The sequence below is a fragment of the Lycium barbarum genome, chromosome 4 (genome assembly GCF_019175385.1).
Source record: "Lycium barbarum isolate Lr01 chromosome 4, ASM1917538v2, whole genome shotgun sequence".
In the NCBI taxonomy this organism is placed as follows: domain Eukaryota; kingdom Viridiplantae; phylum Streptophyta; class Magnoliopsida; order Solanales; family Solanaceae; genus Lycium; species Lycium barbarum.
Window position 1 is genome coordinate 77,909,065 of NC_083340.1, and position 144,179 is coordinate 78,053,243.

Genomic DNA, 144,179 nt, shown 5'->3' on the forward strand with positions numbered 1-144,179 from the left:
TCTTAGAGGTCTGTAGACATATGTGTGGGTTGTGTATATATGTTGTTCAGTTGTGTCTATATGACTTATATTTTGGGACGTTCCCATTCGTAGTGGCAGCCTTGTCGGCTTGCGTATATGTTGTATGTAGTGGCAGCCTTGTCGGCTTGCATATGTATAGTTGGGATGTTCCCATACGTTATGACGGCCTTGTCGGCTTGTGTACTACGTTATCTTTTGATGGTTGTGACTCCTCAGGAGACAGGTTCCCTATATATATAAATGTGAAAATCCCAAGACAACGTTTCATTTTTATAAGTTCCATATTATGTCTAGCTGCAGATTGATTATAGATAACATGTGTGTTCACGAGTGTGCAGTTCGGGCACTAGTCACGGCCTACGGGGTTGGATCGTGACAAAAGTGATATCAGAACAGTTCATCCTCAGAGTGTCTACAGACCGTGTCTAGTAGAGTCTTGTTTATCGGTGTGTTGTGCACCACATCTATAAACAGGAAACTACGGGACATTTAGGATGTTATCTTTCCTTCTTACTCTAGATCGTGCGATAGAGCTATTATCAGGATAATCTCTCCCTAACAGATTATTATGTTTACAGCTATGCCTCCAAGGAAAGCAACAGCTACCCAGAAGGGAAAATCGGTAGCAGGAGATACCAGCCAGACTCCGAGAGTTACTAGGGCCCGTGCCTAGTCTATGCCCGAGATTATACTTCAGTCGGCGAGTTTTGCTACACTGCCACCTCCAGAGGAACTCAGAGCAGCAGCAGCTGCCGATCAGGGAGCGACTCCACCGCCAGCTCCCGAGGTTCCAATACCCGAGCCTCCACCTCCTTAGCCAGGGGCGGAGGATAGGGCCATGAGAGATGCAGTTCAGTTGCTGACCAGATTAGTGGCAGGACATGCTCGCAGGCATGGACTAGGAGTTGACCATGCAGATAGACATGATAGTCTGAGGGCTCACGATTTCTTAACTTGTAACCCCCAGAGTTCTACGGGACAAGGCCCGGGGATGATCCGCAGAAGTTTATTCAGCGGATGCAGCGTACGTTAAGGATAATTAGGGCTTCTGAGACAGAGTCCGCTGAGTTGGCTTCATATCGGCTGCGTGACGTAGCTGTTAATTGGTATGAGTCCTGGGAGTTGTCTAGGGGCGAGGGTGCTCCTCCAGCGGTATGGGATGAGTTTGTGGAGGCCTTCCTTGGCCACTTTCTACCTCCGGAGATGAGACGAGCCAGATTTGATAGATTCTTACATTTGAGGCAGAATGGCAGGAGTGTTCGAGATTATAGTCTTGAGTTTGATTCGTTGGCGAGATATGCGCCCACTTTCGTAGCTGATATGGCTGATAGAGTGCATCGTTATGTGATGGGGCTGGATCGTTATTTGATTGATAGCTGTATGGTAATGGCTTCTCAGCCAGGTATGGATATTGCTCGGGTACAGGCATATGCACAAGGGTAGAGGATCGACACAGAGGGCGTCAGCCCGATAGAGATCATAACAGAGGCCAGCATAAGAGAGCTAGATCGGCTAGTTATTCTGGTGAGTTTCGAGGCGGGCAGCCTTAGCAGTATAGTAGATATCCTTCTCAGCTAGCCCGGAGTGCACCCCCACAGTCCACAGGTAGGAGGTTCGATAGCACAGGGTATTCAAGAGCCGGTCAGAGCTCCAGGGTTTCAGGTTCACAGATGAACAGGGGTTCGCGCCAGTCGAGGCCACCTTTGCCTCGGTGTGCTTGTTGTGGTAGGCCCCATTTTGGAGAATTTCGTTTTGCTACAGGTGCTTGCTTTACTTGCGGCCGTCAAGGCCATAATATAAGGGAGTGTCCATTCGGGGGTAGTCCAGGTGGTGCAGCTCAGCCTACTGGTCAGTTGTTGATTGATCATCTTCTGTGGCTATGCGCCCTATAGGGCAGGGTATTCAGACACCAGCAGGCCGTGGTAGGGGTCGTGGTGGAGCTTCCAGTTCTGGCGGTCCTTCGAACCGCATATATGCTTTGCCTAGTAGACAGGACCAGGAGGCGTCACCAAATGTGGTTACAGGTATGCTATCGATTTTCTCTCGGGACGTATATGCATTGATAGATCCAGGTTCCACCTTATCGTATATTTCCCCCTTTGTTGCTAGTAGAATCGGGATAAAACCCGAAGTGATAGAACCATTTGAGGTGGCTACACCGGTAGGAGATTCTGTTATAGCTAAGCAAGTATATAGGAATTGTTCAGTGATTATATGTAGTCGTCGAACCGTGGCAGATCTGATAGAGTTAGATATTACTGAGTTTGATGTTATTATGGGCATGGACTGGTTAGCTTCTTGTTATGCTAACGTTGATTATAGAGAAAAGATAGTTCGGTTTCAGTTCCCAGAAGAGCCAGCTATAGAATGGTTAGGGAATACGGCATCGCCGAGGGGTAAGTTTATTTCATACCTCAAGGCAAGGAAGATGGTTAGAAAGGGTTATATTTATCATCTGGTCCGCGTGCATGACTTGAAAGCAGAAGTACCAACTCTTCAGTCAGTTCCGGTGGTTAACGAATTCCCAGATGTATTCCCAGATGAACTTCCAGGTCTTCCTCCTGAGCGGGAGATAGAGTTCACTATAGATTTATTGCCAGATACTCAGCCCATATCTATTCCTCCTTACAGAATGGCACCTGCAGAACAGAAGGAATTAAAGGAGCAGCTGAGAGACTTGTTAGAGAAGGGCTTCATCAGGCCCAGTACATCACCTTGGGGAGCACCGATATTATTTGTGAGGAAGAAAGATGGGTCGCTGCGGATGTGTATTGATTATAGGCAGCTGAATAAAGTAACAATAAAGAATAGGTATCCCCTCCCTAGGATTGATGATTTATTTGACCAGTTGCAGGGTGCTAAGTGCTTCTCAAAGATAGACTTACGGTCAGGCTACCATCAGGTGCGAGTAAGAGAGTCAGATATTCCGAAGACTGCATTCAGGACCCGATACGGGCATTATGAGTTTAGAGTAATGTCGTTTGGGCTGACCAATGCTCCAGCGGTATTTATAGATCTAATGAACCGAGTGTTCAAGCCATTCCTAGATATGTTCGTGATTGTATTTATTGATGATATTCTGGTTTACTCACGATCCGAAGAGGAGCATGCAGACCATCTGAGGGCGGTACTCAGGGTGCTTCATCACCAGAAGTTGTATGCTAAGTTCTCTAAGTGTGAATTCTGGTTGACTTCAGTAACATTCTTGGGGCATATTGTCGGAGCTGATGGCATTCGAGTAGATACACAGAAGATTGAGGCGGTGAAGACATGGCCTAGACCTATGACGCCTACCGAGGTACGTAGTTTTCTAGGGCTAGCAGGGTATTACAGGAGGTTTGTAGAAAAGTTTTCCTCAATTTCAGTGCCTTTAACAAGGCTAACACAGAAGGCAGCTAAGTTCCAGTGGACCGATGCTTGTGAGCGAAGCTTCCAATTATTGAAGGATAAGTTGACTACTGCTCCAGTTCTAACACTTCCTGAGGGGTCAGATGGCTATTGTTATATCCCGTATTTTGCATATTCGGAAAATTTGAAATAGTTGTGACTAGTAAGAGATAAGGCAATATTTTGATCCTATTTAATATATATGTTGTTCATGAAAAATATTGATGCGGAAATGTCACGACCCGTCTAGGGGCCGTGACGAGTACCCGATACTTGAACCGAGCACCCCTTGTCTATCGTTTTACCTTTACCTCTTAGCAAACCATGTAAACAGAGCCTTTTTTTTTTTTATCATTAACATTAGCGGCGGCGTTCTGAACATAGACTAATAAACTTCGTTATCACTTATACCTCAACATTAGCATGCCAAAACACCATATACCTAACTGTACTTAACTGACTGTACATATCTGTCTACGAGCCTCTAGACACAGTACACTTATACATAGAAAGGGTCGAGTACTGTCGTGCCCGAAAATACATACACAAAATAGTACCACGAAAGTGGGGCTCCGGAACAACTGGAGTGCTGTCAACACTGCTGGTAAGGCTTCTAAGGATCAAGTCCACCTGTCTGCTGACCTGCGCGGCATGAAACGCAGCGTCCACAAGAAGGGACGTCAGTACGAATAGTGTACCGAGTATGTAAGGCATGAATAGTAATATACGGAAAATATGAATCATGTATAATGACATAAGAGAGTTACAACACATGTCCTGGGATAGAAACATAACCTGTACATATAAGTGCCCTTGGGCAGATGCCGTGCTTCCTTATCTTTCCTTACTCATATATATGTATATATACATAAAATAGAATATATCATATTGCCGAGGCGTCGGCAGCCGATCCATTTAACCATAAATATGCACATCCCGCGTCCGGGACGATATCATATCATGTAATGCCAACTGATCAGGTGGATTTGCGTTCATAACGCTCTGCCCTTACCTCCATTTTCCCCATATACACATGCATATATCATGTACATATATCAGCGTCTATAGCGCTCTAGCTCTTTTATCATATACATATACGTGTGTCGTGTAGGTACATCAGCGTCTATAGCGCTCTGGTGCTTTTATCATATACATATACGTGTATCATGTGCATGTATCAGCGTCTATAGCGCTCTAGCTCTTTCGTCATGTGCATGTTTTAAAAATATATACACATATCTTACATACATTTACCTGTCTTATATGCATTTACGTATCCTATATACATATGTCTCATAGGCACGCAGGAAAGCCCAAAGAAGAATCATGTAGTCATCGGAGTGACGTAATGGTCGGTGACCTCCGATTATATTATAGAATACTCGTGATCGCTTTGTCTCACCTTGAAGGAACGAGTATTTTAAGGTGAGACTACCAACGGGGAATAATATTAAAGTAAACGTAGAATGAAATCGGGGCATCATAGATGACAGTTCATAGACTTTGAAATCTTTTAGAAAATAAAGTCATAGCTAGGAAATATAAATAAGATTCAAAAATTAGTTTATCATTTTCATGTTTACATAAGATACTTAGCTTAGTCATCTTAGTCATAGAGTCGTTCCGGTAGTACGTATCATAGGCATATTCTCTTATCTAACATCATTGTTATCATTATTGTCATGGAAGTGCCCTTGTTAGAGGAGTCATAGTATTTATCATTTGGTAACGAAATCGGGATCAAAGGTTCCCTTTGGATTCACTTCAAGTAAGTCAAGCAAGACTGTAAGGAAAAAATCCGAGAGTAGCGGGCCCACCTCGGGCCGGATGGGGTGACGTATATGATTTATATATATTACGTGTCATGTCATTACTTGTGAGGGTCCTAGGGTAATCGGGTCCCACTTATGCAAGTTCTAGGGGTTTAAGAGGTCTTTCCATCATTTGCACACTTTCTAATTCAATTCTATTGAACAAAAAGTGGAAAACTTTGGATGCGGATTCCGGGGAAGAGAGTTGTCCCCGAGGCGCGTACCCAACTTATTACGTCTAAGACATGCCATAGAAAGAAGGGTGAAACCTTACATACCTCTTTCCGCTTCTTTTACTATTCCGAATTCACGTTGCAATCTCGTCAAAATCTGCAAATTGGTCATGTTTACCAAAACTCTTATTAGGATACTTAGAGTTGAATTCTTAAGGAAACATTTGGCTACCGAAATTTCGGCAGCACTTCCCCTATAAATACTCCATCCCACCAAGTTCAACTTGGCTAATTTCAATCAACAACAATCCCGGGAATTCAAACCCGGCCAAAATATCAACCACAATTCCAACAACAACAATACTAACAACTTCCATATTCAATCAACTTACTACTTCTTCCAAAAACTTTCTAACTTTAATGAAAACAATAACAACCTCATGATCTATATTCCAACAACATCATACTAACCACATTACCTTCCATGCATGCAAGAACATTACATTCAATTCACATAACTTCTAAAACAAACCTCCACCTACTTCAACTTCACAAGATTATTATGCATTCATTAGCAATCTAGCATCCACAATTCAACTACAACCAAAGCATTAAATAGAATTGACTCCTTTTCTTCCATATTACTCTACAACTACACGGCCAACATCAAGCATACACACTACAACCTCTCCAAATTTATTCAACTTCCATTTTTCACATATCATTCACAACAATAACAACCAAACACTAGATAAATTAATTAAAACACAATTTCTACACACATATACATGTTCCATACCTCACAGCCACACCCCTATTTTTATCTCTTTCATGAATTTCATCCATTCTAACATACTACATCACATATAATCCATTCATAACACATAAAGAAAGATCAAAACTCACCTTTCTTCTTCAACTTCTCACTTGACTACAACTTGGCAAATTGTATGATTTTGAATCTTTCTTGCTCCAACAACAACTCCACCTTGTTAAGCACCCTTTACTTGGTAGGGATTGATTTTTGAAGAATTTTTATCAATTTTTCTCATGGACTTCCTCTATGGCCGAAATGGCCTTAAGCTTTTCTCTCTTCTTTCTCTTGTTCTTCTTTTCTTGAAACTTCTAGAACTTATTGTGATAAGGATGACTTAGTCATCATTTTATTGACCAAGTTTTATTTAATATTGGCTTGGGCCATAACCATGGCCGGTTGGGCCTCACAAATTTGGGCCTTATTATTTTTTTTGATTTTTTTGGGCCAACTCGGTTTGGTCCCGAATTGGGCCTAGCCCACTGACCTATCGACCTTAAAATGTTCATATCTCCTTGTACCGACGTCACCTGGGGACCCACGATGTCCCAAAAAAAATCTCGATGTGTGGGTCCCACCTCAGCAAATAATCTGACGTTCAAAACTACGGGATATAACAGGAAATATGGAGGAAGGCTAAGGGAAAAATTGGAAATTTGAAAAATGGGTTCATGAATTACAAATATTAGACATAAGTGAGTTGGGCTTGGAAAAAAAGAAAAAAAAAAGCCCAACAAGTGGCCGGCCATAGGGGGGCATGGGCCAAGCCCATGTGATAATTAAATCCATGTAATAAAAGGTGAGGGCCACCATTATTCATTCCATTTCAAGAACTTTCAAGAAAAACCAAGTGAGAGCAAAAAGAAAGGGGGGTTCGGCCAAAGCAAGAAAGAAAAGAAAAAAAAATTGGAGCCTTAAATCTTTGATCCAAAATTATATTTTTCTAGTAATATTATTAATTTCAAGTCCCTCTTCAACGTGGTATAATTATTTAAGCAAGAAAACCACTCTTGGTGGCAAGTGGAAAATTGAAGAAAAGGTAAGAATTTTTATTCTTTTACATGTTATGGAAGATTTATATATGTTGTAGTGAGTAGAATTGAATGAAAATCATAGAAATGTTATGTGTTGTGTGTGGGCCGTGTGGGTGTGTTGTGTGTGTGTGGCCGTGTGGTGCTAAATTGGGTGGAGGAAGATGAATTAATTTTATTTAGCATGTTATTTGTGTTGTTGTGGCCTTTATGATATAAATGAAAGACTAATGGTTCAAGTTGGTATGGAAATTGGTTGTAGGTTGTTGTAGGAAATTATGTGATTATAATATGGTTTTTATGTCATTATGCAAGTGGAGTTGCTAAAGTGTGAATTGTTCTTGTTGTTGATGAATTTGGAATAAGATAATGCGATGTTGTAGTCATGTTACATTTGTGGAGATTTCGGGTGGAATATGGTGTTGGTGGGATTGTTTGAATATTGTATAGATTGTTTGAAATGTTCTTGAATTGTGTTTGAATGACCTTGGATTAGTTGGCTAAATTAAGATGAGATATAAGGTGAGCAATGCATGTGCATGGACGTGGGTGATTAAAATGAGAAGTCTAAGAAATATGGGAAGTTGGAGAATTGCAACTGCCCAGTGGTCGTAAAGTGCTAGGACGGACCGTAAACTGGTATATGGTCCGTAAACTAGCAGGTCGTAAACTGCCATGCAAGGCTTCAACTTTCTGCCAGCCGAGAAATGGTAAAATACGACCTGGAGGACGGACCGTAAAGTGATTTACGGCCCGTAAACCATGGTCGTAAATCACCATGCAAGCAGCCAAAGCTTCTGGTTCTGGAAATGGTTAAAGACGATCGCGAGGGACGGTCCGTAAACTGCAATACGGGCCGTAAACCACGATGGACGACCACTGTTCACCTCAGCACAGATTTTGCAAGTCATTAAATAAAGGGACCAACACTTGTTTTATTTCATTACAACATTACACCACTTCTCTCTAAAACCTCTCTCTACATTTATTATACAAGTTTTCAAGGATATTTGAGGATCAACAACATAAAACAAGGTGAATCAAGAGTAAGAACATCATCAAAGATCATCTAGGTCAAGAAATCCAAATGGAGAAAAACTAGGGTTTTGCTCAAAGTGGAGTATTATTAACCAAAGCTTGTTCCTACAACTTCTAAGGTAAGATTCATGATTTTTACATGATGTTTAAGGTATTGAAGAGTTGAAATACATGGATTGTAGAAAATATGGTCAAGTAGGTCATGAATGATGAATAGTGACATTTTGAGTAATAGTTTGAATTGAATCATGAATGTTGTTGTGTTGTGATATGAATGCATTATAAATGGTACTAAGATCATGAACTAGACACTTTAGACGAATGGACGAAGTTGGATGTTATGACCATGAATATGGGTGAATTAGAGGCAAATTAAGGAATCTAGATAATGTGGATAATGTGAATGACTAATGGCCATTGTTATGATATTAATGAAGGTATAGACGCTAGCATTGGAAGGAAGCGTGCTAGTGTAGAATAGTCCGACGAAAAGGTATGTAAGGCTAACCCTTCTTTCATAAGGCATGGTTCCTTGGCCAAACTCTTAAATCCTCTATATGAGTATGTTGTATTCAAATGATTGACACTCCGAGCTCATAAGCTCACGATCTTCGATATGTGCTACGATTGTACTACGCACCCCATATGACGAGTAAGCATAAGATATAGATGTAGCGAAAATGATGATGATAGTGATGACGATGATAATAATAATGATGCTAAAGGTGCCTACGGGCTATTATACTTACATGTGCCTATGAAGGGCTATAATGACACCCCGAGCTTATAACGTCGGGTAGGATATATGTATATGAATATGTATAAAGTATGTATACGATTACGAAACGCGCGCACACCTCTGCAGATGGTACGGATAACCCTGAAGCCTTGGTAGGGCCAGGTATGAGTAACCTTGAGCCTTGGTTGGCCAAGTATGTATGAAACACCGATCCTATGAGGTCGGGTATGCTATGTAAATGCTATGTATATGAAATGACTATGTATATAATATGAATATGAATGTGATAAGACTATGTATAAGAATACGAATAAGGATATGTATACGAATATGAGCACAAGTATGGTACGAGCACTATTATGGAATACGGATGATGACGTAGGTGTACAAATACGTATGAAAAATGGAAAGTCCTACGAAAGGCAGGTAAGTGCTATGACGATGATATTATTGTCTCCCCCTCCTATGGTATTTCATATGTTGTTCATGATGCTTATTTATTGATGTTGCTCATGCTTCACATACTCAGTACATTCTTCGTACTGACGTCCTTTTGTTTGTGGACGCTGCGTCATGCCCGCAGGTGCACAGGGAGACAGACTTGATCCATAGTTGCCTATCCGGAGATTACATAGAGAGCTCCATTTCCTTCGGAGCCATATCTTTTGGGTACTCATTATTTTTTGTATATAATTATGGGCATAGCGGGGGCCTGTCCCGCTAATGTGATATGTTATACTCTTAGAGGCTCATAGACATGTGTGTGTGTGTGGGTAGACGTGTTTGGCCTTGTCGGCCTATGTTTTGTATATCATTTTGTCGGCCACGTTGGCCCATGTACATTGATGTAGCAATGATGCCTATGATGATATAAATGTGTTGTTGTCCAAATGGGACTAATTGACGAATGAATGAAAATGCATGTATAATTATGTGGCTCACCTAGATGTAAGCATAAGAGTAAGCTAAGAAGGTGCCCGGGTGGGCTAGCATCGGGTGCTCGTCGCGGCCCCGAGTCGGGTCGTGACAAAAGTGGTATCAGAGCAGTTCAGTCCTAGGGTGTGTCTACGAGACGTGTCTAGTAGAGTCTTGGTTATGGGTGTGTTGTGCGCCACACTTATAAACAAGAAGCTGCGGACATTTTAAGAATAAATGACCTTCTTTCTTCATAAGAATCGTGCGATAGAGCTATGATGTAGGAAATTCTTGCTCCTAAATCGTGTGTTGTGTATTTCAGAGATGCCTAAAAAGGGAAAGACTACGGCAGCCCAAAAGGGAAAGACGGTGGCAGAGAAGCGGGCTAAGAAAGCACCGTCACCGGTAGTAGAGGAAAGTGAGTCCCAGGGTGCGGCTCAATCTCAGTCCTCCCAGACAGTGCTCGTCTCTGAGGAGCGTGAGGAAGCCTCAGCCCCAACTCCAACACCTCCAGCTCCTCCACCAAATGCTTCGGGCCAAGTTGTAAAAGAGGCCATTACTTTATTAACTCAATTGGTTGCGGCCCAGGCTCAGAGGCACAGTTCAGGGTATGGTGATAGGGCTGTTAGTGCAAGAGCCCGTGATTTCATTACTTTGAACCCTCCGGAATTATTTGGGTCAAAACCGGAGGAGGATCTCCAGGACTTTATTGATGGTATGCTAAGGACGCTCCGGTTGATACATGCTTCGGACACCGAGTCAGTGGAGTTAGCGTCATATAGATTGAGAGATGTCTCGATTCAGTGGTATACGGTATGGATGGCTTCACGGGGAGCAAATGCACCTCCCCCGGTATGGCGAGAGTTTATTGATGCTTTTCTCCGTCATTATATACCCCCAGAAGTTCGGCGAGCTAGGGCCGATAAATTCTTAAATTTGAGGCAAGGCAGTATGAGTGCCCTAGAGTATAGCCTCCGTTTTAACTCCTTGGCTAGGTATGCTTCGGCCATGGTAGCAGATATGGGCGACAGGGTACACCGATTTGTAAAGGGACTAGGGCCCCATCTGATGGACAAATGCTTGACTGCGTCCCTTCAGAACGGTATGGATATTGCACGCATTCAGACACATGCTCAGAACTTAGAGGAAAGCCTACAGCAGCGGAGAAGTTAACGTGAACAGGATAGGGGACATAGCAAGAGGGCCAGATCTTCGGGCCCAATAAGTGAGTCCAGAGGCGGACACAGGCAATAGTTCCCTAGACACTCGGGCTATTCTATGACCAGTGCACCTCCACGGTTTTCAGGCCAGAGCCTTGATAGATCTACTCATCCCGGGCCGAGTCAGAGTTATTCGGGGTCCCAGTTTAGAGGTGATTCAGGCCAGTCAAGGCCACCTATACCACGATGTTCCCAGTGTGGGAAGTCGCATTGGGGTCAATGTCGATTGGGTTCAGATGTTTGCTATTCATGTGGTCGACCAGGCCATATTATGCGTGATTGCCCCTCAGTACATGGTAGAGGTAGGACCCAACCATCAGGGTCGGTAGCCGGATCTTCGGCATCTGTACGCCCTACGGGGCCAGGTTCACATGCGCCAGTCGGCCATGGTAGAGGTAGAGGCAGAGCTCCCAGTACTAGCGGCCCTCAGCACCGTATTTATGCCTTGGCTAGACGCCAAGATCTAGAGTCTTCTCCTGACGTGGTCACAGGTATATTATCGGTATTCTCTCATGATATGTATGCTCTGATTGATCCGGGCTCCACGTTATCATATGTTACTCCTTATATTGCGGGTCAATTTATAGTTGAACCGGAGTCGATCAAACCTTTTGAGGTGTCCACACCCGTGGGTGAATCGATAATAGCTAGCCGAGTATATAGGGATTGTATAGTCACGATTTGTGACCGTCGTACCATAATTGATTTGCATGAGCTAGAAATGGTAGATTTTGATGTTATTATGGGCATGGATTGGTTGGCTTCTTGTTATGCCAATGTTGATTGCCGAATGAAGATGGTTCGTTTCCAGTTTCCGGGAGAACCAGTCATAGAACGGAAAGGGAATGCGGCATCACCGAAAGGTAGATTTATTTCCTATCTAAAGGCAAGGAAGATGATCACGAAAGGATGTATTTATCATCTAGTGCGAGTTCAAGTTGTAGAAGCTGAATCGCCGACTCTTCAGTCAGTTCCCGTAGTGAACGAATTTCCGGATGTGTTCCCGGAAGAGCTTCCAGGCCTTCCTCCCGAACGGAGATTGATTTTACCATTGATGTGTTGCCAGGCACCACACCTATATCTATTCCTCCATATAGAATGGCACCCGCAGAATTGAAAGAGTTGAAGGAGAAATTGAAGGACTTGCTTGATAATGGCTTCATTAGGCCTAGTTCATCCCCGTGGGGAGCGCCCGTATTATTCGTCCGAAAGAAAGATGGCTCCCTGAGAATGTGCATTGATTATAGGCAATTGAATAAAGTAACGATTAAGAATAAATATCCTCTCCCAAGGATTGATGACTTGTTTGATCAATTGCAAGGTGCCAAATGGTTTTCAAAGATTGATTTGAGGTCCGGGTATCATCGAGTGAGAGTTAGGGAGAAATATATCCCTAAGACAGCCTTCACAACGAGATATGGTCATTTTTGAATTCCGGGTGATGTCATTTGGGCTAACTAATGCGCCAGCGGTATTTATGGATTTGATGAATAATGTGATCAGGTCCTTTCTGGACTTATTTGTAATCGTATTCATTGATGATATTTTGGTGTATTCTAGATCCGAAGCAGAACATGCGGATCATTTGCGTATTGTCCTTGGAGTTCTTCGAACTCGAGAATTGTTTGCAAAGTTTTCCAAATGTGAGTTCTGGTTGAACTCAGTGACATTTTTAGGGCATATTGTGGCAGCCGATGGTATTCGAGTGGATGGTCAAAAGATTGAGGCCGTGAAGACTTGGCCAAGACCCACAACTCCTACAGAGGTTCGTAGCTTTCTGGGATTAGCAGGTTATTACAGGAGATTCGTTGAAGGTTTTTCCTCTATTTCTGCACCACTCACAAAGTTAACACAGAAATCAGCCAAGTTTCAATAGACAAATGCTTGTGAACGTAGTTTCCAAGAGTTAAAGGGTCGGTTGACTTCTGCCCCAGTTCTGACACTTCCAGAGGGATTGGAAGGATACGTTGTGTATTGCGACGCTTCAGGTGTTGGGCTAGGCTGTGTGTTGATGCAACATGGCAAAGTGATTGCGTATGCTTCAAGGCAATTGCGGAAACATGAGCAGAATTATCCTACCCATGACTTAGAATTGGCCACGGTGGTCCATGCATTAAAGATATGGAGACATTACTTATATGGCATCCACGTGGATATTTACACAGATCATAAGAGTCTTCAATACATCTTCAAGCAGAAAGAGTTGAATTTGCGGCAACGACGATGGCTAGAGTTGCTAAAGACTATGATGTTGAGATCCTGTACCACCCCGGAAAGGCAAATGTGGTGGCTGATGCTCTTAGCCGTAGGTCGATGGGAAGTCTAAGTGATGTACGATCAGAAAAGAAAGAGATGGCCCGTGAGCTTCAACAGTTAGCTAGCCTAGGAGTCCGAGTAGTGGACTCAGGTAGCAGCGGAGCTACTATCCAGAATACAGCAATCTCGTCGCTAGTAGCAGAAGTGAAAGAGCGATAATATGAGGATCCCATGCTAATGCAGTACAGAAATACACTCCCTCAGAAAAAGGAGTCATCATTTGACATTTCAGGAGACGGAGTTCTCCGATGTAGAGGAAGATTATGTGTTCCCGATGTGGCAAGTTTACGCCACTAGATTTTGAGAGAAGCTCATAGTTCCCGTTATTTTGTTCACCCCGGAGCGACGAAGATGTATCATGATCTTAAGTCTATATATTGGTGGAATGGGATGAGGAAAGATATAGCGGAATTCGTAGCTCAGTGTCCTAATTGCCAACAAGTGAAGATTGAACACCAAAAGCCAGGTGGATTGTTGCAAGCTATAGAAATCCCAACTTGGAAGTGGGAAGTGATTAACATGGACTTCATTTTAGGCTTACCCCGTTCTCGACGTAAGTATGATTCCATATGAGTGATTATGGATAGACTCACCAAGTCAGCTCATTTCTTACCGGTCAGGACGACCTATGAGGCAGAAGATTATGCGAAGCTTTATCTTAAAGAGATAGTAAAACTCCATGGCGACCCGGTATCTATTATCTCCGACAGAAGGACTCAGTTTACAGCTAAGTTTTGGAGGTCTTTCCAAGAGGGTTTAGGGACCCGAGTTAGCCTTAGCACGGCATTTCATCCCCAGACCGATGGACAAGCTGAACGTACTATTCAGACTCTTGAGGATATGTTACGAGCATGTATGATAGATTTTGGAGGAAATTGGGATGATCATTTGCCACTCATTGAATTTGCTTACAATAATAGTTATCATTCCAGCATTCAAATGGCACCATATGAAGCTTTATATGGGCGAAAGTGTAGATCCCCAATTGGGTGGTTTGAAACCGGAGAAACTAAATTGATAGGGCCAGACTTGGTCCAGCAAGCTATAGAGAAAGTCAAGCTTATACAAGATCGGTTGTTAGCAGCCCAAAGTCGTCAGAAGTCCTATGCGGATAATCGTCGAAGAGACTTGGAGTTTAAAGTGAAGGATTGGGAATTCTTGAAAGTGTCGCCAATGAAAGGCGTTATGAGATTTGGCAAAAAGGGGAAGCTTAGTCTCCGGTATATTGGACCATATGAGATAGTGCGCAAAATAGGCAAAGTGGCCTATGAGTTAGATCTACCTCCGGAATTGGAGTCAGTCCATCCAGTATTTCATGTCTCGATACTTCGAAAATGTGTTGGAGATCCCACTAGGATCGTCCCAGTAAATGATGTGCAGGTGACAGAGAAATTGACTTATGAAGAGGTACCCATTGCCATATTAGACAGGCAAGTACGGAGGCTTAGAAACAAAGAGGTGGCCTCGGTTAAGGTTCTATGGAGAAGCAGTAAACGAGAGGAGATGACATGGGAAGTAGAAGAAAGTATGCGATCCAAATACCCACATTTATTTCAGCCCTTGGAAGAAGCCCAAGATGAGACGTCAAGATCATAAGGTATGTATATTTTCCTTTTATGCTTTTGGGTCATGTGTGGCCAAAATTTTATGTTGTTATGTTGTGGCCCTGTGTGGCATCGATATTATGGGTTGTGGTGGCAGGATGGTAGCGCTGTATTATAAGGGGAAACTCTAGCGAATTTTTTGTAGAATCCCCGAGCACTTTAACATTCGGGGACGAATGTTCTTAAGGGGGGAAGAATGTTACACCTCGGAAAAAAAAATCCGTTGGTACGTAAGTGAACAAACTAGTGATAAGTATGAGTGCATGATGTCCATGAGCAAGAAACGACGTTTGATGACCTTAGGCGAGATTTCGAAGGTATCCGATGTGAGATGAGAAAGTTGGCTAAATTAAGATGAGATATAAGGTGAGCAATGCATGTGCATGGACGTGGGTGATTAAAATGAGAAGTCTAAGAAATATGGGAAGTTGCAGAATTGCAACTGCCCAGTGGTCGTAAAGTGCTAGGACGGACCGTAAACTGGTATATGGTCCGTAAACTAGCAGGTCGTAAACTGCCATGCAAGGCTTCAACTTTCTGCCAGCCGAGAAATGGTAAAATACGACCTGGAGGACGGACCGTAAAGTGATTTACGGGGTAAACCATGGTCGTAAATCACCATGCAAGCAGCCAAAGCTTCTGGTTCTGGAAATGGTTAAAGACGATCGCGAGGGACGGTCCGTAAACTGCGATGGACGACCACTGTTCACCTCAGCACAGATTTTGCAAGTCATTAAATAAAGGGACCAACACTTGTTTTATTTCATTACAACATTACACCACTTCTCTCTAAAACCTCTCTCTACATTTATTATACAAGTTTTCAAGGATATATGAGGATCAACAACATAAAACAAGGTGAATCAAGAGTAAGAACATCATCAAAGATCATCTAGGTCAAGAAATCCAAATGGAGAAAAACTAGGGTTTTGCTCAAAGTGGAGTATTATTAACCAAAGCTTGTTCCTACAACTTCTAAGGTAAGATTCATGATTTTTACATGATGTTTAAGGTATTGAAGAGTTGAAATACATGGATTGTAGAAAATATGGTCAAGTAGGTCATGAATGATGAATAGTGACATTTTGAGGAATAGTTTGAATTGAATCATGAATGTTGTTGTGTTGTGATATGAATGCATTATAAATGGTACTAAGATCATGAACTAGACACTTTAGACGAATGGACGAAGTTGGATGTTATGACCATGAATATGGGTGAATTAGAGGCAAATTAAGGAATCTAGATAATGTGGATAATGTGAATGACTAATGGCCATTGTTATGATATTAATGAAGGTATAGACGCTAGCATTGGAAGGAAGCGTGCTAGTGTAGAATAGTCCGACGAAAAGGTATGTAAGGCTAACCCTTCTTTCATAAGGCATGGTTCCTTGGTCAAACTCTTAAATCCTCTATATGAGTATGTTGTATTCAAATGATTGACACTCCGAGCTCATAAGCTCACGATCTTCGATATGTGCTACGATTGTACTACGCACCCCATATGACGAGTAAGCATAAGATATAGATGTAGCGAAAATGATGATGATAGTGATGACGATGATAATAATAATGATGCTAAAGGTGCCTACGGGCTATTATACTTACATGTGCCTATGAAGGGCTATAATGACACCCCGAGCTTATAACGTCGGGTAGGATATATGTATATGAATATGTATAAAGTATGTATACGATTACGAAACGCGCGCACACCTCTGCAGATGGTACGGATAACCCTGAAGCCTTGGTAGGGCCAGGTATGAGTAACCTTGAGCCTTGGTTGGCCAAGTATGTATGAAACACCGATCCTATGAGGTCAGGTATGCTATGTAAATGCTATGTATATGAAATGACTATGTATATAATATGAATATGAATGTGATAAGACTATGTATAAGAATACGAATAAGGATATGTATACGAATATGAGCACAAGTATGGTACGAGTACTATTATGGAATACGGATGATGACGTAGGTGTACAAATACGTATGAAAAATGGAAAGTCCTACGAAAGGCAGGTAAGTGCTATGACGATGATATTATTGTCTCCCCCTCCTATGGTATTTCATATGTTGTTCATGATGCTTATTTATTGATGTTGCTCATGCTTCACATACTCAGTACATTCTTCGTACTGACGTCCTTTTGTTTGTGGACGCTGCGTCATGCCCGCAGGTGCACAGGGAGACAGACTTGATCCATAGCTGTCTATCCGGAGATTACATAGAGAGCTCCATTTCCTTCGGAGCCATATCTTTTGGGTACTCATTCTTTTGTGTATATAATTATGGGCATAGCGGGGTCCTGTCCCGCTAATGTGATATGTTATACTCTTAGAGGCTCGTAGACATGTGTGTGTGTGTGGGTAGACGTGTTTGGCCTTGTCGGCCTATGTTTTGTATATCATTTTGTCGGCCACGTTGGCCCATGTACATTGATGTAGCATAGATTCCTATGATGATATAAATGTGTTGTTGTCTAAATGGGACTAATTGACGAATGAATGGAAATGCATGTATAATTATGTGGCTCACCTAGATGTAAGCATAAGAGTAAGCTAAGAGGGTGCCCGGGCGGGCTAGCATCGGGTGCTCGGGCGGGCTAGCATCGGGTGCTCGTCGCGGCCCCGAGTCGGGTTGTGACACCTATATAAAGGGTTCTTATTCTTAGTTAAACACTATTCACGTTTTTTGGCACAAACCTAAATTTGTCAATAGAGTTATTTTCTCTATTTCTTGTTCTTTATCCTTGTTTTTGGTTCCAAACAAGGTGGTGATAGTCTTTATCTTGTTTTCAGTTGCGTGTGGTGTTTCTTTATCACGTAAGTTGATTTCAAGTGGTGACTTAGGAATTTTGTTTTTCTTGATCATTCAAGAACGCGTTTCTTGATTAAAATTCGTTCTAGTTTATACCCAGAACCTTAATTTTCTTTCCATCGTTTTTCCCTCAATACTTACTTGATTTAAACCATTTAATAGTTATTTTTATAGTTAAAATCTCCATCTTTCACATAGTTATTGAATCACTTTAATCCTACGCCTACAACTTAAGATACATCCATTTCTTGAATCTGCCCATCAAACCGCTTCAAGAACAAGATCTTGGTCGATTGGTTCTTTGTTAACTCGAAGAGTCACATCAATTTGGTATCAGAGCACAGTTGAGGAATATTATGGATTATATGCAAGAAAGAAGAGGACGTTGTGTTCAAGAAGATGAAAAACTATGGAAAAAGGAATCTCTTTTCCGCACTAGATGTACCTCCCATGATAAGGTATGTTCAGTAATCATTGATAAAGGAAGTCATGTTAATGTTGTTTCTGAAGAGATGGTTTCTAAACTTGGCTTGTCAACAAAACCGCATCCATATCCTTATAGCATCAAACTTGAGAATGATGGTGGTGGTTTAGAGGTAACTCGTCAATGCCTAGTTTCTTTTTCTTTAGGCAAAATATATAAAGATCTTGTTTGGTGTGATGTAATAAAGATGGATGCTTGCCACTTATTACTTGGAAGACCATGGGTGTATGATAGGGGTGCTAAATATGATGAATATCGTAATACCTATTCTTTCACAAAGGATGGGAGAAAAAACAATTTAGTTCCCTTGAATCTAGAAGATGTTGTTAAAGACTCCAAGTAAGTTGATGATTCTTTTGTGACCAAATTACAAATCATTGGTCCCATCAATGTGGAATACCAAACGGAGAAGAAGAATGAATTGGATCCACAAGTTGAGGATTTACCTCCAAAGTTTGATGAGGATCCATTGGAGCATCCAACTATTTGTGAGATTGATTTTCCATCGTTAAGTGATTTCGAAAAGAATCCAGATTTTGTTTCTTACTCCACACCAACCAAAGTAGCGTGTTGCGTAGGACCAATAATCTATGAAGATTTGGAAGAGAAAGAGAATAAGTTGCTGAAAAAGGAGTCCATGAATGAGGGTTTAATTTATGATCTAGTTCGAGCAAGATTTATTCCTCAAAAGGTTGAATCTTTGCAAGAAAGTGTAGGTTTAATATCTCTCAATTTCATTGAGGTTAATGGCTATAATCATGTCAAATATGAGAGCATCAAAATCATGAAGGAGCTCATAAGAAGACATGATTTATTCTCTAACCTTGATCCAAAGGTACATGAATTTGATTTATTTAAAGGTTCAGATTTTGCATGCAAATACCACATCGACACGGGAGTGTTCAAGATTCATGAAGATCAAAAGGAAATAAGCTGTGATCATGGTTTACACATTGAAGATCAGTTTAAGATGCTACATTTGAGAAATCATGGTATAAAGTTACTACTACTAAGGAAGTGGGATTTAGTTCGGCCATACGTAAATATTCCTTTCAACATGATGAAGCTCTATGACAAACTAGAAAAATGCAACTTAAAGCCTGGTGGTATGGGTTGTTCCAATTTTATTTTATTTTTGCTAATCTTTCATCGTTTATGGAGCCTTTAGACTCGAGGACGAGTCTTTCTCAACAAGGGGAGAATGATGAAAGATGAAGAAGATCAAGAAATCCAAGAAAATCAAGAAACACAAGACTGAAATTCAAGAAAAAGAAAAGTCCAAGAAGCTCAAATTTGAAGATTATATCCCATTCTTATTTCCTGAATCCTTTTCTAAATAGGTTTCTTGTTTCTTGATTTATATTATAGTAGGATTTAATTTCCTATCATTAGTAAGATCTTTATCATAGTTCTAGTAGGATTCTGGTTTTCTTTATTCTTTTCCTTGTAAATTAGGGATTTTACTTTCCTTGTTTTTAGCTATTTCCTTTTTAGAGTAGAATAGGGATTTGTAGTCATCAAAGAAGAGACCCTAGGCCTATATAAAGGGTTCTTATTCTTTGTTAAACACTATTCACGTTTTTTGGCACAAACCTAAATTTTGCAATAGAGTTATTTTCTCTATTTCTTGTTCTTTGTCCTTGTTTTTGGTTCCAAACAAGGTGGTGATAGTCTTTGTCTTGTTTTCAGTTGTGTGTGGTGTTTATTTATCGCGTAAGTTGATTTCAAGTGGTGACTTAGGAATTTTTTTTCTTGATCATTCAAGAACGCGTTTCTTGATTAAAATTCGTTCTAGTTCATACCCAGAACCTTAATTTTCTTTCCATCGTTTTTCCCTCAATACTTACTTAATTTAAACCATTCAATAGTTATTTTAATAGTTCAAATCTCCATCTTTCACATAGTTTTTTAATCACTTTAATCCTACGCCTACAACTTGAGATACATCCGTTTCTCGAATCTGCCCATCAATCGCTTCAAGAACAACATCCTGGTCGATTGGTTCTTTGTTAACTCAAAGAATCACATCAAAGAAGGTAGCTTCAGTCAAAGTATTGTGGCGTAATCATCCAACCGAGGAGGCTACTTGGGAGTCTGAGACGGATATGCGAGATAAATATCCTCAATTATTTGACGGGACAGGTATGATCTAGATCTGTTCGAGGACGAACGTTATTTTAAGTAGTGGAGAATGTAATAACTCAATTTTTAAATAAGGGTTTAGTTGGTAATTTTAGCTAAAAGGAATTTAAAAGAAAAGAAATTTGTAATTAGAATTAAAGAAAAAATAGAAAAAGAAGCAATTTAGTGGGGCCAAGCCCAAAAAGGAAAAGGAAAAGGAAAAAAAGGGGGGGGGGGGGGGGGGGGGCTTTAAAATTCTGATGGCTATCATCAAACATGAATCATTAAATTGCTGAAAGAAAAAAGAAAAAAAAAAAAAGGGAAACGTGTCAACAGAAGGAGAAAAAAACCAGTGGGACAAAGGAAAAGAGAGGATAAAAACAAGAACTTTCATCCGAAATCATCAAGGTAATGACTCTAATCTTTTATTTAAGTTTATTACATAATTATGGGTGAATCTTTATGGTGAAAACATGGGGATATTTTGAGGAATTGAGAAAGTTTAGCTCTGGGTTCTTTAACCAAAATCATTGATTTGAAAGGGCAAAATGCGTCGGATTTTAGACTTCTATATATTGTTGGAATCCTCTCGTTAAGGCCTTTCCGAAAACATAAGTCTTGTCGGGTTTTGAACACATTAACTAGAGGGCGTTTTCATCCTTTAAAATTTGACTTTAACCGTTTAAGCCTCTAAAAATATAGAAGGGGTTTACCCGAAGGGTTTTGACCATTCTAAATCCGTTTTTGTGTAGTTTGAGGCAATCCGGAGACTCGAGAACGCAGCTTTGATTTATTGGGAAGTGTGCTTGAATTGTGACTTTGAGGTAAGCGAGACTTTAAGCTTTGGGTACTTGCTTTTAAAAACCCGTTTTAAAAATATGTTTTGTCTGCCTGGTCCATGTGTTGGGGCGAGCGTGTGCTTGGCAGAATCGGTGGTCCTTAAGGCCAACCGCATATACTTTATTTTCAAATAATCCAAAACTCTCTTTATAAATTATTTTGTGATGTGATATAGCTGTGAGCCATGATATTGGGGTATTGTGTATGCTTCCCTTAGCATTGTGGATTCTGTTGATTATATTGGGGCATTGGGTATGCTTCTCTTAGCATTGTGTATGCTTCTTGATGATATTGGGGCATTGTGTATGCTACCTGACATATTTGGCACATTGTGTATGTTACCGTGGATTCATAGTGTTGACTAATTCTTTAACTGCCACTTATGATGGTTCGTAGTGTAAATTGTGTTGAGATATATAATATATTTGATAAACAGTGGTTTGGACCTTGGTTGCTATTATACAATGATATATTCATGTGCATAATATTTTTGTGCTTGTTGTGTGTTTGTATTTTCTAACACTTGTTCCAGGGGTATTTGAAGTGGCGGGTCGAGGATCTTACTGGGTTATATTTATGTATAACTCACTCCTTACCTGCATGTCCATGCAGATACTGTCGTTGAGAACGAAGCTGGTAATTGAAGACTTCGTGAGTGGATTCTGTTGATTATATTGGGGCATTGGGTATGCTTCTCTTAGCATTGTGTATGCTTCTTGATGATATTGGGGCATTGTGTATGCTACCTGACATATTTGGCACATTGTGTATGTTACCGTGGATTCATAGTGTTGACAAATTCTTTAACTGCCACTTATGATGGTTCGTAGTGTAAATTGTGTTGAGATATATAATATATTTGATAAACAGTGGTTTGGACCTTGGTTGCTATTATACAATGATATATTCATGTGCATAATATTTTTGTGCTTGTTGTGTGTTTGTATTTTCTAACACTTGTTCCAGGGGTATTTGAAGTGGCGGGTCGAGGATCTTACTGGGTTATATTTATGTATAACTCACTCCTTACCTGCATGTCCATGCAGATACTGTCGTTGAGAACGAAGCTGGTAATTGAAGACTTCGTGAGTGGATTCTGTTGATTATATTGGGGCATTGGGTATGCTTCTCTTAGCATTGTGTATGCTTCTTGATGATATTGGGGCATTGTGTATGCTACCTGACATATTTGGCACATTGTGTATGTTACCGTGGATTCATAGTGTTGACTAATTCTTTAACTGCCACTTATGATGGTTCGTAGTGTAAATTGTGTTGAGATATATAATATATTTGATAAACAGTGGTTTGGACCTTGGTTGCTATTATACAATGATATATTCATGTGCATAATATTTTTGTGCTTGTTGTGTGTTTGTATTTTCTAACACTTGTTCCAGGGGTATTTGAAGTGGCGGGTCGAGGATCTTACTGGGTTATATTTATGTATAACTCACTCCTTACCTGCATGTCCATGCAGATACTGTCGTTGAGAACGAAGCTGGTAATTGAAGACTTCGTGAGTGGATTCTGTTGATTATATTGGGGCATTGGGTATGCTTCTCTTAGCATTGTGTATGCTTCTTGATGATATTGGGGCATTGTGTATGCTACCTGACATATTTGGCACATTGTGTATGTTACCGTGGATTCATAGTGTTGACAAATTCTTTAACTGCCACTTATGATGGTTCGTAGTGTAAATTGTGTTGAGATATATAATATATTTGATAAACAGTGGTTTGGACCTTGGTTGCTATTATACAATGATATATTCATGTGCATAATATTTTTGTGCTTGTTGTGTGTTTGTATTTTCTAACACTTGTTCCAGGGGTATTTGAAGTGGCGGGTCGAGGATCTTACTGGGTTATATTTATGTATAACTCACTCCTTACCTGCATGTCCATGCAGATACTGTCGTTGAGAACGAAGCTGGTAATTGAAGACTTCGTGAGTGGATTCTGTTGATTATATTGGGGCATTGGGTATGCTTCTCTTAGCATTGTGTATGCTTCTTGATGATATTGGGGCATTGTGTATGCTACCTGACATATTTGGCACATTGTGTATGTTACCGTGGATTCATAGTGTTGACTAATTCTTTAACTGCCACTTATGATGGTTCGTAGTGTAAATTGTGTTGAGATATATAATATATTTGATAAACAGTGGTTTGGACCTTGGTTGCTATTATACAATGATATATTCATGTGCATAATATTTTTGTGCTTGTTGTGTGTTTGTATTTTCTAACACTTGTTCCAGGGGTATTTGAAGTGGCGGGTCGAGGATCTTACTGGGTTATATTTATGTATAACTCACTCCTTACCTGCATGTCCATGCAGATACTGTCGTTGAGAACGAAGCTGGTAATTGAAGACTTCGTGAGTGGATTCTGTTGATTATATTGGGGCATTGGGTATGCTTCTCTTAGCATTGTGTATGCTTCTTGATGATATTGGGGCATTGTGTATGCTACCTGACATATTTGGCACATTGTGTATGTTACCGTGGATTCATAGTGTTGACAAATTCTTTAACTGCCACTTATGATGGTTCGTAGTGTAAATTGTGTTGAGATATATAATATATTTGATAAACAGTGGTTTGCACCTTGGTTGCTATTATACAATGATATATTCATGTGCATAATATTTTTGTGCTTGTTGTGTGTTTGTATTTTCTAACACTTGTTCCAGGGGTATTTGAAGTGGCGGGTCGAGGATCTTACTGGGTTATATTTATGTATAACTCACTCCTTACCTGCATGTCCATGCAGATACTGTCGTTGAGAACGAAGCTGGTAATTGAAGACTTCGTGAGTGGATTCTGTTGCTGAGGTTAGCCGCATTGTTCGTGAAGGCAGTCATTTCAGCTTTATCTAGTTTATTTTTAGTTATTTCTTTTATTTTGGGTTTACAGGCCCGACACTCAAATTCATGTAACTCTGTTAGATGCTCCATGGTCTTAGCGTGAGATGTGGACTAAAAATTCTTTTTATCTTAGCATTGGTTGATTTTCATAAATCGATTATGAATTTGGTTGGCGACTATTTCACATTTTTATCATTAATAACGTTATTGGACCTGCACTTATTTTCTTTTAGTGCTTTTGTAAATTATTAAGAGTATGATATATGATTCGCCTGGCGGGTGATGTTTGCTGGGGGCCAATCACGTCTAGCGGGTATTTTGGGACGTGACATTAACACCCCTTTGTAGGTCATTGCAATGGAAGTACTACTCATAGTAAACACCTCTAAGTAGAAGAAATATCTATCTCCGGAGATACGGCTCCAACTGATCAAATGAGATCAAAATCATCATGCAGGGGAAAAGGAGGCACATCCACCCTGACAATATTTTTCTCGACATTCCACGGAGACATTCATTAGTTCGAAAAAAGACAAGAAAACGACCATGGCTTATCCCCACATCAAGATGGACCGACGTCGGGTAAAAATAATGTCTGACGCACATTATACCGCTCCAACACAGATATTCACGACCGTGAGTGATTTTTAAAAGCTCTTTGGACTTGCTCTCAATTTCATTGAAGCATGACCCACCTTCTACAAACATCCTCTATTGGACATGAAAATAATCACTACATAAAACAAGGCATTATGAATCACTGGTAGGCGTAGTATCTGCTTCAGATGATCTAACTATTGCTTCGATAGTATCCATGTCAATCGTCATAACATCCTCAACTTCGGCCTCTTCTACCTCAGCCATTACTTCATCTGCATCACCTGCACTGGCTATAGGTTCCACCCCATTAGACGCTAAATTAGATTGAACTTGGGAACTCTTGGTTTCTCTTTCTGGTTCTGTTGCATTTTGTATGGTAGACGATGCATATGGATCACTGGAAATAGTCAATGTTGATGTAACTAACAAATTCTGCAGACAGGTAAAGCGTGAATTATACTCCAGAACTATCATAGGATGAGTTAAATTACAAAACAAGAGCATATTCAGCCTCTAGCAGTTCAGAAACTATGGGAAGCCCTTTTCTTAACAAAAACTGGTATATGATCTGTTCTTTTTTCAAATTTTTACATTCTTTTTTTTTTTTTTTTTGGGGGGGGGGGGGGGGGGGGGTGGGGGTGGGGAAAGGGCCAAATATACCCCTGTACTATTGGAAATAATTTAAATATACCCTTCATTATACTTTTGGTCCAAATATACCCCTACCGTTACTTTCGGTCCAAATATACCCCTCCCATTATACTTTGGCACAAATTTTGAAGTAGGGACACATGGCAAGCTCATAATCAAATGATTCACCCCCAGTTTTAAATACCCGATTTCTTAAAGGAGATGGGTTAAATGGGTGGGTTTCTAAAGGAATCGGGTATTTAAAATTGGGGGTGCCTCCAACAACATTAAGGGCAAATTTGTGTCAAAATATAAGGGGAAGGGTATATGTGGACCGAAAGTATAACGGTAGGGGTATATTTGGACCGAAAGTATAACAAGGGGTATATTTAAACTATTTCCAATAGTATAGGGGTATATTTGGCCCTTTCCCTTTTTTTTTTTTTTAAATAACCGTGGTAAGTCCCACCAAGAATAGATACCAGGTAACTATGTCCACCAAGGTTAGGACAAATGGAAAGAAATCACCTAGTGTTTTTGTCCCAACTAGGATTGAACCTGAGACTTCATGTTTTCAACCCACTTCATTGACCACTTTAGCACAAAATTTTGTACTGGAAGCCAAATTTACAAAGAACTGGTACAAGATCTGTTAACCCTCCACGAAACGGGAACCTCAGACCCAACCACTGTCAACTAAGCTCACTAATATAATCTTACGCTATTACTACTAAGGAGTTTTCTCCAGAGAGTTGGCATTCAAGATGTTGAGATGCTACATCAATGAGATTTAAGTATGTCAAAATTTACAAGCGCTATAAGGCAAAATCCACATCAAAATCAAACCTTTTCTAGAGCCAACGCAAGTTTTGACAGCTTCGAATAAATGCTCCGCGCATCCAACAAAATCTGTTCAATATTTACTCAAACAATTAGAGACAAAGGAAAACCAATATATCAAATGCTTAATTGAGGGCCATAAATCAGACATCAGCATGAAGAGAATCTTTGTAGCAGCGAAAAGAAAATACAAATTACCCTTAAAAAATTCCTCCTATTCTCCTATTGAGTTTGTCCCACTAACATGCTATAAGACTCCTATACTAGAAAAACACAAGTTTTTTCATGAAATAGAAAAACATAGCTTCAAATTTAAAGAAAGGAAAATCATGTGGGATGAAGTACTAACATATTAAACAATTTGAAATTGAGGTTAAAAAAGATTGTCACCTCACAAAGCCTTTGCAACGTAAATGGAGGGCCTTCAGCAAAGCTATTGAGAGCTGCAAAATCAAGGTAACGTGGAAAAATCCAAATCAGAGTAATGACCCACGAAGACGAGAGCTTATCTCAACTGCATAAGGGGAACATCAAACAAGTCCAAACTAAATGTCAAATGTGAAAATGGTAATACATATTAGAAGTTTGGTAACAAAGCGAGCCCGGAAAAAGCACTATTGAAGCACCAACAAGCTATGTTGTTCGGACTCTCCAAAAATGATGCTACACCCGTGTCGGATCCTTCAAAAATGCACTACTTTTGGAGGATCCGACACGCACCCATGTCCATTTTTGAAGAGTCCGAGTAACATAGCCCACAAGTATACCTTTAGTTCAACCTGCGAGTTATAAGGCTGATTTGGAATAACAACATATTATTTGACAGGTAAATTTTTTTGATAAGGTTTATTTGACAGGTAAATGAAGTAACATATCAACAGTTACTGTTCACATGATAGCATGCATACATTATTTAAGGTGAGTAGTTTTCCAGTCCAATAGGTTGAGCCAGACTGGCACTAATAACCATAATTGAGAGATCAGCAGGCAAGTGAAAACTCTTAAAATTCTGAAAGTGAAGCAGATGAAATAGAACTGCTACCACAGAAGAGAGTAACAACACTAATATGGGAACTGTTCTTGTTTATTCGAAACTACATGACAAACCGTAACTCGCTCCTGAGCAGAAGTGGAAGGTAAAAAAAACCTTTCAAGACTTAGACCGCCATTAAGCAGATATTGAAAATGGAGATAGAAAGACATTCTGGACAAAATGTGGACTATAGTATGCATATGTAGTACCAATATGCAAATGCACTTGTTTGACCATTTCACATCAACCTAACCAAGAAGATGATTATTTACTCCTACTCAACTTCTTCCTTCTTCCTCCATTCAACCTTTTCTTTTTCACATCACATTCCCTCCCTACTGCCTAAGAGAACACATCTTAAAACATCAACATTGAACATGCTAACAAGAAGCGAAACCCCAAGCTAAACACAGAAAAACATCTAACATCCAAACACATATTATACAGCTGCCCCACACAAACAGAATAATCACTTTTACGAGAGCCTTATACTTATATCAACAACAACAACAACAACCCAGTGAAATCCCACAACGTGGGGTCTGGGGAGGGTAGAGTGTACGCAGACCTTACTCCTACCAAGGTAGGACGGCTGTTTCCGAAAGACCCTCGGCTCAATAAAAGCCTTATACTTATATGGCATGTGAAATTTTTTGTCTCAAGTAAACACACACAAAAAAAAGGGACAATACAGGAATCTGTTGTAGGATATGAATATGAAACATTACGTATCTTCTATTATTTTTGGCTAATAATAACAATGATGTCCCAACCAGCTTGCGAAAACGTCTTTCCACCAGGTACCTGCTGCTCCCACCAGCACAGGTGCTGAGTAACTCTACCAACCAAGGGTTATGCCCCTTCTTATAGAATTTTCTTTCTATCAATAGATTCTCTTATAGAATTGCTATGGTCAAATAATGCTAATTGCCCCTCATATCAAAGGAGAACAACAGGAATCAGTAAGGCAAATGACTGCGGGAATACCATCATCCAACCTCTTCACCAACTCAGGAAAGCTCTCCCCTAAACAAGATTGCTGCTGTTCGATAGTCATTTTTGACTCGGGATAATCTGACAGGACCTTCAGTAAAGCATTTAAGAGAGGTTAAAACTTAATATACATTAAGCAGAAATATTAAAACAGGATAAATTGGAACATCACTCCAAAGAAGTTTTTATATGTTCAACAACTTGGCATACCTCCCCATACCTGCTTAAGATGGAATGATAGCATAGCCTTGAGTTTGTCCCACTCATGCCTGAGCCCAAACATGCACAAAATAAATTATTCCGGAAATGGAACTTCCAAAACCATAATGCAATAGACAAGAATACAGCAGACACAGCTCTTTTTCTTTTTTCCATTTTTTTGGATCAAAATACAGCTCTTTTCTTCTTTTTCCTCAACGAGATTATTGTGTAGGAATTAAGACTTTCTATATTTACTTCCCTAGCTAAAAACAAGAAAAGACAGTCTCACATGGAACAGATTTTCATACACACTTCAATAAGTTCAAAATTGTAGATAAAAAAGTAGAATTCAAAGTTGGATCTAATTAAACTTCGGATAGTTGCTCATAAACTAGGCAGAGAAAAGAAACCTTTAAAGATGCTCCTTGAAAGGGGGCTGGGGGGTGATAGGAAGAACAAACAAATTATCAGTTAAGCACTGAACAAACAAATTCATAACACTCCTTGGATGGTGAACTGCACATGATAAGTGGGGTGGTCAACCCATGGCTGTTTCCTGGTACATGTTCCATTTGGTTACAAAGTTGGATTGGCCAAAAATATATCAAGCTAAAGAAAATTATTATTTGGATTACACCAGTAGATCAAGTAGAATATACTACCAAAAACAGGTTGCCAAATAATTTCAAGATATATATATATATATATATATATATATATAGGTGCAGAGAGAGGACAAGAGAACAAAAAGAGACATGGTATCTTGTGTACTATTATCTGAGCGCCAACAAGGCTACAACAATAATGTCATTAAACCTGCAATTGAGGTCTATAATCGAGCATATTCCAGCTGATAAACATGAGAATCTTACCAAGTCATATATTCGCATGTTGCTAGCGCAGTTGACTTGCTATGTTAGTAGCTAATGCTTGAAGCAGATGGTTCTGCTCATATTTATGGCTTAGATTCAGCTCGAGCACATCCAAGTTCTAAGACTAATTTGGGTTAGGCAAAACTCAAGAATTTAACTAGTTTTTGCTCTTTGAAATACAACATTTAGCCAACTTGAAAAAAAATTTAATAACTTTAGATAGCTAAAAGAACTGTTCTAGCCAACCAATTATATACCCCAGTTAATTTATTTAGCCCCAGGTTAACGAATCTGGCGTTCTTCCTCGACCAAAAAAAAACTGACATTCTTGTGACCTATAATGGCTATATTTCTAAGTAAGTTTTGTTCCAACTTTATTGAGTTTGTAAACAAGAAAGGCAAAGTTGTTAAGTAGAACAAGATAAGGAAAGAACTTGAAGGAGAAAGTATAAGAAAGAATAAATGAATGGTCATACAAATATGAATATGATAGCAGTAATATCACTATATAATTTTATGTCAAAGATATTCTTGCTAAACTTGCTTTCCTTTTTATAACAGTAATATCCAGGTGCGCTTGCTTGGGCTCACAGATTCATAAACCCAAATACATGGAGCCAATGAAACAATGTTTAAGATGCAGCTAACTGAGTGTAGTAATACCTTCTTACATTCAGATAGAGTTACACAACATTGAAAGGAAGATTGTTGCTTGTGACAAATATTTGTATTTCCACATCAAAGTTAAAAATGGGACTAACTCAGATATTACGAAAGAAATAAAGTGCTACTGAAAATTAAAGAGCATACCAATACTTGCCACTGGCTGCCATTACTTCAATTACACTCTTAACTTGTTCATCATTCATCTCCTTTTCAGATTCCATGCCTGTATAACACCCATATTAATTTAATAGAAACCAAGAAGATGATGGAAAGTTTAAAATGATAAATAAAGCAGCATTCCTTCGCATACCCGATTGAGGAGAATCCATATATATATATATATATATATATATATACTTGAAGATGAAGAAAAGGGTGAAAGAAGATTAAACCCTAATTCCCTCTACCCCTTTTTCCCCCCTATTTCCGGAGACAATTATGGTTTTTAGGTTGGATCGGTCGGGTATGGGTCAAACCAATCCATGGGGTTTCGGTAATGGGTCTAACTTGAAAATTTAAAAAAACAAAAAAAAAAAAAACACAAAAATACAAAACTTAATACATACCCAGCCCCTTAAAGGCTTAAGCTTACCAGCAAATTCTATTTGCACATTCGAACTTATTCCAATTGACCATTTGATTACACACTACAACAAATTTAGGCCCCGTTAGGACATAAATATAAAAAAAAAATCACTTTTTTTGGAATTTTTGAAGTTGGAATTGTGTTTGGTCATACTTTTTGAAATTGTAGTTTTTGGTGAAATGTTGTGTAAAAAGGTGAAAAAAGTGAAAAAATTTTGAAAAACAAGTTTTCTTGTTTTTAGTATTCCGGAATACAACTCCGGAAAAAAGTGAATAATTTTTATGGTCAAACGCTAAAAGTAAAAGAAGTGAAAAAAAAAAACGGAAAAAAGTGAATAATTTTTATGGCCAAACGCCCACTTAGCGTAAGGCCACAACAACTCTAGACGATATTTAAAAAGTGTTGTCAAAAATATTTGTGGGAAGGCTTTGAAGAAGCAGCCTTTGCACAAAGCTTTTGACTACCGAAATATTGGCAGCGCTTCTAAAGCATGCTCTTTAGTAGTAAATGCTGCACTTTATAAGTGTTTCCAAATCATAACACAACTGGCAACACTTACGCTTTTAAAATGTGCTATTTTTGTAATTCTAAAATCGACATTAACAAGTGTACACTAATAGTTCTCATAAAAATTTTGCTAAAATAATTATGTTCTCTCCATATATCTAATTTCCCCCAATTTCTAAAAGGTTAAAGTATACCTCCAATGAAGGGTTTCTCGCGCATCAGTACCTCCAACGAAATTGTTGTAATTTTCTTGCTCGCTTCTATCGTAGTTTTCTTCCGATAAACCTCTGTGGAATCTATTGTGGTATTGCTAGGACGTTATCTGATAGTGTTCTTACAAGTTTAAACCCTGAAATTTCTAGAAGCCCTTACAATTTTTAAACTCTGAAATCAACTAGGGTTATTTATATTGCACCAACTTCAATAACCGCTACATATAATGAATTTTCACCTAATCCATTGTTCTAAAGAGTATATATATGAGCATAGAAAGAGACTGTAATGGGTGACTGTTTTTGTGAAGTCAATTTCGTCGATGATAAAAATATCTAGAAATATTTTCAATATGGGTCCGATTACGAGCACCAGTTCATAAGTTAGGATTGGGACAGTATTTTTTTTATTAGTGATATTTATTAATAACTGATATTCTATGTTTTGGCATGCCATATTGGTTAGTGTTAAGTTTCCTATTATTTCCGCTCCAGTTTAGACATTAGGGATATTGGTACCTAGCATATCTTTATTGATGTGTGTCATCGTTACTCTGTGTTCGTTGCTCTTTGATAGAATGTATATGTTGTCCAAATTAGAAAACATGTACCAGAATCATTTTTTTATTCGTTTGTAGAAAATCCATGACTTAGTTGTCATATACAGGTACAGACCTTGTCTGTTTTGGTGTATATTGTATAGTTGTAGCTTCTGCAGCATTTGCAAAGGTTTAGTACAATATATGTATTTCTCTGGCTTATCTTGTGTGTCTGTAGTTTTTCTTGACTATTTCTTTCATAAAAATAATAATGTAGTACTCTTAATAAGTCGGTCAAACATTCCTAACTTGGAGAAAACTTGATAAAAAAATATTTCTGTTTCATTAGTTGTGAATCCTTAGTGTTAGGTTGCACGACCTAAGTGTATGTCCCAATGTGTACCTATTTTTTGTCTATGGATAGAACACGCTACCTAACCTGTTCTATAAACGTGTTTGCGGAATAAAAACAAACAGGAAGGTAAAGGACACTGGAATTTTATGTGGAAACCACCCAGCTCAAAGGTGATAAAAACCAAGACCTGCAGACCTACAGGATTTACTTCAACTCCACTACTACAACGAGCCAACTACAAATTCAAATTACAGACCTGAAACCTAGAAAGTACACTCTAATCCCTATCTCACTAATAACACTCTGACTAGCAAGCAACCTTCAAGTAGTAAACTCCTACTTGAAGTTGAATTTACAACCAATGTTTGTATCTACTTATATGCTTCTATGTAAGCGGATAAAGATACAACTCGATAGAATAAACCTAATACAAGATATCTAAACTTGTGAACTAGAGAACATTATACACTAAAATAGTTCCTTCAATCCTTCTTCTTGCACTAAGGATGCAACCCCGGATTCTTGAATACTTTTGGATATTTTTTCTTCACTCGATATTCTGAATTCTCTCTTTGTGGGTGCACAAACTTCTTCTTGGGTATTTATAACATTGTAGCTCCGCAAATCGGTTGACAAAACCTTCGCCTTATTGGACAATAAGACGCATAAGGTTTTGTGTTGTACTTGGATTCCTTCCTTGTTGAGTCGGCTTCTTTTCCTTGTAGAAGGCTTACTAATCCCTTCAAATATGGCAAGGAATCTTTCATACTTGACCGTTAAGTTCTTTGCATAATTCTTCAAATCCAAGTTGTTGTAGGACTTGCCCTGGAACATGTTCACGAACTTGTTTCATCCATCTGGTTCGTCTACCTCTGAATCTCTGCACTGTCTCAGATAGAACATGTTCATGTACCTGTTCCACAAATCTCTTTCATTTTTCATATGCCATTGAACTGCTTCTGAGATCATGGCTGGAACATGTTGACAGACCTGTTTCATATAACTGTAAGCTCATCCACTGCACTAATCACTTCTGGGTCATTCATTCACTGTACCTGATGACCTGTATGAACATGTTGTTCTATTTTCATTTATGACTTCTTAGTATGGAGCTTGTTTGCACACTTGTTCTATTTCTACAATAAGTTTCTCCCTTTGCTGAGTCATCTTTCTGATATATAATTATATTCTGTCTGGATGGATCATGTTTCTGAACCTGGTTCGATGATAATGCCTTGTCGTCTTATTTTATCAATCATCAAAACTTCACAATGTCAACAAATTCTTACTTTTTGAAGATGACAAACTCCATGTTGAGCATTCCACTTGTCACAGCCCTAGCTGGAGGGGCATGACTGGCACCCGACCGTAAGGCCAAGCGCCTACCTGTAATGTCTTTCATACATTTCTTACAACACCTGGGCCGATAAGGCCTACATATACGGGACTGATAAGTAGAAATTATGTCATCCATTATTAACTTACGAAGCATGGACTATGACCATACATATATGTACACAAGCCGACAAGGATACCACGAGGACACATAACTCATAACAAGGCCGGCAAGGACATACCAAAAGATGTACATACCAGACACGAGCCGACAAGGCTATACATAAGAATCTTGTACACATGACACATGTCTACGAGCCTCTAAGAGTACATCTAACTGACATAACGGTCGGGACAGGACCCCGCCATACCCAAAATATACATATATACAGTGCATACCAAAATGAAAGCAAAGCAAGTCCGGAAGTAGTAGAACTCGCCGGACCGCCGAACTGGAGCAACCTACTGATGGGTACGTCAATATGAGGAGTTGGAACTGCAAGCATGAATGCGGCGTCCCCGCAAGCGACGTCAAAACGGAAAGTGTACCGAGTATGTAAGGCAGGATGAACATGACATAAAGATAACATAAGTATAGATAACATAAGTGAAGAAGACTGGAAGGAAACAACCTGGAACCTGGATGCCTCTGAGGGCGTACATTATGCATACAAACTCTTTTACATATACATATACTTTTATAGGGATCTGAGGGCTAGTATCATATCATATACGCCGCTCTTTGGGGCTCATCTCATCATATAACTGTTGTATCCCGTATTTTTGAACGTCAGATTATTTGCTGAGATGGGACCCACACATCGAGATTTTTTTTTGGGACATCTGAAAATTCATATGAATCACATATGAGAAGTTAAACACAACTCAAGAAGGACCCTTGGGCCAAATCAAAGTGGAAGTCCTCCAAACGAATATTTTAAGAAAACGTTTTCGGGTGATCTGACTTCAAGGGGCAAAAACGGTATTATAAGTTTGGAATTTGGAAAAGTACCAAGAACTAGAAGTTGTAGATAATTGAATTAGCTTTCCAACCATAGGTTGTGGGTGCCCAGGTGACGTCGGTACAAGGAGATATGAACGTTTTAAGGTCGAAAGGTCAGTGGGCTAGGCCCAACTCGGGACCAAACCGAGTTGGCCCAAAAAAATCAAAAAAATAATAAGGCCCAAATTTGTGAGGCCCAACCGGCCATGGTTATGGCCCAAGCCCATATTACATAAAATTTGGTCAATAAATAAGATGACTAAGTCATCTTTATCACACAACCTCTAGAATATTCAAGAAGTTGAAGAACAAGAAAGAGAAGGAGAAAAGTTGAAGGCCATTTCGGCCAAGATCAAATTTCCAAGGAAAAATTGATAAAAATTCTTCAAAAATCATTTTCTACCAAGTAAAGGGTGATTAACAAGGTGGAGTTGTTGTTGGAGCAAGAAAAATGCAAAATCATACAAGTTGTCAAGTTGTAGTCAAGTGAGAAGTTGAAGAAGAAAGGTGAGTTTTGATCTTGTTTTATGTGTTATATATGGTTTATATGTGTTGTAGTATGCTAAAATGGATGAAATTCATGAAGGAGAGAAATATAGTATATGGTCGTGTATATATATATGTGTGTGGGAGTCATGCTTCAATTATTTTAATTAGTGTTTAGTTGTTATTGTTGTGAATGATATGTGGAAAATGGAAGTTGAATGAGTTTGGAGAGATTGTAGTGGTGTATACATGTTGGAGCCGTGTGAGTGTGCATGGTATGTGTGGCCGTGTATACTTGATGTATAGTCGTGTATATTGGTGAGTTGTGAAAGAATAATGAGCGAGTTGTAATTAATATCTTAATCATTGTGTTGTAGATGTTATATCGCAAATAAAGACTTGACAAGTTTGGTGAAGTATTGGCAATTGGAAGTTTGTGTAAATTGAAAATAATGTTTTTGTATGGAAGACATGTAATGGTATTACTATGATGTTGTTGGAATATATGTATTATAAGGTTATTGTTGTTTCATTGGAATTGGAGAGTATTGAAGGAGGTAGAATGTTAATTGAAGTGTTGGAATGCACCTTGAATGGAATATGTGAATTTTTAGTGTGATTGTTGAATTATGTTAATAGTTTGGCCGGGTTTGAATTCCCGGATTGTGATTGATGAGAATTTGGCTATGTTGAATGTTGAGGATGGTATATTTACAGAGGAAGTGCTGCCGAAATTTCGGTAGCCAAGTGGTTCCTTAAGATTCTAACTCTAAGTACCCTAATGAAAGTTTGGGTAAATGTGACCAATTTGCAGATTTTGACGAGATTGCAACGTGAATTCGGAATAGCAAAAGAAGAGGAAAGAGGTATGTAAGGCTTCACCCTTCTTTCTATGGTATGTCTTAGTTGAAATAAGTTGGGTACGAGCCTCGGGGACAACTCGGTTCCCCGGAATCCGCACCTAAAGTTTTCCACTTTTTGTTCAATAGAATTGAACTAGAAAGTGTGCCAATTGTTGGAAAAACCTCCTACACCCTTAGAACTTGTATAAATGGGACCCGATTACCCTAAGACCCTCACAAGTAACGCTATGACACGTAACATACGTAAATCGTATACGCTACCTCATCCGGCCCGAGGTGGGCCTGCTACTCTCGGATTTTTCCTTACAGTCTTGCTTGACTTACTTGAAGTGAATCCAAAGGGAACCTTTGATCCCGATTTCAATACCAAATGATAAATACTATGACTCCACTAACGAGGGCACTTCCATGACGATAATGATAACAATGATGTTAGATAAGAGAATATGCCTATGATACGTACTACCGGAACGACTCTATGACTAAGATGACTAAGCTAAGTATCTTATGTAAACATGAAAATGATAAACTAATTTTTGAATCTTATTTATATTTCCTAGCTATGACTTTATTTTCTAAAAGATTTCAAAGTCTATGAACCGTCATCTATGATGCCCCGATTTAATTCTACGTTTACTTTAATATTATTCCCCGTTGGTAGTCTCACCTTAAAATACTCGTTCCTTCAAGGTGAGATAAAGCGATCACGAGTATTCTATAATATAATTGGAGGTCACCGACCTTACGTCACTCCGATGACTACATGATTCTTCTTTGGGCTTTCCTGCGTGCCTATGAGACATATGTATATAGGATACGTAAATGCATATAAGACATGTAAATGTATGTAAGATATGTGTATATATTTTTAAAACATGCACATGACGAAAGAGCTAGAGCGCTATAGACGCTGATGTACCTACACGACACACGTATATGTATATGATAAAAGAGCTAGAGCACTATAGACGCTGATATATGTACATGATATATGCATGTGTATACGGGGAAAATGGAGGTAAGGGCAGAGCGTTATGAACGCATATCCACCTGATCAGTTGGCATTACATGATATGATATCGTCCCGGACGCGGGATGCCCGGACGCGGGATGTGTATATTTATGGTTAAATGGATCGGCTGCCGACGCCTCGGCAATATGAGATGTCCTATTTTATATGTATATGTATATGAACAAGGAAAGATTCTTAAAGGAAAGCTAAGTACGCATAGCACCTGCCAAGGGTATATATATATACAGGTTATGTTTCTATCCCAGGACATATGTTGTAACTCTCTTATGTCATTATACATGATTCATATTTTCTGTATATTACTATTCATGCCTTACATACTCGGTACACTATTCGTACTGACGTCCCTTCTTGTGGACGCTGCGTTTCATGCCGCGCAGGTCAGCAGACAGGCGGATTTGATCCTTAGAAGCTCTACCAGCAGTGTTGACAGTGCTCCAGTTATTCCGGAGCCTCACTTCCTTGGTACTATTTTGTGTATATATATTCGGGCATGGCAGTACTCAGCCCTTTCTATGTATAAGTGTACTACGTCTAGAGGCTCGTAGACAGATATGTACAGTCAGTTAAGTATAGTTAGGTATATGGTGTTTTGGTATGCTAATGTTGATGTATAAGTGATAACGAAGTTTATTAGTCTATGTTCAGAATGACGCCGCTAATGTTAATGTTAAAAAAAAATGGCTCTGTTTACATGGCTTGCTAAGAGGTAAAGGTAAAACGATAGACAAGGGGTGCTCGGTACAAGTATCGGGTACTCGTCACGGCCCCTAGACGGGTCATGACAATAACATGCCTAACTGCAATGATGTAATTGGACACTAGTGCCATGCCTGCCAGTTATAGCCTGGGGTGTTATAATATACATATATAGCCTCTGAGGGCGTACATTATGGATGCAGACTCTTTTACATATACATATAAATATATAGGCCCCTGTAGGCTAGGATCATATCATATACGCCGCACTTTGGGCTCATCTCATTATATAACATGCCCAACTGCAGTGGTGTAATTGCACACTGGTGCCATGCCTGCCAGTTATAGCCCAAGGTGTTATAATATACATATATAGCGCACATTAGTGCCATGCCAACCGGTTATAGCCCAGGGTGTTATCTTATACATATTTAACGCACATTAGTGCCATGCCAACCGGTTATAGCCCGAGGTGTTATCTTATACATATATAATGCACATTAGTAACATGCCCGCCGGTTATAGCCCGGGGTGTTATCTTATACATACACACACACACATGATGCATGAAATACATGGAGTAGGAATACCAAGCCATTCGGGGTGACATAAGGTCGCTTCAGAACCGTATTTATGCACTGGCTGGACGACAGGATCTTGAGTCTTCCCCCAATATTGTTACAGGTATCTTATTAGTATCTTCTCATGATGTATATGCATTGATTGATCTAGAGTCTACATTGTCATATGTTACTCCTTATATTACGGGTTAGTTTGGAGTGAAATGTCACGACCCAGCCCCGTGGGCCGCGGCTGGCACCCTACCTGGGTACCCAGACCAAATCGCACATTCATTTACCGAATCCAAACTCATTTCAAAATTTCATAAAAGTCATATCAAACATAATTTATATCAAAATATGTCTTACGCGGTCGCACATATCAAAATATCATATCGAATCCGAAAGGAGCGGCGGAATAGACATCGCCGGTCATAAGTGCAAATATAAGCATAAGGGCCATTTAGGGCCATCATAACAAACGGACCGCTTTAAGACCATATATCAAAGTCAAACAAACACATATAGGACCCTCGCCCCACAAACATGACTACAGGCCTCTACGAATCCAAAACAAAGACATATGGCGAGACAGGGCCCCGCCGTACCCGAATAGTCAAATGTACAAAATATACATAGCAAAAGATATCTGTACCAGAAGTGGACTACGGATCAAGGAGGAGTACTCCGAAATAGCAGAAAAGTGAAGCCTACAGTGGAGGATCACCAATATCTGTACCTGCGGGCATGAAACGCAGCCCCCAAAGAAAGGGGGTCAGTACGAAATATGTACTGAGTATGTAAAGCACGGAGTACAGAAATATGAGCCAAAACTGAAAGCAAACCGGATATCAAAGGGAAGTACCAATCAGTATGTCAAAATCTGTATCAAATCATGTACATATACATAATGCAAACGAAATCATGCAAACGCTCAAGAACGTGGTCGCCACTCCGACGCTGGCGCCACACACAGCATAACACCAGAAGGTTTCGAATCTCCGTACATCCCCGAACACAAACATAAGTGAGCGTATCGCATCACTAGCCATATCACAGCATAACTCCAAACGGAACCCGGCCCTATGGCGAGGCCTCGGGAACCGTAACACAGCATACGGCTGAATTATCATAGGGCGCACGAATCATAACCGGCCCGGGAACCGGTGAACGAAGTCATAATAAGGCACGAGCGGAGTCGTGAGCGAACAAATGCAAATTATATTTCAAAATAGCCTTTCAACACATAATGAGTTCATAAGTCCTTTCATAAACCAAAGATAGTCAAATCGTTAGTTGGTACGAGTGTTTATTTCACAAAACGTTTCCAAAGTGGCGCATATGGCTCAAAACGTAATTTAACATATCATAATAATCGAAGCATATCTCATAGAGGAACGTTTCAAAATCATAGGTTCCATATCACACTTTATCAAAAAGGAGAGCCCAATAGGACAAACAGGGCGTCTCGGGGTTGGCGGGCCCACCTCGGGTCGAATCGAGGCGGCGAACATAATTTACGAACATTTAAAGGCCAAAAGGTCATACATAATCATTTCCAAGTGACCCGATCACATTTCGATAGGTTTCGGACATTTGGTTGCATTCTAACCAAAATAGAGCCTTTAGGCTTCAATTGAATTGAATGAATAGTAACTATTCTGTGGATCGGGTTTCGAGGAGCAGACTTGCTCCAGGGGTTCCGATATTCACCTAACATACTAAGACATGCCAAACGAAGAAGTGGGGAGCTTTACATACCTTATAGGCGTCTTATGCTCTCCTTAAAATCAAATCTCGTTTCGTCCAGAATCTGCAAATGGTCAAAGTTACCAATTAGAGATTCTTAGGCTTAAAATTTCCATTAACTTGATTTTTGCCTACCGGAATTTCGGCAGCATTTCCCCTATAAATCTAACACCCCCGAGACTTAACTCGGCTCAATATATGTCAACACAACAGCCCATAAGATCACAAATATCATAAGGCACACAAAAGTCATTAAAGCGTCGATATTCTTCCTTTCTACCTAAACCAACAACTTTCATCCAAACTTCACGACATCAAACTAACGTCCACGTTATCATATTCATTTGTTCATTCAAAGTTATTCAAACTTATTCCAATAACATTCCAAGCAATATTCATAGGTTCATGTGATTCGTCATTGTCCATATTCCTTTCAAAACATCAAAAGTTACGACGAACATCCTAACTTGCATTGTTTCATTCCGAATTTACTAACATCAACCATAAGTCACATTTAAAGTCTTTAGCATCATAGATATACAATGATATACACAAATATACCAAAGGTATATACTTTCCCATAACGTTCCGAAATCATTTTCCAACACCTATTCGATTCATCAATCAATCATTTACGTCATAAAGGTCACAACGACGCAATTAACGAACTAACAAATCAATTCCACCTTGCCTTACACACTATATAGCTCACGGCTAGCATACCAAACACACACACACACGGCTTTCTACACACACATCAAAGTTACGGGATTCTCGTCTATTCTCAATCCTTAACACATTCATATCAATTCCATAACATTAGAGGGGCAAAATTCTTACCTTTTCTTGAAAATACGACTTGCCGCAAACGTGATTCTTGTGCCAAACAAATTGTATCACGTCGGACTAGAATTTTTTTCTTGTTGTTGGAAATGGAGTTCGGTCGAGAGCCTCAAGAGAGGTGTTCTTCAATTTTTGTTTTGTTTTGTTTGATTTCTTGAAGATTCCAAAGGCAAATCTTGATATATATCTTCTACATGGTCACATGCATAACACATGACCATTAAAAATGGGTTTTGGGCCATGTCTTGGCCGGCTCCCTTCAAGACTTTGGGCCTCAATTTGTTCTAATTTTTCTTGGCCCAATTCATTAAAAGTCCCGTTTTGTAATTCCCGAAACTAATTTCCGAAATTCCAAATTTACCCTCGGCCTTCCCCGATGTCTTAACATTAATGATTTCATAACCAACATAGTCATGTCAACTAGAATCAAAATATTTCCTCATAACACACAAGTCTTAATTATTTCTCGATTTCCAATTATACGAAAACACGGAACATAACATGAAACCTGAGTCGATTAAACCTTTCGAAGTGTCTACGCCCGTTGGTGACCCAGTGATAGCTAGATGGGTATATAAAAATTGTGTGGTTATAGTCTATGATCGTCGTACCATGGCAGACCTGATTGAGCTGAATATGGTGGATTTTGATGTCATTATGGGTATGGATTGGTTGGCTTCTTGTTATGCTAATGTTGATTGTAGAACGAAAATGGTTCGCTTCTAGTTTCCAGGAGAACCAGTTCTAGAGTGAAAGGGTAATACAGCGTCTCCGAGAGGTAGGTTTATTTCCTATCTAAAAGCAAGGAAGGTGATTTCTAAAGGTTGCATTTATCATTTAGTCTGGGTTCAAGATACAGAAGCGAAGCCACCAACTCTTCAATCTGTTCCAGTAGTGAATGAGTTTCCAGATGTGTTTCCGAATGAGCTTCCAGGTCTTCCACCTGAACGGGAGATTGATTTTGCTATTGATGTGTTACCAGATACTGAGCCAATATCTATTCCTCCTTATAGAATGGCTCCTGCAGAATTGAAGGAATTAAAGGAGTAGTTGAAGGATTTACTTGAGAAAGGCTTTATTAGGCCTAGCTCATCACCATGGGGAGTACCTGTGTTTTTTGTAAGAAAGAAAGATGGCTCCTTACGAATGTGTATTGATTACAAACAACTGAATAAGGTGTCGATAAAGAACAAGTATCCACTTCCAAGGATTGATGATTTATTCGATCAGTTGTAGGGTGCCAAATGGTTTTCAAAGATAGATTTGAGATAAGGGTAATATCAGGTGGGAGTCAGAGAGAAGGATATTCCGAAGACAGTCTTCAGAACTAGATATGGTCATTTCGAGTTTCGGGTAATGTCATTCGGGTTGACTAATGCACCAGCGGTATTTATGGATTTGATGAACAATGTATTTAGACCTTTCGTGGATTCGTTTGTGATTGTGTTTATCGATGATATCCTGGTATATTCTCGATCCGAGGCAAAGCATGCTGATCATTTACATACTGTTCTTAGAGTTCTTCAGGCCCGAAAGTTATATGCAAAGTTCTCAAAATGTGAGTTTTGGTTGAATTCAGTAACTTTTTTAGGGCATATTATTTCAGCTAATGGTATTCGGATAGATGCTCAAAAGATTGAAGTTGTGAAGACTTGGCCGAGACCTACAACACCTACTGAAGTTCGTAGTTTTTTGGGTTTGGAAGGCTATTATAGAAGATTTGTAGAAGGTTTTCTTCTATTTCTGCACCACTGACGAAGTTGACTCAAAAAGTAGCTAAATCTCAATGGACGAATGCTTGCGAGCACAGTTTTTAGGAGTTGAAGAATAGATTGACTTCGGCCCTGGTTCTGACACTTCCAGAAGGATCAGAGGGCTATGTTATTTATTTTGATGACTCGGGCATTGGACTAGGTTGTGTATTGATGCAGCACGGTAAAGTCATTGCTTATGCTTCAAGACAGTTGCAGAAACATGAGAAAAACTACCCAACCCACGATCTAGAACTAGCTGCGGTGATTCATGCATTGAAGATGTGGAGGCACTATTTGTATAGCATTCATGTTGATATCTATACAGACCATAGGAGCCTCCAGTATTTTCAAGCATAAAAAGTTAAATTTGCGACAAAGGCGATGGTTGGAACTATTGAAAGACTATGATGTTAGCATCTTGTATCATCCTAGAAAGACAAATGTAGTAGCTGATGCTCTTAGCTGCAAATCCATGGGTAGCTTATGTGATGTTCAGCTAGAGAAAAGGAAGCTATCCCGTGAGCTTCAGCGGTTAGCTAGCCTAGGAGTTCGATTGTTAGACTCGGGCGATACGGGAGTTACTACTCAAGATTCAACTGTCTCGTCTTTGGTAGTTGAGGTGAAAGAGCGCCAATATGAGGATCCCATGTTAGTTCATTATAGAGATATGTTTCCTCAAAATAAAGGTCATCATTTGAGATTTCTGCAGATGGAGTTCTCAGGTACCGAGGTAGACTATGTGTTCTTGATATTCCAGGGTTACATCGCCATGTTTTGGGGGAAGCCCATTATTCCTATTATTCTGTCCATCCGGGTGTGACAAAGATGTATCATGATATTAAGTCAATTTATTAGTGGGATGGAATGAAGAAAGACATAGTAGAGTTTGTAGCTCAATGTCCAAACTGTCAGCAGGTAAAGATCGAGCATCAGAAGCCTGGTGAATTGTTACAAGCTATGGAAATTCCGACTTGGAAATGAGAAGTAATCAACATGGATTTTATTGTAGGCTTGCCTCGTTCTCAGCATAAGTATTATTCCATATGGGTAATTGTGGATAGACTTATGACATCAACTCATTTTCTACCTGTCAGAACTACGTATTCAGCTGAAGATTATGCAAAGCTTTATATCAAAGAGATAGTACGACTCCATGGTGTTCCAGTATCCATTATCTCGAAAGAGGTGCGCAGTTTACAACAAATTTTTGGAAGTCTTTCCAGCAGGGTTTAAGGACTCAGGTGAGTCTTAGCACAACATTTCATCCCTAGACTGATAGACAGGCTGAGCGTACTATTCAAACCCTTGAGGATATGCTACGGGCAAGTCTGCTAGACTTCGGAGGCAATTGAGATGATCATTTGCCGCTCATTGAGTTTGCATATAACAACAATTATCATTCTAGTATCCAGATAGCCCCGTATGAGGCTTTATATGGGCGCAAGTGTAGATCACCAATTGGATGGTTCGAAGTAGGGGATACTAAATTAATAGGGCCAAATTTGATTCAGCAAGTAGTGGAGAAGGTCAAGTTTATTCAGGATCGATTATTGGCTGCTCAGAGTCGTCAAAAGTCTTATGTAGATAATCACCAACGAGACTTAAATTCCAGATTGGTGACTGGGTATTCTTGAAAGTGTCATAGATGAAAGGTGTTATGAGATTTGGTAAGAAAGGTAAACTTAGTCCTCAATACATTGGACCCTAAAGAATTGTTTGCAAAGTAGGCCAGGTGGCCTATGAGTTAGATCTACCTTCAGACTTGGAGTCAGTCCACCCAGTTTTCCATGTGTCAATACTTCGCAAGTGTATTCGAGATCCTTCAGGAGTTGTGCCCATTAGTGATATTCAGGTTACTGCGCATCTCTCATATGAAGAGGTTCCCATTGTCATTTTAGATAGACAGGTTTGGAGATTGAGAACTAAGGATGTAGCTTCAGTTAAAGTCCTATGGAGAAACAAGAAGACGGAGGAGATGACTTAGGAAGCTAAAGAAGATATGAAGTCTAAATATCCTCATCTATTTTCAGCTCCAGAACAGATCCAGACTACATCATGATTATCCTCAGGTATGTGTTATTTATCTACTCTTATTGGTTGTTGTTATATCCCGCGTTTTTGCGCATTTGGAAAAGATGGAATAATCTTGACTTGTAGGAGATAAGGCTATGTTTTTATTTTATTTAACACATGTGTGATATTCGGGAGAAATATTGTTGCGGAAATACGGAGGAAGGCCAAGGGCAAAATTTGGAATTTTGGAATTTTGTTTTGGGAATTACAAATAAGATTCATCAATTATTGGGCTAAAAAAAAAAGAAAGAGAAATTGAGGCCCAAAGCAAGGGGTGGCCGGCCATGTGCCTTGGCCCAAGCCCAAATATTTGAGTCATGTGATAAATTAATATAAGGGACCATTAGTCATCTTCTACTAGAAGATTCAAGGATCAAAACTTGAAGAGCAAAGAGAGGGCCATTCGGCCATGGAGAAAAAAATTTGAGCCTTTGAAATCTTGTCCCAAAAATTATTTTCTTGTGGTATTCCTACTAATTCAAGGGTCCTCTACAACGTGGCAAAATTGTTTCGGAAGATAAGTCGTTCGTTTCGTCGTTTCCGCATTCTAGTCAAGTGAAGAAGTTGAAGAGGAAAGGTAAGATTTAATCCCTTTTTTTTATATGTTGTGAAGGGTTCATTTGTGTTGTTGTGTGTAGAAGTGAATGAAATTCATGAAAATATGGATATGGGGGTGTGGCCGTATGTATGGATGGTTTGCAAGGGCAATGATTCAATTGTTTTATTTAGTATTTAGATTGTGGTTGTTGTTGATGAGTATGGGATGAGAATTATGGAGTTGTGATGTGTGTGTGCATAGCCGTGTGTGTGTGTGAAGTAGTGTATGGCCGTGAGCCATAGTATGGTGAAGGGGAGGTGAAGTGAAGTTCATTTAGTTGGATAGTTGTGTCGTTGTGACATTCATGGCGTGAATAAAGGTTTAATGAGTTGAGTTGGCATTGAAATTGGTTATAAGTAGTTATGGGAAATTTTGTGATTTTTATATAATTTTTGTATAATTATGGAAGTAAGATTCTAAGTGTGGATTATTGTTGTGGGTTATGAATTTGTAAGTAGAAAATGTGTTGTGATGGTTTTGTCGCATTTGTAGAAGTTTTGGATGGAATATGAAATTGTCGGGATTGTTTGAATCCTTGAGTATAGCTTGAAATGTTATTGAATTATGATTGGACAACTCTGAATTGGTAAATGAATATGAGAACGTTGATGTTGGGTTGGAAGTGTGAAGTAAGAATGGAAGAGTTACATTATGTGGAAAGGAAGGGAAAATTATGTTAGAATGCGTTTTGTTGTGATTTTGATGATTGTTGTTATTGTTGAGGTTGTTGTTGTTGATATTATGGCCGAGCTAAGTCTCGGGGACGTTGAATTTATAGAGGGAATGCTGCCGAAATTTCGGTAGACAATATGAATTTAAGACTTGAAATTCTAAAAGCTTGAAACTCATATTTGGCAACTATGACCAATTGTAGATTTTGGGCGAAACGGGGATTGAGTTTGGACGAGCGTAAGGCGCAAGTGAGGTATGTAAAGCTGTCCCTTTTCTTCTCTTGGCATGTCCTAGAAGTACTAAGTTTGAGTTTGAACCTCGGGGATCATTCTATTCATAGAAATCCGAGTTTACTTTTAGCACTATTCCATTCAGTGGGATTGAATTAGAAACTTATGCTTTGTTGAAAAGAAACGTTCAAACATTCGTAACTTTTGTAAACATGATCGAATCACCCCTAAGCTTTTATGGTTGATTCCATAAGGTTAAATGTCTGTAAAAATTTGTACGCCGCCTCGACTTGGACCGAGGTGGGCCCTCTAGCCCCGAGTCTCCTTCGTTGCCCTAATTGACTTAAGTTTGTTCAATATCGGAGAGAGACTTTTGCTTATAACTCTAGCTGTTAAAGAATAATGTTTTGATTACTTCATGATATTCTGATTTACATTTTGAACTATGAATACGATTTCAGAAGTACTTTTGTGAGATAAACTCCGTATTGATCAGTTGTCCGGACTAGTATGCCTAACGGGTTGTCATATGATTATATTCAGTTTTATAAATGTTTTGATATGTAAATTGCATTAGTTTCCGCACTACTCTGCTCGTGCCTATTATTATGATGTCGTTCGCCGGTTCCCGGGCCGGTTTTGTGATCGTGCGCACTATGATATATTTGGCAGTATGCTGTGTTACGGTTCCCGAGACCTCGCCATAGGGCCGGGTTCCGTTTATGGAGTTATTCTGTGATATGGCTTATGATATGTTGTGATGATGTGTTATGTACGGGGTTGTACGGAGATTTGAAACCTTCTGGAGTTATGCTGTGTTGTGGCACCAGCGTCGGAGTGGTGACCACGTTCCTGAGCCTTATGCATGATTTCTGTTTGCATTATGTACATATGTCTTCAGTACAGGTTTTGATATATTGATCCGGTATTTTCTCTCTGTACCCTTCACTTCAGTTATGGTTTGGATTTCTGTACTTTATGCTTTACATACTCAGTACATCTTTCGTACTGACCCCCTTTCTTCGGGGGGTTGCGTTTCATGCTCGCAGGTACAGTGGTTCGAGATCCGCCAGTGTTGGCCACACATTCTGCTATTATAGGTGCTCCTTTTGATCCGGAGCCCATATGTTGGTACACATCTTTTGTGACATATATATGCTTTGTATATCTGACTATTTGGGGTACGGCGGGGCCCTGTCCCGTCATATGATTCTGTTATGGTTTGTAGAGGCCTGTAGTCATATATGTGGGTAATGGGTCATGTGTGTGTCCGTTTATCTATGATCTACGTCTCAATGCGGTCCCGTTTGCTATTATGGCCAAAACGGCCAAATTGTCTGTACGTGTGTCTGTATCTGGCGATGTACATTCCGCCAATCTATCAGATTTTGATGCGGCCTAAATGGCCTGTATGTTTGTATATGTGTGTATATATTCGGCGATGTGTATTCCGCCGTCCCTTCTGACTCTGATGCAATATTGTTGTACGTGTGACCGCTTAAGATAATGATTTTCATATCCGTTTAAAATGATGAATTTGAAAATTGACCTAGCTATTATATGACGATTTGGTATGTTTGTCCGTTTGGGTGCCCAAGTAGGGCACCAGTCGCGGCCCACGGGGCTGGGTCGTGACAAAAGTGGTATCAGAGCGGTTTGTCCTCGGAATGTCTACAGGACGTGTCTCATAGAGTCTTGTTTATCGGTGTGTTGTGCACCACATCTATAAACAGGAGGCTACAGGACATTTAGGGTGTTACCTTTCTTTGGATCTTAGATCGTGCGATAGAGCCAGCCGTAGGAAATGAATTCTTTCTTTTACTAACCCTTGATTTCAGCCGAAGAACGGTATCGACAGAAGACAGTGACTGATGATATTGGAAGCTACACAGTACACAGGTAAGTAATGGTACGAAAGATGTGTATTCGGGAAGTTATTTGAAGTATGATTGAAATGTAAAGTGAAGATCGAAAAGGGCAATAAATAGGAAAATGCCACCGGTGTCATTTGAGTTATGTATGTAAGGTAAGTCTCGACATCCTCATACTTTTACTTGAAATTATTAGCTTTGTGTGGCTATGATACGATATGATACGTACGTATATATGTTGGCCCTGTGAGGCATTGTTGGTATTTCTGCGTGCAGGTGTTGGGATAGTAAGAAGTACAGAGGAACCTCTGCCCAAATTTTTCCAAATTTATAAAAAGGAAAGAGAGTAATTGAGTGGAAGATAAGGAGATCAAAATGTCAGAAAGGTGAAAAGTAAGAAACGTAAGTAAGCAGAGCCTCAAAAAGAGCCGACGGGCAAAGCACGAAATTATTTGCAAAAAGGAGTTGGAATGTAATAGTGCAGGGAAAAAGGGAAACCTATGGTATGGAATGATGAATCATGTGAATACCAAGTAATTCAATTATTGAGAAAACAGAACGACAGATAAGGAAGGATATGATTACTAAAAGATAATTGCTACGTTAATTATATTATTTGAGGACCAGCTATCAGATAAGATTTTGTACTATGTAATCGAGAGTTCTCATCGCCTCATAAAAAGAAACTCCCCCGAAATGCTTGTTGGACCCTATAAGGCCAATCTAACATTCAAGGACGAATGTTCTAAAAGGGGGGGGGGGGGGGGGGGGGGGGGAGAATGTTATATCCCGCGTTTTTGCGCATTTGGAAAAGTTGGAATAATCTTGACTTGTAGGAAATAAGGCTATGTTTTTATTTTATTTAACACATGTGTGATATTCGGGAGAAATGTTGTTGCGGAAATAAGGAGGAAGGCCAAGGGCAAAATTTGGAATTTTGGAAATTTGTTTCGGGAATTACAAATAAGATTCATCAATTATTGGGCTAAAAAAAAAAAGAAATTGAGGCCCAAAGCAAGGGGGGTGGCCGGCCATGTGCCTTGGCCCAAGCCCAAATATTTGAGTCATGTGATAAATTAATATAAGGTACCATTAGTCATCTTCTACTAGAAGATTCAAGGATCAAAACTTGAAGAGCAAAGAGGGGGCCATTCGGCCACGGAGAAAAAAATTTGACCCTTTGAAATCTTGTCCCAAAAATTATTTTCTTGTGGTATTCCTACTAATTCAAGGGTCCTCTACAACGTGGCGAAATTGTTTCGGAAGATAAGTCGTTCGTTTCGTCGTTTCCGCATTCTAGTCAAGTGAAGAAGTTGAAGAGGAAAGGTAAGATTTAATCCCTTTTTTTTATATGTTGTGAAGGGTTCATTTGTGTTGTTGTGTGTAGAAGTGAATGAAATTCATGAAAATATTGATATGGGGGTGTGGCCGTATGTATGGATGTTTGCAAGGGCAATGATTCAATTATTTTATTTAGTATTTAGATTGTGGTTGTTGTTGATGAGAATGGGATGAGAATTATGGAGTTGTGATGTATGTGTGCATAGCCGTGTGTGTGTGTGAAGTAGTGTATGGCCGTGAGCCATAGTATGGTGAAGGGGAGGTGAAGTGAAGTTCATTTAGTTGGATAGTTGTGCCGTTGTGACATTCATGACGTGAATAAAGGTTTAATGAGTTGAGTTGGCATTGAAATTGGTTATAAGTAGTTATGGGAAATTTTGTGATTTTTATATAATTTTTGTATAATTATGGAAGTAAGATTCTAAGTGTGGATTATTGTTGTGGGTTATGAATTTGTAAGTTGAAAATGTGTTGTGATGGTTTTGTCGCATTTGTAGAAGTTTTGGATGGAATATGGAATTGTCGGGATTGTTTGAATCCTTGAGTATTGCTTGAAATGTTATTGAATTATGATTGGACAACTCTGAATTGGTAAATGAATATGAGAACGTTGATGTTGGGTTGTCAGTGTGAAGTAAGAATGGAAGAGTTACATTATGTGGAAAGGAAGGGAAAATTATGTTAGAATGCGTTTTGTTGTGATTTTGATGATTGTTGTTATTGTTGTGGTTGTTGTTGTTGATTTTATGGCCGAGCTAAGTCTCGGGGACGTTGAATTTATAGAGGGAATGCTGCCGAAATTTCGGTAGACAATATGAATTTAAGACTTGAAATTCTAAAAGCTTGAAACTCATATTTGGCAACTATGACCAATTGTAGATTTTGGGCGAAACAAGGATTGAGTTTGGACGAGCGTAAGGCGCAAGTGAGGTATGTAAAGCTGTCCCTTTTCTTCTCTTGGCATGTCCTAGAAGTACTAAGTTTGAGTTTGAACCTCGGGGATCATTCTATTCATAGAAATCCGAGTTTACTTTTAGCACTATTCCATTCAGTGGGATTGAATTAGAAACTTATGCTTTGTTGAAAACAACGTTCAAACATTCGTAACTTTTGTAAACATGATCGAATCACCCCTAAGCTTTCATGGTTGATTCCATAAGGTTAAATGTCAGTAAAATTTGTATGCCGCCTCGACTTGGACCGAGGTGGGCCCTCTAGCCCCGAGTCTCCTTCGTTGCCCTAATTGACTTAACTTTGTTCGATATCGGAAAGAGACTTTTGCTTATAACTCTAGCTATTAAAGAATAATGTTTTGATTACTTCATGATATTCTGATTTACATTTTGAACTATGAATACAATTTCAGAAGTAATTTTGTGAGATAAACTCCGTATTGATCAGTTGTCCGGACTAGTTTGCCTAACGGGTTGTCATATGATTATATTCAGTTTTATAAATGTTTTGATATGTAAATTGCATTAGTTTCCGCACTACTCTGCTCGTGCCCATTATTATGATATCGTTCGCCGGTTCCCGGGCCGGTTTTGTGATCGTGCGCACTATGATATATTCGGCAGTATGCTGTGTTACGGTTCCCGAGACCTCGCCATAGGGCCGGGTTCCGTTTATGGAGTTATGCTGTGATATGTCTTATGATATGTTGTGATGATGTGTTATGTACGGGGTTGTACGGAGATTTGAAACCTTCTGGAGTTATGCTGTGTTGTGGCACCAGCGTCGGAGTGGTGACCACGTTCCTGAGCCTTATGCATGATTTCTGTTTGCATTATGTACATATGTCTTCAGTACAGGTTTTGATATATTGATCCGGTATTTTCTCTCTGTACCCTTCACTTCAGTTATGGTTTGGATTTCTGTACTTTGTGCTTTACATACTCACTACATCTTTCGTACTGACCCCCTTTCTTCGGGGGGCTACGTTTCATGCCCGCAGGTACAGTGGTTCGAGATCCGCCAGTGTAGGCCACACATTCTGCTATTATAGAGTGCTCCATTTGAGCCGGAGCCCATATGTTGGTACACATCTTTTGTGACATATATGCTTTGTATATCTGACTATTTGGGGTACGGCGGGGCCCTGTCCCGTCATATGATTCTGTTATGGTTTGTAGAGGCCTGTAGTCATATATGTGGGTAATGGGTCATGTGTGTGTCCGTTTATCTATGATCTACGCCTCAATGCGGTCCCGTTTGCTATTATGGCCAAAACGGCCTAATTGTCTGTACGTGTGTCTGTATCTGGCGATGTACATTCCGCCAATCTATCAGATTTTGATGCGGCCTAAATGGCCTGTATGTTTGTATATGTGTGTATATATTCGGCGATGTGTGTTCCGCCGTCCCTTCTGACTCTGATGCAATATTGTTGTACGTGTGACCGCTTAAGATAATGATTTTCAGATCCGTTTAAAATGATGAATTTGAAAATTGACCTAGCTATTATATGACGATTTGGTATGTTTGTCCGTTTGGGTGCCCAAGTAGGGCACCAGTCACGGCCTACGGGGCTGGGTCGTGACAGTTGTGTGGGACTATTTTTGTTATTGCTTGTCATGGGCCTGTGAGGCGTTGTATATGTCACGACCCAGCCTCGTGGGTCATGACTAGTGCCCAAGCTGGACACCCACATGTACCTGTCAAACATAACCGGACTGAGACTATAGGACCTCAATATATCATATCGAAATAACATCCGCAAGCCGACAAGGCTTCCATCACATCTCAATATCATATGCAAGCCGCCAAGGCTGCCACTATATACGAATATCATGCCATAGCACATCGTATAGACACAGCTGAACAGAACCCATACACAACTCACACATATGTCTACAGACCTCTAAGAGTACAAATAGCGAAATATGACGGGACAGGGCCCCGCCGTACCCCTGGATAAAATACACCACAAGAGATTATGTACCAAAATCTAGGCTCTGGAACAAGGGAGCTCTCCATGATAGCTGAATAGGACTCCTAAGCTGGCGGGTTACCAACGTGAGCATCTGTACCTGCGGGCATGAACGCAGCCCCCCCCACCCCCCGAGGAAAGGTGGGGGTCAGTACGGAATATGTACTGAGCATGTAAAGCATAAATACAATAAACAGGATCATACTGAAGTAAGGAGTACAGAAAAACCGGTACAATAACCAGAAACCACAAGGCTTACCTTTGAATCATAAATCATGGTGTCAATATCAGACTTAACCCGTTGTGAAACTTAATGTCATAATTAGATAATCATCTTGTTCATATGCATATGTATAACGTGTCCCAGCCCTCTAGTGAGGGACTCGGTAAGTAAAATCATATTATGTATATATATAACGTGTCTCGGCCCTCTAGTGAGGAACTTAGTAAGTAAAATCATATCATCATCATGTATATATATATATATATATATAACGTGTCCCGGCCCTCTAGTGAGGGACTCGGTGAATAAGATCATCATATGCCATCCTGGCCGCCATCCCCATACCATCATATCATTATGTCATCATATTATCATATACATATACATATAACGTGTCCCTGCCCTCTAGTGAGGGACTCGGTGAATAATGCAGTGGGTCTGTGCACGAAAACATGTCCTGGCCCGGGACTCAGTGAAAGATATATTGAGACATGCACGAGCAGAGTAGTGAGAAACCATATGCAAGTTAAAACACATCCGAGACTCGATAGAATAATCAAAACGAGCTATCATTTGAAAATCAAGGCAATAGTCATATCAAGTACCTTTCGAATATCACTATGGATTATATCAAAATAGAACTTTTGGAATCATATACACGTATCAAGACATAATGAAATAGCTTCTAGGAGTCAAGAACATTAGCCATCCTAGTGGCTCTAAGAATAGGAGCTTCTTTGAAATCACATATACGTCGTCTGTTTGTTTCATAAAGATCATGCCAAAAGAAAGAAAGGATAGCTTTACATACCTTGTCGCTTCTCAGGTTAACCATAACCAAGCTCGCTTCGTCGCCGCTTTAGCCTATTAATATGAGAGTGATACTATTGTTAATTATATAACGATTCTCTTAATCATATAACGAAAATTAAATTTATCCTAAAACAAAATGGGCAGCATCTCCCTCGTTCTTCTCATTTCCCCAAACTCCATACATCAACAACAACAACCAGAACAATCCGGTTAGTGTATACATCAATAACAAGATACCACGTAGCAACAACAAATCATAAACATTACATAACGAGCGACAGGCCCGGATAGGATTATCAAACACACTTCTTCAATTTTTCTTTCCTTCAAAATACATACCAATGACAATAACCACAATATACTTAAGTTACTCCAATAATTTCCAGCCACAACACAACCCAAAAATATACCTCAAATCAGCCCACATAACAACAACAATAACTTATCCAATTTCCCGCAATTAATTTCGTAGTTCTCATCTAACAATTTAGCTATTACCGGGATAAACTTAAATATATCAAGAATAATAGAATTCTTACCTTATATGCCGAGAACTACTCTTCCTCAATCTTACTTCACTTCGAAGAAATCTCCAATTTATTATCACTCAGAGGAAAATGACATGGATATAATCTTTATGTCGTCTTTTGAGTTTACCACAATCGTAGCGCTTCATATCTTTCTTTTGTTAAAGGGAACGCAATCTGTCCCCTTACTAAAAGAGAATGAAATATTGTTACTTCCTCAAGAGTAAATCATAAGCTGCTCAATACAAAATAATGTTATACGAAATTTATGTTTCAAATGACGTCTTAGTCATATAATATAATGATTCAAAGTTGATGTGTATCTTGTGTTCTACACGTGGTGCCCTTTGACGCACACACACAAAATGCTCATCAATACATGTTGCCACATCACCTCATATGTATGAGGACAATCCACTTGCTGCAACTCTCCATCATTTACGTGGAAATAATATTTATCCGATTTCCAATATAATTTTCGTATTTCTTTCATCTAGTAATATAGATACGACTTGGATAAATAGAATACATCTTGGAGAGAGGATTTCTTACCGTATATGCAAAGATACTCTTCTTCCACCTTACTTTACTTTGAAGAAAACCCGGATTCAACAACACGACAAAATGGAATAACGAGATCGAAGCGGTACGCCAAAATCCGTACGTTATTCTTTGAGAAGGATTACACTTCTCTTCCATGAAATAAATAAAGCACAACATTTTTTTTACAATATGAAACGTTGCTGCACACCAAATAAAAATTCTATTGTACTATTCTTTATCTTATGCGAAATACCAAAGGCAAATGAACTTAAAACTTTAACTGATCTTTTGCCCTTTACACGTGCCACTTGTTGGCCAAACTTTTATAGTATTCACGCCTAGGCTGCCACAATAGCACGTTGTGCATGCCACAATTGAAGATACGGCCCACTCCATAATAATATAGTGTAATAGGATTACACATAAGGCCCACTTCATGCTTACTATACATATAATTCCCAAAACGTGTCCAGCAATAGATCTAAGTAAAAATAATCATTTGTGTCTATATGTAATAGGATGCCACATAGACCTTCACTTGTCCACTTTATTTCCCAACATGATTAGACTTTAATATCTTGTCCATAATTTAATTAAATATCAACCACTTTTAACATAATTCATATACTCATTATCATAATCATGTGGTAGAATTCTAGTCCATAGCCTCTTTGTACATGCACCGAGTATTATTCCAATCACCGTCGTCACACTTGTTAAGTCCTAATTTATTTCAGCACTCCACTTCTTGTATATACTGAATTCTTAATTTTCCTGCTTCAATATGACTAAATTCTCCAGGCTTGGGTAAATTTTCTCATGTTGGACGAAAAGGAAAGGAAGTGAGCAACGAATGAGTAACTCAGAAGAATTAGGGACCGTGAAAATGGAATTAGGCCAAAGGAAAATGGGAAGTACTCAAGACAAGCAAAGATATAAGCAAGATAAGAGAGAAAAGATAGCAACAGAGAGTCATTAGTAAGAGAGGAACCCGTTTTCAACTATTCAGAGGAAATGTTATAGGTAGTGCATGTCATAGGTTAAAAATAGCGACTCCAATAAGGATGTATGCCACAAACTATACGATGGATGACATGAATAACCCGTATGCGATAAATAAACTTACCCAAAGAAAAAAGAAGAGAACTTGACGGCAAACAACTCCTATTATATAGCATTATAAGGTAAGTAACTCCAAGACAAGAAAGACTCGAAACTCAACATAAGCTTCAGGGATAGATGGATATATTAAGTTGCCAAAGATAATAAAGGTGTTGCTCAAAGTAAAGGGATGAAATCGGCGTGGACTTACAAGTATAATTCGGATTGGGAACAGCTAAATGTGACCACCTCCTTTAGAGAATAATGGCCCCAAGTGGACGACAAAGACAAAGCGGAATAGATATGAAGCTATAATTGATATACTCATTGATGACTTCGACGTACGATAATAATGAGATACAGAGATGAAAGAGTTAAGTCCACCAAAAATTATTAACAGCAAGGACTGGGGTAAGGAATAAAAAGAATAATAATAAGAACAATGCGATAAAGTATAATGGAAGAGTTACTATAAGAAAAGACTAAGACACCTTCGGTAAAACATCTAAACCTTCTGGGTACCAAGAGCTTGAAGTACGAGAATTGACGCAGTAAGCTAGGATATGTACAATAAGATTATATGCGAGGGAAAATACATTGACGACCCAAGCAATAATGGCTCTACTTTAACATTCGAGGACGAACGTTCCTAAGGGAGGAAGAATGTTACACCTTGGAAAATTTTGCTATCTTGCAACGTAAGCAAGCTAGTATGAGTGGGAAAAGTTTCAAGTATTTCCAGAATTAAGAAGATAAGATAAGATCTCGCGTCACTCCTTTCCCGTACTTTGAGGTTCCATAATGATCTTAGTGATTTAGACTCGTGCCGAGGACCGGCTAGGGAAATTGTACAAGTAGCTTACGAGCGTGTCTTAAAGGAAGATATAATCATCAACTTATCTCTTAGAGTATGCGAGAGTTGGGAGTTAAGTGAATCAAGACAAATTCGATCCTCTCATTTGTTGCATTGATGTATATGGTGCATAAGTTGTCTTGGTCTCGAGTGTTAGCCTTCGAGGTTATGAGATATTGGATATGTTATACTATGAGATATTGGATTTGTTATCCCTCATATATGAAGGTTTAAGTTCATATGTAACAAGTATTGGAAGTTTTGAGGCCAAACGAATTAAAGGAATTTAATTGTTGAGACTTTGGGAGAACTTGGTAGATTTTCGGACATGATTTTTTGGTCCACTTGTGAGGGGAATATCTCCTAGCATACGAGGAGTTACAGAATCCACAACCTATGTGAATGTAAGTTGAGAGAGTCTTCTTTCCAATGCAACTGACAAATTGCAATTTGGAAATGTACGGCGGATGTTATGAACCGTCGAAGATCGACGGTCAGTAAATGCACAAAGACGGACCGTCAATGTACATTGATGCCACCGTTAAAGTTGAGGCGGTGCCAATTTCCAGAAAAGCCTAAGTGCCTTTATATCACGAATTGCCCTTCATTTTTCATATCCTCAATCTGAAGAACACCCGTAAATCCTCTCCAAATAATTCCCAACTAAATTCCATCCAAGTTGCGCCGAAAATTACCTTAGGGTCACGAAACTAGTAAGGAAAGAATAGTATTTATGTTGCTTGGTACGTGGCTGCGTATTTGATGTTGAAGATGAAGCGGTTCTTGGAGATTCTGATTATTTAAAGTAAGGTTACAATCTTAACTTGATTATTAAGTCATTTATGAAAAGATTTTCTAGTTTAAAGAAAGGAAAAACATGTTACAAAGGTCATGAAGTAGGTTTATATTGTTGTTGTAGTTGTTGTTGATGATAGGCTGTTTTGGAGTTGGATTGGAGTAAAAATTATAGGGGAAATGCAGCCCGAATTTCGTTAAGTTACCTACTTATTTTAGATGGATGGTAAGAGATGTATATGGTCTAATTATAACATATGTTACCTTGCTTGTAGATTTGCGAGCTCGGGAAGTAGGCGCTGGACATTTAGATAGACCTCAAGGTATGCTAAGGTTATCCCTTTACTTCTTTTTGGCATCAATCATATGAGAAGAATGAAACGAACGAACAAACGTTATCCATAATGATTCCATTCTTAGAATGCTAGAAAGTCTACGTTCCCTTGGATTCTTGTTAATATTATTATTTCATTTTTATGATTCCTGATTTAATTTTATGATCATTGAACCAGCAAAGGTAAGGCATGTGATGATGTTAGCTTCATATTCATATTCAGAGGTTACCGACCCTATGTCACTCCGAAAGGCCCAGAAGTTATTCCTATGAGTCATTCATGCATAGTATATATATGTATACAATTATTTCACCACACAGAGCCGCACTATAGTCGGCTGGATATGGCACCTATTGAGCACGCCACTGCAGTTGGGTACGGATAACACCAAGCCTGTCATGGCCGGGTACGAAAAACACCGAGCCTATATTATATGGCCGGGTACGATATTATGATATATGTATATGATTTCTTTTGAAAGATAGCATCCATATCATACGCCCTCAGAGGCACTTTCAGATATACAGAGTTATACAAACACTTTCAGATATACAGAGTTATATAAACATTTTCATATATACTGAGTTATACAGATTGACTCTCATGTCTCAGATTAATTTCATAATTCTTATATATATATTGTTTTCATGCCTTACATACTCGGTATATTATTTGTACTAACTCCCCTATAGTTTGGGAGCCGCGTTTCATGCCCACAGGTCTTGTGATACAAGTTTGTGATCCATCTTGTAGGATGTCGGCTCAGTGAATAGGGTCGATGCACTACACTTGTTCTGGAGATGCCAGGAGTCTGCATAGTCATATATATATATATGTACATATGGATAGAAAATACCGGATCGCCGCCTACACAAGCAAATTGTTGATAAAACTCCAAATGCATAGGTACGGCGGGGCACTGTCCCCACCACGTTACGTATGTTTTCCAGTTTTGGCTAGTAGACAGTTATGTATAGTCAGATGATTTCCAGACTTGATGTTTCACATGTTGTTACACAATTAAGTACGACAGCCTCGTTGGCTCGTATAGTATGCCTATTATGTTTATACAATTGAGTGCTTCCAGGTTATACTATTTCAGATATGGTTTCCCTTATGAGCCTATAGAGTATCACATGTGACCTTATCGACCCACCTATGTTTATGTTTATGTCAGATGTACGTCAGATAGTGCTTGGCCAATACGGTCAGGTGCCCGTCATGACCCTGCAGTTTGGGTCGTGACACCTCTGGAGCGGACATTTGTTCTTTATCGTCATCTTATTCAACTGTCTATAATCTGAACACATTCGCAACGAGCTATCTTTCTTCCTTACAAATAACACGGGTGCTTCCCATGGCGACGTACTGTCACGACCAAATTCGGGGTCGCGTGGGCACCTACCTTTCCCACCTCGGAATGAGAACCCTCTATCGAATAACATACCATTGAACAAGGACAATCATTCTCACTAAAAGATAATTGACAGTAACAGCGGAACATCATAATATATATTTAAGAAACTCAAGAATTAATATGATTACAACAATACATGATTACTGACTCAATTCATTTTCCCATGACCTGGTCTAGACTAGTACAAAAGCGACTAATGATTTCAGATTAAAACTACATTCTAAGATTCAACCTCCATCCCGGAATGAAGTGGGAGGAGGCCTTCCAGATAGGCACCGTACATTTCAGCTTCATATCACAATCAACCACCTGAAACAATTTGCACCCAAAAAGGGTGTAGCAAGTGCAATATAAGTACAATCCACGCGTACTGACTAAGTATGATAGGCCGATAATGGTTAGTAACACATATCAGTAAAAGAGTTCACAGATAACATGATAACAACCCAATCAAGTCATACGTCTATCTACCACACACTGTACATCGATACCTTTAAGTATTAATTACACTATAATAATCACCAGTCAATCTCACAACGATCTCGGAACTCACATATCATTAAATCGTTCGTTTCAGTCTAGTAGTTAACTCATCATTAAGACACCGGTTATCCTACATCACATAGAGACCAAACACATATAACTAATCTTATAGACGGTCTATGGGATACTTCAACTAGTTCATTCAATAAATCAAGATTCAAGTACACGTAATTGCCTAAGTAAAGCATCTAATCCCAAATGTGCCAAGTCTGAATATATCAAGTCCGAATCCAACACCACATGTCACACCCCACCCTTGGTAAGGCGTGATTGGCACCCAACACCTTACGAAAACCGAGCGAACCAACATATAACTTGTGTTCTCTATGTCTCGAATGACAAAATAAGGATAAGGCTAGATATGAATGTAATATCATGTATAAATATATGTCCAATGGACCCACGACGCCAATATATCGACTGACAGAACATAACTAAGCTATACACATGAACTGTCTACAAAGCCTCTATGAACATGAATGAAGTATACAAGTCGGGACAGGGCTCCCGATATGCCTTGATCAAAAATCATACAAACATATATACATCCAGACTCTGCAGCGCTCCAAGAAGAAGTGGAGCTCACCAATCAGAACGGGTACCTGAAGGCAGCCTTCGATGAAAGATCCTCGTCCTGTCTATCTACACCTGCGGGCATGAACGCAGCGTCCACAAGAAAGGACGTCAGTATGAACGATGTACTGAGTATGTAAGGCATGAGATCAACATGTACATAAAATCATGGAAGACATTTGAGACATGTCAATAAATATGCAAGATAAATGAATCAGTATGGCTATATCAAGAAAACACATATATCTACAGAAATGCCACAACATAATCCACATCGTCACCTCTAAAACATCACCACATAGGCCACAACGTCACCCCCTTTCAACTGCGCCTCTTATAGATAAACATCACATAATAGGCCACAGCGTCACCCCATGTCAACTGTGACTTATATATATATACACATCACAACAAAGGCCACAGCGTCACCCCCTGTCAACTGTGCCTTTTATATATATACATCACAACAAAGGCCACAGCGTCACCCCCTGTCAACTGTGCCTTTTAGATATATAAATCACAACAAGGCCACAGCATCACCCCCTGTCAATTGTGCCTTTTATATGTACATGAAGAATGAGAATGAGTGCAGTGCATAAGCAAAATGAAATAATAGACCTCGGTAATATCACAAAATAGCTATATACATATATTATACTCATAGCATGCATGGGAGTTCAAATAAAAGCTACTACTTTAGCGGAGTGACGTAAGGTCGGTAAGCTCCGATTCACATTATGGAACAACCATTATCGCTATATCTCACCTCGAAGGAACAATTCATAAGGTGAGATCAACAACAATGAAATAAACCGAGAAAATCATGAAATAGCTCAGCATTTTCATATCATCATTGAAATCATAACTTGAGACCTCTGAACATAAAATCATCATGTTCACTGTTATCATCATAGAATCATTCTCATCTTTAACATCATGAGAAACTTTAAGAATTATGAACTTCTAGCTTTTGAAATATATGAGGTTATGGCAACATTTATGGAATCATACCATAGGAATCATGCCGTTGAAAGAAAGGGACGAGCCTTAACATACCTGTTCAGCCTCCAACTACCTACGCTTATCCGTCCGAGCCCATAAGTCTACATATAAGACCATTCATACTATGATTAGGCCCATTGTTATATACTTATCCTAAGCCTTCAAATAAATCTTTCTAGAATCTGCCGAAATTTTAGCAGCATCTCCTCTGTTTATATGCCTAGCCCAAAATTACAGTTCAGCAACCAAGCAACAACAACAACAATACCAACATCAACAACACTATTATCCATACCAATATTTTATAAACATCCCACACGATGTTTTTTTCAACATACAACAATAATATACACTTTCTTTCTTCCCAATCAAGGAGCATAATTTCATCAAAAAACCAAAAACATTAGATACCATCTCTATACGTGTAAATCATCCCAGTCACACGGCCACAACATGCTCAAAACAGTCCATAAACACAACAACTACAACACAACACTTTATGACCTTTCCTCCATAACTATTTTCACTTTAAAGACTTGCTAAACCTTCAAATCAACTCAACCTAAGAGATATGATGAAGAACATACCTTATAGTTGAAGAAACTCAGCCAAACCAACTTTCTTCAAGACCAAACTTACCACAACATCAAGTAGAAGCAAGAACAATCACCTTTCACGGACTAGTTTGGTGTAATCTTGTTAAAATCTTGATTTAATGGGCTATAAATGTTTGGGGGTTGTGTTGAGAAGTTTGTAGGACTATTGAGAATGTAAAATTCTGAAAAAATGGAGTTAATGGGATATTTATACCCCTCACAAGTCGGTTCCACCAACCTACTCAAGTGGGACCCGCGGGAGCCATTTGGCAGCTTGGAGCCTTTATCTTAAAATGACCATAACTTTTGATCCCGATACCGTATGAGGACCCACGACCTATGGTTCGAAAGCTCTTTCAATTATCTACAAGTTTAATTTTTGGTGAGTTTCCAAATGCCAAACTTATAATAGCGGTTTGGCCCCACCAAGTCAGATCATCCGAAAATGTATCTTTAAATCATCTTTTTGGAGGGCTTATGTACCTATTTGACTTAAGAGTCCTTCTTAAGACTTACTCAACTTCCCATGTACCACTAATATCACTTTTCATATGTCATTTATAAAATCTCGACATGTGGGCCCCATCTTAAGTTACGGTTATGGGGGCTATTCATCAAGTAACTTGTTAACTGATTTACTCGATACGGTCTCCAATGTCATATACATATATATATATATATATATATATATATATATATATATATATATATATATATATATATATATATATTCTTATACACAGATAATATAATCTCCATCCCTAATCCTTGTATAACTTTACTGTCCCTTGAGCTCATACTAAGCCGCCTACAGTCTTGGTAATGCGAAATTTCTCGGGGTGTAACATCCTTCCCCCCTTAAAGCATTTGTCCTCGAATGTTGTAGTTTCCAACCCACAACATCTTCGTTGGTTTGTTGCATTTCTCTTAGAATCCGGTCGCTGTATCTTTATACTATGCATTGGTCAGTTTCTTCCCGCGTTCTTAACTCTTTCATTGGACTCATCCATGCACTCCATCGCCTCTTTGTTCTTATCTACATAATCAGATATCAACTCGTATCCCGCGCTCGCTCTGTTTCCTTTATCGTAGTCTTGATTTATCATGGCCAAACCCATCGACAAACACTTGTGGTCGTCCACTTCTTTCACTTGAGCACCTAAAGTGGCCCTTGTTCCATTTAGACACTTCAGGTGGGCCATTCCTATTCCACTTAGACACTTTTTGCACCGTTATCGGAGCAAAACCAACACCAGTCGTCTCCTATGTGGATTAAGTGGCCAATTAAATTGTCCCAGCTCATTTAAATTGTGCCAACTCAATTAAATTGTGCCAACTCATTTTAATTGTAAATTCACTAATTTGTAAATTCGTGGAGTTTTGACCATTAAAAATTGGGGCTTCTGGGCTGGTTGGATGTGTAATGAGGTGGCGCCCCCTTTGGTGTTAGTTTTGCTCCGATAACGGTGCAAAAAATGTCTAAGTGGAATAGGGAATGACCCACCTGAAGTGTTTAAATTGATCAAGGGTCACTTTAGGTGCTTAAGTGAAAGAAGTGGACGACCACGGGTGTGTCGATGGGTTTGGCCATTTATCATGCCATAATCGCTCGTCGTCTTGCAAGTACTCTGATAATCATGCCATTTTTTTCGTCTTTGTCTCCCTACTAATGGGTAGCTCCCGGTTGCGGCGCCTTTTGTTTTCATCACCCTTTCCATCTTTCTCTGTGCAATTATTTTGAAGACCTTTTTCCCTCTCTTTATTACTCTTTGGAATATGTTGGGCCTGGAAATCATATCTCACGTCCGCATGAAGTATTTCTTGATCCATCGTAATTCTTTTTTCATACATGATTGTGGTTTGCTTATCTTTAATTCATTTCTGCTCCCTCTTAATACATTCTTGATATGCCATTACATCCCGAGTCTTGGCCTTTTTAAGCTAACATCCTTCTTTCTTTGGACTTTTGACAATGTTACACCTCCTTTCAGAATTAGATCTGCTCTTCCCCCATTTTTAAGGGTGTTCTTACACACTAATAACTCCTATGTGCCGGTAGTCATTGGCCAACCCTAACGATCTTCCAACTCGGTCGGTCTCTCATAATACCGGAGTTCTCTCATCGTATAGCTTGACTTATTTTTCTTTCTACTAGTCGAGGGTTTTGCATTTAAATGAAGCGCTTATGCATTACAGATCCACTCTCGCTGCCTTCTTTAAGGCCTTTCTACTTCCAATTTTATGACTGAACATTTCCTGAATCAACGGGTTAATGGGAACATTGGAATCCATTAAAACATTTTACGGAGCGTTTGGTCACAGTTTGCTCTCTTTATCCCTCATCTTTCTCCATAACTATTATCACTGAAATTCTTTTTACTCTGACTTTTCGATTTCACTTTGCGTCTACAATATATCATTGAGAGTTAATATGCTACACTCTTCCACCTCCACTATCAATCCTTTTATTCACTTAGCTCACTTATCCGAAATTTTCCTTGACTACTATTTGCGTCCCACCTATGCGTTGTAGTTCTTCCAGTGTTCTGCCACTTCTTTTTCGTATCGTGAAATCCCTGCATTATACTCTCTTCTTTCGACCCTGAATTCCATGAAATATTCCTTTAACGTACAAATCTATTCTATTCTTAAACTATCTTTTAGGAAGGCTACTCCGTGTCCGAGGAAAATGTGTCAATATGACTATACATTTATCCCTTTATATACCTCTCGAGAGCTGGAAATCTCTTAGCATCGTTGCAAATCCTAATTATTCTTTCTCTTACTTTCCATCCCTATTAGTGATTGCTATCCTTTAGTCCCAATTATCGAAGCCTGTTCTCTAACCCTACGCATTCATCTTTTGTTTCCATACTACCACACTTTATCCCTTTTGCATGCCTACGTTTGAATCTCATTCAAATAGTCCCTTGCCTTGCCCATCATCCCTCTAGGAAACATCACTCTCCCTCATTCCTTACAATTAAAACATTCTAATCCTTTTACTTTACTTTCTTCCTTTTCGTGGCGCTATGGCATTAGGACTTTCCAATTCTAACTTGTAGTGAAAATAGCATCAACTTACCTTGTAGCATTTGTTACTTGAACTTCTATACCCTGTTCGATTAATGCCTTCAGTATATAGCAACGCCAGTTGCTAGGACACACATACCTATTTGGCGGGGTCACATATGGGATATCATACCTATACATATATATGGTTACTAACCCCTCACTTACAAAGTATCTCCAAATACTATTCGAACTCATCCTAATTCTAGAGCTGTGATGCACCTTCTTTCTCGACACCAATCTAGTCTGCCTTGTCCTTCGCGACCTCTTAAGGTTTCCAACCACTCCGCATACTCCAATTTCCCTTAGTCTACCCTACACTTCTCATATGTTACTTGAACATCTCTACCCTGTTCGATTAATGCCTTCAGTATATAGAAACGCCGGTTGCTGGGACACACATACCAATTTGGCGGGGTCACATATGGGATACCATACCTATACATATATAGGATATCATACCTATACATATATGTGGTTACTAACCCCTCACTTACAAAGTATCTCCAAATACTATTCGAACTCATCCTAATTCTAGAGCTATGATGCACCTTCTTTCTCGGCACCGATCTAGTCTGCCTTGTCCTTTGCGACCTGTTAAGGTTTCCAACCACTCCGCACTCCAATTTCACTTATGCTACCCTACACTTCTCATCTGTTACTTGAACTTCTCTACCCTGTTCGATTAATGCCTTCAGTATATAGCAACGCCGGTTGCTGGGACACACATACCAATTTGGCGGGGTCACATATGGGATATCATACCTATACATATATGGGATATCATACATATACATAATGTGGTTACTTGTTACACCCCGTAGTTTCGGTACGTGGATTCGCGAGGTAATAGCGATTCAATCGCAGACATCAGAGTTATTATCGAGAAGATGCAAGATTATAGGTGCTCGTGTTACGATCTGAAGAGTCCGAGTTCGCGTAATAGGTTATAGGAGGATTGTAAAACCAGTGAATTAAGAAGATGAAGCTTCCGAGGCTTTGAAGGAAAGTTGGGCAAGGTTTGGTACAAACATTTTGGCCTAACTGGAAGAAATAATATGTTATAGTATATTAAGAGTTTTGAAGTGAAACAAGAGTCTAAAATAAACTTCGGGAAGTCTAGTTTCCTACGCAATAAACCTCTCCTCAATAAGACATCGGGGTAAGGAGATATGGATGTTGCAAGTCGGGCTGACAGACCAAGAAAATGGTTTGCGCGAACGAGCCAGGGAGTGGCTCGAACGCGCAGAAGGCCAAGGGCCAGCACAGTGCGAACGCGCCACCACGAGGTGCGAATGCGCTGAACAATTTGGAGGCCTAGATTCGGCATGAAGGTTATATTATAAGAGCTTCATAATAACCTACATATGACATTTGGAGACCATATGCGGTGAATTGGTTCATATGTTACTTGACGAAAAGCCCTCGTTGCTGCAAGCTAAGTGGGGCTCACATACCAGAGTTTTATAAAGGACATATTAAGATACATACGAGTAGTACGTGGAAATTTGAGCAAGTCCTAAGAAGGACCCTTAAGCCAAAAATGGGAATAAGCCCTCCAAAAGGGCGATTTAACGAAACATTTTCGGATGATCTGACTTGGAGGGGACAAAACGATATTATATGTTTGGAATTTGGAAACACACAGAGAATTAAAGTTGTAGATAATTGAATTATATTTCCAACCATAGGTCGTAGGCCCTCACACGATATCAGGATCAAGAGTTATGACCTTTTTACTGAACGAAGGTACAGTCAGGAAAAATGAGCCAGCGCGAACGTGCTGAAGGAAAAGTAAGTCGGTCCAGGAAGAACCTGGACCGTTCTATAAAAGGGGGAGGCCCCCATATTTTCGTCCAAAACACACCCAAACATCCACAAACCTTCCAGAATACTCTCCAACTTTCCACCACCAACTTTTTAGCCCGAAACCAGGCATAATTCCCAAATTCCGGTCCAGACGGCGTATAGTTGCAACTATAAAATTGTGTATTAATGCGCTATGGCTTAAGGTCAAGGTGGAGGAGTGAATATATAACATTATTATCGGGATAAAGGTATGAATCTCTTGCTATTAATGTTAATCTTAATTTATTTACGGAGAAGGAGTTGCTAAGTTGTCGTAAATTAATTCTGTGGGTGGAAATATGGGACGAACACCATATGGGCTGTTCTATGGAGTAATTTGAGATGGGAAATGATGTTATTCATGTTGGTATTGTTATTGTTGTTGTTGGTTGTTGAATTGAGAATTCGGGCTGGAAATATAAACAGGGGAAATGCTGCCCGATTTTCGGCAGAATATAGAATAGTTTGGTTTGAAACTTGGAATAAGTGTACGATGAAGAGGCTAACGTTAGTGTAAATCCTTTTAAATGTAGACTTGTGCTCTTGGACGAATAAGCGTAGCCAATAAGAGGTGGAACAGGTATGTTAAGACTCGTCCCTTTCTTTCAAAGGCATGATTCCTATGTTACGATTTCATGAATGCTTCTGTAGCTTCCTGTTTTCAAAAGTTAGAAGTCTATGGTCCCAAGGCATGATTACTTTCCCGATAACCCTCCAATGTTTTTCAAATGTCCGTATCTTTCCAAAACAGACGTTTATGATTTCATAAGCTCTTATGTCACCGATAATGGACATGTTTTACCATGAAGACAATGGTGCCCAAAAAAAGAGGGAATATTTTCCTATGATGATGAGGTTTATATGTTTAAAGGTCCCAAGGCTACATTTTCAATGACGATATAAGAATGTTGAGCAATTTCTTGATTTCTCAATTTTATTTATGATGATGACTATTGCTAAAGATTTTAAAGTATATGGATTGATGCCTTATGAGATTATGATTTTATTTTATGTTTTCTCTTAATGCTATTCTTCATTGATAGTCTCACCTTATAATAATTGTCCCTTCGAGGTGAGACACGACGATCATAATTATTCCATAATATAATCGGAGGTTACCGACCTTACGTCACTCCGATAGATACACGACTTTCTTTGGGCTCTCCTGCATGCTGCTTATATGATATATTTATATGTAAATGGGGAATAAGGGAAAAAGGGGTGAGCGTTATATACACGTAATCACCTGATCAGTTGGTATAATATGACATGATATCATCCCGGACGCGGGATATATGGGGTTGAATGGAGCGCAGCCGACGCCTCAGCAGTATGATATGTTCTATTTTTTGTATATATGAATAAGAAATGTTTTTCAAAGAAAGCTAAGCATGCATGGCATCCGTCCTAAAAGGCACTCATATGCACAGGTTACTCTTTTATCCTACGATATGCTATATATTTCCATTCTGTGATTATTCATATTTGTATCCCTTATTATACTATCGTTCATGCCTTACATACTCGGTATATTACTCGTACTGACGTCCCTTTTTGCGCACGCTGTGTTCATGCCCACAGGTAGATGGGGAGACGGTATAGATCCCTAGGTGCCTTGTCAGCAGCTTTACAGAAGCACTCCACTACTCCGGAGTTGTCGCTCATTGGTACTTCCTTTTGTCTACATGTTTTGGGGCATGGCGGGGTCCTGTCCCGTCCTAATGTTTAGTATTCCAGATAGAGGCTCGTAGATACATTTTTGTGGGTAATAGACGTCTCATGATCACCTCAGTATATATATTTTTTTTGTATCACTTTTGACACCTCGAGAGCTTATGCGCATATGCATGTTTTGTGAAATTATTTAGCGACCATTTCACCGCAAGTATGTCGGGAATTATAATTGCTCAGGTTTAGCGGTAGATAGGATGATAAGGGGTGATCGGTAACTAATGCTGGGTACCTGTCATGGCCCTCTTGTAGGGTCGTGACAAAAGTGGTATCAGAGCAGTTCTGTCCTAGGGTGTGTCTACGAGCCATGTCCAGTAGAGTCCTGTTCATGGGTGTGAAGTGCGCCACATTCATAAGCAGGAGGTTGCAGGGCATTTTAGGAATAACTGACCTTCTTTCTTATCTTAGATCGTGCGATAGATCTATAATAAGAGGATTTTTCTTCTTCTTAATCAATTGTTACATTTTCAGCGATGCCTGAGAAGATGGAAGCAAGAGCCACCCAGAAGGGCAAGATGGCAGTAGAAAGGCGGACTGAAGGGAGTCACCGGTAAATATTGAAGAGGGTGAATCCCATAATGAGGCTCCCTTTCATACTGCTCACACTCTGCCTATATTAGGGGAGTAAGAAGGGGTCTCCACTCCATCTCCCGCACCCCCAGTTCCCCCACCTGATGCTTCAAGCCAGGAGATGAGACATGCCATCCTTTTGCGGACTCAACTAGTAGCAGCTCAAGCTCAGCAGCAGGGTGTGGGTCCTGGTGATAAGGGTCACAGGAGGACCAGGTCTTCAAGATTTGATCGTCCTATCTATTCAGGACCAGGTCAGAGTGCCAAAGCTTCAGGGTCCTTGTATTGAGCTGATTCTAACAGGACGAGGCTACCCCTACCACGGTGTACTCGGTGTGGCAGGCCACACTCTGGAATATGTCGTGCAGATACAGGTGCTTGTTTTACGTGTGGTCGAGTTGGCCATTTGATGCGTGATTGCCCACTGAGGAATAAGGGGGACAAAGCTCAGCCCGCCATGTCGGTAATTGGTTCATCAACGTCCGTGCGCCCTCTCGGACAAACTTCCCAGGCTCCAACAAGCCGTGGCCGAGGCAGAGGAGGGGCACCCAGTTCAGGTGGTCCTCAGAACCGTATATATGCACTGGCGGGACGGCAGGATCTTGAATTTTCCCCAGACGCGATTACAGGTACACTATCGGTATTTTCCTAGGATGTGTTTGTGTTTATTGACCTAGGTTTTACTCTATCATAAATCGCTCCTTATATTGCTGAACGTAATAGGTTGAAACCCGAGCCAAAGCAAACGATTTGAGATGTCTATGCCTATTGGCGACCAAGGTGTTCTCGTCAGTACTGAGAATCTGTAAATCCAGGATGAAAGGTAGCCGTACACATAGGTGAGAGGTGAATATTGAGGATCGAAAAGGGAAAAATAGTAATTATGTAATCGGAAGAGTAAGAGACCCTTTCTAATTCGGAGGGAGAGGCAGTACGAGAATATTATGGAATCTGTCAAGACTTCAGTTTGCTCTAGATTATGCGGTGAAGGTCACGCGGTGAGGTAGTGTTATGCCCCGTATTTTTATACGTCAAATTATTCGCAAGCAAATCGACGCAAGTTAAAGATGGGATTATTTTCGGACATGAAATAGGAACTTTTAAATTTTCAATTTTTATTAGTACACAAATTTCTTAAATTTTATTTAGTGTAGAAATATTTTTGTTGCTAATTTGATTAAGTTCCAAGTGTAGTACAAATTTAAGGAGACGATAGCAACATTGGATTTTAAGTTGGAGGAGAAGCAATTGCGAAATTGGAGCAATTAAGAGTAGAAATTCCTCCGAGAGAATTAAGGTAAGATTTTCTTGTTTTATGATGTAATTGTATTAATAGTATTGTAATGAAATTATTATAATTGGATTGGACGAAATTGGAATTAAGAAAATGCATGAAATGACGGTGGTTGAGAATAATATTTTCTGTGTAAGTATAAAGAGGCTATGGACTAGAGTTCTACCACATGATAATGATAATGAGTATACGAAGTGTGTTAAAAGTGATTCATGTTTAAATGAATTGAGACAAAGAAATTAATTATGTGTGTGATTGACCAAATGTTGGATTATTGCGGAGAGAATTCAATACATTAATGGACAGATGAGTGGAAAACATTCTCCACGTGGCACTAGCTAAACTTGAGGATGAAATTAATTTTCTTACAATGGACTAATGAGTCATAACTTTTATTGGGAATGATGACGCATGGAAAGAGCTAACGAGATAAGATTGGTTTTTAATATATTTCTTGCAAATTACTTTTGGGAAAGTCTAAAAGGATTATAATTGACCATTTTGGGGTCCTACACGTACACAAGTAGTATTCATTCTTTGAATATTATTCATACATAGAAAAAAAAATCTTTGGAGCAGCAACGTGAGCTTCTTACAAGCAGCAACATATTTCACTCCTGGGAAGACTAGCAACGTTCCATGTTGTAAAAACAGCAGCGTATTTTCTCATTTCAAGGATAAGAAACTGTAATCTTTCGCTAGAGCAACATACGGATTGCGCTCCGCTTCGATCTCGTTATTTTACTTTGTCATGTTATTGAATCCGGGCTTTCTTCAAAGGAAAGTAAAGTGGAAGAAGATCATTTCTTGGCATATAAGGTAAGATTTATCCTCTCCTAGGTATATTTAGATTCATCCCGGTATAGCTAAATTGTTAGATAGGAACTACGAAATTAATTGAGGGAAATCGGGTAAGTTATTATTGTAGTGTGGGCTGATTTGAGGTATATTTTTGAGTTGTTTATGGGCTGGATTATAAAGATTTGATATGATTTCATTATTGTTGGTATTGTTGTGATAATCGGAGATTAATTGGAAGTTCGGGTTAGGCGAGTTATATAGGGGAAATGCTGCCCGATTTCCGTTAAGATCTTAACTAATCAGAATACTAATCAAGAAGTATGAACTAAGAAGTGATTCCCATAAGTGATTGGTTGTAAATTTATAAGTTTGGGAAGTCGTAATTTATTAACAATAGTGTTACTCTCAAATTAAATAGGCTAAAGGGCGACGAAGCAAGCTCGGTAACGGTTGATCTACGACAGGTATGTAAAGCTATCCTGATTCTTCTTTTGGCATGTCCTAGGTGTACTATGGTCGGATTTTAGCCTCGGAAAGTACTCTGTTCATCGGAATCCGCATTTGAAAATATCCCTTTTTCATTCAATGGAATTGAACCCTATAAGTATGCTTCGTCGAAAGAATTGTGTAAACTTCCGCAAATTGTCTAGAAAATTATGGAATGTCCCCAGGACCTCCGTAGATGACTCTATAAGCTTAATATATGTAATTTGGGCCCATCGCTTCAATGGACCCGAGGCGGGCCCCACTATTCCCGCTTTGTCATTTATGGTATTATTGTCTTATTTTCAAGTAATATAAAATGGAATGTTTTTAACTACTCCTCTAGCTATTAAATAAAAATTGTTTTAAATATTCCATTAAGTCTTATAAACAGTTTTGGAACTTGGAAACGATCTCAGAAAAATTATGCCTCCGTAACCCATTATGACATCCGAAATACACTCACTATGATTCTGTTGGATTTCATTATTTCGATTTGTCATCCGATAGGTCTTATTGAGTCTCTGGAAATATATGACATCCGTTTGAATTATTTTGATAAGCCCCATAATGTATTTTGAAACATGAAAATGATTACAAAAAGCTTATTTTGACATATGATATTGGGATATCCGAAATGCATACACTATGATTACTGCTCCGCTTCTGTCATATGGTTTGTCATCTGAATTATGCTACTGAGTTTCCGTAAATGTGCTATATTTTATTTTGCATTAGTTTCTCACTACTCCATTCGTGGATGCCTCAACGTTTCCTTCACTGAGCCCGGGCCAGGATATGTTATCACGCTTATTCCACTGCATTGTTCGCCGCGCCTCGATGTGAGGGGCAGGTATACATGTACATGGGTTTTGGAGTATGTTGTGCCATGTACACATATTCTGATATATGATGATATGATACGATATGGCCATCTGATATGTTCGACATGTGCACATTCTGATATGATATGATATGATATGTTACGGAGTTATTCCCTACTCTGGAGTTATGCTGTGTTGTGGCGCCAGTATCGAGGTGGCGACCACGTTCTGTTCACCGAGTCCCTTGGCGGGGGCCGGATATGATATGGCATATGTTTCTGCATACACTCTTTATGTTCTGGAAATATGCATCTGATAATCTGGATATTATACTCATTTTTCTGTACGTTCTGTTCCGGTCATGATTTTGTTCCGTAATGGGACCAGATATGACATATGTATTCTGCATGCACTATTTATACTTTATGATCAGCATTTTGCTATGCTGGATATTCCGTTCATTTTTTGTACCTTCTGCTTCGGTTATGACTTTGTTTACTACGTTCCGTGCTTTACATACTCAGTACATTTTCCGTACTGACCCCCTTTCTTTGGGGGCTGCGTTTTCATGCCGCGCAGGTTCAAACGACAGATTTGTTGATCCACCTGCTTAGGACTATATTCTGCTATTCCGGGGCGCTCTTTTGTCCGGAGTCTATATTTTGGTACTGTCCTTTGCTATTGTATATATGTACGCTATTCAGGGGTATGACGGGGCCCTGTCCCGTCTTATGATTCTGTTGTGTTCTGTAGAGGTCTGTAGACATACATGTGGGTTCTGTATATGTTTTTGGGTTGGTATGATTTGTGACAGCCTTATCGGCCTACACGTGCTATATCTGTTCATCTGCGATATCTAGTAACGCCAATTGACTTTTATATAGGTATATTCTGTTAATATGTTGGTTTGGGTACGTTTGGGTGTCCAGCACGGGCACTAGTCACGGCCTACGGGGTTGGGTCGTGACAAAAGTGGTATCAAAGCGGTTCGTCCTCGGAGTGTCTACAGACTGTGTCTCGTAGAGTCTTGTTTATCGGTGTGTTGTGCACCACATCTATAAACAGGATGCTACAGGACTTTTAGGGTGTTAACTTTCTTTGAATCTTAGACCGTGCGATAGAGCCAGCCGTAGGAAATGAATTCCTTTCTACTAACCTTTGATTTCAGCCAAAGAACGGCATCGACAGAAGACAATGATTGATGATATTGGAAGCTATACAGTACTCAGGTAAGTAATGGTATGAAAGATGTATGTTGGGGAAATTATTTGAAGTATGATTGAAATATAAAGTTGAAGATTGAACAGAAAAGTAAACAGGAAAGTGCCTCCGATGCCGTTTGAGTTAGGCATGAGAGGTAAGTTTCGGAATTTTCATACTTTTATTTGAAATTGTTAGCCCTGTGTGGCTATGACACGATATGATACGATATATATATACGTATATGTGTTGGCCCTGTGAGGCATGGTTGGTATTTCCTGCGTGCAGGTTTTGGGATAGTAAGAAGTACAGAGAAAACTCTGCCCAAATTTTCCCAGAAAAAAAAAGAGATATAAATTCATGATATGTCTTGAAAGTCGATACCGATAGGGTGAATTTATTATGTAGGATTGAAGTTTTAAGAGATACCCTCCACGTCATCCGTAAGAGGCACCATTCTTACTTGGAAAATTTTATTTCAAAGAAGCATATATGAGCAACAAAGTTTGGAATTCATTTGAAAGGACAAGGATTGTGGATTTGCGAAACAACTGATGTATTGTAAATTTATTAGAAACAGGTGATATCCGTCGGGATAAAGATAGTGTTATAAGAAAGCTTGGGACACTTACCATTAGAATATAAGTGCTACCGAAAGGAAAATTTGAAACGACCGTAGGCACTAGCTACTCACTGATCGGAATAAATGGAATGTGGCTTTGGACAAATTGCTATATTAATTACATTACTCGAGTACCAACCATCAGATAAGATTATGTACTATATATCGAGAGTTCTCATCGCCTCGTGATTGTGTTAAGGTTTCATGCATGGGTAATCTAAGTTATAGATGATAAAGAAAAGACATGGATATGGCACAGTATACCAAATGTATTGGAAGAAGAATCATAGGAATTTGAAAATTGGAAATGAGGGCAAAAGCCATATTTAAGGACTAATTATATCAATTGAAAGATATAAGAGGAGAGTGCAAGGTAAAGCATGAAAACTAGTGAAACGACGCTAAGGTATTTCTCGGGCTAATTTGAGCACCTTCGCATATTCTTGTAAAGATTGTAACGTAATGTGTGACAGAAAAACTAAGAGCAAAACCCGAGTAAAGAAGCAATAGAAGAGTTTGAATTAAAAATAAAGAAACGGCCCGAGATAATATGCCTAAAATGGATTAAGGGAAGTTGTGAAATGGTTTAACCGAGACGATTAGAACAAGCGAGTTACGGGATGACAGTGAAGTTATAATATAAAGGAAATCTAGCGCTATTTGATAGCCAACCCTATAGATCGAGATCAAGAACTAAAAGCAACTGATAGTTAAAAACCTTTAAAGTAAAGTCAAAAAGTGACACATGATGCTGAGGATTCCAGAATACGGATTGTAACAACGGAGTAAAGCAAGGATATTGGAGTATAAAAATGTTACCCTCTGGGAAATTTCGTTTTACACATAGAAACTGCGAAGGGTCTACAGGTTACCAGAGGCATGTAATACTCTAGGGATATTAAAGTCTAATGAACCGACGAGGGACGTCTGCGCGTTATAAAAATCTTATTTGAAGATTAAGAGAGTAAGATTTTAGCGGAAGAGCTCGCAATACAACTGACAACAGACTGCGAGATAAAGAGAAGAACAAAAACAACGACGTAAAATAATTACTTTGAGAAGCAACAGAAAGAGGAAATATTACAGGAATGACTATGTAGAGATCTGGAATGTGTTATAGTGAATTATCGCGAATCGACAAATGGAAGAAGTATGTGAAGGGAATAATTAAATAAGAGGACACTTGAGGAAGTACTGGGAATTCAGGATCAGTTTAACATTCGAGGACGAATGTTCTAAAGGGGGGAAGGATGTTATACCCCGTATTTTTATACGTCAAATTATTCGCAAGCAAATCGACGCAAGTTAAAGATGGGATTATTTTCGGACATGAAATAGGAACTTTTAAATTTTCAATTTTTATTAGTACACAAATTTCTTAAATTGTATTTAGTGTAGAAATATTTTTGTTGCTAATTTGATTAAGTTCCAATTGTAGGTAAAGCATGAAAACTAGTGAAACGACGCTAAGGTATTTCTCGGGCTAATTTGAGCACCTTCGCATATTCTTGTAAAGATTGTAACGTAATGTGTGACAGAAAAACTAAGAGCAAAACCCGAGTAAAGAAGCAATAGAAGAGTTTGAATTAAAAATAAAGAAACGGCCCGAGATAATATGCCTAAAATGGATTAAGGGAAGTTGTGAAATGGTTTAACCGAGACGATTAGAACAAGTGAGTTACGGGATGACAGTGAAGTTATAATATAAAGGAACTCTAGCGCTATTTGATAGCCAACCCTATAGATCGAGATCAAGAACTAAAAGCAACTGATAGTTAAAAACCTTTAAAGGAAAGTCAAAAAGTGACACATGATGCTGAGGATTCCAGAATACGGATTGTAACAACGGAGTAAAGCAAGGATATTGGAGTATAAAAATTTTACCCTCTGGGAAATTTCGTTTTACACATAGAAACTGCGAAGGGTCTACAGTTTACCAGAGGCATGTAATACTCTAGGGATATTAAAGTCTAATGAACCGACGAGGGACGTCTGCGCGTTATAAAAATCTTATTTGAAGATTAAGAGAGTAAGATTTTAGCGGAAGAGCTCGCAATACAACTGACAACAGACTGCGAGATAAAGAGAAGAACAAAAACAACGACGTAAAATAATTACTTTGAGAAGCAACAGAAAGAGGAAATATTACAGGAATGACTATGTAGAGATCTGGAATGTGTTATTGTGAATTATCGCGAATCGACAAATGGAAGAAGTATGTGAAGGGAATAATTAAATAAGAGGACACTTGAGGAAGTACTGGGAATTCAGGATCAGTTTAACATTCGAGGACGAATGTTCTAAAGGGGGGAAGGATGTTATACCCCGTATTTTTATACGTCAAATTATTCGCAAGCAAATCGACGCAAGTTAAAGATGGGATTATTTTCGGACATGAAATAGGAACTTTTAAATTTTCAATTTTTATTAGTACACAAATTTCTTAAATTTTATTTAGTGTAGAAATATTTTTGTTGCTAATTTGATTAAGTTCCAATTGTAGGTAAAGCATGAAAACTAGTGAAACGACGCTAAGGTATTTCTCGGGCTAATTTGAGCACCTTCGCATATTCTTGTAAAGATTGTAACGTAATGTGTGACAGAAAAACTAAGAGCAAAACCCGAGTAAAGAAGCAATAGAAGAGTTTGAATTAAAAATAAAGAAACGGCCCGAGATAATATGCCTAAAATGGATTAAGGGAAGTTGTGAAATGGTTTAACCGAGACGATTAGAACAAGTGAGTTACGGGATGACAGTGAAGTTATAATATAAAGGAACTCTAGCGCTATTTGATAGCCAACCCTATAGATCGAGATCAAGAACTAAAAGCAACTAATAGTTAAAAACCTTTAAAGGAAAGTCAAAAAGTGACACATGATGCTGAGGATTCCAGAATACGGATTGTAACAACGGAGTAAAGCAAGGATATTGGAGTATAAAAATGTTACCCTCTGGGAAATTTCGTTTTACACATAGAAACTGCGAAGGGTCTACAGTTTACCAGAGGCATGTAATACTCTAGGGATATTAAAGTCTAATGAACCGACGAGGGACGTCTGCGCGTTATAAAAATCTTATTTGAAGATTAAGAGAGTAAGATTTTAGCGGAAGAGCTCGCAATACAACTGACAACAGACTGCGAGATAAAGAGAAGAACAAAAACAACGACGTAAAATAATTACTTTGAGAAGCAACAGAAAGAGGAAATATTACTGGAATGACTATGTAGAGATCTGGAATGTGTTATAGTGAATTATCGCGAATCGACAAATGGAAGAAGTATGTGAAGGGAATAATTAAATAAGAGGACACTTGAGGAAGTACTGGGAATTCAGGATCAGTTTAACATTCGAGGACGAATGTTCTAAAGGGGGGAAGGATGTTATACCCCGTATTTTTATACGTCAAATTATTCGCAAGCAAATCGACGCAAGTTAAAGATGGGATTATTTTCGGACATGAAATAGGAACTTTTAAATTTTCAATTTTTATTAGTACACAAATTTCTTAAATTTTATTTAGTGTAGAAATATTTTTGTTGCTAATTTGATTAAGTTCCAATTGTAGGTAAAGCATGAAAACTAGTGAAACGACGCTAAGGTATTTCTCGGGCTAATTTGAGCACCTTCGCATATTCTTGTAAAGATTGTAACGTAATGTGTGACAGAAAAACTAAGAGCAAAACCCGAGTAAAGAAGCAATAGAAGAGTTTGAATTAAAAATAAAGAAACGGCCCGAGATAATATGCCTAAAATGGATTAAGGGAAGTTGTGAAATGGTTTAACCGAGACGATTAGAACAAGCGAGTTACGGGATGACAGTGAAGTTATAATATAAAGGAACTCTAGCGCTATTTGATAGCCAACCCTATAGATCGAGATCAAGAACTAAAAGCAACTGATAGTTAAAAACCATTAAAGGAAAGTCAAAAATGACACATGATGCTGAGGATTCCAGAATACGGATTGTAACAACGGAGTAAAGCAAGGATATTGGAGTATAAAAATGTTACCCTCTGGGAAATTTCGTTTTACACATAGAAACTGCGAAGGGTCTACAGGTTACCAGAGGCATGTAATACTCTATGGATATTAAAGTCTAATGAACCGACGAGGGACGTCTGCGTGTTATAAAAATCTTATTTGAAGATTAAGAGATTAAGATTTTAGCGGAAGAGCTCGCAATACAACTGACAACAGACTGCGAGATAAAGAGAAGAACAAAAACAACGACGTAAAATAATTACTTTGAGAAGCAACAGAAAGAGGAAATATTACAGGAATGACTATGTAGAGATCTGGAATGTGTTATAGTGAATTATCGCGAATCGACAAATGGAAGAAGTATGTGAAGGGAATAATTAAATAAGAGGACACTTGAGGAAGTACTGGGAATTCAGGATCAGTTTAACATTCGAGGACGAATGTTCTAAAGGGGGGAGGATGTTATACCCCGTATTTTTGTACGTCAAATTATTCGCAAGCAAATCGACGCAAGTTAAAGATGGGATTATTTTCGGACATGAAATAGGAACTTTTAAATTTTAAATTTTTATTAGTACACAAATTTCTTAAATTTTATTTAGTGTAGAAATATTTTTGTTGCTAATTTGATTAAGTTCCAAGTGTAGTACAAATTTAAGGAGACGATAGCAACATTGGATTTTAAGTTGGAGGAGAAGAAATTGCGAAATTGGAGCAATTAAGAGTAGAAATTCCTCCGAGAGAATTAAGGTAAGATTTTCTTGTTTTATGATGTAATTGTATTAATAGTATTGTAATGAAATTATTATAATTGGATTGGACGAACTTGGAATTAAGAAAATGCATGAAATGACGGTGGTTGAGAATAATATTTTGTGTGTATGTATAAAGAGGCTATGGATTAGAGTTCTACCACATGATAATGATAATGAGTATACGAAGTGTGTTAAAAGTGATTCATGTTTAAATGAATTGAGACAAAGAAATTAATTATGTGTGTGATTGACCAAATGTTAGATTATTGCGGAGAGAATTCAATAAATTAATGGACCGATGAGTGGAAAACATTCTCCACATGGTACTAGCTAAACTTGAGGATGAAATTTATTTTCTTACAATGGACTAATGAGTCATAACTTTTATTGGGAATGATGACGCATGGAAAGAGCTAACGAGATAAGATTGGTTTTTAATATATTTCTTGCAAATTACTTTTGGGAAAGTCTAAAAGGATTATAATAGACCATTTTGGGGTCCTACACGTACACAAGTAGTATTCATTCTTTGAATATTATTCATACATAGAAAAAAAAAACTTTGGAGCAGCAACGTGAGCTTCTTACAAGCAGCAACATATTTCACTCCTGGGAAGATTAGCAACGTTCCATGTTGTAAAAACAGCAGCGTATTTTCTCATTTCAAGGATAAGAAACTGTAATCTTTCGCTAGAGCAACATACGGATTGCGCTCCGCTTCGATCTCGTTATTTTACTTTGTCATGTTATTGAATCCGGGCTTTCTTCAAAGGAAAGTAAAGTGGAAGAAGATCATTTCTTGGCATATAAGGTAAGATTTATCCTCTCCTAGGTATATTTAGATTCATCCCAGTATAGCTAAATTGTTAGATAGGAACTACGAAATTAATTGAGGGAAATCGGGTAAGTTATTATTGTAGTGTGGACTGATTTGAGGTATATTTTTGAGTTGTTTATGGGCTGGATTGTAAAGATTTGATATGATTTCATTATTGTTGGTATTGTTGTGATAATCGGAGATTAATTGGAAGTTCGGGTTAGGCGAGTTATATAGGGGAAATGCTGCCCGATTTCCGTTAAGATCTTAACTAATCAGAATACTAATCAAGAAGTATGAACTAAGAAGTGATTCCCATAAGTGATTGGTTGTAAATTTATAAGTTTGGGAAGTCGTAATTTATTAACAATAGTGTTACTCTCAAATTAAATAGGCTAAAGGGCGACGAAGCAAGCTCGGTTACGGTTGATCTACGACAGGTATGTAAAGCTATCCCGATTCTTCTTTTGGCATGTCCTAGGTGTACTAGGGTCGGATTTGAGCCTCGGAAAGTACTCTGTTCATCGGAATCCGCATTTGAAAATATCCCTTTTTCATTCAATGGAATTGAACCCTATAAGTATGCTTCGTCGAAAGAATTGTGTAAACTTCCGCAAATTGTCTAGAAAATTATGGAATGTCCCCAGGACCTCCGTAGATGACTCTATAAGCTTAATATATGTAATTTGGGCCCATCGCTTCAATGGACCCGAGGCGGGCCCCACTATTCCCGCTTTGTCATTTATGGTATTATTGTCTTATTTTCAAGTAATATAAAATGGAATGTTTTTAACTACTCCTCTAGCTATTAAATAAAAATTGTTTTAAACATTCCATTAAGTCTTATAAACTGTTTGGAACTTGGAAACGATCTCAGAAAAATTATGCCTCCGTAACCCATTATGACATCCGAAATACACTCACTATGATTCTGTTCGATTTCATTATTTCGATTTGTCATCCGATAGGTCTTATTGAGTCTCTGGAAATATATGACATCCGTTTGAATTATTTTGATAAGCCCCATAATGTATTTTGAAACATGAAAATGATTACAAAAAGCTTATTTTGACATATGATATTGGGATATCCGAAATGCATACACTATGATTAGTGCTCCGCTTCTGTCATATGGTTTGTCATCTGAATTATGCTACTGAGTTTCCGTAAATGTGCTATATTTTATTTTGCATTAGTTTCTCACTACTCCATTCGTGGATGCCTCAACGTTTCCTTCACTGAGCCCGGGCCAGGAAATGTTATCACGCTTATTCCACTGCATTGTTCGCCGCGCCTCGATGTGAGGGGGCAGGTATACATGTACATGGGTTGTGGAGTATGTTGTGCCATGTACACATATTCTGATATATGATGATATGATACGATATGGCCATCTGATATGTTCGACATGTGCACATTCTGATATGATATGATATGATATGTTACGGAGTTATTCCCTACTCTGGAGTTATGCTGTGTTGTGGCGCCAGTATCGGGGTGGCGACCACGTTCTGTTCACCGAGTCCCTTGGCGGGGGCCGGATATGATATGGCATATGTTTCTGGATACACTCTTTATGTTATGGAAATATGCATCTGATAATCTGGATATTATACTCATTTTTCTGTACGTTCTGTTCCGGTCATGATTTTGTTCCGTAATGGGACCAGATATGACATATGTATTCTGCATGCACAATTTATGCTTTATGATCAGCATTTTGCTATTCTGGATATTCCGTTCATTTTCTGTACCTTCTGCTTCGGTTATGACTTTGTTTACTACGTTCCGTGCTTTACATACTCAGTACATTTTCCGTACTGACCCCCTTTCTTTTGGGGCTGCGTTTTCATGCTGCGCAGGTTCAGACGACAGATTTGTTGATCCGCCTGCTTAGGACTATATTCTGCTATTCCGGGGCGCTCTTTTGTCCAGAGCCTATATTTTGGTACTGTCCTTTGCTATTGTATATATGTACGCTATTCAGGGGTATGACGGGGCCCTGTCCCGTCTTATGATTCTGTTGTGTTCTGTAGAGGTCTGTAGACATACATGTGGGTTCTGTATATGTTTTTGGGTTGGTATGATTTGTGACAGCCTTATCGGCTTACACGTGCTGTATCTGTTCATCTGCGATATCTAGTAATGCCAATTGACTTTTATATTGGTATATTCTGTTAATATGTTGGTTTGGGTACGTTTGGGTGTCCAGCACGGGCACTAGTTACGGCCTACGGGGTTGGGTCGTGACAAAAGTGGTATCAAAGCGGTTCGTCCTCGGAGTGTCTACAGACCGTGTCTCGTAGAGTCTTGTTTATCGGTGTGTTATGCACCACATCTATAAACAGGATGCTACAGGACTTTTAGGGTGTTAACTTTCTTTGAATCTTAGACCGTGCGATAGAGCCAGCCGTAGGAAATGAATTCCTTTCTACTAACCTTTGATTTCAGCCAAAGAATGGCATCGACAGAAGACAATGATTGATGAGATTGGAAGCTATACAGTACTCAGGTAAGTAATGGTACGAAAGATGTATGTTGGGGAAGTTATTTGAAGTATGATTGAAATATAAAGTTGAAGATTGAACAGAAAAGTAAACCGGAAAGTGCCTCCGATGCCGTTTGAGTTAGGCATGAGAGGTAAGTTTCGACATTTTCATACTTTTATTTGAAATTGTTAGCCTTGTGTGGCTATGACATGATATGATACGATATATATATATATACGTATATGTGTTGACCCTGTGAGGCATGGTTGGTATTTCCTGCGTGCAGGTTTTGGGATAGTAAGAAGTACAGAGAAAACTCTGCCCAAATTTTCCCAGAAAAAAAAAAAAGAGATATAAATTCATGATATGTCTTGAAAGTCGATACCGATAGGGTGAATTTATTACGTAGGATTGAAGTTTTAAGAGATACCCTCCACGTCATCCATAAGAGGCACCATTCTTACTTGGAAAATTTTATTTCAAAGAAGCATATATGAGCAACAAAGTTTGGAATTCATTTGAAAGGACAAGGATTGTGGATTTGCGAAACAACTGATGTATTGTAAATTTATTAAAGGAAACAGGTGATATCCGTCGGGATAAAGATCGTGTTATAAGAAAGCTTGGGACACTTACCATTAGAATATAAGTGCTACCGAATGGAAAATTTGAAACGACCATAAGCACTAGCTACTCACTGATCGGAATAAATGGAATGTGGCTTTGGACAAATTGCTATATTATTTACATTACTCGAGTACCAACCATCAGATAAGAATATGTACTATATATCGAGAGTTCTCATCGCCTCGTGATTGTGTTAAGGTTTCATGCATGGGTAATCTAAGTTATAGATGATAAAGAAAAGACATGGATATGGCACAGTATACCAAATGTATTGGAAGAAGAATCATAGGAATTTGAAAATTGGAAATGAGGGCAAAAGCCATATTTAAGGACTAATTATATCAATTGAAAGATATAAGAGGAGAGTGCAAGGTAAAGCATGAAAACTAGTGAAACGACACTAAGGTATTTCTCGGGCTAATTTGAGCACCTTCGCATATTCTTGTAAAGATTGTAACGTAATGTGTGACAGAAAAACTAAGAGCAAAACCCGAGTAAAGAAGCAATAGAAGAGTTTGAATTAAAAATAAACAAACGGCCCGAGATAATATGCCTAAAATGGATTAAGGGAAGTTGTGAAATGGTTTAACCGAGAAGATTAGAACAAGCGAGTTACGGGATGACAGTGAAGTTATAATATGAAGGAACTCTAGCGCTATTTGATAGCCAACCCTATAGATCGAGATCAAGAACTAAAAGCAACTGATAGTTAAAAACCTTTAAAGGAAAGTCAAAAAGTGACACATGATGCTGAGGATTCCAGAATACGGATTATAACAACGGAGTAAAGCAAGGATATTGGAGTATAAAAATGTTACCCTCTGGGAAATTTCGTTCTATACATAGAAACTGCGAAGGGTCTACAGGTTACCAGAGGCATGTAATACTCTAGGGATATTAAAGTCTAATTAACCGACGAGGGACGTCTGCGCGTTATAAAAATCTTATTTGAAGATTAACAGAGTAAGATTTTAGCGGAAGACCTCGCAATACAACTGACAACAGACTGCGAGATAAAGAGAAGAACAAAAACAACGACGTAAAATAATTACTTTGAGAAGCAACAGAAAGAGGAAATATTACAGGAATGACTATGTAGAGATCTGGAATGTGTTATAGTGAATTATCGCGAATCGACAAATGGAAGAAGTATGTGAAGGGAATAATTAAATAAGAGGACACTTGAGGAAGTACTGGGAATTCAGGATCAGTTTAACATTCGAGGACGAATGTTCTAAAGGGGGGAAGGATGTTATACCCCGTATTTTTATACGTCAAATTATTCGCAAGCAAATCGACGCAAGCTAAAGATGGGATTATTTTCGGACATGAAATAGGAACTTTTAAATTTTCAATTTTTATTAGTACACAAATTGTTAAATTTTATTTAGTGTAGAAATATTTTTGTTGCTAATTTGATTAAGTTCCAAGTGTAGTACAAATTTAAGGAGACGATAGCAACATTGGATTTTAAGTTGGAGGAGAAGAAATTGCGAAATTGGAGCAATTAAGAGTAGAAATTCCTCCGAGAGAATTAAGGTAAGATTTTCTTGTTTTATGATGTAATTGTATTAATAGTATTGTAATGAAATTATTATAATTGGATTGGACGAAATTGGAATTAAGAAAATGCATGAAATGACGGTGGTTGAGAATAATATTTTGTGTGTATGTATAAAGAGGCTATGGACTAGAGTTCTACCACATGATAATGATAATGAGTATACGAAGTGTGTTAAAAGTGATTCATGTTTAAATGAATTGAGACAAAGAAATTAATTATGTGTGTGATTGACCAAATGTTGGATTATTGCGGAGAGCATTCAATAAATTAATGGACAGATGAGTGGAAAACATTCTCCACATGGCACTAGCTAAACTTGAGGATGAAAGTAATTTCTTACAACGGACTAATGAGTCATAACTTTTATTGGGAATGATGACGCATGGAAAGAGCTAACGAGATAAGATTGGTTTTTAATATATTTCTTGCAAATTACTTTTGGGAAAGTCTAAAAGGATTATAATAGACCATTTTGGGGTCCTACACGTACACAAGTAGTATTCATTCTTTGAATATTATTCATACATAGAAAAAAAAAATCTTTGGAGCAGCAACGTGAGCTTCTTACAAGCAGCAACATATTTCACTCCTGGGAAGATTAGCAACGTTCCATGTTGTAAAAACAGAAGCGTATATTCTCATTTCAAGGATAAGAAACTGTAATCTTTCGCTAGAGCAACATACGGATTGCGTTCCGCTTCGATCTCGTTATTTTACTTTGTCATGTTATTGAATCCGGGCTTTCTTCAAAGGAAAGTAAAGTGGAAGAAGATCATTTATTGGCATATAAGGTAAGATTTATCCTCTCCTAGGTATATTTAGATTCATCCCGGTATAGCTAAATTGTTAGATAGGAACTACGAAATTAATTGAGGGAAATCGGGTAAGTTATTATTGTAGTGTGGGCTGATTTGAGGTATATTTTTGAGTTGGTTATGGGCTGGATTATAAAGATTTGGTATGATTTCATTATTGTTGGTATTGTTGTGATAATCGGAGATTAATTGGAAGTTCGGGTTAGGCGAGTTATATAGGGGAAATACTGCCCGATTTCCGTTAAGATCTTAACTAATCAGAATACTAATCAAGATGTATGAACTAAGAAGTGATTCCCATAAGTGATTGGTTGTAAATTTATAAATTTGGGAAGTCGTAATTTATTAACAATAGTGTTACTCTCAAATTAAATAGGCTAAAGGGCGACGAAGCAAGCTCGGTTACGGTTGATCTACGACAGGTATGTAAAGCTATCTCGATTCTTCTTTTGGCATGTCCTAGGTGTACTAGGGTCGGATTTGAGCCTCGGAAAGTACTCTGTTCATCGGAATCCGCATTTGAAAATATCCCTTTTTCATTCAATGGAATTGAACCCTATAAGTATGCTTCGTCGAAAGAATTGTGTAAACTTCCGCAAATTGTCTAGAAAATTATGGAATGTCCCCAGGACCTCCGTAGATGACTCTATAAGCTTAATATATGTAATTTGGGCCCATCGCTTCAATGGACCCGAGGCGGGCCCCACTATTCCCGCTTTGTCATTTATGGTATTATTGTCTTATTTTCAAGTAATATAAAATGGAATGTTTTTAACTACTCCTCTAGCTATTAAATAAAAATTGTTTTAAATATTCCATTAAGTCTTATAAGCTGTTTTGGAACTTGGAAACGATCTCAGAAAAATTATGCCTCCGTAACCCATTGTGACATCCGAAATACACTCACTATGATTCTGTTCGATTTCATTATTTCGATTTGTCATCCGATAGGTCTTATTGAGTCTCTGGAAATATATGACATCCGTTTGAATTATTTTGATAAGCCCCATAATGTACTTTGAAACATGAAAATGATTACAAAAAGCTTATTTTGACATATGATATTGGGATATCCGAAATGCATACACTATGATTACTGCTCCGCTTCAGTCATATGGTTTGTCATCTGAATTATGCTACTGAGTTTCCGTAAATGTGCTATATTTTATTTTGCATTAGTTTCTCACTACTCCATTCGTGGATGCCTCAACGTTTCCTTCACTGAGCCCGGGCCAGGATATGTTATCACGGTTATTCCACTGCATTGTTCGCCGCGCCTCGATGTGAGGAGGCATGTATACATGTACATGGGTTGTGGAGTATGCTGTGCCATGTACACATATTCTGATATATGATGATATGATACGATATGGCCATCTGATATGTTCGACATGTGCACATTCTGATATGATATGATATGATATGTTACGGAGTTATTCCCTACTCTGGAGTTATGCTGTGTTGTGGCGCCAGTATCGGGGTGGCGACCACGTTCTGTTCACCGAGTCCCTTGGCGGGGGCCGGATATGATATGGCATATGTTTCTGCATACACTCTTTATGTTCTGGAAATATGCATCTGATAATCTGGATATTATACTCATTTTTCTGTACGTTCTGTTCCGGTCATGATTTTGTTCCGTAATGGGACCAGATATGACATATGTTTTCTGCATGCACTATTTATGCTTTATGATCAACATTTTGCTATTCTGGATATTCCGTTCATTTTCTGTACCTTCTGCTTCGGTTATGACTTTTTTTACTACGTTCCGTGCTTTACATAGTCAGTACATTTTCCGTACTGACCCCCTTTCTTTGGGGGCTGTGTTTTCATGCCGCGCAGGTTCAGACGACAGATTTGTTGATCCGCCTGCTTAGGACTATATTCTGCTATTCCGGGGCGCTCTTTTGTCCGGAGCCTATATTTTGGTACTGTCCTTTGCTATTGTATATATGTACGCTATTCAGGGGTATGACGGGGCCCTGTTCCGTCTTATGATTCTGTTGTGTTCTGTAGAGGTCTGTAGACATACATGTGGGTTCTGTATATGTTTTTGGGTTGGTATGATTTGTGACAACCTTATCGGCTTACACGTGCTATATCTGTTCATCTACGATATCTAGTAACGCCAATTGACTTTTATATTGGTATATTCTGTTAATATGCTGGTTTGGGTACGTTTGGGTGTCCATCACGGGCACTAGTCACGGCCTACGGGGTTGGGTCGTGACAGGTAGATGTGATCATGCCCGCATTAACGCCCTGGATTTCATCAGAGTTTCAAGGTTAAGCGTGCTGGGGTGAGAGAAATGTTACGATGGGTGACCCCCTGGGAAGTGTACTAAAATTCCTATAAATTTAGACATAAGACAAGAATAAGAAGCTAGAGTAGCCTAAGGGAAATTAGAGTGTGTGGAGTAGTTGGGAACCTTAAGAGGTCGCGAAGATCGAGGTAGAATAGACCGGTGAAGGGAAAGAAGGTGCATTACAGCTCCAGAAGTAGGATGAGTTTAAGTAGCACTTGGAAATACCTTGCAAGCGAGGCATTAGAAAATGTGCATATGTAGGCATATGATATCCCATCTATGGCTATATCAGCCGGTATGTGTATCCCGTTAACCGGCGTTGCGGTATCTTGAAGGCATTAATCGAACAGGGTAATAAAGTGCAGGTGACAAAAGAACGCTACCAGGTAAGCTGATTTACTTTCACTACCGGATAGGTTTGGAGAGTTCTAATGCAATGACATTTGGAAAAGAAAGAAAGTGAAAATACGGAAGGAAAGGAGATCAAAGTGTTGAGAAAGTAAAAAAGTAAGAAACGTGAGTGAGCGAAACCTCTGAGAGAGATGACGGGCAAAACGCGAGACTGTTTGGGTAAATATTCAAAGGTAGGCAGGCGAAAGGGTAAAGTGTGGTAGTATGGAACAAAAGAGGAATGGTGGGGTTCGAGAACCGAATTCGATAAGTGGGGCTAAAAGGATAGTGACCACGACAAGGAATGTGAAGTAAGAGAAAGAATGATTAAGCCTTGTAACGATGCTAAGAGATTTTTAGCCCTCAAAAGGTATATAAAGGGATAAGTGTGTGGTCAAATTAACACGGTTGCCTCGGAAATGGAGAAGCTTTCTAAAAAGATGACTTAAGAATAGAACGGATTTGCGCGTTTAAAGAAATATTTCATGAACTTCAGAGCCGATACCACAAACAACAAGAGAAGAAAGGTACTCGAGGAGGAAGAAACCCAAGGAAGGTTAAGGATGAAAGTAGGGAAGGTATACTAATGGGTTGGTCGAAGGAAGAGGAGAGCATTTAGGAGTAAAGTAACTGAAAATCCTTAACCATGGGAGTAAGAAGGATACTTTAACGAATTGGCGGTAGGAAACCGATTACTCACCGAGATAAGAACAAGGATGATGAGTCGAAATGATTGATTAGAAAATTACTGGCATGGAATGGGAATTCATGTGAAGACCGAGAGATTTGATCTTAGAGGAAATGGAATGAAATGCAAGGAACGTGCATGGAAGACCATTCGGCCGTAGCATCATAAAGACGTATGAAGACCCGATGAACAAGAATAGAGAGAGTGGAAACTGTAAGAATTCTGTGCTGAGAGTAAAAGTAGTAGGACACTCGAAAAACTTGGACACGCAGCTGCAACATAAACGCGTAGTTAAGAAGGATTATGAGTAAGTGAGCTAAGCGGGTGAAAGGACTAGTAGTGGATGGAAGGGTGTGGTAATGTTGACAAAATGATGATATAGACATAAATTGAAGGAGAACTCAAGATGAGAAGAATTCTAGATATGTTATAAGCAAAGTTGGGAATAGAAAAACAAGGAGTAAGGTATAATCGAGGACTTCATAAAGGACGTGGTGAATCTCGATGTCCCCATTAACTTGCAGGTCTAGAAAACAGTTAGTCATAAAAAGACTGAGGTGTGAAAAGACGGAAAAGAAGGCATCAGAATTGGATCTAACCCTTATGAGTATTCCGATTGGATATAAGACTGTAACTAGCAAGAAGATAGACAAGTCTGACCATACGATGACGGAACCTCGGGCCTAAGAAGATCGTAAAGGATGGCAAATAATTACCGAAGACGATGGATATTTGAAAGCTATTGGTGTATTAGGACCTCCTTAATAAGGGGGGAAGAACATACTAGACTTGAAAGGAGCTATGACATTTCAAGCTCCAGAAAAGGAGATTTACTAGCTCAGGGCCAGAGTTCGAGGTGTGGTGGCATATCGTGAAGGTAACGAAAAGACGTAGAAATGAATTGACAATAAGTGTACCATGAGGTAGACACAGGGAGAAAATATGGAAGACACCTTAAGATGATATCATGCCGACATGAGCTACGATATTTCTAGACCATGATTTGAATCCCTCGCATCGAGCAAAATTGCGCAGTACATAAGTATGCAGCGACGTGTTCTAAAGGGTAATAAAGAGAACAAGAAAGGTCTACGAGCCAAGTACACAAAGGATAATGGAGAGGATGACGAACCCAAAGGACACTTCGGATGACAACGATTGGTAGTTTGGAAAATTTTGAAGGAAAGAAAGAACGCTGCTCCTACGAATGAAATTAAAAGATTTCACCGGATATTAGAAAAACTTCATGGATCGCTAATTATACTGAACATGAGAGCATGTGCTATGGAATTACACGAACCGTCAACGTGAAGCTATGCCCAACTATAATTGCGAAAAGCCACATCAGAAAGTCAACAAGGAATGACGACTGACAAAGTGATCGCTGGTACAAAGAAATCAAAGCTAGATATATATGTTGTAAGAGGGTCTTAATGGAGTAAGAATTGTCGTAATCCTATGCTGTTGGGTTGAATCGCGAGATTTGGGAGCACGAAGCTAAAGAAAAAGTTGTGGCAGGAACCCCAGAGATTTAGGTTGAGCTCGGATTATAAGATTGCCATAAGTGTAACTGCACTGTGAAAGATAGTAAAGGGTGAAGAACCATTATGTATATAGTTATTTTTGATATTGATGTAACTGGCCTTGGAAAGGAATATAACCATTATACTCGTTAGCGACGATTGGACAAATATTTAGAATGTAGGATTAAAAGAGACGGTGACAAGGACGTAAGGACTAATGAAGCTAACCAATGAACCACAAGGAGTCAATGTAGTGTATATCCAAGATCAACAAGTATAAAAAGGACAGCCCGAGATGGTACGGAAGAGATAAACGTAAAGAGTGCGCCGTATATGAGCAAGGTAATTGCCCACTAGTAGGGAAACAAGGAGCGAGAAAAAGCGAATACTTAGAGGCCGATGAATATTTATAGCATGATAAGCAAGACTACAATACTAGAGACAAAACGAGAGCGAGGTGCTAGTTAATTTCCGACCATGTACATGAGGATAAAGAAGTGAAAGAAACTGACTGACAGCAATGAAAGAGTCAAGGGAGGATGAGAAGAAACTGAACCAAGTTATAGTCTAAGCAAACGATAATCGGACCCTAAGGGAATAATAACGGTTCTAAGGAATCAAAGATGGCGTTGCGAGTTGGCAATACTGCGACATTCGAGGACGGATGTTTCTAAGGGGGAAGGATGTTACACACCGTAGTTTCGGTACGTGGAGATTCGCTAGGTATTAGTGAATCAATCGCAGACATCGGAGTTATTATCGAGAAGATGCAAGATTATAGGTGCTCGTGTTACGATCTGAAGAGTCCGAGTTCGCGTAACAGGTTATAGGAGGATTGGAAAACCAGTGAATTAAGGAGATTAAGCTTCCGAGGCTTTGAAGGAAAGTTGGGCAAGGTTGGTACAAAAGTTTTGGTCTAACTAGAAGAAATAACATGTTTTAGTATATTAAGAGTTTTGAAGTGAAACAAGAGTCTAAAATGATGTTCGGGAAGTCTAGTTTCGAACGCAATAAACCGCTCCTCAATAACACATCGGGGTAAGGTGATATGGACGTTGCAAGTCGGGCTGACAGACCAAGAAAATGGTCTGCGCGAACGCGCAGAAGGCCAAGGGCCAACACAGTGCGAACGCTCCACCATGAGGCGCGAACGCGCTGAACAATTGGAGGCCTAGATTCAGGATGAAGGTTATATTATAAGAGCTTCATAATAACCTATATATGACATTTGGAGACCATATGGGGTGAATTGGTTCATATGTTCCTTGACGAAAAGCCCTCGTTGCTGCAAGCTAAGTGGGGCTCACATACCAGAGTTTTATAAAGGACATATGAAGAGACATAAGAGTAGTACGTGGAAAGTTGAGCAAGTCCTAGGAAGGACCCTTAAGCAAATAATTGGCATAAGCCCTCCAAAAGGGCGATTTAAGGAAACATTTTCGGATGATCTGACTTAGAGGGGCCAAAACGATATTATAAGTTTAGAATTTGGAAACAAACAAAGAATTAAAGTTGTAGATAATTGAATTATATTTCAAACAATAGGTCGTGGGCCCTCCCACGATATCGGGATCAAGAGTTATGACCTTTTCACTGAACGAAGGTACAGTCAGGAAAAATAAGGCAGCGTGAACGCGCCCAAAAGGGGCGCGAACGCGCTGAAGGAAAAGTAAGTCGGTCCAGGCAGAACCTAGACCGTTCTATAAAACGGGGAGGCCCCCATATTTTCGTCCAAAACACACCCAAACAACCCCAAACCTTCCAGAATACTCTCCAACTTTCCATCACCAACTTTTTAGCCCGAAACCAGGCATAATTCCCAAATTCTGGTCCAGACAGCGTATAGTTGCAACTACAAAATAGTGTATTAATGCGTTGTGGATTAAGCTCAAGGTCGAGGAGTTAAGATATAGCATTATTATCGGGGTAAAGGTATGAATCTCTTGCTATTAACGTTAATCTTAATTTATTTACGGAGAAGGAGTTGCTAAGCTGTTGTAAATTAATTCTGTGGGTGGAAATATGGGACGAACACCTTATGGGCTGTTCTATGGAGTAATTTGAGATGGGAAATGATGTTATTCATGTTGGTATTGTTATTGTTGTTGTTGGTTGTTAAATTGAGAATTCGGGCTGGGCATATAAACAAGGGAGATGCTGCCCGATTTTCGGTAGAATATGGAATAGTTTGGTTTGAAACTTGGAATAAGTGTACGATGAAGAGGCTAATGTTAGTGTAAATCCTCTTAAATGTGGACTTGCGAGCTTGGACGAATAAGCGTAGCTAATAAGAGGTGGAATAGGTATGTTAAGGCTCGTCCCTTTCTTTCAAAGGCATGATTCCTATGTTACGATTTCATGAATGCTTCCGTAGCTACCTGTTTTCAAAAGTTAGAAGTCTATGGTCCCAAGGCATGATTACTTTCTCGATAACCCGCCAATGTTTTTCAAATGTCCGTATCTTTCCAAAACAGAGGTTTATGATTTCGTAAGCTCTTATGTCACCGATAATGGACATGTTTTACCATAATGACAATGATGCCCAACAAAAGTGGGAATATTTTCCTATGATTATTATGATGATGAGGATTCTATGTTTAAAGGTCCCAAGGCTACGTTTTCAATGACGATATAATAATGTTGAGCAATTTCTTGATTTCTCAATTTTATTTATGGATGATGACTATTGCTAAAGATTTCAAAGTATATGGATTGATGCCTTATGAGATTATGATTTTATTTTATGTTTTCTCTTAATGCTATTCTTCATTGATAGTCTCACCTTATAATAATTGTCCCTTCGAGGTGAGACACGACGATCATGATTATTCCATAATATAATCGGAGGTTACCGACCTTACGTCACTCCGTAGATACACGACTTTCTTTGGGCTCTCTTGCATGCTGCTTATATGATATATGTATATGTAAATGGGGAATATGGGAAAAAGGGGTGAGCGTTATATACGCGTAACCACCTGATCAGTTGGTATAATATGACATGATATCATCCCGGACGCGGGATATATGGGGTTGAATGGAGCGCAGCCGACGCCTCGGCAATATGATATGTTCTATTTTCTGTATATATGAATAAGAAATGTTTTTCAAAGAAAGCTAAGCATGCATGGCATCCTTCATAAAAGGCACTCATATGCACAGGTTACTCTTTTATCCTACGATATGCTATCTACTTCCATTTTGTGATTATTCATATTTGTATCCCTTATTATACTATTATTCATGTCTTACATACTCGGTACATTACTCGTACTGACGTCCCTTCTTGCGGACACTGTGTTCATGCCCACAGGTAGACGGGGAGATTGTACAGATCCCTAGGTGCCTTGTCAGCAGCTTTACAGAAGCACTCCACTACTACGGAGTTGTCGCTCATTGGTACTTCCTTTTGTGTACATATTTTGGGGCATGGCGGGGTCCTGTCCCGTCCTAATGTTTAGTATTCCAGATAGAGGCTCGTAGATACATATGTGTGGGTAATAGATGTCTCATGATCACCTCAGTATATATATTTTTTTTGTATCACTTTTGACACCTCGAGAGTTTATGCGCATATGCATGTTTTGTGAAATTATTTAGCGACCATTTCACCGCAAGTATGTCGAGAATTATAATTGCTCAGGTTGAGCGGTAGATAGGATGATAAGGGGTGCTCGGTAGCTAATACTTGGTACCTGTCATGGCCCTGTTGTTGGGTCGTGACATTACTAATCCCTCACTTACAAAGTATCTCCAAATACTATTCGAACTCATCCTAATTCTAGAGCTGTGATGCACCTTCTTTCTCACCACTGATCTAGTCTGCCTTGTCCTTCGCGACTTCTTAAGGTTTCCAACCACTCCGCATACTCCAATTTCCCTTAGGCTGCTAGCTTCTCATCTGTCCCTTATCTTTGAATTTGTAAGACTTTTAGTGCACTTCCCAGATGATCGCATCCACCCTACTGTGTGACCTTTATCACATAACCTAGAACAAGCTGAAATTCTAACGGATTCCGATAAATTCTCGTTATGCATCTCCCTTCATATTAAAAGGATTCCTTACTCTTCCGACGAAGCAAATGCTATTTTAGCCTTTGGAACTCCCGATGACAAGCCATCAATCAACACTTACAACTGCTTTCCATTCCTAAATTTTAAGATTCCTTGTAGCGGTAAAAATTCTTAGCCGCAGTTATCTATAAGTACTTTGGTTATCGGTCCCTTCAAAACTTCCATTTGTCAATTATCAATGGTATCCTGCAATAGTTGTACGCACATAAGAAGTTCCAATAATAGACTCATATATATGTAGCCGGCCTGTCCTCCTCTCGGTCTGGAAGGCTGTAGAGTGAAGTATCCTCCTCATTGTGCTTGCCCCATTCTGTTAGCCATCCCATCATGGCGATTGTTTGTATGGTTCTTTGTCATTTACTCTCGCAATTGATATAACTAGCGGCTTGAAATTTCACGAGGGTTCATTGTCACCAGCTCGATTCGTCCAGCGCAATATCCTTGAATCCTTTTCTTGCGATCTTATCTCCGTCTACTTTCATGTCTTCTCCTTACATTTCCTTAGCTCATCTTGCTTCATAACTCCCTATTGCTTTTCGATTGCCCCATTGTCGGGTGTCATAATTCCTCCAATACCTTAGTCAATCCTTGTGCTCATACTCAAGCTTACTTGTTTCCCCCCTTAAAGGTTTTACCTTATAGTGTTGTATTTCATTACCTTTCTCGATCGAACTTTATGGGGATACTCGAAGTCGTGATGTGCCTAACTATCTGTCTAGCCGGAATAGTACTTTTGATTCCAATAACTGATGCCTGATGTCCACTTGTGGCGTCATCTTTATTTTATCATCCCGTATCAACGTGTCATATACTTTCCCTTTAATTAATCCGTAGCAATCATAGACGTAAAATCTTTGTTATCTCTTAAATCCTTAGTCCTCGTCCATAAATTTTAGGAAAATTTTGACAGAGTTTCCCCTATATTTCTTACTATCCAAATCCTGCACGCAGCCCAGAAAATACATGCAATGCCTCACATGGTCAAATATATACATGCGTAACACACCTTAGCCTCACCGGGCTCTCAATATCGAACAGAAATGCAAAGATGACGAAACTTACCTCATGCGTCACAACTCGGAATATACTTGAACCTTTATCAATTGTCCTTGTATATTTCCCTGGTCACTTTCTCTTCCATTCATTGGCTATACATTTCAATAATACTTGCAACATTCTTACCATATCTGACTTATAATCTTTTTTACCATTACTTACCTCTGTACTGTTTCCTTCAACTTCAGTTGTATCCAATCTTACAACTGAACTTATCATTAAATTATACACGTAATTAATTCCCCTTGCTTTACTGTACAATCAGCTTATCTTGACTATGACTAATTTATTCTCATAGAAGATGCACATCTTGATGATGTAATTTCAACAAAGTGACTTACCTCTGTAATCCTAATATCATCATCCTATCCCTTTATCAACACCATTCTTCCGTTGGAATCAAGGGTTAGTACAAGGAATTTCATTTCCTATGACTTGACTCTCATCACACGATCTAAGATGAGAAAATAAGGTCAATCATTCCTAAATGCCTTGCAGCCTCCTGTTTATAAATGTGGCCGGTTTCACACCCATAAACAGGACTCTGCTAGACACGGCTTGCAGACAACCCTAGGACAGAACTGCTTTGATACCAATTTGTGACACCCTACCCTACTCTATGTCTCGAATGAAAAAATAAGGCTAAGGCTAGATATGAACGTAATATCATGTATAAATATATGTCCAATGGACCCACAACGCCAATATAACGACCGACAGAACATAACTAAGCTATACACAGGAACTGTCTGCAAAGCCTTTATGAACATGACTGAAGTATACAAGTCGGGACAGGGCTCCCGACATGCCCTGAACAAAAATCATACAAACATATATACATCCAGACTCGGCAGAGGTCTAGGAAGAAGTGGAGCTCACCAATCGGAACTGGTACCTGAAGGCAGCCTACGATGAAAGATCCTCGTCCTGTCTATCTACACCTGCGGGCATGAACGCAGCGTCCACAAGAAAGGACGTCAGTACGAACGATGTACTGAGTATGTAAGGCATGAGATCAATATGTACATAAAATCATGGAAGACATTTGAGACATGTCCATAAATATGCAAGATAAATGAATCAGTATGGCTATATCAAGAAAACACATATATCTATAGAAATGCCACAACATAATCCACATCGTCACCTCTAAAACATCACCACATAGGCCACAACGTCACCCCCTGTCAACTGCGCCTCTTATAGATAAACGTCACATAATAGGCCACAGCGTCACCCCATGTCAACTGTGACTTATATATATATACACATCACAACGAAGGCCACAGCGTCACCCCCTGTTAACTGTGTCTTTTATATATATACATCATAACAAAGGCCACAGCGTCACCCCCTATCAACTATGCTTTTTATATGTACATGAAGAATGAGAATGAGTGCAGTGCATAAGCAAAATGAAATAATAGAACTCGGTAATGTCACAAAATAGCTATATACATATATTATACTCATAGCATGCATGGGAGTTCAAATAAAAGCTACTACTTTAGCGGAGTGACGTAAGGTCGGTAACCTCCGATTCACATTATGGAACAACCATTATCGCTATATCTCACCTCGAAGGAACAATTCCTAAGGTGAGATCAACAACAATGAAATAAATTGAGAAAATCATGAAATAGCTCAGCAGTTTGATATCATCGTTGAAATCATTACTTGAGACCTCTGAACATAAAATCATCATTTTCACTGTAATCATCATAGAATCATTCTCATCTTTAATATCATGAGAAACATTAAGAATTATGAACTTCTAGCTTTTGAAATCAATGAGGTTATGAAAACAATTATGGAATCATACCATAGGAATCATGCCTTTAAAAGAAAGGGACGAGCCTTAACATACCTGTTCAGCCTCTAACTGCCTACGCTTATCCGTCCAACCCCGCAAGTCTACATATAAAACCATTCATGCTATGATTAGGCTCATTGTTATATATTTATCCTAAGCCTTCAAATAAATCTTTCTAGAATTTGCCAAAATTTTGGCAGCATCTCCTCTGTTTATAGGCCTAGCCCAAAATTACAATTCAGCAACCAATCAACAACAACAACAATACCAACATCAACAACACTATTATCCATAACAATATATTCCATGAACATCCCAGATGATGTTTTCTTCAACATACAACAACAATATGCACTTCCTTTCTTCCCAATCAAGGAGCATAATTCTTATCAACACACCAAAAACATTAAATACCATCTCTATACATGTAAATCAGCCCACCCACACGGCCACAGCATGCTCAAAACAGTCCATAAACACAACAACTACAACACAACACTTTATGACCTTTCCTCCATAACTATTATCACTTTTAAGAATTGCTAAACCTTCAAATCAGCTCAACCTAAAAGATAGAATGAAGAACATACCTTATACTTGAAGAAATTCAGCCACACCAACTTTCTTCAAGACCAAACTTACCACAACATCAAGTAGAAGCAAGAACACTCATCTTTCATGGACTAGCTTGGTGTAATCTTGTTAAATGTTTTATTTAATGGGCTATAAATGTTTGGGGGTTGTGTTGAGACGTTTCTAGGACTATTGAGGATGTAAAATTCTGAAAAAATGGAGTTAATGGGGTATTTATACCCCTCATAAGTCGGTTCCACCGACCTTCTCAAGTGGGACCCGCGGAAGCCATTTGACAGCTTGGAGTCTTTATCTTAAAATGACCATAACTTTTGATTCTGATACCGTATGAGGGCCCACGACCTGTGGTTGGAAAGCCCTTTCAATTATCAACAACTTTAATTTTTGGTGCATTTCCAAATTCCAAACTTATAATAGCGGTTTGACCCCTCCAAGTCAGATCATCCGAAAACGTATCTTTAAATCATCCTTTTGGAGGGCTTATGTACATATTTGGCTTAAGGGTCCAGCTTAAGACTTGCTCAACTTCCCATGTACCACTCATATCACTTTTCATATGTCCTTTATAAAACCCCGACATGTGGGCCCCACCTTAACTCCATATGGTCTCCAATGGCATATATTCTTATACTCAGATAATATAATCTTCATCCCTAATCCTTGTATAACTTTACTCTGCCTTGAGCTCATACTAAGCAGCCTACAGTCTTGGTAATGCGAAATTTCTCGGGGTGTAACACCACAAGTACAACACCAACATCTCAAAATCAAATCATAATGCAATGCAATGCAATAGTGTATGAATGCAATGCAATGCAATAGTCTATGAATGCAATGCAATGCAATGCCATGCAAATGTCGTGTACACATGTTCTCCGGACTGAATTATCGACGTCTCGGTAGCACAACCCAGTGTGAATCGCGAAGTCTAAGTGTCATCCGTCCCGAATTTTTTCCCAAAAGAGAGACAGGACCCCGGATCTTTGGCCAAGGGGGTTCTCACCGGCACCAACCTGGGGGACTCGCGGAGTCCATGCAGTAACAATGATTTTGAAATATCATCGGAATTGGCCATGCAATAACGATGCCAGAATAGATCATAGGACATCGTCCATCTCACAATCACTCAAGTAAAAGAGTTTTGTCAAATATCTGATTCACACAATCAACGATGCCGGAATAGATCATCGGACATCGGCCTTCTCACAATCACTCAAGTAAAAGAGTTTATCAAGTATCAGTTTCACACAATCAACGATTCCGGAATTAAACCTCGGACATCAGCTTTCTCACAATCACTCAAGTAAAAGAGTTTATCAAATATCAGTTTCGCTTAATCAACGATACCGAATCATCACCGGGTATCCGCCATGCATAATGAATAAATGAGAATGTGTGCAATGCCTGAATCACATCAATAATCATGCTCAATATCACATGTACCAACAGTGGGTACGCCAACAATATATCAAAATCACAAATACCAACAATGGGTATGCCAACAATATATCTGAATCAGAAATACCAACAATGGGCATGCCAACAAGATATCACAAATACCAACAGTGGGTATGCCAACAACATATCTGAATCACAAATACCAACAATGGGTATGCCAACAATATATCTGAATCACAAATACCAACAGTGGGTATGCCAACAATATCGTAATCAAGACGATAACAGAATCCAATATTTATCAATAACCCATGGCATCAAGCCGGCACAATATAATAACTAAATCACACATAACGGGGTGGCTAGCCCCAACATATAACAGGTTTAAACAACCGATATACACTATTACAATTTCCCAAAGTCAGCCTATTAAATTTGAACAAATAAGCTCACCCTACACTCGCAATCATTCATCACAACCAAATCTAGAACTCAGTGACAATCGTTGGTGCATTTTATCTTCCATTTATCGACTAGATTCACTATTAATGGTATAACACAATTAACCACATATTACAGAATTTCCCATCATGAAACATAGATAAATTATGTACCATACATTATCCGCGAGTCACATAACATCCACCACTCCCAAGTCACATAACATCCACCAATATTAATGAAACCACACCAAACAACCTAAGGAGTCTACAGGCCACAAACCCAAACACACAAATCACACAACAATACCATCCTAAGGTTCCATCCCAAATCTCCAATTCCTACACGTGCATTCTTCGTTCCTTCTAATACACGAATATATGAAACTAACCGGAGTCTACCGAAAGGGAAGCCATAACCTACCTGGCAGCTGAACAGGTGTCACGAACCCATACGTTGCCTTGTCTCTCGAAGCGTCTCCAAATATTCAAGCTCTATCACATATGATTTCTATGTAAGAAACCATGAATAATGACACCCATATTGGCTACTTTCTATTTGTGTCAACTTCCAACCCTTAATTTAGGAAAAATGGGTCTTAAGGGCAAAACAGGAATTTTATGACAAAAATATCAAATTCAATACTATAAGGTCAAAAAATATTACTTTAATCATAGGAATACTCAATTAATTATCAAAATCATCATTAATATGAAAACCCCCAAAATATAAGGCACACTCGTACAGTTCTGCCACTCCAGCGGCAACAATACCGCTACAGCGGTACTACCCCAGCGGTATGCAGACCGCTACGGTGGTCCTGCACATGATTTCACTACGCCGCTGCATCAGTCACCTCACCGTCCTAGTGGTGCCGCTACGGTGGACACCAGTAACCAGAAAACTGTTCAACTTTCATGAATTCAACTCTGAAATTCGATTATCATCCGAGACCCAAAACACATAAATAAAGTATGCAAATATAGATAAAAACGCGTTACGAACTCACCCGCGACCTCGAATTTCCCAAATAAGGCCTCGTTGACCAAGTCAACCCCCAGTACCTCAAAACTAACTTTCCAACCTAGGTCCTAAAATGCACCCGAGTGCATTGGGAACTGAAACGAACATGCACACAAGTTATAAACGACCATCCGGACCTCTCGGAGTCGACCGATTTCCAAAATAGGTCCTTTTACTCAAAAGTCAACTTTGAGTCAAGACGTTTTCCCTTAAAGCCCAATTTTTTTAGAAAACATTCTAAAGCCCATAAAGATGCCTAGGAATTCTTGTCAACTGTGTCCTCGGGTCACAATAGTTCTAACGAGACTCAAGAACGGGTCAACGAGGGAAAAACGGAATAATCACGGTAACGACTAAACGGGTCGTTACATTAGATACCAATTAAACAATCGCTCGTCCTCGAGCGAAGAATGAGAGCAGTACAAGCTTACGGTAACCAAGGAAATCATATCACAACCAACACGAAGCTCTTACAACAAAAAGCAAACCAAATGGCAACTCGCTCGCACTTAGCCAAAAGATCCAATTACCATACCTCTAACACAAACCACGGATCTCACATATATAAATCGAATAGAACGAACCTTTAGACATAACTAAATCATAAAACATTCTGAACTGGTAAGATATTTTGAGCTAGCTAATCAATTCGTTCGTTGAATCACAATTTCTTAGAAGTACACAATACAAACCGAAACCAGGACTTACTCTTCCCAAAAGAGAATCCTAAATCCTCCATAAAACTCTAAGCTATTTCATCGAAACTTATCTTCTCGTAGCCAACTTGGTCAGTCTTAAGTCTTCTTAACTCTTCAACTCACTTACCTAGGAACATACCATCGAGTACTGCATAGGGCAAGATTTGCCAACATCCAATGATCAGAACAGAGCCTTATCACAATCCTAGAATCTCTTCCAAGCACAACCATTATCATTACAACCCACTGTACTAACCAAAAGGCTGACTCAGGTGAGACACCATACGAACTACTAATAACAAACCTCAAAAATCAGTCGTTCCTTATCACATCCATCAAAATGATTTACTTGGAACCCATAAGTTCCCTTGGAGTTACAAACTCGATCTAACCATTTCCATTCAAACCATAATAACCCACAATGAATGCACCATTTCAAAATATATCAACAACCACACATATTGATTCCAAGATCCAGAACCCATCACATTCTTACCGCGCATAGCAAACCATAAGTTACCGCTCTGAGCTCTAAAAGCTGACAATTATCTAAATTGTACTCAAGGTACCGGATAACTAAATCTTACGAATGCAACATCAAATTCCTTAACATTACCCCATACGCATACCTGGTACAACCCGAATTTTCCGACACTCAGGACATATGTACCTATAAATCAATCTTTTAACTATCAACTTTCCATTGTAATACCTCAATAACCCATATACTTCCGAAAGCATCAAAATCTCATAATCCCTTGCGCTAACAAGCATAATCACTTCGGACCCATAATATCCGAAGTCATTCCGTCAATGTTGTTCATAACATGAAACACTTAGCACAACCCGATCCCATCTCGGAAACACTGATAGCTATAACATACTAAGAATTTTTGCAAATCCTTTCTCTAATACACACATTAACTCATTCACTACAAAGTACTGCGAAACTATCCAAAGGGGTACCACACAAGCCACTTCCTATAAATCCAACATGTCGATTATCTGGAATCTCACTTCTCACTCAGCCACTGATCACAATTTCTTATCACTTATCCATTCCGTAAACTTACTTTCTCAAAATCACATAACAACCACAAGCTCGTCTATTCCATACTAGACAACAGCACCACGATTCAAATAGACTTGAGTACTCCCAAGGATGTACCTTATTCTTGCCACCCTCGACTAACACTAACCAATTCTGGAAGCCGCTAAATCAATTACCGCAAATCATAAGTCTTGCACACTACCGAACCAACGTTGGGGATAGAATCACATCACACACTTTACATATTAGGGTTACCTTTCAACGCATCGGAGTATAAAACGACTAAACTCTAAATCCAACGAAGCACATACTTGCTCTGTAATGACCCACTTTCCTCTACCAAGGTTCCCTTATTCCATTCCTTATTTTGAATTCCAAAATGATCCATATAGCTCGAATAGGTTGAAGTCTCATCTCTGATTCACTAAATTAGAAGTCTCCATTTTCGAACCTAAACACGCCTAACCATTCAAGCGACTATACAACCAACACAACCGAATAACAACACCGATAAAAAACAAAACTTACCGAAGCCACACAACAAGTACAGAGGCTCTCAGCCTCAATCCGATAATAGTCATAACTCCTAACAGTTGCTTGGTTACTAGAACCTCACTCTTGTAACAGTCACAAACACATTCTTATAAGCATGCCAAATACCAATTATTTCCTTCTTAGTGCCAAAGAATTTTCTATCCAAATCCTCTTTATCACGACTCAATTCTATGTACACAACAAGTACCAATACCAATCCCCTTAAGAATTCGGATTCTCTATGCTCCCTCACAATATCGTCAAGTTAGTACTTACTCCCAACTTCTCTTATTTACCACATGCAATCACTATACTCGTCGAGTCTAGTAATCCATAACGAACTCACTCTCATCGTCGCATACCAATACTAACAACCTAACCATTGCGAAATCATTGCCTGCCCTAAGTTCACCTATGCCACGCATACCTATCACAAACATTATCGAAGTCGAAACCCCCTTTTTCCTAAAACCAGTCCTATCAACAAGCAGATCGCTCTTACTAAACCCACATGCATTAACCATTTCCGAGCAAACGACCACTAGGATCACAGATATCCTTCGGCTCTTATTAGCAACTCCCCATCTCTCAAAAAATAAACAATGAAATAGCCTTAACCAAATTCCCACAACGAAAACTCAAATAACAACTAAAACAGAACTTGGTCAAGCGTCCGAATCAAGACGGTACATCTCATATCATATCGCAACCCGACATACGAAATCGATCGCACAGAACTTAGAACAAGTTTCTGCCATTCGAGGGAGAATACAACAAGATTACACATATGCCAATTGGAATCGCCTAGATACCAATTTGACCCTATCGAGATACCAATTCGACCAAAGTAGTATGAATAGAAAGAATGAAGGGAGTTTTCCTAACATGCCTCATAGCCTCTCGTGGATGGGTACAGACATATCCGTACCTTTCCACGAGACTCTACTACACAATGCTCTTGTACCTAGTAGACCGGTAACCTAGGCTCTGATACCAACCTATCACGACCCAATTCGGGGTTGCGCGGGCACCTACCTTTTCCACCTTGATAGGCGAACCCTCTATCGAATAATATACCATTGGACAAGGATAATCATTCCCACTAAAAGATAATTGACAGTAACAGCGGAACATCATAATATATATTTAATAAACTCAAGTATTCATATGATTACAACAATACATTATTACAGACTCAATCCATTTTCCCATGACCTGGTCTAGACTAGTACAAGAGAGACTAATGATTTCAGATTAATACTACATTCTAAGATTTAACCTTCGCCCCAGAATGAAGTGGGAGGAGGCCTTCCAGATAGACACCGTACATTTCAACTTCATATCACGATCAACCACCTGAAACAATCTACACCCAAAAAGGGTGTAGCAAGTGCAATATCAGTACAATCCACGCATACTGAGTAAGTATCATAGGCCGACAATGGTTAGTAACACATATCAGTAAAAGAATTCACACATAACATGATAACAGCCCAATCAAGTCATACGTCTATCTACCACACACTGTACATCAATACCTTTAAGCATTAATTACACTCTAATAATCACCAGTCAATCTCACAACGATCTCGGAACTCACAAATTATTAAATCATTCGTTTCAGTCTAGTAGTTAACTCATCATTAAGACACCCGTTATCTTACATCACATAAAGAACAAACACATATAACTAATCTTACGGATGGTCTATGGGATACTTCAACAAGTTCAATCAATAAATCCAAATTCAAGTACACGTCATTGCCTAAGTAAAGCATCTAATCCCAAATGTGCCAAGACAAATATATCAAGTCTGAATCCAGCAGCACAACTACAACACCAACATCTCAAAATCAAATCATCATGCAATGCAATGCAATAGTGTATGAATGCAATGCAATGCCATGCAAATGTGGTGTACACATTTACTCCGAACAAAAATATCGACGTCTCGATAGCACAACCAAGTGTGACTCGCGAAGTCTAAGTGCCACCCATCCCGGATCTTTGCCCAACAGACAGACGGGACCTCGTATCTTTGCCCACTGGGGGTTCTCACCGGCACCACCCTGGGGGACCCGCGGAGTCCATGCACTAACAACGATTCCGAAATATCATCGGAATCGGCCATGCAACAACGATGCCGGAATAGATCATCGAACATCAGCCATCTCACAATCGCTCAAGTAAAAGAATTTTGTCAAATATCAGTTTCACACAATCAACGATTCCGGAATTGAACCTTGGACATCGAACTTCTCACAATCACTCAAGTAAAAGAGTTTATCAAGAATCAGTTTCACACAATCAACGATTTCGGAATTGAACCTCGGACATCGGCCTTCTCACAATCTCTCAAGTAAAAGAGTTAATCAAATATCAGTTTCACTCACTCAATGATACCAGATCATCACCGGGCATCGGCCATGCATTATGAATAAATGAGAATGCGGGCAATGCGTGAATCATATCAATAATCATGCTCAATATCACAAGTACTAATAGTTGGTATGCTAACAATAGATCCGAATCACAAATACCAACAATGGGTATGCCAACAATATATCCGAATCACAAATACCACCAGTGGGTATGCCAATATTATCTTAATCAAGACGATAAAAAAATCCAATATTTATCAATATGGCATGGCATCAAGCAGGCACAATAGAACTATGAAATCACACATAACGGGGTGGGTAGCCCCAACATACAACATGTTTAAACAACCGATATACATTATTACCATTTCCCAAAGTCAGCCTGTCACACCCTAATGTCCCTAGGGTGTGATAGGCACCCGACCCCATATCCGGAGCCGAGCGAACCCACAGATTCTTATTACACACATAATTTCTTCGGACTCTGAAAATCAAATAAAAGTAAAATACATATTAAGCTTTCGAAATCTTTCTTTTTTCGTTCTCAAAATTAAACAAAATCTGTAATTATATAAAATTTATTACATAACACAGAATGACATATCGGCTGATGGAGCCGCTTACAGACTGACAACCAATACCCACGACGCTGTCTGCAAAGCCTCTAACATCAATCCAGAAATCAGAACATACATATACCTTGACTCGGCAACGCTCCAGAAGTAAATGGAGCTCGCCAATCCTGCTGAAACATCTTCTGACAAATCTTCTATTCATCTGTAGGTACCTGCGTGGCATGAATCGCAGCCCCCGAAGAAAAGGGGTCAGTACGGAATATGTACAGAGTATGTAAGGCATAAGATACAGAAAACGGAACCATAATCGAAACAAACAGTACAAAAGGTACGTACATTACCCAGAACACCAAATACTTAATTTCCAAACGCGAATCATGTATCAAAAGAAGTACAGATCCAAAATATCAAAACACCAGAATATCTAAATGCTTGTTTTTCCAGACACAAAGCATAGATGCCAATGTCATACGTAATATAATAATGCTGCGGAACGTGCGACCCGATCCATACATATATATCGCTGCGGAACGTGTAGCCCGATCCATATAACATATCACATGTGCAAATAACGTGTCCCAGCCCTCGAGTGAGGGACTCGGTGAATAGAATCATGTATGTCAACATCGTATATCACATATGCATAACGTGCCCCGGTCCTCAAACGAGGGACTCGGTAGATAAAATCATGCATGTCACATCAAATATCATGTATGCATGTAACGTGTCCCGGCCCGTCAGTGAGGGACTCGGTGGATAACGTGTCTCGGCCTTTCAATAAGGGACTCGGTAGAGGGGATCCGGTTCGGATCTGGCGCCATCATCATATAACGTGTCCCGGCCCTCTACTGGTGGGTCTCGGTGAACAATGCAATGGAATACGCACGAGAACATATCCTGGCCCGGGCTCAGTGAAATCCAAACTGAGGCTTGCACGAACAGAGTAGTGCGAAACCATATGCATACAAATCAAGACTCAATAGATACGTACACTTACTGACATTTGAAGGCTCAGAAACAAGTTTCAGGTCAATCCGACTTCGTATGAGAAAGTTACAAACGTTTGAAGTACAGAACGTTCTATAAGCATTTTAGAGCAAATCTGAGATCTTTTCCGAAGGTTAGGGACATTATGACTTACAAAATTCTTTCATAAACAAAACTCTTTATACTTATCTCGTTACTCAATCGTATAACAAACTGGATCATATCAGACATACTTATATCATAAGTGAATCAGAATCATAGGCAGACTCGGAAACATATTAAATAGAACTTCAGAAACAAATCTCCTCCGGATATCATATGGATCAAATCAAATATAACCTTTAGAGTCATATGTACATATCAAAATATATTAAAGACTCAATGGAATAGTTAAACGTACTATCATTTGGAAATAAAAATGTTAATCATACCAATTGTCTTTCAAATGCCATTCAGGAACATATGAAACAAAACTTTGAACATTTACGCATACAAAACTCTTTAGGGACAAAACTCAGAATTCAAGAGTAGAATTTCCCCAAAGTGCATTTCGTATCATACCTTATGTGGCTCTAAGACATGCCAAAGAAAGAAAGGGTAAGCCTTACATACCTGTGCCACGACCAACTAGGTACGCTTATTTGTCCAAATTTGCTAGTCTACATACAAAAGAATTCACATGATCATTAGATTTATCGTCATTCACTTGTCTTAACTTCTCAAATAAATTCGCTTATATTCTGCCGAAATTTCGGCAACATCTCCCCTGTAAATACATCATCCCCGAGAGTCTACTCGGCTAAATCATCAACAACAAACCCGAGAATGGAACTCGTCCAAAATATCAATAACAATGCCAACAATCATATCTCCAATCTTCAACAATTTACTCAAAATGCATTCTAACATTAATAACTTGTTTTACATAATTCAACGGCATTTCATTTAGGTTCCAACCGATTATCACAACACACTCCGCAACCTTCCTAATTAAAGAAAAACATCAATAATACATTCCTTACTTTCAAATTCATTAACTAGATCAACAACCTACATGTCGACAACTTTCTTTCGAATTACCAAACCATCATTTTCATCATAGAATCCGCATCGACTACTACTAAGATGTCAAATAGAATCCATTCATCGTAACTTACCAAAACAACCATCATTCGGCCACAACAACTACATGCATTTTTTTCATGAATTTTCAATCCATTTCTATACATCACAACAACCAACACACTACATAAAATTAACCCGTTCTTTCTACACTTTAGCAATATCATTCATTCTTATAATCATAAGAAACCATACTAATATCACATTAGCCTCCTCCACAATTCACAACGATTTCAACCTCATTTCCAATCATTAAATCTTCATTTAACATCATAAAATTCACAACACAACAACAATCAAAATGCTAAATAAAATCATTTCATTTATTCTACATGATACCACCATATTCGGCCAACACATATACACACATATTTCATGAATTTAATCCTTTTCTACACACTTCAACATACATAATTCATCCATAACATATAAAAGGGAATTAATTCTTACCTTTTTTCCCTCCATTTTTCTTTTGTCTAGAATCATGAACTTGCAACAAATAGTGGTTCTCTTGCTCCAACAACTACTCCATGTTGTAGAGGACCTTGAACTTAGTAAGGATTCAAGAAGAAAGGAATTTTTGGATCAAAGTTTGGAAACTTCAAAAAAAAAATCTTTTTTTTTTCTATTGCCGAATGGCCTTTCTTTTTCTTGGTCTATCTTTTGTTTTCTTGAAGTTTCTTGAGCAATGAAGAATTATGACCCTTTTTCTCTTATTTATCACATGGTTTTAATTTTACGGGCTTGGGCCATTTTATTTGGACCATGGCCGGCCACCACCAAAAATTGGGCCTCTCTTGTTCTTTTTTTTATTATTATTTTCCAAGCCCAACTTTTTTTGGTTCATTTTGTAATTCACGAAACTAATTTCTGAAATTCCAATTTTGCCCTTTAGCCTTCCTCAATATTTCTATGAGTCGTCTTGCGAATTTCCCTTTTCGCCCTTTGCCTTTCTCAATATTCCATGCCAATAATATTCATAAACAACTTGTGTATTAAACAAGATCGAAATATAGCCTTACTCTTAGCTCCCCGCAATTATCCTGAATTATCCGAATGTACAAAATGCGGGATATAACACAGCCTATTAGCTTTGAACAAATAATCTCACCCTACACTCACAATCATTCGTCACAACCCAATCTAGAACTCAGTCACAATCGTTGGTGCATTTTATGTTCTATTTGTCGACTAGATTCACTATTAATGGTATAACACAATTAACCACATATTATGGAATTTCCCATCGTAAAACATAGATAAATTATGTACCATCCACTAATCCCAAGTAACATGACATCCACCAATAGTCAAAAAACCACACCAACCAACCTAAGGAGTTTATAGGCCAAAAGCCTGAACACACAAATCACACAAGAGTACCATCCTAAGGTTCCATCCCAAATATCCAATTCCTACACATGCATTCTCCGTTCCTTCTAATACACGAATATGTGAAACTAACCGGAGTCTACTGAAAGGGAAGCCATAACCTACCTAGCAGCGGAACAGGTGCCACGAAACCACACGTTGCCTTGTCTTTCCAAACATCTCCAAATAATCAAACTCTATCACATATGAATTCTATGTAAGAAACCATGAATAATGATACCCATATTGAATGCTTTCTATTTGGGTCAACTTCCAGCCCTTAATTTAGGAAAAACGGGTCTCAAGGGCAAAACGAATATTTTATGGCCAAAATATCAAATTCAATACTAAAAGGTCCAAACCCATTACTTTAATTATAGGAATACTCAATTAATTCTCAAAATCATCATTAATATAAAAAACCCCAAATTTGGGTCTAAGAACCCTAATTTTGATTCAAGAAATTCAACTCCATAAAGATGGGATGTTGATAAACAAGCCTAGATACAACATTATCTAGCATAAATAACAAGATTAACACCATTAATCACAATCTAGGAATTAAATTCATTTTTAGAACTCTTTCATGAAAATCCCATAAACCCTCCTTTGATTCAAAGGATTCTATGGTTAGAATAAAGATTAGAAGATGAAGCTAAATGATTATGGAGCCAAAAACCTTACCTTAGTGGAGAAATCGGTAGAAAGCCCTTCAGTTCGCCTCTCTCTAGCCCTTAGAACGAAATAAGAATAATGACTAAGTGTCTAGGTTTTTTTTTTTTTTACAAATAAAAGGCACACTGGTACAGTTCTGCCGCTCCAGCGGCAACGATACCGCTACAGCGGTGCCGCCCCAGTGGTATACAGACCGCTACAGCGGTCCTGCACAAGATTTCACTACGCCGCTACAGCGGTCACCTCACCGCCCCAGCAGTGCCGCTGTGGCGGACACCAGTAACCAGAAAACTGTTCAACTTTTATGAATTCAACTTTGAAATTCGATTATCATTCAAGACCCAAAACACACAAATAAAGTATGCAGATATACATAAAAACGCATTATGAACTCACCCGCGAACTCAGATTTCCCAAATAAGGTCTCGTTGGCCGAGTCAACCTCCGGTACCTCCAAACTAACTTTCTAACCCAGGTCCTAAAATGCACCCGGGTGCATTGGGAATCCAAACGAATATGCACACAAGTTCTAAACGACTATCCGGACCTCTCGGAATTAATGGATTTCCGAAAAGGTCCGTTTACTCAAAAGTCAACTTTGAGTCAACTCATTTTCGCTTAAAGCCCAATTTTTCTAGAAACATTCTAAAGCCCATAACGATGCCTAGGAAGTCATGCCAACTATCCCCTTGGGTCAAAATAGTTCTAACAAGACTCTGGAACGGGTCAATGAGGGCAAAAATGGAATAATCACAGTAACGACAAAACGGGTCGCTGCACGTACTAGGCCTAATAAAGCCCTTCTCAAGCAAATCTTTCAACTGCTCCTTCAATTCCTTCGGCTCAGTCAGGGCCATCCTATATGAGGGAGTAGATATTGGCTGCATATCTGGTAGCGAATCAATGGTAAAGTCAATCTCCCGCTCTGGCAAAATGCCTGGAAGTTCATCTGGAAATAAATCTAGGAATTCATTAGCCACAGGAACAGACTGAAGGGTCGGTGGTTCTGCTTCCGTATCTCAGACTCGAACAGTATGGTAAATACAATCTTTTGCGATCATCTTCTTTTCCTTGAGATAGGAAATAAACCTACCTCTCGGCGAAGCTGTGTTACCTTTCCATTCTAGCGCTAGCTTTCCTGGAAACTGGAACTGGACAATCTTTGTTCTGCAATCAACATTACCATAAAAATAAGCCAACCAGTCCACACCCATAATAACATCAAAGTCCACTATGTCCAACTCAATCAAGTCTGCTTCAATATGATGATTGGAAATTATAACTACACAGTTCTTGTATACTTGTCTAGCTATCACTGGATCTCCAACAAGTATAGACACCTCCAAAGGCCTAATTATTCCAGATTCGATTAAAAACTTACCAGCTGTTACAGTTGGCATTACGCGGGAGGGGTTAGCGTTCGGAAACTACTTCGAGTTTGTTGGTGCTCTTTTAGACTTGTTTTCAAAAACAGTCGCCACCTAATTTTTAGGAAATTAGGAAAACCAAATGTGGAGGGTTTATTCAAATACAATGAAAAAACCTTCATAATCCAAAGTTCTAGGTAAGGGTTCTGGTGATCCCCCGAGGAAGGTGTTAGGCACCCCAGTATTAAGGATCCGTACTATACGATTGATCTTTGAATTCCAGTGTGTGATTATTTGCATGAACTATTTATTTAGTGTTTATTTTGCGCGTCATAAAAAAATTATCATTGCTTGCATATCATTTGTTTTGAAAAAGATTTGAATATATCCCCTTTATACATAGGGTAATTTAGGTTCGGATTTATAGTATCCGGATAGGAATAGGCTCCTTTTACGTATAAGGATAATGTATTTTGTTTTATAAAATGATAAAAATATTTTAGTTTTGTAAATATAAGTATAACTATGTCCTTTTTCAGTCCATGCTTAATCACACACTTTGTCTCCGGTCTGTCCGTATAATACGTTAGAATGCCTTATTCTAAAACCTCGTATTTACGAATGTATTTCACTTATTTGAATTAATCCTAATTATGAAATGGTTTTTTTTTTGTTATTGTGAACTGGTATATATATATATATATATATATATATATATATATATATATATATATATATATATATATATATATATATATATGAAAAAAAAAGTGTTGACCTTAGAGTGGGCCTAAGCCAAAAAGTGTATATGTTATTTTTGGTAAATATGCATTCCGGTAGGCTTGGCCCAATTCTCCCTTTTATCTTTGAATATCAGATGGGATTTTTGGCAAAAAGTTTTGTGTTTTTTAGTTTGAAAAGAAATTAAAGGGGGCGAGGCCCAAATGGTTTATGCTTTTGCTATTGGGCTTGGCCCAAACTAATTAGCCTTAAATCAGTTTTGTTTTTGTCCAAGACTGGTTTCAATTTTGTAAAACATATATCATTTCTGTTGCAAAACTATTCTAATCTATTTAGGGTAAATGCCACTATGTTTATAACCTTGAAAATCCTTTTATATCCGTTTCAAACTTGTATCAAGATCGGTTTTGTTTGTTATTCTTTAACCATTGAAACCATTATATTTGATCCGGGTTTTTGAAAATCACTTGGGGACTTAGGGTCTACTAAACGGCATATGTACCGCTATCCTAAGATGACTAGTTCTAAAAATAAAGATTCCAATATAAATGTGTTTTTTACAAGTATTACAAATACAACACAACAAAATAATCACAATATAAACATAAAAATAAGAGGTAAGTCATGCTAGGGGCGTACCAAGCACCTAGTTAACCATTTTCACCTATGGTTGGGTCTTCAATGCGTTCCCACATATACTAGCTTTCTTTCCTCGCGTACACGGACTGAACAACAACGACTTTGAAAGAATTGATCTGTTGGGCCTTGGCAACAGATTTGATTTTAACTCGGCCCAACTGGCCACGCGGTGGAGAGGACGAAAGGAAAAAGGAAATAGGTTAGAAAAATACGATTTGAACTTATCACTAATGCATGTATACTCAACATATATATATTCATACAGACAGAACATATATTTTCATACACTTAGTATCAGAAAAATTAGGCCTGGAGGCCCATCAATTCGTTTTGACAGTCCTGCCTGAGTTCCCCATTGTCTTTATTTTACTGAATGAGATATGGGCTATCATATTAGCCACCGGAATGGGCCAGACCCACTTTCTTCTAAGTCTATTTCAAAGTTAAGTATTGAAGCCTACAATCAAATCTATTCCCTTGGTTCCTGGATATTCACTAAATATATGACCATCCCATTCATATACCCACACAATATACCAGTGATATACACATCTGGTATGTATATCAAATGTATATCCTGTGTACATTTCTCCTTTTCCTCATCAAACCTATGTATATTTCATATATATATATATATGTGTGTGTGTGTGTGTGTGAAATATACATCCTAAACACATCCTTATAATACTGCTTAGCAGAACATAAACTTGCCATACATGATCATAAATGTCTGATCATAAGGCTTAACATTCTGGCCCATGTATATAGAATAAAACAGTTGTGGAATTAATAGACAAGAACAATCTACAAATGGTCATTTATCCTTCAGCAGATCAATCAAGTAAAGCAAGAGCATATAAGGGAATACAGAAACACATAGCATGGTCCTTTAACAGATTCAAATGCATTCTTTGTTTACTAGATTCAGAGAAAGGAAACATAACAGGGAATTCAGAGGAATTGGTCATTTTTATAGTCTTGCACTTATTTTAGATTAAACAAACTCACATTGATCCTCTTACCTCGATTTCATTTTAGACTTCTTAAAGTGACTACCAACCAACCAGTTTCAAAAGCAAAAAGATTGCAGAATTCAGTTTTGACTAATAAACAATGTTCCTTAACATGAAACAGGTTCATTTTTTACTTCCCTTTGGTCTAATGAATGGGAAGAATAGGGTCAAGAGGTGAATGTTATAAGATTCACCCCATGGACATATGAGGTATGCCATGGAAACCTCTTATTTAGGAGAAGGACATTGTAAACCAAGTGTGACTTAGCCTCTTTATCCTTCTTCTCCTAAGGTGCCCTTTAAAAGACTATCCTCATTTGTCAAGTGTCTTTTGCCTTAAACATCCATATAAATGACCTTTCTATCCTTTCATTGAACCATCCCAAATTCCACAATGAAAGACAAAACTAATTTACAAGTCATACACCATGATCTACTAGGACAGCTTATTTCATCCCCCATTTAATCCCATTTTAGACCCTTATGTTCTATTGTTAAACTCATTTTACGACATGAAATAGAGTAGGACAATTGTGGTAAGCATAGCCTTCAACAGACAAGACAGGACACATCACACTTCCATTAATTGCAATGGTAAGTTAACTTTCACTATAGCAGAACAATTTTCAACCTCCCTCTTCCAATTACTGATCATAATTAATAGGCATTAGATGAACATATTAAAATGGACCTAAGCAGTTTTAAAAGCAAGTACGAATAGACTCAGAAAATTCACAACACATAGTTAATCCTATAAATCAATCTGCCCAAGTTCATTTAAGGTACAGGGAAAGCTAAAAGGAAGGGACAGGGGACAATAAGACAAACAGGACAACTACGAGTTCATACTCAATCAAATATTTAAATCTTCCCAGAAAATCTTGTGCTATTTCATGACATAAGTACGCTAATGTAAGCGAGACATGTAATGAAGTTCCTTTGAATTAGTAAAGAAGACAAGATTGTTGTTGCATACGTTGTTTGTATCGTAAGTGAATTAACGTAAGCCCGAAGGGTCCATAGAGCTCCCATAAGTTCAAGGAAGACACTTAATAAGTGTTAAGTAAGTATTTAAAGGTTCCGGGATCAAGTGAGTCGAAGAACTAAGTTTGTCAAAACATTGAAAAAATCCAGCAAAGATTTGGATAAGATTTTTTACCCAAATTGAGGGAGGTATATCTCCTAGAATACGAGGATTTATGGGGTGATCCACCTACCTAAATTGACGTTCATTGAGTCTAGTTTCCAAAGCAACAACCGTTTGTTGATACGACATCAGTGTAGAAAGTTATGGGGATTTTACGACAAACTGTCCGGATGGAAGACGGACCTCGCCGAGCGACCCCCAAAGTGAGGTGGTTGGTAACTTTGAGCCACGCTAAGCGAGTCTGAGTAAGGCGGTGGACACTTTAATATATATACGACCCTCTTCTATTTGTTTCTCATTCCTCCATCATCTACACCCATAGCACCCCTTAAAAATCCTCCCAAACAATTTCAAGCCAATCCAAAGTAAAATCAAGGCCTAAGGTCGTTAATTAGTTGGCTAGTGTTGTCTTTCTTGCTTAATAGCGGTTAGGAAGTTTCTTAACCTTGAAGTAAGGGTTGCAAAGTGAAGTTCCTAGAATCGATAAGGTATATTCTCCTTCATAAATTTGTTGTTAAGTTAGTTTTGAAGGAGTTTGATGGTTTAAAGTAAAGAGAATTTGATAAAAACATTAGATGTTTGCATGTCGATGTTGTTAGCTTAGGGTCTAAATTGAAGGAAGATTTGTGATGGATTTGTATTTGTTTATTTTATAGTATCTTAATATTATCATTGTTGATTTTGTTGGGCTTGATTTGGAGTGTGATGGTAGTAAGTTATCTAGAGGAGATGCTGCCTGAATTATGTTAAGTTATTTGCTAGTTAAATTGAAGCATAAGAGTGATGTTCTTGGTTTGACATGAAGATGCATGCTTTAAATGTAGATTGCAGGCTCGAGGGTTAGACGTTGAGTTGTAGGCAGACAACAAGGTATGTTAAGGCTATCTCTTCTTTTTCTTTGGCATGAATCTTATGAAAAGAACGAAACGAACGAACGAATGTTATCCATAATGATTCCACTCTTAGAATATTAGAAAGCTTATGTTCTTCGGATTCTCAACAATGTTACCACTTACCTTTGATGATTCTTTATTTGAACTTGTGATCATTGATTTAGTAAGAGTAAGACATATTGATGATGTTAGTTCTACAACGATGTTCGGAGGTTACCGACCCTACGTCACTACGAAAGGCCAGAAGTTACTCCTATGAGTCATTCAGGCATTATATATATGTATACACTTATTTTACCTTATCGAGCTGCGCTGTAGTCAGCCGGGTACGACACCTATTGTGCACACCACTGCAGTTGGGTACGAATAACACGAACCTGTCATGGTCTGGTACGGATAACACCGAGCCTATATTATATGGCCAGGTACGGTATTATGATATATGTATATGATTTTTGAAAGAAGGCATGCATATCATACGACCTCAGTGGCACTTTCAGATGTACAAAGTTATACAGACATATTCAGATATATAGATTGGCTCTCATGTCTCAGATTCCTTTCCTGATTCTTATGTATATGATGTTTTCATGCCTTACATACTCGGTACATTTTCGTACTGACTCCCCTATTGTTTGGTGGCTGAATTTCATGCCCGCAGGTCCCGAGATACAGGTTGGTGATCCATCTATTAAGATGTCAGCTCAACGGATAAAGTCGATGCACTCCATTTATTCCGGAGATGCCCGGAGTCAGCATGTTCTTATATATATATACGTATGCACATATGGATGGGTACGATAGGGTCCTGTCCCTACCACGTTACGTATGTTTTCCAGTAGAGGCTGCAAATAGTTACGTATAGTCAGATGCTGTCTAGACTTGATGTTTCATATGTTGCCACACAGGTGTTTACGATAGTCTTGTTGGCTCGTATAGTATGTCCAGCATATCCATTTCGATAAATCTTTCAGATTATTTGATACAGGCATGTTTTCATTATAAGTCTATTGAGTATTATATGAAGGCCCTGTTAGTCCACCTATATTCCTATTTATGTCACAGATATACGTCAGATGTTGACTAATACGGTCAGGTGCCCGTCATGACCCTCTAGTTGGGTCGTGACAAAAGTGATATCAGAGCAGTTCATCCTAGGGTTGTCTACAAGTCGTGTCATGTAGAGTCTTGTTTACAGGTGTGTTGTGCACCACATTTAAAAATAGGAGGCTGCAGGACATTTAGGATGGTTACCTTCTTTCTTACTTTAGATCGTGTTGTAGAGCCAAGTTCTAGGATGTGAATTTCCTAATTCTAACCTTGATTGTTTTGTAGTTGAAAAATGACTTCTACAAGAAAGGAGATGAATGGTTTAAAGATTCTAAAGGTAAGTTATTTAGATGAGACTGATTCATCGGAGGATATGCCTTCTTTAAAGACCAATCTGTCTAAAGTTCTGGAGGAATCAACAGAACAAATGAGGAATTAATAAGTAATAGAAGCCAATATCCAGGCCCCACAATGTGATAGGTTGTTTGATGAAGCTAGGCTATCTGCGAGGCTGAGGAGATTACAAATGGAAGAACGAAATCAAGGTTAAATAATATCCAAAGAATAGGGTTCTAATGATAATGATGGTCAAGTTAACAGAATCAGTATAGATGGTACGTTTATAAAAAGCACAAGTGTTGTTAAGCAACTTATGGATAGTCAATAGGAGGGAGAACTTCCTTATATACCATTGGATCGATTTGTACCAGATCAGAATTCCAGAATAGGACCAAGGTAAGGTTTTCTGTAGTGTTTGTGTTCATAAGAGATAATGAAATGCGAAAATTGATTGATTAACTAAGAAATGGAGTGAGGTAAATTACGCAGAAAGAATGTTTTATGAGTATATGAATTATTATTTAAGGGGATTGATTAATGAAGGGTTCAGGGAGTAGATTGGAAGTTTGTAAAGAAGAATGTCCAACTATGGTATATGAGACGAGCTTTATTATTCTATATTCTTTTGTACCAATAGCCCTATGTGTGTTTGTGTTATATATCATATGTACTACTATGGTTGGCCCTGTGAGGCTTTAGATATGTTTTCTGGGTTGTGTGCAGGTTTGGGATAGTAAGAATTACAGAGGAGAATCTGCCAAAATTTCTCAAAGTTTAAGGTATTTGGATATGTGTGTGCTGCAAAGGTAAGGAGTTGAGTCGGAATCGAAGAGGTTAGTAAGGAGTGTTTAAAAGAGGAGTTAATAATAATGACATAACCCAACCAGAGGGCCATGATGGGCACCCAGAGCTAACACACCGAGCACCTCTAAACATACATCTCATAAACATTTCTAGGTGGACTATAAAGATAGCTCATGGATATCATAATCTGTAAGGACATATATCAAAACCTCACGGCACATCTCTGTATAATCTTCAACAATTATGTCCATCATCACCAGCCGTCAAGGCTACTAAAATGTTACACAACGATATGAACCGGTAGGGCTATGAAACGTCTAACTGTTCATACATGTCTACGAGCCTCTACATAGAATACAAGTGACCATGAAGACCGATACCAATAGACTACAGCTCCAAAGTAAGTGGCATGCTACTGAGATTCCCCTGATGAAGCTCCTACGGTTCAGATCCGTCTACCTGTCTACCTGCGGGCATGAATGCAACGTCCACAAGAAGGGACGTGTTACACCTTGGAAAACTCCCCGTTAACGTACAGTGAATAGGCTAGCAGAGAGCACGATGTATGCGATGTTTCGATAAGTAAGAAATGGCATTGGATAACCCTAATCGAGACTCAAAAACAATTAACGAAAAGGAAGAAGGATTATCAAGGAAGGCAAAGGATGTGTCGTGCGTCGGGTAAGAATTATGTTATGTCCCGTGTTTTCGTATAATTGGAAATTGAGAAATAATTACGATTTATGTGTTATAAGGAAATATTTTGATTTTGGTGAATATGACTATGTTGGTTATGGAATCTTTAATGTTAAGACATCGGGAAAGGCCGAGGGTAAATTTGGAGTTTCGGAAATTAGTTTCGGGAATTACAAAACGGGACTTTTAATGAATTGGGCCAAGAAAAATTGAACAAGAAATTAGGCCCAAAGTTAATGGGGTGGCCGGCCACTAGGCAAGCCCAAGCCCATTTTTAATGTCATGTGCTATGCACATGACCCTTAATAATGGATATATTGATAGTATCTTGCTAACTATCAAGAACAAAAAAATAAATTGAAGAACACCCAAAGAAAGGCTCTCGGCCGAACAAGAATAGGGAGAAAGAAAAAAATTGTGCTAGCTTGTGTTGTGATCCAAAAATCTTGATTTTTGCATAGTTGTGGAGTACTCAAGACCCTCTTCAACGGGGTTCAATTAGTTTGGCGTAAGGTGCGCGTTTGCGACAAGTCGGGTTTTCAAGAAAAGGTAAGAATTTTTCCCCTTTAATGTCATAGAATTGATATGAATATGTTAAAGATTGGGAATAGAGGAGAATCCCGTAACTTTGATGTAAATAGAAAGCCGTGGGTGTGTGTGTATATTGTGTGTTGGCCGTGAGCCATAGGGAGAAGAAAGTGAGGTGAACTGATCTTGTTTAGTTGGTATAATGTGTTGTTGTGATCCTTGTGTCGTAAATGATTGATTGATGAATTAAATTGGCGTTGGAAAATGATTTCGGATATTATCGGAAAGCGTATACCTTCGGTATCATTATGTATATCATTGTATATTTAGAGTGCTAAAGACTTTAAATATGAATTTATAATGATGTTAATGAATTCGGAATGAAACGACGCGAGTTAGAATGTTCGTCGTGAATTTTCGATGTTTTGAAGAATTATGGAAAGTAACGGATTTTGGGGTAATTTCGTGTATGGCTTGGATTGTAGTTAGGATGTGATTGTATAAGTTTGAATGAGGAAATGAATGCAATTATGTAGATATAGAATTGGAGTTTTGGAAGTTTGAATGAAAGTTGCCAACTTAGATAATAAAGTAGAACTTTGAAGCTAGAGTGGTTTGATTATTGCTTGTGTTGTTTGGTGATGTGTGGGTTGTTGTTATTGATGTATTTTGAGCCGGGCTAAGCCTCGGGGATGTTAGATTTATAGGGGAAATGCTTCCGAAATTTCGTTAAATGCATTTTTAAGCCTAAGAATCTCAATTGGTAACTTTGACCATTTGCAGATTTCAGACGAAACGGGACTGGACTTTTGGGAGAGCATACGACATCTGTGAGGTATGTAAAGCTTCCCACTCCTTCGTTTGGCATATCTTAGTATGATAGGCGAATATGAGAACTTCCGGAGCATTTCTGCTCCTCGAAACCCGATCCACAGAAAGGTTACTATTCATTCAATTCAATTGAAGCCTAAGGACTCTATTTTGGCTAGAATGCCACCACTCGTCCGAAACCTATCGAAATGTGGTCGGGTAACTTAGAAATGATTATGTATGACCCTTTGGCCTATAAATGTTCGGAAAATATGTTCGCCACCTCAATTGACTCGAGGTGGGCCCGCTACCGCGAAACACCCTAATTGTCTTATTGGGCTATCTTTGTGAATAAAGTTTGACATGCTACTTTCGATTTTGGAACTTCCTCCTACGGGATATGTTTTGAATATTACGATGCGCTAAGTTACGTTTTGAGCTATACGTACTATTTTGGAAACGTTTTGTGAAATGAAACCTTATATCGACTAAGTATTCGAGTACTTTGTATTATGAAATGACTTATGGGATTACTCTGTTTTGAGAGACTATTTTGAAGTATGATTTGCATTTGTTTGCTCACTACTCCGCTCGTGCCTTATTATGACTTCGTTCACCGGTTCCCGGGCCGGATTTTGATTCGTGCGCTTTATGATAATTCGGCCGTATGCTGTGTTACGGTTCCCGAGGCTTCGCCATAGGGCCGGGTTCCGTTTGGAGTTATGCTGTGATATGGCTCGTGATGCGATACGCTCACCTATGATTATGTTTGTGTTCGGGGATGTACGGAGATTTGAAACCTTCTGGCGTTATGCTGTGTGTGGCGCCAGCGTCGGAGTGGCGACCACGTTCCTAAGCATTTGCATGATTTCGTTTGCATTATATATACGTATATGATCTTGATACGGATTTTGACATACCGATTTGTATTCCACTTTGTTATCTGATTTGCTTTCGTTTTGATCCATATTTCTGTACTCCGTGCTTTACATACTCAGTACATATTTCGTACCGACCCCCTTTCTTTGGAGGCTGCGTTTTATGCCCGCAGGTACAGACATTGGTGATCCTCCACAGTAGGCTTCCCACTTTGCTATTCCGGAGTACTCCTCTTTGATCCGGAGTCCACTTTTGGTACAGTCTCCTTTTGCTTTGTAGATATTCTGTACATTTGACTATTTGGGTACGGCGGAGCCCTGTCTCGCCATATGTCTTTGTTTTGAGTTCGTAGAGGCCTGTAGTCATATATGTGGGATAAGGGTCCTGTATATGTTGGTTTGATTTCGTTTTCTGGTCTTAAAGCGGTCTGCTTGTTATGATGGCCCAAATGGCCCTTATGCTTATGTTTGCACTTTTGACCGGCGATGTGTATTCCGCCGCTCAGTTGTATTTGATTTGTGCGACCGCTTAAGACATATTTTCATATAAATTATGTTTGATATGATTTCGTAAAATTCGGAAATAAGTTTGGACCTTATAATTAATGTGTGATTCGGTCTGGGCACCCAGGTAGGGTGCCAGTCGCGGCCCACGGGGCTGGGTCGTGACAAAAGTGGTATCAGAGCGGTTTGTCCTCGGAATGTCTATAGGCCGTGTCTCGTAGAGTCTTGTTTATGGATGTGTTGTGCACCACATCTATAAGCAGGAAGCTACAGGGCATTTAGGATGTTACTTTCTTTGGAATCTTAGATCGTGCGATAGAGCTATGCTATTAGGATGATTTTGATCTGACTCGCCTTTGTGTTTGCAGTGATGCCTCCGAAGAAGGCAACGGCGGCCCAGAAGGGCAAAGCGAGGATGGGAGAGACTAGCCAGGCACAGCGAGCTACCCGGGCTCGTGTTTATGATTTGCCTGAGGATGTGCCTCATTCTGAGGGGTCTGCTACACCCCCACTAGTACAGCCTGGAGCAGGACCTTCAGCAGCTCCAGAGGTCCGTGTACCCGCTCCTGAGACTCCAGCCCCTCAGCCAGGGGCGGAGGATCGGACCCTGAGGGAGGTTGTACAGCTGTTGTCTACACTGGTAGCAGGACAGGCTCGCAGACGCGGGCGGAGGGACGATGATGACGATGACAGGTGGGACAGCCTGAGAGTTCGGGAGTTTCTGTTATGTGGCCCTCCAGAGTTCTTCGGGTCTAAGCCCGATGAGGACCCCCATGATTTTATTCGGGGGATGCGACGCTCACTGGACTTGGTCAGGGCTTCAGAGACCGAGTCGGTTGAGCTGGCTTCGCACAGGCTTCGAGATGTGGCTACCCACTGGTACGAGACTTGGGAGCTGTCTAGAGGAGAGGGTGCCCCTCCAACCACTTGGGATCAGTTTGTGACAGCATTCACCCGCCACTTTTTGCCCCCAGAGTTACGGCGGGCGCGGGCTGATCGATTCTTACGTCTGCAGCAGAGGGGTCGGAGTGTTCGCGAGTATAATCTTGAGTTTGATTCTCTGGCCCGATATGCACCGGCCGTGGTAGCAGATATGTCCGATCGGATGCACAGATATGTTATGGGATTGGACCGGTATTTGGTTGATAGCTGTATGGCAGTGTCATTGCTGGCAGACATGGACATTGCCCGACTTCAGGCCTATGCGATGGGTATGGAGGACCGTCGCAGGTCTGATCCTGCTGGCAGAGATCGAGATAGGAGGCCGCCCAAGAGGGCTAGGTCCGCAGGTTATTCTGGAGATTCTCGAGGCGAACAGCCTCAGCAGCAGCAGTCAGATAGGCATTTTCCTTCGTCCGGCCGGAGTACTCAGTCAGGCAGCCGGAGATTCGATAGTACAGGACCGTCTGGGGCCGGTCAGAGCTCCAGAGTGGCAGGTTCACAGGTACCCAGGGGTCCCAGCCAGGCCAGACCACCCAGACCCCGTTGTCCTCATTGCGGGAAGTCTCATCCCGGGGAGTGTTACCGAGCGACTGGAGCTTGCTTTTCTTGTGGCGGTCAGGGCCACTTTATGAGAGACTGTCCATTGGCTTGCGGTTCTGGTAGTGCTGCTCAGCAGACAGGGTCAGCCGCCGGTTCTTCATCTGTTCCATCTGTTGCACGCCCTGGAGGGCGAGGTATGCCAGCACCGGCAGGACGCGGTCGAGGCCGCGGTGGCGCTTCAGGTTCTAGCGGTCCCCCGAACCGCATATATGCTTTGGCCAGCTGCCAGGATCAGGAGGCTTCGCCAAACGTCGTCACAGGTACATTGCTGGTTTTCTCCAGATCTGTATATGCATTGATTGACCCTGGCTCTACTTTATCATATATCTCCCCGCTTGTTGCTAGTAAAATTGGGATAGTGTCTGAGCCTATAGAGCCATTTGAGGTAGCTACGCCAGTTGGGGATTTTGTTATAGCAAGACAGATCTATAGGGATTGCTCTGTGACCATTTATGATCGTAGCACTAAGGCTGATTTGATAGAGTTAGACATGCTTGAGTTTGACGTCATTATGGGCATGGACTGGTTGTCTTCCTGTTATGCTAATGTCGACTGCCAGAAAAAGGTAGTCCGTTTTCAGTTTCCAGGGGAACCAGTTATAGAGTGGTTCGGATCTACTGCATCGCCGAGGGGTAAGTTTATTTCATACCTCAAGGCTAAGAAGATGATCCAGAAGGGTTATATCTATCATTTGGTACGTGTGCATGATATTGCCGCGGAGGTACCTACCCTTCAGTCTGTTCCGGTCGTCAGTGAGTTTCCAGATGTATTTCCTGATGAGCTTCCTAGCCTTCCGCCTGAGCGGGAGATTGATTTCACTATAGAGCTGATGCCGGATACGCAGCCTATATCTATTCCTCCGTACAGGATGGCACCAGCTGAGCTGAAGGAGTTGAAAGAGCAACTGAAAGATTTGTTGGATAAGGGCTTTATCACAGACCCAGCACATCACCCTGGGGAGCGCCGGTATTGTTTGTCAGAAAGAAAGATGGGTCATTGCGGATGTGTATCGATTACCGGCAGCTTAATAAGGTGACTATAAAGAATAAATATCCCCTCCCTCGGATTGATGATTTGTTTGATCAGCTGCAGGGCGCTAAATACTTTTCAAAGATAGATCTGCGCTCAGGTTATCATCAGGTGCGAGTACGGGAGTCAGATATCCCGAAGACTGCTTTCAGGACCCGGTAAGGGCATTATGAGTTCAGAGTTATGTCTTTCGGGCTGACTAATTCTCCAGCGGTATTTATGGACCTGATGAACCGGGTATTTCGGCCTTTTCTGGATATGTTTGTTATTGTGTTTATCGATGACATCCTGATTTACTCGCGATCAGCCGAGGAGCATTCAGATCACTTGAGGACGATACTTGGCATTCTCCGTCAGCAGAAGCTATATGCTAAATTCTCTAAATGTGAGTTCTGGTTGACTTCTGTGGCATTCTTGGGCCATATTATCGGCGCAGACGGTATTCGGGTCGATACGCAGAAGATTGAGGCTGTGCAGAATTGGCCCAGGCCTACTACACCGACAGAGGTGCGCAGTTTTCTGGGATTGGCTGGGTATTATCGCAGGTTTGTGGAGGATTTTTCTTCCATTACAGCACCACTGACGAGGCTTACCCAGAAAGCAGCAAAATTCCAGTGGACAGATGCCTGCGAGCGCAGCTTTCAGATGCTGAAGGAGAGATTGATTACAGCACCAGTTCTGGCTCTTCCAGAGGGATCTGACGGGTATGTTGTCTATTGTGACGCCTCTGGTATTGGGATAGGATGTGTATTGATGCAGCACGGTCGAGTCATAGCCTATGCTTCCCGGCAGCTCAGACCGCACGAGAAGAACTATCCCACTCATGATCTTTAGTTGGCCGCGGTGATTCATGCTTTGAAGATTTGGCGGCATTATTTATATGGGGTCCACGTTGATATCTACACGGACCATAAGAGTCTCCAGTATATTTTTAAGCAGAAGGAGCTAAATTTGCGGCAGCGGAGATGGCTTGAGCTACTAAAGGATTATGATGTCGATATTCTGTACCATCCAGGGAAGGCCAATGTGGTAGCTGATGCGCTTAGCCGCAAGTCCGTAGGCAGTCTGGCTGATGTTCCATCTGATAAGAGAGATTTGGTTCCTGATATTCGTCAGCTGGCCAGCCTCGGAGTTCGTTTGGCGGATTCTGGAGATTCTGGGATTTCTGTTCGTCCAGTTGCTGAGTCATCTATTATTCAGGAGGTAAAGCAGCGCCAGTTTGAGGATCCTCTTTTGATTCAGTACAGAGATGTGGCCCTTAATAAAGCAAAGACTCAGTTTGAGATCTCGCCTGACGGAGTATTATTATACGACGGCAGATTCTGTGTACCGGACGTTGCGGGCTTACGGCGGCAGATTATGGGCGAGGCCCATAATGCACGGTATTCTGTTCATCCTGGTTCCACTAAAATGTATCGTGATCTCAGGTGTTTGTATTGGTGGGACGGCATGAAGAAAGATATTGCTGAATTTGTTAGTCAGTGCCCGAACTGCCAGCAAGTTAAGATCGAGCATCAGAAGCCCGGTGGATTATTACAGGAGATGGAGATTCCAGCCTGGAAATGGGAGATGATTAATATGGATTTCGTTGTTGGGTTACCGCGCACTCCACGCAGGTACGACTCTATCTGGGTTATTGTTGACAGGCTGACGAAATCAGCCCATTTCCTTCCGGTTTGGACTACCTATTCAGCTGAGGACTATGTCAGATTGTATATCAGAGAGATAGTCAGACTTCACGGAGTCCCTATATCTATTATTACTGACCGAGGTACCCAGTTTACAGCTAATTTCTGGAGGTCATTTCAGGAGGGATTAGGGACTCAGGTGAGCCTCAGTACAGCTTTTCACCCTCAGTCCGACGGACAGGCCGAGCGCACTATTCAGACGCTCGAAGATATGTTGCGGGCCTGCGTTATTGATTTCAGGGGCAGCTGGGATGATCATTTGCCGCTTATTGAGTTTGCCTATAATAATAGTTATCACTCCAGCATTCAGATGGCACCGTATGAAGCCCTGTATGGCAGGAAATGCAGATCTCCTATTGGTTGGTTTGACGTGGGGGAGACTAAGCTGATTGGGCCAGATGTGATCCAGGAAGCCGTAGATAAAGTAAAGCTTATTCGAGAACGGTTATTGGCTGCTCAGAGTCGACAGAAAGCTTATGCAGATAGACGACGTCGACCGTTAGAGTTCCAGATTGGCGACTGGGTATTCCTGAAGGTGTCGCCCATGAAGGGTGTCATGAGATTCGGTAGAAAGGGTAAGTTGAGCCCCCGGTACATTGGGCCGTATCAGATCGTTCGAAAGATAGGCGAGGTCGCCTATGAGCTAGACTTACCATCCGACTTGGAGGCCGTACACCCGGTGTTTCATGTGTCTATGTTGCGGAAATGCATTGGTGATCCTTCCAGGATATTCCCAGTTGATGACATTCAGGTGACGGAGCAGTAAATCTTATGACGAGCAGCCTGTATCTATTCTGGATCGACAGGTGCGGAGACTACGCACTAAAGAAGTGCCCTCCGTCAAAGTCCTGTGGCGCAACAATAATCGGGAGGAGATGACTTGGGAGGCGGAGGACGAGATGAAGAAGAAATATCCCCACTTGTTTCCGACGCCCACAGGTAATCTAAACTTTTAAGTTTGTTGCATTAATTGACGAATAAATCATATGTGCTAGTTTTAGAGAGAGACTCCCCCGTTACGCTCATAAGACTAATCTAACATTCGGGGACGAATGTTCTTAAGGGGGGGAGAATGTTATGTCCCGTGTTTTCGTATAATTGGAAATTGAGAAATAATTACGATTTATGTGTTATAAGGAAATATTTTGATTTTGGTGAATATGACTATGTTGGTTATGGAATCTTTAATGTTAAGACATCGGGAAAGGCCGAGGGTAAATTTGGAGTTTCGGAAATTAGTTTCGGGAATTACAAAATGGGACTTTTAATGAATTGGGCCAAGAAAAATTGAACAAGAAATTAGGCCCAAAGTTAATGGGGTGGCCGGCCACTAGGCAAGCCCAAGCCCATTTTTAATGTCATGTGCTATGCACATGACCCTTAATAATGGATATATATCAAGTATGTTGCTAACTATCAAGAACAAAAAAATAAATTGAAGAACACCCAAAGAAGGGCTCTCGGCCGAACAAGAATAGGGAGAAAGAAAAAAATTGTGCTAGCTTGTGTTGTGATCCAAAAATCTTGATTTTTGCATAGTTGTGGAGTACTCAAGACCCTCTTCAACGGGGTACAATTAGTTTGGCGTAAGGTGCGCGTTTGCGACAAGTCGGGTTTTCAAGAAAAGGTAAGAATTTTTCCCCTTTAATGTCATAGAATTGATATGAATATGTTAAAGATTGGGAATAGAGGAGAATCCCGTAACTTTGATGTAAATAGAAAGTCGTGGGTGTGTGTGTATATTGTGTGTTGGCCGTGAGCCATAGGGAGAAGAAAGTGAGGTGAATTGATCTTGTTTAGTTGGTATAATGTGTTGTTGTGATCCTTGTGTCGTAAATGATTGATTGATGAATTAAATTGGCGTTGGAAAATGATTTCGGATATTATCGGAAAGCGTATACCTTCGGTATCATTATGTATATCATTGTACATTTAGAGTGCTAAAGACTTTAAATATGAATTTATAATGATGTTAATGAATTCGGAATGAAACGACGCGAGTTAGAATGTTCGTCGTGAATTTTCGATGTTTTGAAGAATTATGGAAAGTAATGGATTTTGGGGTAATTTCGTGTATGGCTTGGATTGTAGTTAGGATGTGATTGTATAAGTTTGAATGAGGAAATGAATGCAATTATGTAGATATAGAATTGGAGTTTTGGAAGTTTGAATGAAAGTTGCCAACTTAGATAATAAAGTAGAACTTTGAAGCTAGAGTGGTTTGATTATTGCTTGTGTTGTTTGGTGATGTGTGGGCTGTTGTTATTGATGTATTTTGAGCCAGGCTAAGCCTCGGGGATGTTAGATTTATAGGGGAAATGCTGCCGAAATTTCGGTAGGCAAAAATGAAGTTAAATGCATTTTTAAGCCTAAGAATCTCAATTGGTAACTTTGACCATTTGCAGATTTCAGACGAAACGGGACTGGACTTTTGGGAGAGCATACGACATCTGTGAGGTATGTAAAGCTTCCCACTCCTTCGTTTGGCATATCTTAGTATGATAGGCGAATATGAGAACTTCCGGAGCATTTCTGCTCCTCGAAACCCGATCCACAGAAAAGTTACTATTCATTCAATTCAATTGAAGCCTAAGGACTCTATTTTGGCTAGAATGCCACCACTCGTCCGAAACCTATCGAAATGTGGTCGGGTAACTTAGAAATGATTATGTATGACCCTTTGGCCTATAAATGTTCGGAAAATATGTTCGCCACCTCAATTTGACTCGAGGTGGGCCCGCTACCCCGAAACGCCCTAATTGTCTTATTGGGCTATCTTTGTGAATAAAGTTTGACATGCTACTTTCGATTTTGGAACTTCCTCCTACGGGATATGTTTTGAATATTACGATGCGCTAAGTTACGTTTTGAGCTATACGTACTATTTTGGAAACGTTTTGTGAAATGAAACCTTATATCGACTAAGTATTCGATTACTTTGTATTATGAAATGACTTATGGGATTACTCTGTTTTGAGAGACTATTTTGAAGTATGATTTGCATTTGTTTGCTCACGACTCCGCTCGTGCCTTATTATGACTTCGTTCACCGGTTCCCGGGCCGGATTTTGATTCGTGCGCTTTATGATAATTCGGCCGTATGCTGTGTTACGGTTCCCGAGGCTTCGCCATAGGGCCGGGTTCCATTTGGAGTTATGCTGTGATATGGCTCGTGATGCGATACGCTCACCTATGATTATGTTTGTGTTCGGGGATGTACGGAGATTTGAAACCCTCTGGTGTTATGCTGTGTGTGGCGCCAGCGTCGGAGTGGCGACCACGTTCCTAAGCATTTGCATGATTTCGTTTGCATTATATATACGTATATGATCTTGATACGGATTTTGACATACCGATTTGTATTCCACTTTGTTATCTGATTTGCTTTCGTTTTGATCCATATTTCTGTACTCCGTGCTTTACATACTCAGTACATATTTCGTACTGACCCCCTTTCTTCGGGGGCTGCGTTTTATGCCTGCAGGTACAGACATTGGTGATCCTCCACAGTAGGCTTCCCTCTTTGCTATTCCGGAGTACTCCTCTTTGATCCGGAGTCCACTTTTGGTACAGACTCCTTTTACTTTGTAGATATTCTGTACATTTGATTATTTGGGTACGGCGGGGCCCTGTCTCGCCATATGTCTTTGTTTTGAGTTCGTAGAGGCCTGTAGTCATATATGTGGGGTAATGGTCCTGTATATGTTGGTTTGATTTCGTTTTCTGGTCTTAAAGCGGTCTGCTTGTTATGATGGCCCAAATGGCCCTTATGCTTATGTTTGCACTTTTGACCGGCGATGTCTATTCCGCCGCTCAGTTGTATTTGATTTGTGCGACCGCTTAAGACATATTTTCATATAAATTATGTTTGATATGATTTCGTAAAATTCGGAAATAAGTTTGGACCTTATAATGAATGTGTGATTCGGTCTGGGCACCCAGGTAGGGTGCCAGTCGCGGCCCACGGGGCTAGGTCGTGACAAATTATGAGCGACGAATTAGTGATGGCGTAATGACGTCTTAGAGAAGAGTGATAATGTCCCTTAGATTGGTATTGAGGTGCTAAACAAGTGTCAAGAAGGTTCCATAAGGATTGGAGATCAAACGTGTCGACGAGAACGAAATCGGAACAACTGGGCACTATACGACCCCAACATATAGACCGTATAAAATATACTGGCCGTATGTTAGGCCGTATGTTTAGCCAAGGGGGACATCACCTACGGGACCAAACATACAACCACACACACGGCCAGAATAAAATGTACGGACCGTATGTTGGTCTGTATGTCTCGGTCGGGACAACTTTCATGATTTAATATAAGGACCTTCCCTTCATTTTATTTCATTTCATCTCACTCCTCCACACACAAAGAAACCTATAGAACCTTCTCCATCATTCATCCGAAAGGATTCAAGGGAAAACCAAGATCACTACACCAAATCTATGAAAACAAGTGTGTGAAACCTAGCAAGAGTTCATCTACACCAAGAAATCTCAAGGGAAGTGAGTTAGGGTTTTAGTGCAAGAAGAGAAGTTCTACTCAAGGGTTGTTCATCCATCATATAAGGTGAGTTTTATGGTTATCCCATGTTGTTTAAGGTATTGGATGGTTAAGACACTTGAATGGTAGAAAGACATAGGAAATAGGTCATAAATGAGTGAATAGTATCATTGTTGAACAATAGTTTGGGATAAATTATGAATGTTAGTATGTTGTGATTGTGAATATGTTATAAATTACATTTAGACCATGCAATAGGTATGATATATGAGAAATAAGGAGTTATAACCATAATTGTGGAGAAATTGAAGAGAAATGGTGAATTGTGGTAAATGTAGATAAATGATGATTGTTGTTTGCGATATTGTGAATGTTGTTATGAATATTTGGGAGTTGATATAGAACATGGTAAAAGTAGTAGAAATAGAGGAAATGCTGCCCAATTTTCCCAAGAAATAGTAACACGTTCTTATAGCCGATTAACTAATGTTAATGCGAATTCTGTTGAAGGTAGAAACGTGGGCGTTGAAGGAGACAAGCAAGCGATAAACTAGTTAAACGCAAAAGGTATGTAAGGCTAATCCCTTCCTTCAAAGCCATGAATCTTTCAAGTTTTCCATGATCATCCTATACGATGGAGACGATTAGTCCGTAAATACACCAAACTACATACGCACATGATTAAGAAAGGAAATATGATATGAGCAGTATAATGATGATGATGAACATAAGTATGAGAAATCCTAGTGTATAATAAGGTGTCCACGAAGCTAATAATTCTATGTATGGTTTCATCGATGCTTCTCTTTGCGCACACTCACCTTAAATTGTTAGTTCCTTCAAGGTGAGATATGATGTTGATGATTACTCCATAATATAATCGGGGCTCACAACCTTATGTCACCACGACATAGCCATAGTTGCCTTCAAAGTCTAAGGTATTCTCTTCATGATAAATGTATAATGATGCTGAGTCATGATAGGTCTATGAGACGATCAATAATGTAAGATTATGTTATGCTTATGAGATGTGTAAAAAGGATGAATTTGTGATTGATTATATGATGATATGATTCCACTGCGCCAAAATGGCCGGGCATGTCACCGCTAAGGCGGGATGCATATGATTCCACCGCGCCTCAATGGCCGGCCATGTCACCGCTAAGGCGGGCTGCTATGTTTACACCGAGCCTAGAGGGCCGGGCATGATCACCACTAGTGGACGGCGTATGATGGTTACCCAGACGTGGGTTAACGATGAGGATTATGATGTTATGATATATGTAATGGGATGACATATGTAGCATGATTATATAAATATACGATATATGTACGAAATGTATTCACCTATGAAACTTATGTAGGTTATATCTTTCTCTTATGGCTCATGATCTTTCTATTATATTTATTTCATTCTTGTCTTACATACTCAATACAATGTTCGTATTGACGTCCGTTTTCTGGACGCTGTGTTCATGCCCACCGGTAGACAAGGAGGTCAGCTTGATCCAGACTCGTAGGAGCTATTAGCTGATTGAGAGCACTCCATTGTTCCGGAGGTGCTTTTTCCATTATGTATATATATATATATATATATATATATATATATATATATACATCTATTATTTTGATAGCCTAAAGGCTTATGTCTATAAAGGTATTTATGTTCTCAAATGGAAAATGATTTTTCTTATGATTTGAGTATAAATTTGATAAAAGAGCATTAAATGAGTATGATGAGTAATAGAATGAGCGGTGCTCGGTGGTTAGCCCCGGGTACCCGTCGCGGCCCCTAGTCGGGTCATGACAAAAGTGGTATCAGAACAGTTCAGTCCTACGAAGTGTCTACGAGCCGTGTCTAGTAGAGTCTTGTTTATGGTGTGTTGCGCGCCATACTAATAAATAGGAGGCTACAGGGCATTTAGGAAAAATGACCATCTTTCTTCTTATAAGATCGTGCGATAGAGCCGTGAATAAGATTTTATCCTCCCTAAGAGTGTGTTGTGATTTCAAAAATACCGCCAAAGGGAAAGGCTACAGGTGCCCAGAAGGGCAAGACTACGGCAAAAAGGAGGGTAGAAGGAAAGCCACCAACGAATGTGGAAGAGGGTGAATCACATAATGAGGCTCCATTTAACACTTCCTCCACCCTTCCTAATGTGGAAGAACTAGGGGGAGCTTCAGCTCCAATTCCTCTACCGGGTGCTTCGGGTGAGCAAGTGACCGAGACGATTCATTTATTGACACAGTTGGCTGCTGCCCAGACACAACGGCAGAATGTGGGCCCAAGTGATCGGTCAGTTAGTACCAGAGCCCGTGATTTTATGAGTTTCAATCCTCCGGAGTTTTTCGGGTCAAAGCCGGATGAAGACCCGCAAGGTTTCATTGATGAGATGTTGAGGACATTGAGGATTATTCATGCCTCCGAGACTGAATCTGTGGAGCTGGCATCTTATAGACTCCGAGATGTAGCGGTATTGTGGTACAATAATTGGCTAGCGTAAGAAAAGAAAATGTGCCTCCTCCCGTGTGGCAAGAATTTGTAGATGCTTTCATCCGACATTATTTGCCACTAAAGGTCCTTCGAGCTAGAGCGGATAGGCTCTTAAATCATAAGCAAGCAAACATGAGTGCTCGGGAATATAGCCTTCAATTTAATTCATTGGCTAGATATGCCCCGACTATGGTGGCTGATATGGGAGATAGAGTGCATCGCTTTATGAGTGGCCTAGGGCCACATCTATTTAAGGACTGTTTGACGGCTTCGTTGCAAGACGGGATGGATATTACCCGAATACAAGCCCATGCCCAGAACTTAGAGGGATTACAACAACCACAAAGAACTGATCGTGATATTGATAGAAGGCAAAGCAAGAGGGCCAGATCTATGGGGGCAGGCAGTGATTATAGAGGGGGATCAAGGCAGACATATTCTAGACACTCAGGAAAGTCGGTGACTAGTGCCCCTCCACGATTTCCAGATAGGAGATTTGATCGCTCTTTTCCTTCAGGACAGGGCCAGAGTTCGAGAGCTTCGGGTTCTCAGTTTGGGGGTGATTATAGTCAGAGGAGACCACCAGTTCCACGATGTAGCCGTTGAAGGAAATTACACTCGGGGCCATGTCGCCAGGACATAGACGCTTGTTATATTTGTGGACAGACTGGGCATTTGATGCGAGATTGTCCCTCACGGTATGGTAGAGGTGGGGTTCAGCCCACAGGTTCGGCAGCTGGTTCTTCTTCAGTGCGCCCGGTAGGGCAGACTCCCCAGATGTCCGCAGGTCGAGGTAGAGGCAGAGGGGGAGCAACTACTTCAAGTGCCACTTAGCCCCGTGTGTATACTTTAGGCGGACGACAGGATCTTGAGTCCTCCCCGGATGTGGTTACAGGTATATTATTTGTATATTCCCACGATGTGTATGCATTGATAGATCCGGGTTCTACATTCTCTTATATTACTCCGTATGTTGCTGGTTGTATTGGGGTGAACCTGAGCCAATTAAACCTTTTGAGGTATCTACTCCGGTTGGTGATCCCGTGATAGCTAGACAAGTGTATAAAAATTGTGTAATTGTGATATGCATTCGCTAGATCAAAGCTGATTTAATTGAGTTGGAAATGCTAGATTTTGACATAACTATGGGTATGGATTGGTGGGCCTCATGTTATGCGAGCGTTGATTACCGAATGAAAGTGGTTCGATTTCAATTTCCGGGAGAGCCCGTGCTTGAATGGAAGGGTAATACAGCCTCTCCAAAAGGTAGGTTTATTTCCTACCTTAAGGAAAGAAAGATGATAGCTAAGGGCTATATTTACCACCTAATCCGAGTTCATGACACCGAAGCAAAGTCACCAATTTTCCAATCCGTTCCGGTAGTGAATGAATTTCCGGATGTATTTCCAGATGAACTTCCAGGCCTTCCTCCAGAAAGAGAGATTGATTTCGCTATCGATGTGTTTCCGGACACCAAGCCTATTTCCATTCCTCCTTATCGAATGGCTCCGGCAGAATTGAAAGAGCTAAAGGCACAGTTGAAAGATTTGCTTGAGAAGGGGTTTATTAGACCCAGTTCATCGCCGTGGGGAGCACCAGTTTTGTTCGTGAGAAAGAAAGATGGTTCTCTACGAATGTGCATTGATTATAGGCAGTTGAACAATGTGACAATAAAGAACAAATATCCTCTCCCAAGGATTGATGGTTTATTTGATCAACTACAGGGTGTCAAGTGGTTTTCTAAAATAGACTTGAGGTCGGGTTATCATCAAGTGAGGGTTAGAGAAGAAGATATTACCAAAACAACTTTCAGAACGAGATATGGCCACTATGAATTCCGGGTGATGTCGTTTGGATTGACTAATGCTCCAGCAGTGTTCATGAATTTGATGACTAATGTATTCAGGCCACTCTTGGATTTATTCGTGATAGTATTCATTGATGATATTCTGGTATACTCTCGCACAGAATCAGAGCATGCAGATCATTTACGTATCATTCTTGGAATTCTTCGAGCCTAAGAATTATATGCAAAATTTTCAAAGTGCGAGTTTTGGCTGAATTCTGTAACCTTTTTGGGCCATGTTATTTCAAGTGATGACATTCGAGTCGACACTCAGAAAATTAAAGCTGTGAAGACTTGGTCAAGGCCTACGGCGCCTACAGAAGTCCATAGTTTTCTGGGATTGGCAGGTTACTATAGAAGGTTTGTAGAGGGGTTTTCCTCTATTTCAGCCCCATTGACGAAGCTAACCAAGAAGTCGGCTAAATTTCAATGGAATGATGCTTGTGAACGCAGCTTCCAAGAGTTGAAGGACAGATTAACCAAAGCTCCAGTCTTAACACTTCCAGAAGGGCCAGATGGTTATGTTGTGTACTGTGATGCTTCCGGTATTGGGTTAGGATGTGTATTAATGCAGCACGGTAAAGTCATTGCTTATGCTTCGAGGCAGCTGCGGAAACATGAAAAGAACTATCCAACTCATGAACTCGAATTGGCTGCAGTCATTCATGCATTAAAGATGTGGAGACATTCCTTGTATGGTGTGCATGTTGATATCTATACAGATCACAAGGGTATTCAGTACATTTTCAAGCAGAAGGAGTTAAATCTGCGACAGAGGCGGTGGTTAGAGTTATTGAAAGATTACGATCTGAATATTTTATACCACCCCGGAAAAGCAAATGTAGTGGCTGACGCGCTTAGCCGCTGATCAATGGGCAGTTTATGTGAAGTTCCTCCGGAAAAGAAAGAGATAGTTCATGAGCTCCACCAATTAGCTAACCTCGGAGTGCGTGTAATTGATTCGAGTAGTTCAGGGATTGGTATTAGTGATCCCACAGTTTCATCTCTGAATATAGAAGTGAAAGAGCGTCAGTATGAAGATCCTCATTTGTGTCATTACAGAGACACATCTCATGGAAAAGAGAAGTACCCATTTGACGCTTCCAGGGATGGGATTCTTAGATACCGAGGCAGGCTATGTGTTCCAAATGTCGCAGAATTACGTCGTAGAATTCTAGAAGAAGCCCATTACTCTCGGTATTCTATTCACCCAGGTGCAACCAAAATGTATCATGATCTCAAGTTGATATATAGGTGGGATGGCATGATAAGAGACATAGCAGAATTCGTAGCTCAGTGTCCAAATTGCCAGCAAGTAAAAATCGAACATCAAAAGCCAGGAGGATTATTGTAAACGATGAAAATCCCTACTTGGAAATGGGAAGTGATCAATATGGATTTTATTATGGGGTTACCTCGTTCCCGAGGCAAGTATGATTCTATATGGGTGATTGTGGACAGACTCACGAAATCAACTCATTTTCTTCCGGTTAAAACTACCTACTCATTAGAAGATTATGCGACACTATATCTCAAAGAAATCATGCGACTTCAAGGTATTCCACTATCCATTATCACAAATAGAGGGGCACAGTTTACAACCATGTTCTGGAAATCCTTTCAAGAAGGTCTAGGTACCCAAGTGAAACTTAGCACATCATTTCATCCGCAGACTGATGGACAAGCCGAACGTACTATACAGACCTTGGAGGATATGCTAAGGGCGTGTATTTTAGACTTTGGTGGTAGTTGGGATGATCATTTACCTTTGATTGAGTTTGCATATAACAACAGCTACGATTCCAGTATCCAAATGGCTCCGTTTGAAGCATTATATGGAAGAAAGTGTAGTTCCCCAATCGGATGGTTTGAAATAGGAGAAGTACAGTTCATAGGCCCTGAATTGATTCAGCAAGCGGTAGAAAAAGTCAAGGTGATCTGAGATCGATTGTTGACAGCCCAAAGTCGCCAGAAATCTTATGCGGACAACCGCCGGCGAGACATGGAATTTTGGGTTGATGATTGGGTATTCTTGAAAGTGTCGCCAATGAAAGGGGTGATAAGATTTGGCAAGAAAGGAAAGTTAAGTCCTAGATACATTGGCACCTATAAAATTATCCGCAAGGTGGGTCATGTAGCCTATGAATTAGACTTGCAGTCTTTCATGTCTCAATGCTCCGCAAATGCGTTGGAGATCCTATGAAGATTGTTCCAATTGATGATGTGCAAGTGACAGAAAGGCTAGCATATGAAGAAGTGCCCATTTCCATTTTAGACAGGCTAGCGCGAAGACTACGAAACAAGGAAGTAGCTTCAGTCAAAGTCTTGTGGCGAAACAACAACCGAGAAGAAATGACTTGGGAAGCGGAAGAGAAAATGAAATCCACGTATCCGCACTTATTTCAACCCTCAGTTGAGATTCACGATGAAACACCAAGATTATGAGGTATGTATGCTTACTTTTCATGCTTCTGGTCGTGTGTGGCCAATTTATATTACTATCGTGTTGTGGCCCTGTGAGGCAATATTATTATGGGTTGTTGTGACAGGATGGTAGTGCCATATTACAGGGCAAACTTTGGCGAAATTTTTATAGAATTCCCGAGTGTTTAACATTCGAGGACGAATGTTCCAAAACGGGGAAAGAATGTTACACCTTGGAAAACTCCCCGTTAACGTACAGTAAATAGGCTAGCAGAGAGAATGATGTATGCGATGTTTCGATAATTAAAAAATGGCATTGGATGACCCTAATCGAGACTCAAAAACAATTAACGAAAAGGAAGACGGATTATCAAGGAATGCAAAGGATGTGTCGTGCGTTGGGTAAGAATTATGAGTGACGAATTAGTGATGGCATAATGACGTCTTAGAGAAGAGTGATAACGTCCCTTAGATTGGTATTGAGGTTCTAAACAAGTGTCAAGAAGGTTCCATAAGGATTGGAGATCAAACGAGTCGACGAGAACGAAATCGGAACAACTGGGCACTATACGGACCGTATAAAATATACTGGCCGTATGTTAGGCCGTATATTTATCCAAGGGGGACATCACCTACTGGACCAAACATACGGCCACACATACGGCCCGTATAAAATGTACGGACCGTATATTAGTCCGTATGTCTCAGTCGGGACAACTTTCATGATTTAATATAAGGACCTTCCCTTCATTTTATTTCATTCCATCTCACTCCTCCACACACCAAGAAACCTCTAGAACCTTCTCCATCATTCATCCATAAGGATTCAAGGGAAAACAAAGATCCACTACACCAAATCTATGAAAACAAGTGTGTGAAACCTAGCAAGAGTTCATCTACACCAAGAAATCTCAAGGGAAGTGAGTTAGGGTTTTAGTGCAAGAAGAGAAGTTATACTCAAGGGATGTTCATCCATCATCTAAGGTGAGTTTTATGGTTATCCCATGTTGTTTAAGGTATTGGAAGGTTAAGACACTTGAATGGTAGAAAGACATAGGAAATGGGTCATGAATGAGTGAATAGTATCATTGTTGAACAATAGTTTGGGATGAATCATGAATGTTGGTATGTTATGATTGTGAATATGTTATAAATGACATTTAGACCATGGAACAGGTATGATATATGAGAAAACGCGATAAGGAGCTTTAACCATAATTGTGGATAAATTAAAGGGAAATGGTGAATTGTGGTAAATGTAGATAAATGATGATTGTTGTTTGTGATATTGTGAATGTTGTTATGAATGTTTGGGAGTTGATATAGAACATGGGAAAAGTAGTAGAAACGGAGGAAATGCTGCCCAATTTTCCCTATAAATAGTAACATGCTCTTATAGCCGATTAACTAATGTTAATGCGAATTCTGTTGAAGGTAGAAACGTGGGCGTTGAAGGAGAGCAAGCAAGCGATAAACTAGTTAAACGGAAAAGGTATGTAAGGCTAATCCCTTCCTTCAAAGGCATGAATCTTTCAAGTTTTCCATGATCATCCTATACGATGGAGACTATGAGTCCGTAAATACACCAAACTACATACGCACATGATTAAGAAAGGAAATACGATACGAGCAGGATAATGATGATGATGAACATAAGTATGAGAAATCCTAGTGTATAATAAGGTGTCCACGAAGCTAATAATTCAAAGTATGGTTTCATAGATGCTTCTCTTTGCTCACACTCACCTTAAATTGTTAGTTCCTTCAAGGTGAGATATGATGTTGATGATTACTCCATAATATAATCGGGGGCTCACAACCTTATGTCACTCTGACATAGCCATAGTTGCCTTCAAAGTCTAATGTACGCTCTTAATGATAAATGTATAATGATGCTAAGTCATGATAGGTCTATGAGACGATCAATAATGTAAGATTATGTTATGCCTATGAGATGTGTAAAAATGATGAATTTGTGATTGATTATATGATGATATGATTCCACTGCGCCAAAATGGCTGGGCATGTCACCGCTAAGGCGGGATGCATATGATTCCACCGTGCCTCAATGGCCGGGCATGTCACCGCTAAGGCGGGCTGGTATGTTTACACCGAGCCTAGGTGGTCGGGCATGATCACCACTAGTGGGCGGCATATGATGGTTACCCGGACGCGGTTTAACAATGAGGATTTTGATGTGATGATATATGTCATGGGATGACATATGTACCATGATTATATAAATATACGATATGTGTACGAAATGTATTCACCTATGAAACTCATGCAGGTTATATCTTTCTCTTATGGCTCATGATCCTTCTATTATATTTATTTCATTCTTGTCTTACATACTCAGTACAATGTTCGTACTGACGTCCATTTTCTTTGGATGCTGTGTTCATGCCCACAGGTAGACCGGGAGGTGAGCTTGATCCAGACTCGTAGGAGTTGTTAGCTGATTGAGAGCACTCCATTGTTCCGGAGGTGCTTGATTGTTCTTTTGTGTATATTTGTATACTTTGGGCACGACGGGGTCCTGTCCCGTCCCTATGTCTAGCACTCTAGTAGAGGCTCGTAGATACGCAGTGTGGGTTATATGGTCACACGAGGTTGCCATTATGTATATATATATATATATATATATATATATATATACATATATTATTTTGATAGCCTAAAGGCTTATATCTATAAAGGTATTTATGTTCTCAAATGGAAAATGAATTTTCTTATGATTTGAGTATAAATTTGATAAAAGAGCATTAAATGAGTATGATAAGTGATAGAATGAGCGGTGCTCGGTGGTTAGCCCTGGGTACCCGTCGCGGCCCCTAGTCAGGTCGTGACAGGACGTCAGTACAAACAGTGTACTGAGTATGTAAGGTATGAATAACAACATAATAAGAAATATAGAACATAACAGGAGTTAAAGATAACCTGTACATCTGATTGCCTCATAAGGCGAAAACCATGCATGCTTAGCTTTCAAAAGAAAACATTTCTTATATACATATATAACATAAGTGCTGCAGAACGTGAAGCCCGATCCATAAATATATTATATTGCTGCAGAACTGCAGCCCGATCCATATATATATTATATTACTGCGCAGCGTCCAGCCCGATCCATTTACCCATATATCCTGCGTCTGGGCATCCCGCGTCTAGGACGATATCATAGTATACCAACTGATCATGTGGTTATGCGTATATAACGCATCACCTTTCCCCATATCCCCTATATACATATATATATCATATACATTTATAATATAAGTAGCATGCATGAGAGCCCAAATAAAAGCTACGACTCTATCGGAGTGACGTAAGGTCGGTAACCTCCGATTTATATTATAGAACAATCATCATCGCTATATCTCACCTTAAAGGAACAATTATTATAAGGTGAGATCAACAACAATGAATAAAATCGAGAAAATCATCAAATAAGCTCAATAATCTCATAATAGTATTAAAATCATAAGCGTTGGAATTTCTAGAATTAAAATCATCATCATCATGTTCGTCATCGAAAACATCTCATCTTTGGTATCATAAGAAGCTTTTAAGAATCATGAACTTCTAAATTTTGGAAGTAAGAAGGTTATGGAAACATATATGGAATCATAACATAGGAATCACGCCCTTTGAAAGAAAGGGACTAGCCTTAACATACCTTTTCGGTCGCCTTAACTTTAACTACTTAACGCTTGTCCTCTCAAGCTCGTAATCTACATTCAAGAGAATTCATGCTATTGTTAGGCTTATCGTCATATGCTTATCTTAAGCCTCCAAATTAAACCCCTTTAGAATCTGCCGAAATTCGAGCAGCATCTCCCCTATATCTTCTACTCCCTCCAATCTTCAAAATAACTCCCAAAGCACAATAAAACATCAACAATTCCATATTCAAAAGATTACATTCAAACTATACTCAATTTAATCCCAAAACATCTTTTCATAATAAATCCATAACAACAACTTCATGCAACCCCTTGTATACTCATATACGATAATTCCTTAACATCATTATTATCCCTCATAACAAGATTATGCTAAAAACATACTAATAATTATAACTCAAGTTAATTCACAACTCAAAATATCATCAATTGCATATCTGAACTTTTCCTCCAATTTCCTTCTCCTCAAATCTTAACATAATTACCAAACAAGCTCATAAACATGAAAGTAATATGAAATCTTACCTCAAAATTCAAGAACACTTCAATTCCATGGTTTCTCCACCTTAAAAATACCCACCCAACATCTTTAAGAAGGAGAGACAAGTGTAGACCTCCCTGTGAAACCCTTAACCACTTTGTCATATAGACTTGTAGGAATATATGTGCATGTTGTAGAAGTTGGAATAGGGTTCTAGAGGATTTGGGATAAGTTTAGAGAGGTTTGGAGATTGGATGAATGCTGTGGGAGATTCTAGAGAGGTGTGGAGGTGAGAGATGGTGAGAAATTGATGAAAAATGATGAGTTAGATGACTTAAGGGGTATATATATAATAGTCCAATTCGGTTTTGGGCTAATGGGCCGAAATTGTTGGGCCTTTTTGAGTGGTTTCTAGAATTTCCGCGTAGGTTCGCGGGCTTCTGACAGTCCATTTTAAAATGCCCATAACTCTCTACTCTAAAGTCGTATCGACGAACGGTTTGTTGTGTTGGAAACTAGACTCGACGAACTTCATTTTTGGCTATTGAAACACCATATACCAAGAGATATACCCCTCCAAAGGTGACCCAAAACTTCTGTCCAAAATTCTTTCCAAATTTTTGATGAATTTATTTTCTTCGATTTGCTTGATCCCGGAATCTTCCAAAACTCTCCATACATGATATTTATCATTAATCATACTTTATAATGGTCAGATCCTTTGGTTCCAAGGTTTTCCTTCCCGGTTACAACTTATGAGATTGTAATTCATCCTTTACTTCATTGTTACGTACTTCCCATGGCTTGTACCTTTCAAAACTTCATTGGACGTCTCTGATACTCAATTAATTCGGTGAAATACGTGGCGTGCTCACGCTCTGAAAGTGCGAGGTGTAACAAATAAGTTGTTAAGAATCCACCCTAAGTGAGAAGAGATGAAGGAGTGAATACTAGAAGTAATTGACATGTTCCTTACGATTGGAACTAGAAGAGAATTCGAGACGTCTACGACGAGTCAGGAGAGGTAAGAAAGTTTCATAAATACGAAAGAGGTTCTCTAATTCTTATGTGCTTTTATGAGAATAAGATATTAGGCAAGGTTGGTATGCATATATATACACATAGTACGAGTACAGGCTAGCAACTCAGAAATAGACTTATTGTTGTTGATTAAGACTTATACGTTTCACAGAACAGCCGTTCAGACTCTCAGTAACGGCGTACAAAAATGGATAGGAAGAAATGTTATATGGGATTTAGGATAAGCTAAGAAATGGCTATATGAAGAAGAGGTCATTATGACTAATACGAAAGGAATGATGAATAAGGAAAGAATAGGACAAGGAGTCGATTAAGAGAGTGATACGATAATTAGGAGCAATATGACAAGAGGCAGTAAGTGAAGGATTGATGAAAAGCAAGTATTTACATTACAATGTATACATGACCACGAGAAATGAAAGGAGAGTTTTAAGTAGAAGGTACAACTAATTATTTATCCCCAACAACAACTATGATAATGATAGGTGGGGCATAGAGAAGATACACCCTGTATGAAAATTTCTACGTCGGGAGAAGAAGTTGGTCCTTTAAGGAAATTGAGACTAAAACAAGAACCATAAGGATACGTGACAAGTAATTACTTCAATCTAAGGCACGAGACGTTATATTAGTGGGCACCTTATATTTTTCCAATTGTCAGCTAAGAAGGAACTCCTCACCCCTCCTATATGTACTTAGTAATTTCACCGGAATTCCAATGAACCCCAAGAAGATTACAATTCTCCACATCAATGATCCCTCAGAGTAATAAAGGACTACCCATTATGGTGTCGCAGACTAATGTAGGGAAATTTTGAAAGGGCCCAGTTCTAAATTTCAAGTCAAAGATGTTACCAAAGGTGGATTTAAGATGTTCTTGGTTATGTACAAGGTTATCCCAGTACGGATTATGTTTTCAGAGAAAAAGGAAGATAAGACATGGCACGATAGCAAATGAAGTTTGTGGTTTACGTTGGAAAGGAAGTATGGGAGGCTATTTCGGATAAGATAATTCGTATCTAGAAAAAAATTGAGGCTATAAAAGGGAGAAGATCCAAAACCGTAATAAGAAATGAATGACAAAGAAAACCCATTATCCGGATAAACAGTCTATAGCGATGAGCAAAGTGAACTTGGAAGATTGACCTCGATACAAGGTGATGACAATAGCATCTTAAAAAAAAAGACTGAAATGCAAAAAGAGTACAGATTGAAGGGCGCAGCAAGAGGCAAGGATCTTCAGAAAAAGCATTACAAGTAATACAAACCTGTTCGGCGAGACATGATTAAAGGAGAGGTATGAAGTAGAAGTGAGGTAGGAAATAGAATTGAAAGTCGAGTAGAGAGTTATTTATACCGTAAACGTGGATCCGAAATAGTAAAGAATGTGTTTATGATTGTTCACTAAGTATACGATAAGAGATTCCTGTGAATAATTTAGTAGGTGATTAAAAGGATGACAACGACATTAGAAAGGGTAAGTGAGGAAGAATGTTCGTGTTAAATAGACCCGGAGGATGATTGATGTATTACGATGCTAAAAGAGTGAAGGCAAGTGAATAGATATCGATTCACCTCCTGTGTTAACGAAAGGATACTTAAAAATATCAAGTAGGAATTGAAGGAAGAATAGCTAATAATTTAGGGATCACGGCAAAATTCAGTAAAAGATAATTACGGGACTTCAGGACTATTCAAAGGTGGGAAGCCCAAAGAAGAGACCTTTCAAAAACATTAAGTTATGAATCATATCTTACGAAGAATAACCTATGACTAAGTTTAACTTGAAAGGAATTCAAGGAAATACGATTTAAGATGAGTACAAAAATAAGAAAAATTAGATTTCAGAATTCAATAAGAAAGCAAACCTTTAATGAAGTCGTATAACTCATAGAGAATCTAAAAGGATATGGTAACCTATGAAAAAAGATCAGGTAATGGTGAATCAGACTTAGGTGATACGTGAGCACAACCTGAGGCATAGTTAATAAGGAATGGAAAGTATTCAAAGGTATAGTAAGAAGTGAAGTACTCCAAGGTAAGTACAGCAGCGTCGAATTGTATTGAGAAAGATAAAGTAAACTACTATAGCAGGGCTTAAACAAGGAAGGAATGGCTATACGAAGAATCCAATATAAATATTTGTAAGTTGAAAGGGACCGGTTGACGACAGAATGAACATCTTGCAAGACGAGAGAATGGTGTTTAGCTTAAGAAATAAGTGAGA

General features: G+C 39.4%; 1 protein-coding gene across 1 annotated transcript; it reads right to left on the reverse strand.

The window, feature by feature from the left end:
• Positions 1-24,644: 24,644 nt before the first annotated feature.
• On the reverse strand, positions 24,645-111,207 carry LOC132637557 (uncharacterized). The gene is made up of 9 exons (XM_060354629.1): positions 110,922-111,207; positions 33,119-33,219; positions 30,642-30,696; positions 30,194-30,272; positions 28,531-28,579; positions 28,305-28,401; positions 26,675-26,727; positions 26,291-26,353; positions 24,645-25,246 (listed from the first exon to the last, which is right to left on the reverse strand). Exons 1-9 carry the CDS (start codon positions 111,205-111,207, stop codon positions 24,965-24,967), a joined length of 1,065 nt encoding a protein of 354 aa, XP_060210612.1. The 3' UTR covers positions 24,645-24,964.
• Between the last annotated feature and the right edge of the window lie 32,972 nt (positions 111,208-144,179).

What these genes read in the sequence shown, in the direction of transcription:
- LOC132637557 (XM_060354629.1), bottom strand. Translation starts at nt 111,207, where the DNA reads ATGCCAACTGTAACAGCTGGTAAGTTTTTAATCGAATCTGGAATAATT. An exon ending in GACAGTGCAGAGATTCAGAG is followed by an intron (nt 30,697 to 33,118) that starts GTAGACGAACCA and finishes AATTTGTTGTAG; the next exon opens with TGTGTAATCAAATGGTCAAT. An exon ending in GGTGAAGAGGTTGGATGATG is followed by an intron (nt 26,728 to 28,304) that starts GTATTCCCGCAG and finishes TTGATTTTGCAG; the next exon opens with CTCTCAATAGCTTTGCTGAA.